The 143,807-nt window shown below is 46.2% G+C and overlaps 3 protein-coding genes and 2 long non-coding RNA genes across 6 annotated transcripts in view; 4 read left to right on the top strand and 1 right to left on the bottom strand.

The window, feature by feature from the left end:
• SH3RF3 (SH3 domain containing ring finger 3) overlaps nt 1–49,078 on the top strand; it is a 156,122-nt gene extending 107,044 nt beyond the window's left edge. Inside the window, exons 6-10 of the mRNA XM_040224187.1 lie at nt 12,943–13,113; nt 14,617–14,870; nt 23,586–23,896; nt 43,232–43,560; nt 47,786–49,078. Coding sequence (XP_040080121.1) covers nt 12,943–13,113; nt 14,617–14,870; nt 23,586–23,896; nt 43,232–43,560; nt 47,786–47,954 — 1,234 coding nt within the window. The 3' untranslated portion in view covers nt 47,955–49,078. The remainder of the gene's footprint in view (nt 1–12,942; nt 13,114–14,616; nt 14,871–23,585; nt 23,897–43,231; nt 43,561–47,785) is intronic.
• Nucleotides 49,079–53,319: 4,241 nt separating this feature from the next.
• Nucleotides 53,320–82,543, top strand: LOC120851430. The gene is made up of 2 exons (XR_005718325.1): nt 53,320–53,440; nt 82,393–82,543. It is a non-coding gene; the product is annotated as an uncharacterized LOC120851430 (long non-coding RNA).
• On the bottom strand, nt 63,519–113,286 carry SEPTIN10 (septin 10). 2 transcript variants are annotated; one of them, XM_040224185.1, is made up of 11 exons: nt 113,089–113,286; nt 95,874–95,942; nt 91,830–91,947; nt 91,224–91,419; nt 89,139–89,325; nt 85,754–85,915; nt 84,200–84,296; nt 82,636–82,804; nt 76,109–76,241; nt 66,883–67,070; nt 63,519–65,061 (listed from the first exon to the last, which is right to left on the bottom strand). In XM_040224185.1, exons 1-11 carry the CDS (start codon nt 113,113–113,115, stop codon nt 65,046–65,048), a joined length of 1,362 nt encoding a protein of 453 aa, XP_040080119.1. In that variant the 5' UTR covers nt 113,116–113,286; the 3' UTR covers nt 63,519–65,045. The 2 variants fall into 2 exon arrangements, with proteins under 2 accessions (XP_040080119.1, XP_040080118.1); XM_040224184.1 differs by having other exon boundaries at nt 63,519–63,748.
• LOC120851429 lies at nt 89,115–94,621 on the top strand. Its single transcript, XR_005718324.1, has 2 exons — nt 89,115–89,279; nt 93,581–94,621. It is a non-coding gene; the product is annotated as an uncharacterized LOC120851429 (long non-coding RNA).
• On the top strand, nt 113,114–118,569 carry SOWAHC (sosondowah ankyrin repeat domain family member C). Its single transcript, XM_040225682.1, has 2 exons — nt 113,114–113,263; nt 113,846–118,569. The coding sequence occupies exons 1-2, from the start codon at nt 113,114–113,116 to the stop codon at nt 115,343–115,345; spliced, it is 1,650 nt and encodes a 549-aa protein (XP_040081616.1). The 3' UTR covers nt 115,346–118,569.
• Nucleotides 118,570–143,807: the final 25,238 nt, after the last annotated feature.

Raw genomic sequence — 143,807 nt, 5'->3', positions numbered from 1 at the left:
ACGCTGCTGGGAAGTGAAATGTTTGTCTATTAAGAGAATCTGCTCTTGTTAAATGACAGCCTCTAAAAAATATGCCATTTAGCGTCGCTGTTCAGGAGCGTTCTGAAGAGCACCCTGCCGGCTGCTGTCGAGTAACTGCTGTTCAGCTACTTGAACGAACATTTAAGGTGGAGAATGTGAATGTGGCAAACAACGTGGCAGGGTGGAAAGCTCCCAGGGTCCAGAACGGCCAGAGTGTCAGCCTGTGTCGCTGCGGAACACTGAGGGTCTCGAGCACGCGAGGCTTTCACAGTGCAGCTTGCCTGTCTTAGGTAGGATTCCCAGGAGGCGACTGCGTCCGTCCGCTTTGCAGGCTCGGCTTCCCTTCAGAGTCCAGACCCGACGCGCGCCCTCTTCTGGCGGCAGATGGGAATCCCCGAGCGCCTCCGTTACCTGCTCGCCTGTGGGAACTGGGTTCTTGCCACAACTGACCCAACCAAGGGCCTGGGGACCCGCCCCTTTTACACAGCTTCCTGAGGGGACGCAGGTTAGTAGGTGCTGTCTAGAGTCTTCAGGAAGAAATTCAGGACAAGACTGGACAGGAGGCGCTCTCTTCCAGCCAGGTCTCCGCTTCAGCCTGGGGACGGGGCACCAGGGCAGGCCGGGCAGTCATCTCACTCTTGAAAACTGGGTGCCAGATCCTTTTCTGAAGAAGCACCGTGTTCTGTGGGAGACACTGGGGCTCCTATCGCTTCCTGAATGTGAGACGAGACAGGAGAGCTCTTCAAGGACAAGCCCAGGGGTTTCGTCTTGGCATCCCCAACAAGGTGCCTGGCATGCAGGCTCTCAGGAGCTATTCCCTTGTTCAGAGACAGCCAATCCTCCCCTGCTGGACGCTGAGGGTCCTGGTGGCAACCCACCCCCTGCTCTTGGGCCCCAGTCAGCCACCCAAGAAGGCGGCTCTGCCTCGGACCCCAGAAGGTTACCAGTTCCAGGAGTATCACCCCAGTGAGCCATCAGAACATTCTGGAGGCCTCAGCCACCTAAGGACCCTCCGTATCACAGGGAGCTTAAGTTTGGGGCAGAGCGTGTAGGGACTTATTTCTCCCCCAGACCCCCCACACCACCCTGGGGCTTGAGGGGTCAGTGTGGTCCCCAGCCCCCTGCCCACTCCCTCTGCCTCACCCCAGAGCATGGCTGTTTGGGTGGAGATCTTCGTTTAGCTGACAGAAGGGAGTCCGATCCATTTTTCAAAGGATAATGAGCATTTTGACAGTAATGTGTCTGCTGGTCATGGTGGTCATCACCTGGATAGTGGCCAGCATGAGTTTAACTGGCTACTGTATCTTAATGTGTGTATTCTGTAGCTCTATCTTTTGAAATATAGCTTAGTTCTTTTCTCAGGGTTTCTTTGGATATTTGATGTCTTTTGTGATTTCATACAAATTTTAGAATTATTTGTTTTAGTTCTATGAAAAATGCCATTGAAATTTTCATAGGGATTGTATTGAACCTATAGACTGTCTTGGGTGGTATGAACATTTTAACAATATTTACTGTTCTAATCCTTGAGCACAAAATATCTTTCCACTTATTGTGTCTTCTTCAGTTTCTTTCATCAATGTCTTACAGTTTTCATTGTTTTCACCTCCTTGGTTAAATTTATTCCTAGATATTATATTCTTTTTGATGCAGTTGCAAATAGTATTGTATTCTTCATTTTTCTTTTGGATAGCTTGTTGCTAGATTTCTATATATTAACATCATATGCTGCAACTTTATTAAATTCATTGAAGATTTCTAGTAGTTTCTTTGTGGCATCTTCTGTATTTTCTATGTATAGTATCATGTCATCTGCAAACAGTGACAATTTTACTTCTTTTCCCACATGGATTTCTCTTTTTCTTGTTGGATTGCTATGATTAGGACTTCCAGTATTATGTTGAAAAAAAGGGGCAAGAGTGGGCGTCCTTCTGTTGTTCCTGATATTAGAGGAAATGCTCGCTGTTGAGTATTATGTTTTGTTTTTGGTATTTTTCAGTCCTAAGTCATTTCTGACTCTTTGCAACTCCATGGACTGCCACACACCAGGCTCCCCTGTTCTCCACTATCTCCTGAAGTTTGCTCAAACTCATGTCCTTTGAATTGGTGATGGTATCTAACCATCTCATCCTCTGCTGGCCCCTTCTCCTTTTGCCTTCAGTCTTTCACAGCATCAGGGTCTTTTCTATTGAGTTGACTCTTCTCATCAGGTGGCCAAAATATTGGAGCTTCAGCATTGGTCCTTCCAATGAATATACAGGGTTGATTTCCTTTAGAATTGACTGGTTCGATTTCCTTGCAGTTCAAGGGACTGTCAAGAGTCTTCTCCAGTACTATAATTCAAAAGCATCAGTCCTTCAGCACTCACCTTCTTTATGGTCCAACTCTCACATCTGTACATGACTATGCTTTGACTATATGGACCTTTGTCAGCAAAGTGATGTTTCTGCTTTTTGCTGTCTAGGTTTGTCATAGCTTTCCTTCCAAGGAGCAAGCATCTTTCAGTTTTGTGGCTACAGTCATAATCTGCAGTGATTTTGGAGCCCAAGAAAAGAAAATCTGTCACTGCTTCCACTTTTTCCCCTTCTGTTTGCCATGAAGTGATGGGACCTGATGCCATGATCTTAGATTTTTTGAATGTTGAGTTTTAAGTCAGCTTTTTCACTTTCATCAAGAGGCTCTTTAGTTCCTCTTTGCTTTCTACCTTTAGAGTGGTATCATCTGCCTATCTGAGGTGGTTGATATTTTTCCTGGCAGTCTTGATTCCAGCTTGTGCTTCATCCAGCCCTACATTTCACATGATGTAGTCTGCATATAAGTTAAATAAGCAGGGTGACAATATACAGCCTTGAGCTACTCCTTTCCCAATTTTGAACCAGTCAGTTTTTCCATGTCTGGTTCTAGCTGTTGCTTCTTGACCTGCATACAGATTTCTCAGGAGGCAGGTACTCCCAGGTACTCCCATCTCTTTAGGAATTTCCCACAGTTTGTTGTGATCCACACAGTCAAAGGCTTTAGTGTAGTCAATGAAGCAGGTGCTTTTCTGGAATTCCCTTGCTTTCTCTACGATCCAAGGAAAGTTGGCAATTTGATCTCCGGTTCCTCTGCCTTTTCTAAAACCAGCTTGTACATCTGGAAGTTCTTGGTTCACATACTGCTAATGCCTAGCTTGAAGGATTTTGAGCATAAACTTACTAGCATGTGAAATGAGCACACTTGTACGATAGCTTGAACATTCTTTGGCATTGCCCTTCTTTGGGATTGGAAAGAAACTTACCTTTTCCAGTCCTGTGGCTACTGCTGAGTTTTCCAAATTTGCTGATGTATTGAGTGCAGGACTTTGACAGCATCATCTTTTAGGATTTTAAATAGCTCAGCTGAAATTCCATCACCTCCACTAGCTTTGTTTATAGTATGCTTTCTAAGGCCCACTTGACTTAACACTCCAGGATGTCTGGCTTTAAGTGAGTGACCACACCAACATGGGTCATTAAGATCTTTTTTTATAGTTCTTCTGTGTATTCTTGCCACCTCTTTTTAATCTCTTCTGCGTCCATTAGGTCCTTGCCATTTCTGTCCTTTGTTGTGCCCATCCTTGCATGAAATGTTCCCTTTATACTTTCAGTTTTTTTGAAGAGATCTCTAATCTTTCCCATTTGATTGTTTTTCTTCTATTTCTTTGCACTGTTCATATAAGAAGACCTTCTTATCTCTCCCTGCTGTTCTCTGGAACTCTGTATTCAGTTGGGTCAGTCAGTCAGTCAGTTCAGTCGCTCAGTTGTGTCTGACTCTTTGCGACCCCATGGACTGCAACACGCCAGGCCTCCCTGTCTATTACCAACTCCCAGAGTTTACTCAAACTCATGTCCATTGAGTCAGTGATGCCATCCAACCATCTCATCCTCTGTCATCCCCTTGTTCTCTCATCTTCAATCTTTCCCAGTATCAAGGTCTTTTCTAATGAGTCAGCTCTTCGCATCAGGTGGCCAAAGTATTGGAGTTTCAGCTTCAGCATCAGTCCTTCCAATGAACATTCAGGACTGATTTCCTTTAGGATGGACTGGTTTGATCTCCTTGCAGTTCAAGTGGCTCTCAAGAGTCTTCTCCAACACCACAGTTCAAAATCATCAATTCTTCAGCACTCAGCTTTCTTTATAGTCCAACTCTCACATCCATACATGATTACTAGAAAAACCATAGATAGCCTTGACTAGATGGACCTTTGTTGGCAAAGTAATATCTCTGCTTTTTAATACGCTCTCTAGATTGGTCATAATTTTTCTTCCAAGGAGTAAGTGTCTTTTTATTTCATGGCTGCAGTCACCATCTGCAGTGATTTGGGAGCCCCCCAAAATAAAGTCTGCCACTGTTTCCACTGTTTCTCCATCTATTTGCCATGAAGTAATGGGACAAGAAGCCATGATTTTTGCTTTCTGAATGTTGAGCTTTAAGCCAACTTTTTCATTCTCCTCTTTCACTTTCATCAAGAGGCTCTTTAGTTCTTCACTTTCTGCCATAACAGTGGTGTCATCTGCATATCTGAGGTTATTGATATTTCTCCCAGCCATCTTGATTCTAGCTTGTGCTATATACAGCCAAAGGTTTCTCATGATGTACTCTGCGTATAAGTTAAATAAGCAAGGTGACAATACACAGCCTTGACATACTCCTTTTCCTATTTGGAACCAGTCTGTTGTTCCATGTCCAGTTCTAACTGTTGCTTCCTGACCTGCAACAGATTTCTTAAGAGGCAGGTCAGGTGGTCTGGTATTCCCATCTCTTTGAGAATTTTCCACACTTTGTTGTGATCCACACAGTCAAAGGCTTTGGTATAGTCAGTAAAGCAGAAATAAATGTTTTTCTGGAACTCTCTTGCTCTTTTGATGATCGAGCGGATGTTGGCAATTTGAGCTCTGGTTCCTCTGCCTTTTCTAAAACCAGCTTGAACATCTGGAAGTTCACGGTTCACATACTGTTGAAGCCTGGCTTGGAGAATTTTGAGTATTACTTTACTAGCATGTGAAATGAGTGCAATTGTGCAGTATTTTGAGCATTCTTTGGCATTGCCTTTCATTGGGATTGGAATGAAAACTAACCTTTTCCAGTCCTGTGGCCACTGCTGAGTTTTCCAAATTTGCTGGCATATTGAGTGCAACACTTTCATAGCATCATCTTTTAAGATCTGAAATAGTTCAACTGGAATTCCATCACCTCCACTAACTTTGTTCGTAGTGATGCTTCCTAAGGCCCACTTGACTTCACATTCCAGGATGTCTGGCTCTAGGTGAATGATCACACCACCATGATTATCTGGGTCATGATCTTTTTTGTACAGTTCTTCTGTGTATTCTTGCCACCTCTTCTTAATATCTTCTGCTTCTGTTAGGTCCATACCATTTCTGTACTTTATTGAGCCCATCTTTGCATGAAATGTTCCCTTGTTATCTCTAATTTTCTTGAAGAGATCTCTGGTCTTTCCCATTCTATTGTTTTCCTCTATTTCTTTGTACTGATCACTGAGGAAGGCTTTCTTATCTCTCCTTGCTATTCTTTGGAACTCTGCATTCAAATGGGTATATTTTTCCTTTTCTCCTTTGCTTTTCACTTCTCTTCTTTTCTCAGCTATTTGTAAGGCCTCCCCAGACAGCCATTTTGCTTTTTTGCATTTCTTTTTCTTGGGGATGGTCTTGCTCCCTGTCTCCTGTACAATGTCACGAACCTCCATCCGTAGTTCATCAGGGGCTCTGTCTATCAGATATTAGTCAGGTATATCTTTCCCTTTATCCTTTCTTTGCCTTTTACTTCTCTTCTTTCCTCAGTTATTTGTAAAGCCTCTGTAGATGATCACTTTGCCTTCTTGCATTTCTTTTTCTTTGGAATGGTTTAGATCACTGCCTCCTGTACAATGTACAATGTCATTGTACAGGACAAGCATGAACCTCCATCCATAGTTCTTCAAGCACACTGTCTACAGGATCTAATCCCTTGAATCTGTTCATCAGCACCACTGCATAGTCATAAGGGACTTGATTTAGGTCATGCCTGAATGGCCTAGTAGCTTTCCCCTACTTTCTTCAATTTAAGCCTGACTTTTGCAGTGAGGAGCTAATAATCTGAGCCAACTCTAGGTCTTGATTTTGGTTACTGTATAGAGTTTCTCCATCTTCAGCCCTGAAGAATATAATCAGTCTGATTGCGGTATTGACCACGTGGTGATGTCTGTGTGTAGAGCTGTCTCTTGTGTTATTGGAAGAGGGTGTTTGCTATGACCAGTGTGTTCTCTTGATGTTAGCTGTAGGCTTATCATATATAGCTCTTATTATGTTGAGATATGTTTGTTCAGTATCCAGTTTGTTGAGAGTTTTTATCATAAGTAGATATTGAATTTTGTCAAACATTTTTTCCAATATTTACTGAGATGATCATATGGTTTTTATTCTTCAGTTTGTTAATATGGAGTATCTATCACACTGATTTGCAGATGTTAAGCCATTCTTGCATCCCTGGAATAAGTCCACTTGGTCACAACGTATTAACCTTTTAGTATATTTTTGAATTTGATTTACTAACATTTTTAAAGATCTTTGCACCTATGTTTGTCACAAACAACCTGCAATTTGATATTAAATCTTTGAATATTTTGTGGAATTTGTCAGTGAAGCCCTAACTCAGGAAACACGAAAAATTTCAAAGAAATAATTGAATCTTACAGCTAAAGGACTAGAAAAAAGAAGGAAAAACAAAACTGAATGTTAATAGAAGGAAATAATAAATATCAGAGCAGAAATAAATAAAATAGAGAGTAAGAAAACAACAGAAATGATCAGTGAAACTAACATTATTTCTTTGTTTTTTCTTGGGAGAATTTTGATCACTAACTTTGTCTGCTAACTTGTAATCAGTCAGTTCAGATTTTCTCTTTCTTCAGTCTTGGAAGATCATATGTTTCTAGAAATCTTTTCATTTCTTCCAGATTGTTGGCATATGATTGTTCTCGGTGGTCTCTTATGATCCTTTATATTTCTGTGGTGTCAGTTATAACTTCTTTTTCTCCTTTCTGATGTTATTGTTTGGACCAGTTCTCTTTTTTTCTTGATAAGGCTAGCTAGAAGTTGGAGTATTTATCTTCTCAAAGAACCAGCTCTTAATTTCATTGATGATTTCTGTTGTTTTCTGTTGATCTGTTGATCATTTCTGTTTAGGTGTATGGTTTGATTATTTGAGATTTTTCATTTCCTGAAGTAGGCTCCTATCACTATAAACTTCCCTCTTAGAACTGCTTTTGCAGTGATCCATAGATTTTGGATCATTGTGGTTCCATTTTCATTTGTTTCTAGGTATTTCTAAAATTTCTTCTTTAAATTTCTTTTCAGTGGCCCATTCATGTTCTTTAATTTTGATGTTTTTTTGGTTTGCTCCAATTTTTCTTTTGATTGATTTCTGGTTTCCCACAACTGTGGTCAAGAAGATGCTCAATATGATTTCCATCCTTCTAAATTCACGGAGGACTGTCTGTAAACTGATGTGATTTATCCTGGAGAACCTTCTGTGTGTGCTTGAGAAGAATATGCATCCTGCTGCTTTTGGATGGACTGTTCTGTATGTGTCCATTAGGTCCACTGAGTCCATTCTTCTGGGTTTGGTGTGAGCATCGTGATGACCATTACTGTTAACTCTTTAATGGATAGATTGCTTATCTCTATTTTGTTTAGTTCTTTCTCTGAGGCTTTATCTTTTCTTTCAGTTGCAACATACACTTCTGTCTCCTCATTTTGCCTGATTCTCTATGTTTGTGTCTGTGTATCAGTAAATCATCTGTGTCTCCATGTCTTGAAGGAGTGGCCTTGTTTAGGAGATATCCTGTGGGGCCCAGAGGCACCAGCCTGCCTGGCCACCAGAGCCAGGCACTCGAGGGTCCCCTCTGTGGGCGGTGTGTTCCCCCCTGTTGTGGGGGGCTGTAGTTACTGCTTAGGCACACTGGTATGTGGGCCCAGCCACAGCAGCTGCTGGACAGTGGTGGGCAGAGCTCTCACTCAGCCAGGGTGAGACCTCACCTAGGTGCAGGGGTGGGTGGGCTTCATCAGGGTACACCCACTGATGCTGACGGGTTAGCGTCACTCAGTTGCATCCAACTCTTCGCAACCTAACAGAACTGCAACACACCAGGCTTCCCTGTCCTTCACTGTCTCCCAGAGTTTGCTGAAACTCATGTCCATTGAGTCGGTGATTCTGTCCAACTATCTCATCCTCTGTCATTCCCTTCTCCTCCTGCCTTCAGTCTTTCCCAACATCAGGGTCTTTTCTAATGAGTCAGCCCTTTGCTTTAGGTAGTCAAAGTATTGGAGCTTCAGCATCAGTCCTTGCAGTGAATATTCAGGGTTGATTTCCTTTAGGATTGACTGGTTTGATCTCCTTGCAGTCCAAGGAGATTCAAGTCTTACAGTCCAAGACTCTCAAGAGTCTTCTCCAGCACCACAGTTCAAAAGCATCAATTCTTCGGCACCCAGCTTTCTCTATAGTCCAACTCTCACATCCATACATGGCTACTGGAAAAACCATAGCTTTGACTAGACGGACCTTTGTTGGCAAAGTAATATCTCTGCTTTTTAATATGCTGTCTAGGTTTGTCATAGCTTTTCTTCCAAGAAGCAAGCGTCTTTTAATTTCATGGCTGAAGTCACCATCCACGATGATTTTGGAGCCCAAGAAAATAGTCTGTCACTGTTTCTATTGTTTCCCCATCTATTTGCCATAAAGTGATAGGACCGGATGCCATGATCTTCGTTTTTTGAATGTTGAGTTTTAAGCCAGCTTTTTCCACTCTCCTCTTTCACCTTCAAGAGACTTTTTAGTTCCTGTTCGCTTCCTGCCATAAGGGTGGTGTCATCTGCATATCTGAGGTTATTGATATTTTTGCCAGTATGAAAAGGCAAAAAGATATGACAAGTTAGATGGAACATCCCAAAATTGTACCCACTGGGTGACATAAGCAAGGTAGCCTGCAATTTCTGAAATGGTTCCGGCTAGTGAGTCAGTCCCCAGGGATCATCCCCCCAGCTCCTGACCCTTGGCAGATGCTGCCACATTACTCAGTGGCCTGTGCGCTATTCAGTCTGGTATTTTCATGCTGGTTTCTGGGTTGAATGAGTTTGTATACAGGCCCATTGAGAGCATGTTTTCCATTCCAGGTGCTTCTATAGTTTTCCTGGTATTTTCTGTTGGTTTTCAAAGCCAGGTGTTTGGGGGGCTGGTCTCTCCTGAGCAGGATCAAGGGGTTGGGTCCCTTCTGACTGGACTGTGGTGGCTGGGGAGGGGTTTCCTGGTGAGTCCGTCTCTCTGTTTCCTGTGCTTTCTGTTGTCCTCCTGGCCTTAGTGGTGGAGGCTCTGTCCATCCAGTGTTCAGGTCCCTCTCTGAGGAGGTGGTCCCATAATGTGGTTGTGGGTTTGCTGTGTTCCTGGGAAAAGACAAGTTCAGGAGTGTCCTCTGCCACTACCTGAAACCCTTTCCTCAGCCGATCCTGCTGATCGAAGGTCAGCAAGCAGGCACATGTTTTGCAGGCCTGAGTCCATGAGGCACTGACACCTAGAGGAGCAGGAGCAGGCTCTTTGCAGGAGGATGGGAGAGAGTCTCACTTATTTCAGAAGAAATGAGCAAGCTGTCATATGGAAGCAGAAGGGTGTGAAGTTAATGAAGGCGCTAAAATTCTTTAATCACTGCTTGATTAGAGTCTATAGACAATTAGCAGCAAGTGAAGATCTTCCATAGAAAAGAGCAGTTATGCGGTGAACGGCGGCTGTTCCCAGCAGGCTGCTCATGGGAACACAGCTGCAAGTAGAGGCTGGGCGGCCACAGCTGCCGCGTGTCCAGACTGCGTGCTGTCCAGCCAAGGGCGCCGGGGAAGGGGCTGACATGCCCCCAGACTCACTCCGCCAGGGCTGCATCAGCCTGGAGGAGGGGACGCCTCTTCCAATGGGCAGGAGAGCCCCCTGCCGGCCACCCGGCCGTGGGGAGATCGTTGTGAACCAGACCTCCCACTCTTGCCTGAACCAAGTACCTTCAGTACCAGCCTTGTGAATGAATCCACCAAGACAAATGAATCCCAGGCCAGTTCTGGAGCAGCCGGCGCTGTGTCCTCTATGGAGGCATGTGCAGAGCTGAAGTCCTTTGGAAGAAGTAGAGAGGGAGCAGGAGAGGAGTGGAGGGGAGGCAGAGGGGAGAGGCAGGTGGAGTACCGGGAATCCTGCAGGCGCTATCTGGCTCTCCCGGCCCTGGGCTCTGTGGGCATCAGCCTGCAGCTCCAAGGCCCAGCCGAGGGCACCCTCCAGGCTGGCGGGCACGGCCAAGGGGGTGGGGACAGAAGAGGTACAGACGATGCACCCTTCCCTGTGGCCACACTCAGACCAGGCCTGAGTGACCAGTGCACTACAGGGACCACAGAACTGCAGACATCAGGCTAGGAACCGCCAGCCTCTCCGGAGCATCCCAGACCTGCACACGAGCCGCAGGCAGACAAGCAGCCCCATGTGCAGGAAAAATGCTGGCAAGGCAATCTGGCTTCCCCTGAGGCATCGAAGGGAACAGGTTGGGGGCAAGGGTGTGCCAGGTGAAGTCAGATTGGTTGACACTCCACCCCCCAGCAGTGCACATGGAAAGACTGAACTTGAACTGTTGAGACCAGAGAACAGGTTGCTCCTCAGAGAATGAATTCACAATAAAGATGAAGATGGTATGCCTCAGGGCCCCCTGCTCTGGGCCTCACTCCAGCTTCCCACGGGGCCTACAAGGCCCTGGGGCCAAGAACAACTGCTTGCCTCCAACTCGCTCCATAAATAGAGACACTCCATCTTTTTGAACCTCAGTTTGCTCAGCTGTGAAATGAGTAACTAGCCCAGCCTCAGATCTCCTGTGGGGCTCCAGCGAGACCATAACAGACTCCAGCTTCCCACCCTGCCTGGACTCCAGACACCTGAGGGGGGTGGGCTCTGCACGCTGTCCCACAGGTGATGGTAGTGCCTCTGAGTTCTGACTGATGATGGAGGAGGGTGCCCCGTCCCTTGGAGTGAAGGGGTCCTTGGAAGCAAGCCTATCTCCCTGCATGGTTAGCGCCTGAGGGCGCCAAGATCACTGGGTGTCTAGTAAATGAATGAACAGCTGAAACCGGAAGGAAACATCACCTCCCACTGCTATGACTCTAGAGGAGGCAGGACACAGGATAAATTCAGATATGCCTGCAGACCCGCTCACGACTCGGCTCAGCAGAGCCCATGGTCCCAGAGGCGAGAGTGAGGCGGGGAGGTGCCCCCACCCAATGGGGGCCCGTAGTTGGTCCACGTCTGGGGAGTCGGGTGGTGGTTTCAGCCAAGTTCACTTCTGTTGCCTGTTTTCTGCCTGTATTACCTCATTAGGAACCACGGTGTGATTCTCTAAAGTACAAGTGGGATTTTGAAAGAAGACTGTTTCTATGTAAAGGCTTAATCGGGGTGCCTTAAGGCCCACAGTCTGAAAATAACTCATTCTCACTGTGATGGGAAGATCCTGAGAGGTGAAAACAAACCTTGTTCCCTGAATGGCTCAGGGATTCCAGGATTTTGAGTGGGATCATCAGCTCATCCCCAGAGATCACTCTGTCATCTGAAGGCCCCTCCCTGGATCACAGACAGACACATACATACACACAGCTCATCGGGCTTTGCTGCAGTTGCTAACACATGTCTTACTTTTAGAATCTGGGTTGACGTCACTGTGGAAGTAGGTGCCAGTGGGTGCTGTGCTGGGTGTGGGGGAGGCTTGCCGGGTGTGTGGGGGGACTATGCCATGTGGGGGGGGGCACCCTGGCTACTGGGACCTCTGAGCCTCTCGCTCGCTGCCCGAGGTCCTACTCTCTCCAGCAGGGACAGTACTTCTCCCTCGGATGGCCCTCTGTCCACAGCTTCATGCTCCACTGGGCAGGTGGACGGTGCAGGTAGCCCCTGAAGTCACCCAGTCCCGGAGGTTAGGAGGCAAAGAAGGAGGCTCCTGGGGCCCAGCAGGGGCAGTGTGCCCACCAGGCCCATCCTGAAGGGAGGCCCAGGAGATGATACTTCTTTAGAAATGCATCTTGGGACTTCCCTGGCGGTCCAGCAGTTAAGACTCCATGCTGCTGTTGCAGGGAGCACATGTTCGATCCCTGGTCAGGGAACTAAGGTCCTACATGCCACATGGTTACAGCCAAAAAAAATTGTTTTAATGCATCTCGTTTCTTTGTTGGAGTGAAGCCCCCACCACTTTTACGGCCCAGATCTTGCAAACAGGGTATTTGCCTGAAACCATTCTCTCTGTTAGGTCAAACCACCCCTTCCACAAACCCCCAAAGTAGCAAAGCACTTATCAGAGGTCCTGAGGGTGGCACCAGGGTCTCAGGACATTTCAAAGAGTCCTGGCAAGTGAGGAGCACAGTGTCTAAGCCTTCACCTAGGGCTCACACCACCAAACTGTTAGAAAATCTTGAAAGTAGAATTTCAGTTAGTCACTGATCTTAAAAGTAGAATTTCAGTTAGTCACCTATCTAAGGAGTCCCTAATTGGGCTGGTTTTTCTTTAAAAGAGCCTCCAAATCTCCAGTTTGCATGGCTAGGTGAGTGGGCAGGTGGGACTAAACGAGGAAACCCACCCAAAGCTGCGTAGTTCTCCCTAAAGCCTTCTCTTGCCCAGCGCATCAGGTATTAATCAGAGAAAAGAGAACAAAATGGGCCCAGACAGCTGGCCCCGCATCTGGTCCTGGCAGGGCCTCTCTGAGTTCAGCCTGCAGGTTGGCGAAGGATGTGGGCCCGTGGCTCCAGGGGTCTTTCCCTAGGGGCTCCTTCTGGTCCCTGACTGCCCCCCAAGTGTACGAGAGCACCCTTCTGTCCGCGGCACCACTCACCACCTGCATCTTGCCTGCAGGTACCTGGCGCTCTACGCCTACAAGCCCCAGAAGAGTGATGAGCTAGAGCTGCGCAAGGGCGACACGTACCGTGTCCTGGAGAAGTGCCGGGATGGCTGGTTCAAGGGCACGGCCCTGCGCACCGGACTCTCGGGCGTGTTCCCTGGCAACTACGTGACACCCGTCTCCAGGTGAGGCCCTCGCTACCTGCCTCCTGCGGCCGTAGTCGTGTGGAGACCAGGGACCATGCCCAGCCTGCCTTCCTGCTGCCCGCTACCCGGGGGGAAGGTGGCTGGGAGGAGCCGGAGAACCACACAGGGGCGCGTCACAGGGCCAGATCTCATGGGCACAGGTGCATGCATGTACATGTGCACACGTATGAGTACAGTGGGTGTGTGTGCAAAAAGCACATGCCATTCACACATGTGAAGGGAAGATTCCATGTTCCCAAAAGTTAACCATTATTACTGAGTGGAGCATTATGAGTAATTAATTTTTTTCTTTCCTTGTCATTTCCTGTGTTTTACGAATTTACTGTTACATTATTTTTATAAACTGGCAAAAACAAGTTTAATAGTTAGCTCAAGGTGACCCAGGGTTGTCAGATGTTTTCATGGAGAGGGGCGTCCCCTGCAGGTTTGATTTAGGGTTGGCCTCACTCTGGGGAGCCTGGGATGCCTCAGCCCTGTGTTCACAGCCCAGGACCTGCAGAGACCTGCTACAGACGGCCCCCCAACCCCACCCCCTCTTCTCCTCACCCCACCAGCTTCTGCTCTCTTGGCAATAAGACTCCAAGCAAAGTAAACACCCAGACCTGCACTGACGTGGCCTGACTTGTACCTTCACAGCAGCAGGCCCGGGAGCCACATCCCCCATGCCCTCCTGGAAAGGCCCACCTTGTAAGCCCCGTGGCCCTGTGGCCCTGTGCAGGAAGGCCCTTCTCCCCACAGCTGCTCAGCAGAGGCTCTGCCTGCTCCCACCATGGGTGGCTCCCTGAGCCTCACAGCTGAGATCCAGTGGAGACAGATGGAGAGTTTTCCCGGCTCTTGGACAAATGGAAGGCCTGTGATCCTGACAGTGGATCCCAGGAGCTCCCCACCTCAGCCCCACACGGTTGGTGCTGGTGCATGGTTCAGGCTGGCCCGTGCAGGGGAGGAGCCACTGGGGCCTGTCTCAGAGTCCTGTACTCCACGGTGCGTCCTGGACTCTCTACATCACTTTCTCTGGAAAGTCTGGGGTAAAACCGCAAACATGAGGCTTGTCTGTGCCCTTTCCTGGACTCCCAGGAGTCCGTCATCCAGAAGGAGCCGGGCCCCTGCCTCCTGCTGCCTGCCAGATGTGCCAAGCCCGTTCCTTCTGCCTCTGTTTGGGGACACACAGCTGTTTGTTAGACTAAATCAAGGCAGTGACTCAGGAACAAAATATTTGATTAGCATCACTTCCCTGTTTCCTATGGCTCTTTCACTGGTTGTCACATATGCACGTGCAGAGACCGTGTGGTTGTCAGGGGCTCTGCTGTTCAGCTGGGCCTCTGGGCACCACATGCCCAGGTCATCTTGGTGCTGCTATAGGACTTGTCCTGGATGGCGTGGCCTCCAGCTCTCAGAGCCAAGGGGTTGAGTGGTTCTTTATCAGTCTGTGTGGCGTGGGTGTATCTGTGCCCTCCCCTGACTTCATTCTGTTCATTTCCTCAGGATTCCTGTAGGAGGGGCTGGGCCACCCCGGAATAATGCAGTCGGAGGGTCTCCCCTGGCCAAAGGGATGGCCACAACCATGCACCCAGGCGGTGGGAGTCTGAGCAGCCCGGCCACGGCCCTGAGGCCAGCCCTCCCCCTCACCACAGCCCAGGTCCCGGCCCAGCACCAGGCCGCCTCTCCCCCACTGGGCAGTTGTCTAAGGCACACCGTCCAGCCAGCGGCCAGCCAGGCCCGGAGCGCTGGCCCCACTGGTATGTAGCAGCCTCCTGGGGACCTCACTCTGGTGGAAAATTTGTGGAAGGTGATCTCAGGGACACAAGTTATGAGCGCCCTTTGGCCCAGGTCTTGAGCAGTCCGTGAAGGGGTGCCCTGTAATCATGAATTTATGCTAGTCCTGGGGAACATGTTGACATATCTTCATAGCCTGTCCTGTAGCTGGAATGGATTAGAAAATTCACAGGTGTTTATATACTTCATGCAGCAAGAGGACTGGCTGGACCAGTGAGGTTACCTTGGCACCTTTGGGTGGCTCTGTGAGCCACTGTGGGTCACCGGCATCTACATGCCAGGCACCAAGGGGTCTCCTGATGAGGCAGCCCCCCCGCCCACCGCCCAGGACAGAGCTGGCAATGAGACCAATCCACAGAGGCGCTTCCTGAGATGCTTTGAGGCTGAAGAGTCATGGCCATTGCTCCTCATGCAGCTTCATCAGTAGAAGACCGACTGGAAGTCAGGACAGTCTAGGTGGCTCCCTGTGTAGCATGAGATGAGAGGAAATGTGGCCAGGTTCCTGAAGGTGTGAACAGGGTAAACGCATCTTGCTTGGAAGCTTGGCAGTCAGCTAAGATGAACTGCTAAGCTTGACTCACGTGGTCCTCCTGGGAGCCAGGCCAGTAACTTTCTGACACATAAGCCAGTAACATTGTCACTGCGTGATGAAAGGGACCCAGGATGGGAGGATGTGCCTCTGAGTTTCATTTAAATGATTCAGAATTCCTTTCTACTCCCACCCCATTCTCAAAAATAATCTCTTTCTCAGAATGTCTTTTTTTTTTCCAAATTATTTATTTATTTTATTTTGGGCTTCCCTGGTGGCTCAGTGGTAAAGAATCCACCTGCCAGTGCACGAGAGAGGGTTTATTCCCTCAGTCAGGAAGACTCCCTGGAGAAGGTAATGGCAACCCACTCCAGTATTCTTGCCTGGGAAATCCCGCGGACAGAGGAGCCTGGCAGGCTATAGTCCATGGGGTTGCAAAAGAGTCGGACACGACTTAGCAACTAAAGAGCAACAACAACAATTTATTTATTTTATTTTTGACTGTGCTGGGTGTTCATTACTGTGCACAGGCTTTCTCTAGTTGCAGAGAGTGGAGGCTATTCTTTTATTGTGGTGCTCGGGCTTCTCATTGTGGTAGCTTCTCTTGCTATGGAGCTCTAGAGTGCCCGAGCTTCAGTAGTTTGTGGCACATAGGCTCAGTAGTTGCAGCTCACAGGCTCTAGAGCACAGGCTCAATCGTTGTGGTACATGGGCTTAGTTACATGTAGAATCTTCCTGGAGCAGAGATCAAACCTGTGTCCCCTGCATTGGAAGGTGGATTCTTATCCACTGAGCCACCAGGAAAGTCCCCGACAGCAGCCCCTTCCTGGTGTTCAGCCTCGTGCTGGGTGTTCTCATTCAGCCACAGTGGGCTCTGTACCAAGGAAGCCCTGTGGGTGGGCTTGGCCCTGCCTTGGTGTAGGTTTGCTAAGACTCACTTTGTAAATGTGGGAGATGATGAAGGACAGGGAAGCCTGGTGTGCCGCAGTCCATGGGGTCATGAAGAGTTGGACACGACTTAGCAACTGAACAAGAGTCCTTCATGTATGTTTCTTTTTTTCCCTTAAATTAGTGAAAAGTGAGGTCTGTTTTTCACCTGGCCAGTAGGGCCCTGGAGAAGAGCTAGTTGTCTCTGCCCTGGAAGAATCTGCAGCGATATCACTTGTGGCCGACCTCTCGGCCCAGCCATTACCTTCCAGCCGGCCATGGCTCAGGGCAGCTGATGGTGCTCATTGTAGCCTCCAGCTGTGGATGCAGCCCCTGAGGCCTAGAGATCACATGCCCAGGGAGTGCCCATCTGCTGCTGCACGGCTGGGGAGACGTTCACTGAGGTGCTGGTCTCCTGGGCCTGGAGCTCCCAGGAAGGGCCTCCTGCTTGTGACCCCCTCATCCATTCCCCAGCCTGCTCTGTGCTCCATGGTGCTGAGAGCCACGGCAGGCCTGCCTCTCATGGACTGTACATCCATCCCAGCCACCCAGCTCTGCACCAAGTGCCCTACAAGGGCCTGTCCACACTCTACCATGTCAGGAACCCACCAGTTCAGGGAGGAATATGACCTGCCCATCTCATTTATGGAATGGAATAACAGCAGAATCAAAGAAATCGGCAAGCCAGAGCAGAACAACACTCTTTCTGTCCTCAGTCACCATGGTAACCAGCATGGGTAACAGGCATGCTCTTCCATCTGTTTAATTCACGTGTGGGAGAGTGAGGCACAGGATGGTTTAATGGCATGCTGGGTGCGTTCCAGCCCAGGGCTCGTCCCCAACTCATGTGCCGCAGCCAGGATACAGGATGCCCCCATCATTGCAGTAATTAGGTATCTGGAGTCCCCACAGCATTTTCCACTTCCTTCTGTGTCTGGAGAGCAAGAACACACTGCTGACAGTGTGCATAGGCAGAGGATCACTCACTGCAGTGACTGCCCCATCTCAGCAAACCCCAGCTCCAGCACCTGGGAGATCCTTGTTAGTGTCCTCAGACCAAACCACAGTCATGGACAAAGGCCTGGTTGCCTTGGCCATGGTGCCCAGAGGGCAAGGGCCCCACATAGCCATTCATTTATCAGCAAAATGCACTAGGAGAGAGCTGGGTGCACGAGGGCCCTGCTGGGGTCTGGACCCATTTCTATCCCCCACCTTAGAGAGGAAGATGAGGAGACCCAGGTTACAGTGGAGTTTGGAAAGCACTGGGTGGAGGCTTGGGGGCTGTGAAGGTATAAGAAGCAGGAGGGGTGCCTCCCTCAGACCAAGGAGGAAAGAGGGGGCGACTGTGGAGGCGCCTGTGGACCATCTTCAGGAGAATGTGATGCTGCCTGGGTTCCTAGAGGACAGACAGGAAGTACCTGAGTGGACCAAACAGATGGGGAATTCTGGCCACAAAGGCATGGAGATGAGCAGGACCACAGTTTGTGCTTGGAATGATTCTGACTGTTTTAGTGTAACTGAGACAGAGGTGGGAAGGAGGAGCAGTGTTGGTGACAGTTTCTCTGCAGAGGCAAGGTGGACGTTAGGTCTAAAGCTCAGAGCAGAGCGTGCAATGTGGAGCACGAGGGAGGCTCTGAGCCCCAGAGGGCAGGCGTGTTGGTGGCTGTGAGCCCTGTGACAAAGCTGAGGGGAGCAAATCAGGCTGTTTCTCTTCCACTGGGTCAAGGAACCTCAATTTTTATCCTGTGGGCAGCAGGGCTCCTAAGAGGATTTAAAATAATAGATATAACCAGATTTTTATATGTAAAGGATAAAGCTAGATTTCTGCTTATGGCCAAGATAAAGCAATGAGGTCAGGATTTACCCTCCCACCAGAAACAACTGAAAAAAACAAGGAATATATAAAACAGTGGTTGTGAGACACTGGATACTAGAAGACCAAGGATGGTGATCCATGAGAGATGAGAACACAGAGGAAGGTCCCAGCTCACCTCCTGGGGAGAAGGCCAGGTGTCAGCACAGGGAGAGCACGGGGCCAGTCCAGAAGGCTCCCTGGGTCGGGGTATGGAGATGAGGGTCTGGATGACCGAGCCCCAGAGAGTGCAATGTCCCTGGCTCAGACACTGAGAACTGATGAGCAGGCATGTGAGGGACCACGTGAGCCAAGAGCACAAGCACTCTGCTGGGAAGTACCTGTTCCCACCAGCCGGCTCCCAGGACACCAGCCACCGTGCAGAGGAGCTGGGGCAGCCGTACCTCACCCACCTGTGTCTGATGGCAATAATAAAGCACCAGGCATGCAGAAGAGCAAGAAAACATGCCCCACAGAGATGAGATCAACCAACCAGTCATCAAAGCTGACCCAGAACAAAGATGCTAAAAAAGATGTTATAATTGCATTTCATATGCTCAAAAAGGTAAGTAGAAACATGGAAGATATTTTAAAGACTGAAATCAAGCTTCTAAAAATAACTACACGGTGTGAGATCAAGAATACACACGGATGGCATTAATGGCAGATTAGACATTGCTTAGAAAATAGTAGTGAACTTGAAGATCTAGCAGTAGAAACTATGAAACAAAGAGGTAGAAGAGAATTTTTTAAAATGAACAGAGCATCAGTGAGCAGTAGGACAATTTCAAGTGGCCAAATATATTTTTAATTGAAGTCCCCAAAGTAAAGGAGACAAAGGTGGGACAGAAAAATGAGTTGAATAAATAATAACCAAAATTGTTCTAAATTTGATAAAAACTGTAAACTCATGGATCAGTGACACTCAGTGACTCCCAAGCACAAGGAACATGAAGAAAACTACAACAAGGCAAAGTATGATCAAATTGTTCAAAATCTGTGATGAAGACAGCCTTGAGAGTCGCAATAAAGAAAAGATACATAGCGTGGGAAAAAACAAGGGTGACAGTAGATTTCTTGTCAGGAACACTACAAGTGAGAAGACAGTGGAAAACCTAACAAGTCCTGAAAGAAATGCATCTGTCAAGTTAGGATTCTACACCCAACAAATGTTTCTCATAAATGAAAGCAAAATAAAGAATTATTCAGACACAGTGAAGTTAAAAAGATGTCATCGCACACCATGAAAAATGTCAAACAGTTGTCTTTAGAAAGAAGGAAAAACATACCAGGTGGGAACAGGCATCTACACAAAGGTTACAGAATACAAGGTCAACATACAAAAGTCGATTTTGTTTCTCTCTATACCAGGAATAGAAGAAGGCAGTGGCACCCACTCCAGTACTCTTGCCTGGAAAATCCCATGGACAGAGGAACCTGGTAGGCTGCAGTCCACGGGATTGCACAGAGTCGGACACAACTGAAGCGACTTAGCATACCAGGAATGATTTTTGGAAATTGGCATTTAAAAAATGATACCAATTTTGATAGCATTAAAAACATAAATTACTTAGGATTAAATCTGATGAAAGATGAATAAGACTTGAACACTCCAAAATATTGCAAATTAAAGAAAGAAATTAAGGAAGTCTTAAGTATTTACAGAGATATACTTTATTTAGGAGTAAGAAAACTTAATGTTGTTAAGGTGTTTATTCTCCAAAAACTGACCTATGGAGTCAGTGGAGTACCAATCAAGATCTAACCCATTTTTTTGGTAGAACCTGACAATCTGCTACCTAGATTCATATAGGCATGCAGAGGACCTTGGCCAAAAAAACCTGGAAAAGAAAAACAAAGTTAAAAGCTAACACTGATTTTAAGACACATTGTAAAGCCGCATTTCTCCACGCCATGCTTCAACAGTACATGAACTATGAATTTCCAGATGTTCAAGCTGGATTTAGAAAAGCCAGAGGAACCAAAGATCAAATTGCTAACATCTGCTGGATCATCAAAAAAGCAAAAGAGTTCCAGAAATACATCTACCTCTGCTTTATTGACTACACCAAAGCCTTTGACTATGTGGATCACAACAAATTGTGGAAAATTCTTCAAGAGATGGGAATACCAGACCACCTGACCTGCCTCTTGAGAAATCTGTATGCAGGTCAGGAAGCAACAGTTAGAACTGGACATGGAACAACAGACTGGTTCCAAATAGGAAAAGGAGTACGTCAAGGCTGTATATTGTCACCCTGCTTATTTAACTTATATGCAGAGTACATCATGAGAAACACTGGGCTGGATGAATCACAAGCTGGAATCAGGATTGCCGGGAGAAATATCAATAACCTCAGAAATGCAGATGACACCATACTTATGGCAGAAAGCAAAGAACTAAAGAACCTCTTGATGAAAGTGAAAGAGGAGAGTGAAAAAGTTTGCTTAAAACTCAACATTCAGAAAAGATCATGGCATACAGTCCCATCACTTCATGGCAAATAGATGGGAGAACAATGGAAACAGCAACAGACTTTATTTTGAGGGGCTCCAAAATCACTGCAGATGGTGACCACAGCCATGAAATTAAAAGATGCTTGCTCCTTGGAAGAAAAGCTATGACCAACATAGACAGCATATTAAAAAGTAAAGACATTGCTTTGCCAACAAAAGTCCATCTAGTCAAAGTTATGGTTTTTCCAGTGGTCATGTATGGATGTGAGAGTTGGACTATAAAGAAAGGTGATGGCTGAAGAATTGATGCTTTTAATTGTGGTGTTGGAGAAGACTCTTGAGAGTCTCTTGGACTGCAAGGAGATCCAACCAGTCCATTCCTAAAGGAAATTAGTCCTGAATATTCATTGGAAGGACTGATGCTGAAGCTGAAACTCCAATACTTTGGCCACCTGATATGAAGAGCCGACTCATGGGAAAAGACTCTGATGCTGGGAAAGACTGAAGGCAGGAGGAGAAGCAGATGACAGAGAATGAGACGGTTAGATGGCAACACTGACTCGATGGACATGAGTTTGAGTAAGCTCCGGGGGTTGGTGATAAACAGGGAAACCTTGTGTTTTGCAGTCCATGGGGTTGCAAAGAGTCAGACACGACTGAGAGACTGAACTGAACTGGACTGATAAAGCCGCAGTCATCAGTGTGGTATTGGTGTGAAGACAAATGACTGGATCAATAAGTACTTTTTCTGAAAACATTAAAGTGTCCATTAATTTGATGAGAGAGGAGTCGCAGTTGCTTTTGTCCAGATAACATGATGGAAGAATGGGGTGAGAAGCGGTGTTTCTGGTATGGAAGTGAGTTGAGACTCCTGGAAGAGGGAATCATGTGGGACTCCTGCCCCTTGTTCTGGACACAGAGAGGATGGTTAATTTTGATACTTCAAGAAGCAATTGTGTGGATGTAAACAAATGGGACACAAGAGAGTTGACGTGCTGGCCTCCTGGGCTCCGGGATGAAGCTGATGGTGTTGGCTGACTCTCACCTCCTGCAGAAGACCGACAGGCAGCCCCTTGAGGACATCTAAGGGCGGAGGCCATGCTGGGGGTGGTCAGTATTGAACCCCTTGCTGGGGGTGGTCAGTACTGAGCCCTCTCCTAGGGGTGGTCAGTATTGAGCCCTTCTTGGGCGTGCTGTGTACTGAGACCCCTCCTGGAGTAGGGGAGGGAATGGAGCCCCACCTGGACTAGGAGGTGAATCTAGCTCTGGCCTGAGGGTGGGGTTAGCTACAGGAGGGGGTGGAGTGACGGACAGGAGAAACTGAGTGCACGCCCCGGGCCTGGAGGCTGAGGGGTTGTGTCCAGACAGAGATGGCCCTGAAGTTGTGGACTTTCCAGCATCCGCTCCTCCCTGCGACAGGACATGATGGCCTGATAGTGAGGGAAGGACAGAGGTGACAATAAGCAGATCATTTTTCATTCACTTGCTTTCTGTAAAGTGCCCACTGAACCCAGTCCTGGGAGGCGGAGTGGACCTGTGAGAGCTGGCAGGATTCAGGGGCCCAGAGTTACTGAGATGACGGGTTAGAGAAGTGGGGGGCAGACTGAGAGCAATGGCATGTCCACAGTCTTTCCTCCAGCAGCCCACATCTACTCTGGTGTCACAGACCAGCAGGCTTAGCTGGTAACAGACACACATTTGGGTCCTGCCAGGTGGGCGACTGAGGGCCCATGGATTCTAACCCTCGTACCAACTGTGGAGTGAGCCCCACCTCTCTTGGGAAGTGTTCTTTTCTTCTTCAGTGGTTTAGTTCTGTGAAATCTGTACAGGTGTTTTAGCTGAGTTCTCTTTTCTCAGACACAAATATTCTGAAACAATTTTATTCAGCGCTTACTATGTGCCAGGCACCGTTCCAGCTGTTTGGAACATGTTAGTGAATGAAACGTGAAGGTCCCACCTCGCAAAGCTTACGCTGGGGTAGGGAGGTGGACGGTGAGCCTTCATCGGTGATCGTGGCTAATGCTTGGCCAGCTTGACCACTGGGTATGGGAGCCAGGGGCTGGGCCGTAACTTGCAGTTCCAGGTGGAGACCGCCCAGCCACACTGTCCAGAGATCCCCTCACATTCAGTGGTGCCTGGTAACCCAGGACCTCCCCAGGCTTCTTCCAGGCTCCTCCACAGTGTCCACTAAAAAAATATGCACAACCTAAAAGCTGAGAGTTAGGTTTTATTCAGTAGGAATGTTAGGACTCGAGCCCAGGAGACAGCATCTCTGGTGAACCCGAGAGTGCTTTGAGGAGGTGGGGGAGGAGCCAGGCTACATACAAGTTTGCAGGGAGAGGCAGGTAATCTAAATATTAAAAGATTACTGTTAATTAAGAGAAAACTATATCTCTTACATGAAGAGATTTAGTGATCTTCTATGTATGGGAAGATACAAGTGTCCAGGATTGCTGAAATCATTTATTTCATATGCACATAGCTATCCTGCTTTTTTATTGTTCACAGACTAATTCCTTGTTCACCGTCAAAGAAGGTGAATGTAACGGTGTGGCCACCTCTCACATTCCCCCAGCTCCTCAGCGCTTACAGGAGAGGAAGCAGCTGATGGCTTCCAAATAGCTGGCTTTGTTTCACCTGGGCTCAGAAATGTGCATTTGAAAAAGGCTTGTATACTGGTAGAGGGTAAAGCAGGAAACATTTCATTTCACTAGGGGCTTTAGGTCTAGAAGGGTTGAACAGGATGTTTGTAAAACTGGAGTGTACTGGCAGACAACTGCAGTTCATACGGTAGGAACGTGGGAAGGGCCAAGGCGAGGGCCTCGGCAGAGGTATGGGCGGGATGGCGAGGCCGCAGCCCCAGGATTGCCTGCAGACTGACCTTCCCCCGCCCTCTCCACCCCTCTCTCCCAGCTGCCCACCCGGCCCAGGTCCAGGGCCGGCCGACCGCCACGGTGTCGCCCCTGCGCACTCAGAACTCCCCGTCTCGCCTGCCCGCCAGCCTCAGGCCTCCCGCCTTGGGGTCCCCGCAGCACAGCCCCCAGCCAGTGACGCAGTGCCCCCGGCCGGCCATCCCGCTCGCTTCAGCAGCCTCGGCCGTCACCCCTCCCAACGTCAGTGCCGCCAACCTCAACGGGGAGGCCGGAGGGGGCCCTGCCAGTGGCCTAACCGCATCCAGCCCCACCAGCGCGGGAGGCAGACCAGACGAGAGGAAAAACGAGAAGGTAAGTGCCAAGTGGGTGGTCCTACTTTTTTGGCATCAGACGCCTTTTAGGGAGGGCGATCCAAGCCCAGCGTGCTCACGCACATCAAAAAAAAAAAACAACCCATCCCCTCCTCAAGACACTGCAGTTCCATCTGCGGAAAAGTCGTGGTGAACTACTGGCTTTGCTGGGATTAGACACCTACTGCCAGGTGTCAGGACGTCTAATAACACGTCTACAGACCTCACGCGCATGTGAGCAGTTGCCATCCTCCTCTACATGCTCCGTCCACGCAGCGCACACAAGGGCAGCGCCGGACACAGGCCAGGGGAGGGCGCCGGCCTCCTCGTAGGTGTGGCTGGCCCTCAACTCTTCCCCAGCAGTGAGGGAAGTGAGCTTATTTCAGGAAGAAACTGAGTCTAGGAAGCTGGCCTCAGTCACCATCAGCTAGCGGTCAGCTGAGCCAAGACAGGAGTCCAGATTTCTATGTCAGCGCCGCAGATGGAATCATAGTTCAGACCACACATGTAACTTGCACTCCTCCTGTAGCCACATTGTGGAAAGTTAAAAATAAGATAAAAAGTGAAATTCATTTTAATGGTGTAATCTACTAGACCCCATATCCAAAAATGTTGTCGTTTCAGCATGGGATCTGTATAAAAAAATCGTTGATGAGCTGTTTTACCTTTCTTCACTTTTGGTCTTTCAGGGCAAGTGAGACGTGTCCAGTGGTCAGGCCACTGTGCTGCCCAGGCTGTGCTGGACCGCAGGCCCGATCCCCAGCAGGGGTCACTCCCTTTATTGGCCTCGCTGTCCAGGTGGCTTTTTCTCATGCTCTTGGCTTTGCTACAGCCTGGGGTATTTTCTCTCTCTCTTTCTCTAGTGTATGCTTTTTAAAGTTCCTTATTCACATATTTGCGCTGCCCTTGTGGCTCAGATAGTAAAGAATTCTCCTGCAATGGAGGAGACCTGAGTTCAGTCCCTGGGTTGGAAAGATCCCCTGGAGAAGGGAAAGGCTACCCACTCCAGTATTCTGGCCTGGAGAATTCCTTGGACAGAGGAGCCTGGCAGGCTGCAGTCCTTGGGGTCACAAAGAGTGGGATACAACTGAATGAGCTTTCATTTTAGGGGCTTCCCTTATGGCTCAGCTCGAAAAGAATCCGCCTGCAATGTGGGAGACCTGGGTTTGATCCCTGGGTTGGGAAGATCCCCTGGAGAAGGGAAAGGCTACCCACTCCAGTATTCTGGCCTGGAGAATTCCATGGACTATACAGTCCATGGGGTTGAAAAGAGTTGGAAACGACTGAGCGATTTTCACTTTCACTTCATTCACATATTTATGGCTTTGATGGATCTTAGTTGTGGCACTCAGGATCTTCGATCTCCACTGTGGCATGTGGGAGGGATCTAGTTCCCTGACCGGGGATGGATCCTGGGCCCCCTGCATTGGGAGAGTGGAGTCTTATCCGCTGGACCACCAGGGAGGTCCCTGTGGATGTTTTCAGACCTTTCAGTATGAAACCAGCTTTGATTGGAACATGCCCCTCAAGTAGACAGCATCCTCTCTGGTCCCTTGACGGCAACACCTGATCCAGATGGTGAGGCTGTCTGCCTGGACCCCAGAGGGTGGTGAGAACGGGGAGCAGAGCGCCTGTCAGTAAGAGGAGGCCTCCTGGCAGCCTCAACTGAGCAAAGGCCAAAGAAGGTAGCCAGTGGAGGCAGCCCAAGAGCCGCCAGGAGGCCCCAGCGGGGAGGAGGATGGGGGTCAGACCTGACCAGGGATGCTCATGTGCCTTCCTCCCCTGCATCCACTCCAAGGCTCACTGCTGGCTCTGGCCAGCACTGTCCGTGGCCCCAGCATGCTGAGGGTCCTTCTTGTGACCCATGTTTGAAACGAGCCTCAGGAGTCGCAAGACCAGCTTAGTGGATTTGGATCAGTGTGTGTTTAGATGGAACAGGACATGCAGCGGGTCGGCAGGCCCAGCACACAGGAAGGTCAGCATGTGTGGAGGTTGGTTGCTATTTTGTGCTAAGTCCTGATTTAAAACTTACTTCAGAAACCTCAGAGCCCTGACTGACCCTGAAGGTGCCTCATGCATAGCGGGCATCTGGTGATGTTTGTTGATTGAAGAGAGTTGGAAAAACTGCCAGTAAAGTTCCCCCCCGCATGACTTGTAGAAAATTATTTACTTTATAGGCCGGAAGAAAGTTAACTTTCCCCTGGTCGATGAAGGGTATTTCCTTGGTATTTCCCCTGGTATTTCCTTTTCACAGAGTAATAGAGTCTGGGAACTGGAAAGAACTTCTCAAGATCTTCGCATTAAACTGTTCATTCTTGACGACCCTCCTAGGTTCAGAGATGCTGAGGCACTTGCCTAGGATCACAAAGCACTGGCTGTGGGGCCAGGCTGAGGACTCTGGTCTCCAGGCTGTCCGGCCCCAGCGCACTGACTTGTGGTAGCCTCCCCTCCCCATGAGACCGTGACTGCTGATGTTTTTGGCTCGTGCAGGACTTGGAGGGCAAGAAGTCCAGGCTAACTGCTGGCAGGAGGCCCTGAGGTCGGCCCAGAAGAGGGGACTCTGGGCCTGGGGCATCTGCCTTCTGGTTGTACATGACTCAAGTGCAGCCAGAAGGGGTCCCATGAGAGTGGACCATTTGACCAAACCCACGCAGAAGGTGTGGCCTCCGTGGGCTAAGCCTCTGGGGGTGGGTTTGGGCCGATGGAGGCCAGTGGCTTCCCTGGTGGCTCAGACGGTAAAGCGTCTGCCTGCAATGTGGGAGACCAGGGTTCCATCCCTGGGTCGGAAGATCCTCTGGAGAAGGAAATGGCAACCCATTCCGATACTCTTGCCTATATAATCCCATGGACAGAGGAGCCTGGTAGGTTGTAGTCCATAGGATCGCAAAGAGTCGGACACAATTGAACGACTTCACATGGTTGCGTGGTTGGGCCAATGACCAGGGCAGAGCAAGCAGGCCTGCTTACTGTAGGGACCTCATGGTGACCAGTTTGCAGGCGAACTGTCCTTTATTAACCACAGCCCCAGATTAAAATAGTGTGTATAAATGATGTGAGGGAGGCTTCCCTGGTGACTCAGCTGGTAAAGAATCCTCCTGCAATGTAGGGACCCAGGTTTGATTCCTGGGTCAGGAAGATCCGCTGGAGAAGGGATAGGCTACCCACTCCAATATTCTTCGGCTTCCCTTGTGGCTCAGATGGTAAAGAATCCGCCTGCAAAGCGGGAGACCTGGGTTCGATCCCTGGGTTGGGAAGATCCTCTGGAGGAGGGCATGGCAACCCACCCTAGTATTCTTGCCTAGAGAATTCCCATGGACAGAGGAGCCTGGCGGGCTACAGTCCATGAGGTCTCAAAGAGTTGAACAAAACTGAGCAACCAAGTACACCACACATGATGGGAGGGATACAATGACATGTTTAATGAAAACTCAGGAATGTACAGTTTGAAGAAATCTTGAAGATGAGGCTTTTTTTGGGGGGGTGGGGAATTGTCCCTGGACTTTTTTTCTAAAAAGGTTTTTTATTTTTGGCTGTGCTGGGTCTTGGTTGCTGCATGGGCTTTTCTCTAGTTGCAGTGAATGGGGGCTACTTTCTGGTTGTGGTGTGCAGGCTTCTCATTGCATGGCTTCTCTTGAGGCAGAGCACAGGCTCTAGGGTATTCAGGCTTCAGCACTTGTGGCACGTGTGCTCAGTAGTTGCGGTTCCCTGGCTCCAGAGCACAAGCTCCATAGTTGTGCACACAGGCTTAGTTGCTCTTGACGTGTGGAGTCTTCCCAGATCAGAGATGGAACATGAGTATCCTGTGTTGGCAGGCAGATTCTTTATCACTGAGCCACCAGGGAAGCCCCAAAGTTGAAGCTCTTAAACAACCAGGCACCTTTTCCTAAAGTGAAGAACCACTGGTTTGTGAATTTATTTCCCCCATTGGGCATCCACACGCCAAGCAAGCTGCTGCCTGTGCTGTTTCTAAGATGTGGACTAGGAGGAGGGCTTTGCTGGCTCTGTAACCAGCGTATCAGTTGTTGCCAAAGTGTTTCCAGTTTCAAGACAGGCCCTGGCTTTCTGTGCCAGTGCCCCCGGCCCTGCCAGCACCACCAGCAGGACAGGGGGAGGCATCCTGCAAACATCCTACCCAGTGGAGGAGTGGACTGGGTCTGACCTCACCAGCACTGGCATCCCCTGCAGGCCCCAACATCACACTGACCTTTGCGGGGAGGACAGGCCCACACACAGGGCACCCTGCCCTCAATCAGCACTGCATCCCCAGTGGGGCTCAATTACACAGGAAACTCAAGGAAGCACACAGCCCAGGAGGCACATTCTCAAGGGCTTCAGGAACCCTGTTCACTCTGTGAATGAGTCGCAGAGGAGTCCGGCGGTCATCTGGCCCCCTATGGGCCATGGAGACCTGCATCCTCCCGGGCACATGTGTGCTGGGCAGAGCTGCCTGCTGCAGCGCTGGAGTTGGTGCCCTGGTGAGTGGAGGGCCCTTTGCTGACTGCCCCAGGCCTCTGGAGGCCTCATGACCTCAGCCCTTCACCTCGGCTCCCTACAACTGGACTGCTGGTGGGAGAAGGCGGGCAGATGAGTGGTCCTCGGGCAGACAGCTAGCCCATCCTGAAAGCACACATCCCCACTGTCAGAACAGTGAGGCTTTACAGGCAACTTACTTTTGGAGAGAATGTGCCATCAGAGCGTCCCTCCCCCGGTGACACGGGTAGGTCGCAGACCCTGAGTAGGACAGGACAGGCCCCTCTGGTCTGTGGAGAGCTCAGAGCCAGCCTGGGACCTTCTCTGCACTCTCCCAGGAGGGCTGGACAACCTCCAGGTCTCCCTCTGAGGCCCCTGGTCCTTGTCCTGGGCTGAGCCTCAATCCACCAACTTCTGGGCCTCAGCTCAGCGTGGTGCTGGTGAGCTTTCAGGGCGTGATGCACACCTGGGGGCCGAGGCCAGGCATCTGGTAACCCCCAGGAGTGAGGCCAGGCCTTGGTGCTCAGCCAGTGCCCATGCCCTCTCCTCAGGCCTGTTGGTCAGCTTCTCCTGCTGGGTGCCCAGGGCATCAGGGTATGGGGTGGGGGGCGGGTGCGGGCAGGAACCAAAACTACTACACAGTGAGTGGAGCTTGAATTTGGAGAAGGAGGGCCCAAATGAATGGATGTATGTGAAAGGTGTAGAGGCTCACGTCGCTGCCCCTGTAGGGGCTCCAGGGGCTTCCCCTGCTTGATTCCTGCATCAGTGAGGTAGCAGCATCACACCTGCCACCATGGGGTTTGGAAAGAGGAAGTGCTCATTCGTTCCTTGTTGTTCCGTCACTCAGTCGTGTCTGGCTCTTTGCAACCCCATGGGACTACAGCACACCAGGCCTCCCTGTCCTTTGCTATCTCCCAGAGTTTGCTCAGATTCATGTCCATTGAGCCAGTGATGCCATCCAACCATCTCATCCTCTGTCGTCCCCTTCTCTTGCCTTCAATCTTTCCCAACATCAGGGTCTTTTCCCATGAGTCGGCTCTTCACATCAGGTGGCCTAAGTATTAGAGCTTCAATTTCAGCATCGGTCCTTCCAATGAATATTCAGGGTTGTTTTCCTTTAGAACTGACTGGCTTGATCTCCTTACATACCTGCTTAGCATAGGTATTTGGACGAAAGTATTAGGAGCCACTCTTGCCTGGAAAATCCCATGGACGGAGGAGCTTGGTGGGCTGCAGTCCATGAGGTCGCTAAGAGTCGGAAACGACGGAGCAACTTCACTTTCACTTTTCACTTTCATGCATTGGAGAAGGAAATGGCAACCCATTCCAGTGTTCTTGCCTGGAGAATCCCAGGGACGGGGGAACCTGGTGGGCTGCCGTCTGTGGGGTCGCACAGAGTCGGACACGACTGAAGCGCCTTAGCAGCAGCAGCAGCAGCAGCAGCAGGTATCTGACAGTTCGCTGAAGGCCAGATGCCAAAGAATTGCAGGTTAGATACAGAAGCACAGCTTCTGTTCCTGAAGCTCCGGAGGAAAGATTAAAAGGGGATTTGGTTTTGCAGTTTCAGAAAAAGGACACTTAATGTTGCCAAACCAAGAGATGCTGCCTACTTGAAATGAACCGGGGCCAGTTGGCATTCTGTTTGTGTAACGGTACTTGTTCATCTCCACACTGGAGGCTCCATTTCCTGTGTCCACCAAGAAACACGGGTGAAAAGGGGTTTTTAAGGTCTTAGTTTCACACCTGACATTTAGCTTGAAGGATGGATGACACCCAAGAAAACTATTCCGGTCAGAAGCTGGGTTTTTGCTGCAAAACATTAAACCAAAATTCGTTTTTTTAGAGTGTTGAATTTTTTTTTTTTGGCTGTGCTGGGTCTTTGTTGCTTCAGGCTTTCTCTAGTGCAGTGAGTGGGGGCTACTCTTTGTTGTGGTTCTCCGGCTTCTCGTTGTGGTGACTTCTCTTATTGCAGAGCACGGGGTTCTAGGTGTTCAGGCTTCAGTAGTTGTGGCAAATGGGCTTAATTGCCCCAGGGCATGTGGGATCCTCCCAAACCAGGGATCGAACCTGTGTCCCTTGCATTGGCAGGCAGATTCTCAACCACTGGACCACAAGAGAAGTCCCCCAAATTCATTTTTAAAATAGCAATAAACTCTACAAATGGAAAAGATTTGTGACTCACCTGTAATAGCCATTCTGTAAGTCTCCCAGGAGGGCAAGTGTTACTGTAACTAATCAGGATGGGGGAGATTTGACACCCAGAGCAGCCAGGAGAGCTGGCGGTACAAAAGGTGGACATCCAAATACATTCGAGTGGCCGTGGGCCATGGGCCCAAGAGATCCAACCTCAGCTAGAATGATCTGGTACAGAATTCCAGCCCAGCACTAGTGCTGTCTTCTGAGACCACTGTGTCCTCATAGAAGTGGGAGACTTTTTTTCCAATCCTTCATGCCCAGGGAATCTCAGCTGATGGAACCAGTTCAAGAGAAAAACTTGGGCACAGCCCATAAACTGAAGGTAGTGCCCGCAGGAGGCCAGGCCAGCAGGTGGCCTTCAGGAACTGCAGTGCCTTCCCATCTTGTCACACACGCCATCGTGCGGGCAGCTGTGTAGAGGCAGGGGCAGCATCCCCACCTTGGGGCAGGACAGGAGCTGCAGACCTGCACTTCCCTCCAGGGTGAGGTCACTCGGGGGGCAGGCTTGACTGTTACAAGCTCCGTATTTCCTTCCGGGCCACATCTTAATAAATTACAAGACGTTCGCCCGTGGCACGGGAATGAAGCACATTCATCTTTTTAGAGGATTCACTCTCTTTCCAACCATATCTCAAGTAGAACTGATGGGTCAATTTAAAGAAAATGTTATCACTTCATGGTCTCTTTGTAAGACTAGCAGTTGTGGCTGCATTTCAGGCTACATCCACTGTCTTCCAATGTCTTTGCTTTTTATCACCTTAGACAAGTCCCGGAAATTTCTGTTTAATGCTAAGATGGGAAAAAGTGAAAAAGCTGGCTTAAAACTCAACATTCAGAAAACTAAGATCATGCCATCCAGTCCCATCACTTCATGGCAAATAGATGGGGAAACAATAGAAACACTGACAGACTTACTTTCTTGGGCTCCAAAATCACTGCAGTTGGTGATTGCAGCCATGAAAATAAAAGACGCTTGCTCCTTGGAAGAAAAGCTATGACAAACCTAGACAGCATATTAAAAAGCAGAGACATTTATTTGCGGACAAAGGTCTGTCTAGTTAAAGCTATGGTTTTTCCAGTAGTCATGTATGGGGGTGAGAGTTGGACCATAAAGAAGGGTGAGCACTGAAGAATTGATGTTTTCGAACTATAGTGCTGGAGAAGACTCTTGAGAGTCCCTTGGACTGCAAGGAGATTAAACCAGTCAATCCTAAAGGAAATCAACCCTGAATATCCACTGGAAGGACTGATGCTGAAGCTCAAGCTCCAATATTTTGGCCACATGAGGTGAAGAGCTGACTAATTGGAAAAGATCCTAATTCTGGGAAAGATAGAAGCCAGGAGGAGAAGGGGGCAACAGAGGATGAGATAATTGGATAGCATCACTGACTCAATGGACATGAGTTTGAGCAAGCTCCAGAAGATGGTGAAGAAAGCCTGGTGTGCTGCAGTCCATGGGGTCACAAAGAGTCAGACACGACTGAGCAACCGAACAAAGATGGGAATAATGTCTCCTGCTGATTACAAAAGCCTTTCTTCATTATTGGTTTGTTCAATCAGAGTTCCACAGAGAAGCAGAGTGAATAGAGAGAGGGGCATTTACGCACCTCAGGGCCTGAGTTAATGCTCATCTGAGGGCTTGGGTCCTGTGATGATCATGGAGGCTGGAAGCCAAAGACCCCGCACCAACAGGCTGAGAGAGGTCGGGGATCAAGGTGCTATCTGGAGGCAGAAGGTCTTTCCCAGGAAACCTTGCTTGTTCCCTAGGCACTTGACCACTGGCACCGTTCACCCGGCCATCAAGGCCCATGCTGCAAGGAGCCTGCTTTCCTGAAGCCCCAGCTTGTGGAGTTGACCACATCTGAACACACCTTCCCCACAGCATCCAGATGAGGGGCTGACCACTGGCCCCACAGCCTGGCCAACCTGTTGCACCCATCACAGTGTACCCTGTTAGCCGGACCCCGAGCCCAACGCTGACCCAGCCTCGTCTCTGAGTAAAGACAGTGAAGGGGCTTGCTTCTGCTGATGTGAGATCACTGTGCTGGGAGCCACTGGGACGAGCTGACCCCCACAGGGGCATGCCGAGTCCTCTATGATGTTTGTGCTTCTCCATAGTGTCTTGTAACTGCAAGCCCGAGGTATAAAGTCAGCACTGCTGATGTTCCATGATGAGGAATGGGAGAGTGAAGAAACTAAGGTATTTTATAGGTACACACACACGGCTGCATTCCTAACAGAACAAGGAAATCTCTGTGCCGACCACAGCCCTTGTGTCTGTAACTGCCTCTCCTACCACTCGCTCCGTTGCCTCTTGCCTCCAGCGAGCAGCTCGGCTGCCGTGGTTCTGATCTGGGGACTCAGGGCTCCATGCTGAAGGGTCTGGGCCATCAGCTGTCCTGCCTGGGGTGGGCTGTTGTCCTTTCCCAATGACCCTGAGCACGGGGCATGGTGACACTGAGATGCCCCAAGGGGTCTTCTGGATCCAGACTTACTGGATCTTCAAGAGATCACTGTACCACTCTGTCAGGCTTCCTACTTGTGGACAGTGAGGGGCAGGGTGAGACCAGTGAATTCCACGAGCAGGGGCCCATCGTCAAGTTTGATTTTTTCCAGAAGCATTGCTATGTAAAATATCGTGATGCTGGGTAAGGTATTCCCTGAGTCCACAGACAGGAGTTTTGTCAGAAGCATTGCATGTAGGGGAGGAGCCATGAGTCCAGAATAAGTGACTATTTCAGTAAGAACTAAAAGCTGCCCCGTCCGCGGTGGAAGTGGTCCCGTGTAATCAGCCTGCCGCTAGGGGGCACTGACCGCCCAGTGGGCGGGGCGTGTTGGGGGCTCAGTGCTGGTCTCTGGCAGACTGGGCAGGTGGCAGTGGCCGCAGCCAGGAGGCGCTGGTGGGAGGACACCTGTGATATTGAGCCCACACGTCGCCTCTGTCCCTACCACCGTGGTCACTTTGATAGGACTGGCTGGGGAGAGAGCTGACTGGTGGCCACAGGATGGGTCAGGAGCCCCTCCTCGCTGAGGTCACCCCGGGAGCATACACACGGGACATGAGTTATGTTTGTGTTTTCTGCCCATTCAGAGAAGGCTGTCACGTGACACGAGAAAGCCACTTGTGTGGAAAACAAGGCTAGGGCTTGTCTACACCTGTGCCTGTTTTTATGTAGAAACCTTATTCCTTATTGTGTGTGTGTGTGGGAGGGGGATGGGGTGCCCATATTCGATGGAGATGGGAGGCAGAGCTAGTATTTAAAGGGTTAGGCTGAGCAGAGAGCTCCCGGTCGCTGCTGGTGGGAATATTAGTAGAAGACGGTACACACGGTCTGGAAGAGAGCCCAGTGGTCCCTAGAGACATGAACCCAGCCACTCACTCCTGGAGGTCTTCCTAGGAGAGAGGGAATCTCCTGCCCCATGGGCTCCAGAATGAGTGTGCAGAGCAGCTTCGTCTGTGATGACTCCGAGTGTGACACAGCGCAGAGGTCAGGTGGCTGTCGGGGGGATGGGCATGTCTGGTGCATGGCACCAGGGACAGCAGAGCAGTAAAGGGAGGAGGTGCCAGGCCACACTGCAGCAGAGCGTCATTAGAGCCAGGGTGGGAAAAGGACACAGCCTGGGAGACACCGCTTCTGTTGGTGACTGTCACACCAGCCTGTCCGGGCAGTGGGCAAGCCCAGAACTGCTTCTGGTCAGTGGAGCAGAGCCCCCCTGGAGTGGAAGGACCCATCTCGGCAGGCTGACAGCACCCCCACCGGAGGGTCCAGGGACCTCGTCACAGAATGAAAATGAGCTTCCCTGCTCATCAGTGAAGGAGGAGTCTGACAGGGGGTCTGCAGGACCCAGAACCCTCGGCAGTGTGCCTCACACACTCACACCCCTACAGGGCCCCCTCCCCAGAGACCGACTCCCCCGTGACCAGAAATCCTGGCAGCACGTCATCAATCCTTGCTTTCCAGAACTCACCCTTTTCCTCACTGCACACCTGGGCTGCCCTCAGCCACCCGGGTGCTCTTTGACCCACTGACAGCAGAATCTTGGTGGGTGCTTGCTTGGTGGTGAGCCCTGGCTTGTGCCCCGGCTCAGAGCTGAACAAGTGGGTGCTCCGTAGGTCGCCCTGGAACCCGGAGGCAGGGCCCACTGAAGGGCAGCAGGGAGACACGCAGGGGAGCTGCAGGCGGCTCCTCAGCCCCCTGTGCAGAGAAGCCTGCCTTCCAGCCGGAGAGACTCGTAGTTTGTGAAGGACACTGGCACCTCCCTCCTCTGTGCCGATGGCAAGAAAACACTGCCACTGAGGCAAGACTGCAGAACAACAAAGTCCATCCCAGGGAGAGATGTGGCTTTGTGGCCCCTCTCTGTGCTGGCCTGAGTCCCTGCCCCAGGGCACACGCTGAGAGAGGGTCCAGGGCCTCCGCTTTCGGCACCCCTAGTAGAAACGGCCCCAGGAGTCGGGAAGATAAAAAACTCACCCACAACCCATAGGCAGCCCTCCCTGCCCTTTGGTGTGAGCAGCTCTAGTTAAGCCTTTCCCACATCCTCCTGCCAGGATTGCTTGCGAGGTGGACTCTGAGGCCCTCCCTCCGTCTGCAAGGTGGCCACTTCCTGTTAGATCAGCAGCTCAGAGAGGAGCCATGAGGGGCTCCTGGTGACCTGAGTTCACTGGGGTCCTGACACCTTGAGTTCTTCCAAATTTCTGTCCTTTCCTAATCATCCAAATGTGATGATGACAAGCAGGCATGTGCACGTGGTGGCAGCTCTTTAGCGTGTAGGAGCAGAAGAGCCCAGTCAGGCCCTTCTCAGGGAGGAGCAGCCAGGCCAGGGTCTGGGATTTGCAGGGCTGAGGCCGGCCACTCCGAGCTGGTGCCCAGGTGGTGTCACCTGGCATTGCCTGGAAACAGCTGTACTAAGAAGGACATGAGTCCAGGAAGACAACTCCGGTGTCCCTGAGAGCTGGCAGGGCTGGTTGTCAGTGCTAGTGGAAATAACAGCTTAGATCCCTACCTGAGCCTCCGAGATCCTGCATCCCGCTGGCAGAGCCCTTCCAGTGTGGACGGCCGCTCCCCTGTGGCGACCGTCCTGCCGCCGTTTTTCTGGTTGGATGGGGTAGTTTCTACCCGTCTGTTTGTAAAAAATTTTCAGAAGTACCTGCACTTGGCACACCTGAGTAGATAAGGATGTGTTTGATCTTCCTTGTTCCATTCCAGAACCCTGTCTGGAGGATACCAGGTTTTGCAGAGATTTCATCTGAATGCATTTCATTTAATCTAATATTTTGTGGTGGCCCCACATTTGTTCTACAGAAAACAAGCAGAGGCCCATTGGAAACGTACATTCAAGGCAACATTGTCCTGGTGGAGGAAGCTGAGAGCAGCCCAGACACACCCTAGAGCCAGAGGGCTGTTCTGGCTTCACGCCTCTGCCATCTGCCCTCTGGCCTGACCTCCTCAGAAGCAATCTTAAAGACATTAGTGTTGAGCTATAAATTCGGCCAAGTTAACAGGCCTTCCTGCATCAGGGTGAGAAGAGAAAGGAGAAGGTCAGAACGCTGAGTCCAGAGAAAGCTGTGATGCAGTGAAAGCTCAGCGTTTTAACCCTCCCTCATCTCACTGTCTTCTGCCCAGTGGCTTCTTGCCTGGGGACAAGGGTACCACCCAGAAGTCTGGTCTGGCCCTGCTCCAGGGCGGGGCTCCTGTGGGAACTTCCCCGGTGCAGGCACCACTGTCCATGGGGCTGGGTTATAGCACAAATTCAATTAGTGGTCCATGTAGGGGAGGGGCTAGAAAATAACATACAGAGGCTGAAGACCTGAAGGCGTGCAAGTGGACAGAGCAGATGAGAGAGAAACAAGCTCTCCCAGAAAGGAATGCTCACCAAGGGCCAGGGATGGGCTGCCCAGCCCACCACCCCCACCCCAACAGCCCCGCTGCCCAGAGAGAACCTGAGGGACCCACTCTGGGAGGCCTTGGGACCCCACTTCCCACTGGGGCTCGCCCACCATCTCACCTGCAACCGCTCTCTCCTGGGGTGTCTCCTGTTGGGGGAAGACATTTCTCTCCCCTTCTGGGTCCTTCTGGCAGATATAAGAACTAAATGAGGTGTATCAGTAGGAGGATATCGAAGTTTAATAACATGTGCACGTTGGAGAGACCCAGGAAAAGTGAATCACCAGAATGGGGGAGGCCTCGCCTTGAACACCATCTCTGCTCAGGCCAGGAGGAGGGTGGTGGTGGTGGAGGGGGTGGGGGTGGGACTCGTAGAAGAGGAAGGAGTTTCACATGGAGATGGGAAAGTGGGTGCTTGCTAAATGCGGGGCCAGGCAGGACCCTGGACACAGAGCAGCATCTGAACAGACCGACCACAGGCTCTGCCCTGTACACACACCTGGCCTCACTGCCATCGCCCGGGGAAGCCCCTTCTGGGAGCTGCCCTCTACCCACCTGCTTCTTGGCATTAGTGGAGGCTCCTCCTGAGTCTTCTGATTCTTAAAAAGAATCATAAACAGATTATGGTATTATATATATATATAATCATAAAAGGGCTTCCCTGGTAGCTCAGATGGTAAAGAATCTGCCTGCATTGTGGGAGATCTGAGTTCAGTCCCTGGGTTGGGAAGATCCCCTAGGGAAGGGAACGGCTACTCACTCCAGTATTCTGGCCTGAAGAATTCCACAGACTGTATAGTCCACGGGGTCGCAAAGAGTCAAACATGACTGAACAACTGTCACTTTCACTTTCACTTCACATGCCAGTGAGACGGGACTTGGGGCAGCACACACAGTCCCCTCACTCCTTACCACTGTCTGTGCGGCCCAATCCCACCAGCACAGCTGCCCTCCTGCAGGCACTGCGTCCCCACCCCCTGGAGCAGCCCGCTTGCTCGGGTCAGTCCACAGAGATGCGGTCCTGGGGGGGCTCCCCTGGATTTCTAGAGGAACCTTCCTTGCCTCTGTTTGGACTCATCACCCTAGATTTGGGGTGTGGCTCCCACTTGGGATGAATAAAGTGAGGCTGGCAGGATGGCAGTTTTCAGAGCCTGCGGGTGTTCAGAGACACAGATCCAGGGGGGCTTGGCCTAGAATATATACTAGTCGACCCACGGGTGCCAGACTCCCAGCCGCACCTTGGGGTAGTGGGTATGGGGCCCCTGGCCATTCAGAGTGGGGATCCAGCCTGGAAATTGCAGGACTTCCCAGAGCCCAGGAAGTACCTTAGTTCCGACCCATGAGGCCCTGCCCTCACTCGTGACTGAAGAACCCTGTGACCTTCCCAGGGCCCACCCAGCTGGCCCATTTTGGCACCATGGAGGGCAGCACCCCTCCCCGAGTCCCTCTCCATAGCTTTCCAAGGGCTCCTGGGTCATTCTGTCTCCATCTCCTCGTCCCCTGGGGAGACACATACAATGGAGTCATCATCCCCCAGCTTCCCAGAGCTGCTCCAAGCTGGTCATGTCAGCCCCCAGGTTGCAGAACCAAGGGTGGGGGTGATTGGGATGCAAGAGTAGCCCTGGGTGCAGAAGGCCATCGCCAGCATCTGCCTCGGGCTGCTGGAGGGGAGGGACGGGCAGACGCTGGGAGCCTGACACCCGAGCAGTCCTGCGCTGTCAGTCGGGGAGCCTCACTTCACAGGACGTGGGGCAGCCGGTCAGAGCTTCACAGCCACCGCCCTTCACCTTGTCGTTTCTCAGCTGAATTAAACCATAGCCTTTTATCCCTGGTGAAGGGTGTGACTTGCTTTGAGAAGCTACCTGCACCCAGCCTGTCAAGTCCAGGGGCTTCAGAGAACCCAGGAAGCACCTCTGTTCAGAGCCGTGAGGCCCTTCATGGCCCAGCAGGTTACACTCCTGTTGGGGAAAGACATTCAGGCCTTCTTCCTGTTCTGGCTCTGCTCACAGCCCCTGCAGCTCAGCACAGGGAAGAGGCCCCCTCCACCACACATGTCACCACAGCCTGTGGGAAGCACAGCATCAACACTCGCATCCTGTGAGGACTGCTGTCGAAGAGACGAGGTCCTGGCACTGTTCCTCTGGCTGAACATGGCACTTCCGTGCCCAGACAGTGAGATGCAGCCGTGGAGAGACACCCGTGTGTCACTGGGCAGACTGGTGGCCTCAGACAGAAGTCTCCAGCCAGCTCTGGTAACCATGGTGACGAGAGGGTGCTGGGGACAGCAGGCAAATGTCTGGCATGTCTTATTTCATTCGGTCCCCAGGCAGCTCTCCGGAGCAGAGACTGTCGTCACCCCCACTCCACAGGTGAGGAAACGAGGCCCAGGGGCACCTGCTGGGAGGAGTGCCAGGTGGCGTGGCCCTTGCGCCCACCCTCTCATGTTGGGCCCCAGCCTGGCTTTGCACCCTGGGGCCCTTGGGGCAGGCGCATGTGCACAGGTCTCCTGCCTTCACAGAACCCTGGCCACAGTGCCTCCTTCCCTGTGCTGGCCTTTGTGACACTACTTGGTGCAATGACAGCGTCATGGGCTACAGAGCAGAGGTGGGACCCCCAGGGTCCAATCCTGAGTTCAGGGCCCTCACAGGGTGCTGACACCCCAGGGGTTCGGGCCACCCAGTCCTGACCCTGGGAGGCTGTGACAGTGAGGAGTCGGGGATGTCAGCACTTGCTCGTCTGATGGACCAGGGGGTACAGAGAGGTAACCCAGCCCCCCGCCCAGACCTGCTGAGCTAGAGCTCAACATAGCACCCAGGTTTCCTGCTGTGGAGGCTGCTAGCCAGTCCATATCACACCATGGCCCTCACTGAACATGGGGTATCTCTGGGACAGCGGGGTACATAGGACACTGTTGCAGTGTGTGGTTACCCGGAGTGCTGGGGGCCATGTGTCGGGGAAGCCTGAGGCTGGCAGGAGAAGGTGGGGCTCGGTCCCAGGAGCTCCAGGACCTGAGGCAGGTTTGGGCCGGTCAGCCCTGGCCTTGTGATTGTGCTCGGGACACTGGCTGGAGGCCCGGTGGGTCAACAAACACTGAGTAAGGCCCTGACGTGCAAGGCAGTAACAGCTGGAGGGTGAAGGGAGAGCAAACTCCCCCACCCTCGCTCATCTTGCTCCAGCAGTTATGGAACAGGCAGTGTTGGGGTCAGAGAGTGACTGGGATCCTGCATCCAGACTGCCAGCTCCCCTCCGATCCCACTGCCCCTGCCTCCAGCACCACCCCGTGTCCACCAAGCGACTCCAGCCTCTCAACCAGGCCCCCAAGGAGCCGTCCACCGTGTTGCTCTTCTCACAGGCCCCACACACCCGCCTCCCCACCTCCTGGCTTCTCACCTGGACCTGCCCAGCTGGCTGGCAACCAGCCCAGCTTTCAGGCCACCCCAACCCCACTCCTCCAAAACCACCTCCCTTCCCATCCATGGAACAACAGAAGTTCTCTCTGGTACATCATGTCTAGTACCTTGCGAGCAGAGCAACTTTTACAAGTTTTGCTTTCATTATGTTTCCTCTCAAATTAAGAAGAAACAACATTTGACATAATAAGTCAGAAAATACCAAAATATGTAATAAGATGAAGTACCGCTGAGCCCCTCCTGCACCTGCTCTCCTGAGCCAACATCAGCCATCTGGGGGACTAGATCTGCGCTTCCCTGATGGCAGCGATGCCCCCAGGCCACTGAGGGTGGATGCAGTCGGAACATGGTCCATGACCCTTGACTCATGACCCTGAACTCCTGTCTCAGCTCGTGGAAATGTCCTTTTGGGCACCTGGCGGAGTGCATGTGTGTGGCTCTGTCTGTGCTCAGAGGTGGTGGGAAGAGCCTGCCCTTCCCACAAGTGCGTTTGGTCCTGCAGGTTAAGGTTTTCCTAGGGGGTCAGGGCTAAGCCTTGCAAACCAAACCAAGTCCATGTCAGTGCCGCCCACCACACCTGCCCAGCATCCAGCGTGTGCCCCACAGCAGCTTAAATGTCCTGTGAACAGAAGCCAGGACACAGGGTACATCTGTGTGAGAGAAGTGGGGCCATCTAACCCTGTGGATTAATGAGGAAGACGTGGCACTCAGGTTTACTTCATTTAATTAAATAAATTGACTCCCTAAAAAAATTAATGTCACATTTTATAAATCAAATTCTGTTCTCTTTGATTTCTTTTAATTTCAGAGATAATTTTCCATAATTTTAACTGACTTTTAATTGGCAGCAGTTCTTCATTTAAGCTTTAAATTTCTTTTTCCTTTGGCCAAGTTTTTGCATTAACGTTCTAAGGAACAAACCCTCTAGGGACAGAAGCTATCATTTTATTATTTTTAATATGTTTTACGGTTCTCCTGTAATGAATGCATATCTCTTTTATAGTACTGGTTTCCAGGTGATTCTTTGCGAGTAGGCTACGACTTTATCTCAGGGTGTGTGTGTGTGTGTGTGTGTGTGTGTGTGTGTGTGTGTGTGTGTGAGTGCATACGTGTTTGTCTTCCTAATGTCCCCCTGGGCTCTTCTCTGATGTGCTGACCTCGGTGTGGACCTTGACAGCCTGGCTTCGCCTCTTCCTTTGCCTGCTGTGCCTGGCATGGCTGCCGTGCCCGTTGAGCCCCTACTCCTACGGTGGTCTTTGACACCCAGTTGGCAGGTGCAGGTGGTGGGAGCCCAACACAGGGCTGGCAGCCCTGGTGGTAGGCCTGGCGACCTGCTCTCCTGGGAAGGCTGTGGCTTTGCCAAGAAACCTCCAAGAGGCCTTGCCTACTTGCCCTGGGCCTGTCCTGACTGTGTCTCCTTCACCTTGATTTTATATGGAGCAGCAGCCAGAGCTCTGAGCTGGGTGAGACCTAGCAATGGGCACGGTCAGACCTCACTGGGGCTTGAGAGCCCCTCCCCCTGGTCGCTGGCAGGTCTCATGCAGGCCCCTCCCCACTGGGCATGCACGTCCTGGCTAACTCACCCAGCAGGACTCTCTGGCTATGATGCCACCAACAACCCAGCTCATGCCTGGAGCCCCTGTCCCTGCCCTGGTGCCCACGTGGTCCAGCGGCCCCACCAGGGTTTGTTGGTGAGGGTCCAGAATTCAGTCCCTGTGCTGAGAACCTGGCTGGCCCAGCAGAGCAGCAGAAAAGGCAGTCAGCCCTCAGCCCCTTGGGGTACAGGCTGAGCCAGTGATGCCCTTCCTTCTGTCGTGGATGGCACCACGGGGCCACTGGCAGGCCTGGGGACCCATCACGTGGATCTTAATTTTATTCACCTGCGTGTGCTTGCAGACACATGCACACAGACGCACATGCATACACATGTGCACATATACACACGTGTGCCCATATACCTGCATACACATGCTGATACAGGCACACATAAGCACACACATTCACACGTAGGCACAGACATTCACGCAGAGGCTCGCACATTCACACAGGCACACACATATACTGTTAGATTACTTTTAGAGTTTTCATCTCCAGATCCCACTTGACCACTGGATACCCGGTGGGTTTTTGCCAGAGCCCCCACAGTGTTTGGGGGTCTGTTGCCAGCCTGGCTCCCTTTCCAGAGCCCCCAAGTGAGCGCCAAGGACCCTCTGTGCACCTGAGCTGGTGCCCTCCCCCTGCTGGTCTCAGTTAGGAGGCTGTCATCCTGGCAGTCCCTTCCTCTGCTGGTGGCCTCAGGAACCCGGCTACTTGGAGGGTGGCAACGCCTCCGAGCCAGCTGCATGGCTCCCCCTGGTGGCTAACTGACCAAAGCTCTCCTGAATGTGTCCCACGCTCATCTCTTGGTGGATGCTAATCAAGGCTGCCCTGTGCCACGTTGCCCCCATGCCTGCTCCCCTCCCGCCATGCCAGCCGTGGTGTGCATTCAGGACATCAGCTCCAATCCTTTCTATCAGTACCAGTGCTGGGAGTAGAGAAAAACTTCAGGTTTGTTCCTACTAAAGTGTTACTGACTTACCTGGAGGCACACATCCCTGCTAAGTGTGTTTTACGGCGATTTCAGCACTGCTGACTCCCCAACAGCTGGGATGAGAAAAAGAGTCCCCATCGGGCCACTGTGGGGTCCAACCAGCCCCATGACCCAATCAGACGCTGTGGTGGCCATCACTGACCTGGGGCTCCGTGTCAGACTGAGTGCCACCTGTTTCACACCACACCCCTTGCCAGCTAGCTAGTCCTCATCCAACGTCAGAACAGTCAGTTCCAGGAGAGCTGCCAAACTGGACACCAAGGCCAGCACATTTCCATGGAGGCACCTCTGCGTGTACACGTCTTCCTCCTCCACACACCCTCACTCATACATGCACACACATGTGACACACGTGGAACTCGGCTCCCCACGTGGTACAACCACAAACAGTGTTGTCAGGGCCTCCAGCTGAAGGTGTGCGGGATACTCAGTACTAATGTGGAATAACCACCTCCTCCCACTGTAGGAGACCCATGGTGCCCGCCGCTGGTGATGTTTCCAGGCTGGGATGTGGTCCTGAGATGGGGGGTCCTGAGGTCAGGGTTCCTGAGAGGGGGTCCTGAGAGCGGGAGTCTGGAGGGGGTGGTCCTGAGGAGGGGGGTGTCGGGTTGGCACTTCCAGGTCTAGGTCTGTGCTGGCGTGTCTTCCACATCTCAGGAAACGAAGGAAGCGAGATGGGGAAGCTTTCCATCTTCACTGTCCTCCTCTAGGCAGCTTTACTTGACCAGGACCAGAGTCACCGCTCGCTAGAAGCACTTACCCAACTTCGTTTTGTGTGTCTCTAGAAAGACAGGAAGAGTGGGCTGCTGAAGCTGCTGGCCGGTGCGTCCACCAGGAGGAAGTCGCGCTCCCCACCATCCACCTCTCCCACCCATGACCCCCAGGCAGTGGACGCCTCGCTCCAGGGCGCGGTGGGGCCCGAAGTGTCCTTGCTGTCCATCCACAGCAGGGCTGGGTCCTGTCCCATCGAAGGCGAGATGCAGGGCGCCTTGGGGATGGAGCCACTGCACAGGAAGGCAGGCTCCTTGGATCTGAGCTTCCCGTCACCCACCCGACCGGCCGCGTTCTCCACAATTGCTGTTCGCCCTGAGCCCAAGCCACTCCCCAGAGAGAGGTAACGGGGGAAGCTGTGTGCTTCTGGGCCTGGGTGCAGTGGTCTCTGAGGTCTGCAGCCACTCTGGGGAAAGGGACGATGGGATTCCTGGGGAGTGAACCTGCCTGGTGTCCCTCACTGTCCCAGAGACTCGGATAAAACAGGAGCAGGTCTCACATTCTGAGTCCATGTGCAACCCGAGTTTGGATTTACAAGGAGAATCTGATGGAACTGAGGTGTTCAGAACCCAAAGAGATGAGCTGCGCACCCAGCCCCACGGGAACCTGGAGTGATCCCACCCTGGGCAACTCTCCTGGAAGCCTGGCACCCTCACCCCAGATTGGCTCAGGGTTAAACCATATGACATGGCCAGTATTCGTCTGTTTTTCACCAAAGCCAGTGATTTCACAGTGTTCAGCCCAGAGTTTCTGGATTAGGAAACTGAGTTCACCAAGGCATCAGGTAGAAGAGCCACAGGTCAGCGTCCTCTTGGTGAGCAGGCCCATTTGACTCATCGGTCCTTAGAGAACTTCAGACAGGCCGGGAGCCTGCAGGGAGGAAGTACTTTCCTTTCTGAGCGCCTCCTCCTCCGAGAGCTGCGTGAATGGTAAAAGGAGGGGCATCTCCTGAGAACATAGTCCTGGTCAGAATCCTTTCCCCACTCGGCCACACTGACCAATGCCAGCTCTTCCGTGTGGCCTGAGACACACCTCACACACCATGTACACCATAGACACCATGTACATCAGACAAATACAGACACCACACACACACCATGTACATCAGACACAATACAGACACCACAGACACACCATATACATCAGACACTATACAGACACCACATACAGCATGTACACCAAACACAATACAGATACCACACACCCCATGTACATCAGACAATACAGACACCACACACAGCATGTACATCAGACACAATACAGATACCACAGACACACCATATACATCAGACGCAATACAGACACCACACACACACACACATGCCACACGCAACCTCACACACCACACACCTGCCTTTCTTCCTCCACTTCCCTCCACCTTGGGGCCGCTCTCCCACATCAGAGCCTTCCTTCTTACACTAGACCAGCCCAGCTGCTATGGTCTCTGCAGGGGTTTGGCCCTTCTCCAAGGCCCACAGCTGGGCTCCTGGAGCATCTCCAGTCAGGGTGACAGCCCCTGGAGGTCCTGGAGCTGCCCTCACATCTCCTCCCAGTTCTTCTCAGCTCTTTCAACCTCCAGACTCCATGCGGGGCTTAAAAGACCCTGCTGTGAAAAATCTCAGGAGTCTCTGAGTAACTAGAAAATTCAGGGAATTCCTCCCATTCGCTGACAGTCCCGGCTAATCTGGGTGTCATCCCTGGGGCCCCGGATGCCCTCCTGCCCAGCATCCTGTACAGCTCGTTAGTGACCAGCACTGCCTAACATGGCCCTTGCCCTGCACAGCCCTGCGCAGCCCTCAGGACACCAGGTCCTGGCCCCCGACAGGCTGGAGCCAAGGACGTGATGACAGCAACGTCACCTTCAGGCTGGGGCAGCTCACCCGGCCTCAGGCCACACTCCCAGTGTGTGGATGAGGGTGCTGCCGCTGGCCTGCCTGGTGCCACCTGTGTGCAAGCCATTTCTCCTGACAGTGACCTCAGAGGAAGGGCCTTTAGGTTGAGGGTGCTATTGAGGGAGACTGCCCAGGTGTGTGTGGAGGAACCATGGGGAGCACCCCCCAGGCTCTCAGGAGGAGGTCTTGGGAGCCAGGGTACTGCCCTTCCAGGAACCTAGCCTTGGGTGGTCTGCAGCACCCCAGCCTCTGGGCAATGCACAGGGAGTTGCATTTCTGGACATTGCTTGGGGATCAGGAAAGCTCTTGTCCGGCTGTCCTGCTGGGGTTGGCTGAGCTCCAGCCTGCGCTCCCTCTCCGTCCTCTCCCTGTGCACCACTGTCCGCCGCTTAACAGCCATGTCACCCAAATGAGTGCCTTTGCTGTTTGAGTCCCAGTCCCCACACACAACATGAGGATGACGGTGCCTGGGGGTTATTATATTTGCAAAGCAGCAGAATTAGTACCCAGGAAAGGACCCACAAATTTGTTGTTCAGTTGCTAAGTCATGTCTGACTCTTTGCAACCCCATGGACTGCAGCACGCCAGGCTCCTCTGTCCTCTGTCTCCAGTGTTTGCTCAAACTCATGTCCATTGAGTCAGTGATGTCATCCAACTGTCTCATCCTCTGTTGCCCTCTTCTCCTCCCAGTGAACACCAAGGGCAAGGACAACCATAGCAACACAAAAGATGACGTGTGTGACAGTGTTGTGTGACATCACGTACATGACAGTGAGTGAGATCATGGTGGGGGCGGTGGTCTCCCCCTTTGATTGACAGTCCTTCATGTTCACATGCATAGCTGGTATGTCCTCACCTCCCGCTGGCCTGTCAGCTGTCAAGCTCTGTTGGGATTTAGAAGTTTCTTGCTTTGATTTCTTGTGGGTCATGATAGTGGAATAATGGCTCCCAAAGACATCTCTGCCCTAATCCCCACACCAAGGATAGGATGGCAGATGGACCAAGCAGCTGACCCTAAAGTGGAGAGGTCATCCAGACCCAGGCGTGCCTGTGTGACCACAGGAGTCCTCACAGGCAGACAAGGAGTTCAGCTTGCCGTGCTGGCTTTGAGTCGGAGGAAGGACGAATGCTCCTCGGGAATGCTGGCAACTTCTAGGGGCAGGAAAAGGGGAGGGACCCCACGGGGGAGAGGTCTCCCCGAGACCCTCAACTGTGTCCCCGTGAGGTTGTGACGATTGTCAGGCTTTTAGAACTGCCAGATGTGTACATTGTTACATGCTGTCTGTGGGAATCTGTCAGATGCCACAGGAACCCCAGGCCCATGTAGACCTTCAGGTGTGGTGTCTGGCGTATATTTTTATCATTTCCAAGGTCTGGTAGGTACTGCTGTGATGACCTCAGTCCCTACCTGGGACCCCTCATCCTCACTGGGGCCCCTCATGTAACACAGAGGATGCCCCCTACCCCGCACGCCAGGCAATGGTGCCTGCAGCAGTTGAGTGGTTGCTGACCTTCTGCAGACTCGCTGTGTGTGTCTGACGCACGACACCAGGACTGTGCGGCGAGCTGCTGCCCCTCTTTCTCTTGGTGGGCAGCCCTCCTCAGAGAGAGGGGAGGGGGGGCCCAGAGCTCCGAGAACATGGGGGTAGGGGGTGACTGGAGAGAAAGCGTGTCACAATCTGCACCTCTGGCCCAGGGAGGACACCTGCGGGTTTGTGGGACTCGCAGGAGAACAGAGGGTGGCCTGGCTGAGAATGGCTCTCCCCAGCCCAGCCTCGACCACTCCTTCTCTGCCACTGCCCACAGCAGGGGTGTGGGCCAGACTGAGCCCAGGAGCAGGAGGTCCCTGTCTGGGTCACCTGTGGGCCAGACCAGTGGGCGGAGCTGAGCTGGGAGGTGGAGCTGTGGGGCTGAGGTAGGTCTGGAGGGAGTGGGGACAGATGGAAGCACAGGTCCTCTTCCCAGAGTGCTTCTCGTCTGAGCCATGTGGTTCTAGCCCAGGAGGGTGGTGTGGATGGTGGGCTGGGGGTGGGGGTGGGGTGGGGAGAGATGAGGAGCATGGTGAGGCCCAGCGCTTGGCGGGTCCATTGCGGAGACTTCGCTGACCCCACATTCCCAGCCTGGTGTCTGCGGTTTGCAGCCGGTGAGAACAGGTGCTCTTCTGGCCACCGGATCACCCAGAGTGGGGTGTGCACAGAGTCCTCAGCCCCCTGCCCGGTCATTACCCCCGGAAGGGCAGTGGGCACAGGACCAGTGGGAAACCAGTGGGAAACCAGTGGGATGCCTGTGTGGCCCCCAGCTGGAGGGGTGCAGACCAGCAGCTCTGCTGGCCTGGATGGCAGGGAGGCCAGGTCACAGCCATCTGCCCTCATCCTGGGGGTGCTTTAGAAGGCTGGTCCTCAGAGCCGCCTCCTTGAGGCTTTCTGAGCAGGTGTGGAGTGCAGACCCACCCTGTGCCCTTGGCCAGGCATGGCTATCTCAGATCCGGGGAGCCCTCGGCGGGAGGGGGCCACCTGCTGAGGCCTGTGTGTCTGTTCCTGATCAGAGCCCAGGCATTCAGCAGGCAGAAGCTCCCACAGCGGATTTTATGGCACGTTGGTCCGAAAACAGGGGTGGGAGGCCCTGGAACCCTGGAGACGGTGGGCTGCTCGCTCACCCTGGTGTCTGTTTCTGCAGGTACCGCGTGGTGGTCTCATACCCACCCCAGAGCGAGGCAGAGATCGAGCTGAAGGAGGGGGATGTGGTCTTCGTGCACAAGAAGCGTGAGGATGGCTGGTACAAGGGGACCCTGCAGAGGAACGGCCGCACGGGCCTCTTCCCTGGCAGCTTCGTGGAGAGCTTCTGAGGCCGTGCCTGCCCCCCAGGGACAGAGGTGCAGGGACCCCGGGGGAGCAGCCACCAGAGGCCCCAGTCCTTCCAGGCAGGTGGCAGGACCCACACACTGTGGGGTGGTTTGCTCCCAGGACCCTTCTTGCCCTCTACTCATGGGGCTGACAGGGAGCACAGGCCCAGCACATTTGGAGAGCGTTCTCGAGGCAGCTCCGGGCTTCACTTGGGTCTGGATTGCTCCTCACCCCATCTATACCTCAGGCACCACCACCAGGACCCTTAGCATGGTGCCCTGGCCCAGGTCATTGTCGGCCAGGTCCCTGAGGAAGCGCTCAGCTCCCGCGGGCGAGGTGTACACAGTGCTTCTCGCCTTGCTACCACGGTCCTGCTCTCGTGCTTCTTTCTTACACCTTTTTACTGCAAAGCTGTTAGACTTTATAAATCTCTAACAGGTCGTACACTGCCTACTTTTCATACATCTGGTGCTGCCTTTTTGTAAAACTAGTAGGACTTGGTTGAAAAGATCTCTGGGGAGACAGCAAATGGGCAGAACTTCTGCAGGCACCCTGTGAGCCTGGGGAGCCTGGTGTTCACAGCCTTGGTCCTCCTGGGGCTAGAGGGGCCTCAGTGTTGGCGGGAGTTAGGAAAAGCCTGTCTCTTTAGCCCTTCCAGTGGCCCCGCTGCATCTGGAGATGTTCTGACAGGGATGGCAGTGAAGGAACAGGAGGGGGGACCCCAGGCCAAGAGGCCCTCCTGTCACTGTAGAGAGGAGACCACACCCAAGGCTTCCACTGTCAAAACGTGCAGTGGTCACAGCAGTTCAGATGTGCCACCTTGTGGAGGTTTCACCAAGTTTCCTTTAAATAGATAACTACTCTGTTCTCAGTGCAAACCTTGGTCTCAAGACCAGAGACACGGGGCTAACCAGGGCCACCAAAGGCCCACAGGAGCAGAGTCAGGGGTGGCAGCCATGCGTTGAATGCGGGCTCTGGCTGGGAAATGCTTGGCACTTTGCACAGTCACACACACGCACCCGTTGTTTCTGTTAGACACAGATGTGTGTGATTTTGGAGGAACAAACTGATGACAAACCACGATGCCTGTGATTCCGAGTCTTTAAATAAAACTGAACGTGGAGAAGTCTGGTTTCTGGTTGGGGGAGTAGTCAGGTGGGGCCGGGCTGGGTGGGAGCTAAGCTGGTAGAAGACCCCCACATCCCCTCCACTGCCTGTAGGCGCACAGCCCTGCCACCGTCAAGAGCCTTGGAGTGGGAAACCTGTCTGTGTGGTAGGGTGGTAGGGCACTGAGGGTATGGGGGTACCAGACAGCCACACCTGGCACAGGGAAGAGTCCACTGCTGGGCCGGCAGAGCTGAGCCTGGGTGGGTGTGGGTGTCTCTAGGTGCCCTGCAGGGTCTTGCCTGCCTGGAAGGGCAGAATGGCTTTCTATAGGTGATGCCCCTCCCTTGCTTGTGGGAAGCCATCATGCCAGGAGTCATGCAGGTCCTGTGGGCTCGGGGGACCTGGAATCAGCCTCTAGACGAACACACTCATGGCCCTGCCTCAGGCGTCTGGGCTAAGGAAACCTGTCCTGGAACACCGGGTGTGGGGTGCCTGACAGCCACCAGCAGGAGGGGTGTCAGGAGGCTGCCGATTTCCAAAGGGGGGCTTGTCACCAGCAGCAGGTGGAGGACTGCCCATGGCCCCAGAGCTGCTCTCCTGGCCTGGACTACTGCCCAGAATCTCGGACTTTCACATCACTGGAGCTGGAGGGGAGCTTAGCCCCAAGAGCTATATCTCTCTTCTATAGGAATGGAGTGAACTTGGGGGTGGGGAGGGGAGGGGAGGGGAGGGCTGCACTGCCATGATGAAGCCTCCACTCACCTCTCTAGGAACCCGGACCAAAGACACTTGGCCAGATGGGCAATGGAGTTCAGTTCAGTTCAGTCACTCAGTTGTGTCCAACTCTTTGCGACCCCACAGACTGCAGCACACCAGGCTTCCCTGTCCTTCACCAGCTCCTGGAGCTTGCTCAAACTCATGTCCATCAAGTTGGTGATGCCATCCAACCATCTCATCCTCTGTCGTCCCCTTCTCCTGCCTTCAATCTTTCCCAGCATCAGGGTCTTTTCCAGTGTGTCAGTTCTTCCAATAAGGTGGCCAAAGTGTTGGAGTTTCAGCTTCAGCATCAGTCCTTCCAATGAATATTCAGGACTGATTTCCTTTAGGATGGAGTGGTTGGATCTCCTTGCAGTCCAAGGGACTCTCAAGACTCAAGAGTCTTCAACACCACAGTTGAAAAGTTATCAATGCTTCGGCCCTTAGCTTCTTTATAGACCAACTCTCATATCCACACATGACTACTGGAAAAACCATAGCTAGACGGACCTTTGTTGACAAAGTAATGTCTCTGCTTTTTAATATGCCGTCTAGTTTGGTCATAGCTTTTCTTCCAAGGAGCAAGCATCTTTTAATTTCATGGGTGCAGTCACCATCTGCAGTGATTTTGGAGCCCCCCAAAATAAAGTCAGCCTCTGTTTCCATTGTTTCCCCATCTATTTGCCATGAAGTGATGGAACCAGATGCCATGATCTTAGTTTTCTGAATGTTGAGTTTTAAGCAAACTTTTTCACTCTCCTCTTTCACTTTCATCAAGAGGCTCTTTACTTTCTGCCATAAAGGTGGTATCATCTGTGTACCTGAGGTTCAGTTCATTGATATTTCTCCTGGCAACCTTGATTCCAGTTTGTGCTTCATCGAGCCCTGCATTTTGCATGATGTACTCTGCATATAAGTTAAATAAGAAGAGTGACAACATACAGCCTTGACGTACTCCTTTCCCAATTCGGAACCAGTTTGTTGTTTCATGTGCAGTTCTAACTTTTGCTTCTTGATCTGCATACAGATTTCTCAGGAGGCAGGTAAGGTGATCTGGTATTCCCATCTCTTGAAGAATTTCCACAGTTTGTTGTGATCTACACCATCAAAGGCTTTGGCGTAGTCAATAAAGCAGAAGTAGATGTTTTTCTGGAAGTCTCTTGCTTTTTTGATGATCCAGCGGATGTTGGCAATTTGATCTCTGGTTACTCTGCCTTTTCTAAACCCAGCTTGAACATCTGTAAGTTCACGGTTCCTGTACTGTTGAAACCTGGCTTGTGACATTGTACAGGAGGCAGTAATCAAGACCATCCCCAAGAAAAAGAAATGCAAAAAGGCAAAATGGTTGTCTGAGGAGGACTTACAAATAGCTGAGGGAAGAAGAGAAGCTAAAGGCAAAGGAGAAAAAGAAAGATATACCCATCTGAATGCAGAGTTCCAAAGAATAGCAAGGAGAGAAAAGAAAGCCTTCCTCAGTGATCAATGCAAAGAAATAGAGAAAAACAATAGAAAGGGAAAGACTAGAGCTCTCTTCAAGAAAACTAGAGATGCCAAGGGAATATTTCATGCAAAGATGGGCACAATAAAGGACAGAAATGGTATGGACCTAACAGAAGCAGAAGATATTAAGAGGTGGCAAGAATACACATAAGAGCTATACAAAAAAGATCTTCATGACCCATGATGGTGTGATCACTCACCCAGAGCCAGACATCCTGGAATGCGAAGTCAAGTGGGGCTTAGAAAGCATCACTACAAACAAAGCTAGTGGAGGTGATGGAATTCCAGTTGAGCTCTTTCAGATCCTGAAAGATGATGCTGTTAAAGTGCTACACTGAATATACCAGCAAATTTGGAAAAGTCAGCAGGACTGGAAAAGGTGTTTTCATTCCAATCCCAAAGAAAGGGCAATAGAGCTCAGAAGATACATGAAGCGCCCAGATCTCATGGCTCAGTGGACCTCCAAGACCAACTTGCAAGGCTGGGCGATGAGCAGGGACCTCCATGGAAAGAGTGTGTTGGGCATGAGGGCAAAGGGAGGGCAGTGCCTTTGGGATATGCAGGCCACCTAGTGGGGTCCTGACAGCAGAGAGGAACACATCAACCACCGACCACGGCCCCTCTCCCCCAACTCCAAGAGCCACATCCAAGTCCTGGCAGGTTTCCCTTTGCTGGTTTCACCCCGGTGGGGAAGGGCGAGGTAACAGAAGTAAAGGAAAGCAGAAAGAAAACGCAGAGGTACTGGGCTCTGCCTCCTGCCCCGGTGCTTGCCTGGGGCTCAACCTGGGGGTGGGGACGAGGTTCCTTCCCAGGAACCCCAACCCCTGAGTGAAACAGAAGGGACCATCCCCCTCTAAAGCAGGAGAGGTACTAGGAGGGCAGCAGCCAGGGGCTGTGAGTCAAGCGTGCTGCGGATGGAGAGCCACGGCCCCCAGTGTCCCAGTCCCTCTCAGGTTACAAATGACAGAGACGGGCTGAGGTTGCTAGCCAGCGGACAGGAGTTGGGAGCCACTCTTGGCAACCTGGTGGGCAAAGAGAGATCATACGGTCCTTGTCAGGACTTCAGGGAGGCTGGAGAGGCGCTGCGTGGGAAGGACTCGGTGCCCAGGGCTGGCTCTGAAGCTGGACAAGCCACAGTCTGTTCTGGGCCAGGTCGGGTCCTGAGTGACCCGGGGAAGCCGCCAGGCCTCGGCCTCAGTTTCAGGAGGGCTGGAGTGGGCCTATTTGGACCGGGACGGGAGGAGGGCCAGTCGGGCAAAAGGAGAGGGGTCTCCTATAAGGAAGTGTCCGTAAGGGTCCCGGTAAGAGCTGAAGGAACTGCTGAGGAAGAGGCTCCAGGTAACGGGAGGCCCCCAAGGAGGTGAGCACCGGGCCGTGCCGCGGAGGGACCACCAAGGGGGCGGTTCAGCTGGGACTGGGCTGGACGCCAGCCCCGCGAGGAGAGGGGTGCACCCGGCAGTGGTGGGGACGGAACACGGATCAAGGAAAGAGCGCAGATCCCTAGGAAGGCGACGAGCGGGGACTTGGGGGGGGGGGAGGGGCGGAACGACGGGCTCTGCCTCTTGCCCCAGGGCTCAACCTGGGGGTGGGGACGAGGATCCTTCCTAGGGACCCCACGCCCTGGGTGAAGCCGCAGCCCAGCTGGGAGACAGCCCTGCCCGCTCTGTAGTTCGCAGAATGACTCTCTCCCGTGCCAGGCATCTCAGGCTCTCGGCTTTTTGGCACCTAACTGCCCTTTTCTCTAAATAAGAAAATTAAGCAGCTCTTGCCGTGACGGTTCCCAAAAAGAAACACCAACGGCCCCTTTAAGAGAAGACGTGCAGCCGCCCTCGGAATCAGAAAAACGGGGTCCACGCGATACGGGGATCGCAGGCGGACGCTGCTTGGTCGCAGGGACGCAGGTGTGGCCCGGGAAGGGGACTCGGCGCAACCGTGTCCCAGGAGCACTGGACACAGGTCCACAGTACGTTCACGCACGAGACCCACGCACGGGGGCCCACGCACGGTACGTCGACGCTCGGGACACACGTCCACAGTACGTTCACGCACGGGACCCACGCACGGCACGTCGACGCTCGGGCTTACGCACGGGTTTCGCACTCGGGCAGCTGTGCCCACTCGGGAGGTAAGTTTACAGCGGTTCTCGTCAGCTGGTTGAAGAGACAGACGAGGAGTGGACGGCGCGCGTTCTTCTAAGAAACGGGAGGCGTGGGGAGTGAGTCTGTGTGTGTGACAGTGACGGGCACACGGCTGTGCTTCGTTCGTGCCGGGTTTCACACGAGAAGGTTAAGGACGCAGGGAGCGCGACCGGGCGGTGGGCGGGCCGTGTCTGGAGGTCTCTCAGGGCGTGCTGTTTTCTGTAACCACTTAAGTAACCGGCTTTTTTAAAACTTAATTTTCAGTGTAAAAGTCCAGTGACCCGTTTTGAATGAAAGTCAGAAGCTGAGCCGCTGCTGCCTCTCGGGGCTACTGAGAGGGATTCTCAAGAGTCCGCGCTCACCCGGCGGAGACGCCTGGGCTGAGGCGCTGCGCGGGAGGCAGCCTCCCAGCAGGCGGAGCGGGAGGGGAGGAGGCGGCGCGGCGCGGGGCAGGCCCTGGAGGAGGGAGGGGGAACCTGCGCCTCCGGCTGCCCGCGGCCCCTCCGCCACGCCTCCCCCTGTTCCTCACCCCGACTCGGCCGGACCTTCTCCTCTCCTGGCCGGGCGTGTGGACCCTGGACAGCAGAGCTGGGCCGCCCTGCGGGCTCGGCCTGGGTGTGGGTGCGCTCTGTGTACGGTCGTAGACGCCGTCCTGACGCTGGTTTCAGACGCTGAGGCCTTCAACCCTCCATGCTGGATCGTGTTTGGCGGCCGCCCTCGGGCCGTCGTAGGGCGGCTCTGTGGCTGGAACGCTGACTGATCACGGGAAGAAGGGGCAGGCCCTGCAACACCTCCAAGTTACCCACACTGTGGCACGTCCAGTACGTCCCTCTGAACTCAGCCCTTTAATACGCATCTTAAATGTGCGTCAGAGCCCTCAGTTCAGTTCAGTCGCTCAGTCGTGTCCGACTCTTTGCGACTCCATGAATCGCAGCACGCCAGGTCTCCCTGTCCATCACCAACCTCCGGAGTTCACTCAGACTCACGTCCATCGAGTCCTTGATGCCATCCAGCCATCTCATCCTCTGTCGTCCCCTTCTCCTCCTGCCCCCAATCCCTCCCAACATCAAAGTCTTTTCCAATGAGTCAACTCTTCGCATGAGGTGGCCAAAGTACTGGAGTTTCAGCTTTAGCATCATTCCTTCCAATAAACAAATCATACTGGGAATGACCTTGCAGCTGCTCGCCTGCCCCATCGCAGATTTATGTTTTTTCAGCGAACTCATCAAAGGACCTACTCTTTATTTATTTCTTAAGTAATTTATGTATTTTTGGTTGTGATAGGACCTCGTTGCTTGCATGGATTTTCTCTAGTCGCCCGGAGCGGGGACTCACTGCTCTCTAGTTGCGGTGTGTTGGCTTCTCTTGTTCCTGAGCATGGTCTCTGCGCACGCGGGCTTAGTTGTTCTCGGCTTGTGGGATCTTCACGGAGCAGGGATGGAGCCCGCGTCTCCTGCATTGGCAGGCGGATTCTTTACCACTGAGCCCCCAGAGAAGCCCAGGACCTACAGTTCTAATCAAATGCTTCACAGTCTTCTGTGGGGCCCAGTCAAATCACGTCAATCCGCAGGGAGGTCTCTAGTGGCATACCACAGGGCTCTGCCCAGTTGAGTATTCTATAATTCAGATGAAGGCGTCAAGGCATTAATAACCACATCTATCAATTGCTTAAAGCTTGGCCACACATGTAGATATAACAAGACGGCAGAATCACCCACACGCATTCCTCAAAAGGAAGAGATTCATGCACAATTCAGGTGATTGTAGAACTGTATTTCCAGAAATGTGCAGTTGTGTTTGACCAACCAGCATGACTGGGTTCTCCATAAGCAGGACATGACACAAGTAAGTCCCAAACTGCCAAGGTGAGTTCAGGGAGAGGGCCTCCCACCCCCAAAAATCTAGCTGAAGGCAGGTACAGCGGTGGGGCCTGGGGAAGGGATCGTGGCCACACAGCTGCCTTCAGGAATCAGAAGTCGGAGAGGACTTCACACAGCTGCCTTCAGGAATCAGGAGTGGGAGAGGACTCCTAGGTTGGCTAGGCAGGACTGGAAAGGCAGGCAGGCTTCCCTCAGTTTCAGACCAGGTGATTTCCAGGTTTTGGAATTAATCGTTTGTTAATAGAAAAGGTCAGGTTGCATCAACCAAGTAAAACTGTAAAAATTGTTTTAAACTTTATATCCTCAAATCCCCAGAACTCTTTGTTCAAATGAAATCTTATCTGGAAACCTAGCATACAAACCAGATGAAAGCAGGGCTTTTCTTGAAACAGTAGTGGAGGCCCCCACAATCCACTGCCCTCAGTGGGTCTCCCAGACAAACAGGAGCTTTTATACTTTGTTTCTATAACAGCTAACAAGCCATTGGTGGGCTAGGGCCTGCTATTCTTAAATTCCTTGAGGATCTTTTCAGAATGTTTAGATCCAGAAATGTATCCAGAATTGAAATCACAAAGCTTGGTCAAACCCTTCAGTGACCACACAGTCCTGTCCATCATACTCAGCTGAGGCTATGCTCCCAGAAAGCCTCAACATTTTGTTTTGGGCCCAGTGTCTGCGATCTGCTCATTTCTCCTTTTAGTTAGTCTAAGGACTGCTGTCATGGGATGTCCCTAAGTGGCCACTTCACGGCCTTGGGGCTCCTGCCTCCTAAGCCACACAGCTGCCGTGAAAGTGAAAGTCGTTCAGTCGTGTCCAACTCTGTGACTCCATAGACTATGCAGTCCCTGGAATTCTCTAGGCTGGAATACTGGAGTGGGTAGCCTTTCCCTTCTCCAGGGGAATCTTCCCAATCCAGGGATCAAACCCAGGTCTCCCACATTGTGGGCGGATTCTTGACCAGCTGAGCTATAAGGGAAGCCCAGCTACAGGTGCCATGATCTGCAGGAAAACCGGGTTCCATGGAGGTTAATTCACTCCTGCGTCTCAGTGAAAGGCCTTCTTCTCCTCTCTCTCTTGATAGAAAAGCCTCACCTGATAGATAGTGGCTTTACCTTGTTCTGAATTGACTTTGTCTTGGTTATGCTCCCAGCTGGTAGCTCAGAGGATAAAGAATCTGGCTGCAGTGCAGGAGACCTGGGTTCAATCTCCGGGATGGGAAGCTCCCTGGAGGAGAAAACGGTAACCTACAGTAGTATTCTTGCCTGGAGAATTCCTTGGACAGAGGAGCCTGGCGAGCTACAGTCCAGGGGTTACAAAGAGCTGGACACTACTGAGCGACTAACCCCTTTGGTTATGCTGCCATTTTAGTTTTTGTCTCATTCGTGTTTTCGAGAGATATATTTTTCCATCCTTTTACTCTGTCTTCATATTTAAAGTAGTGTTTTAGTAGACAGTGTATAACTGTATTTTACTTCTAAAATCCAACCTGACAGTCTCTGCCTGTTAACATTGGAGTGTTCTGACTGGTCACAACAATGTAATCAGATTTAAATCTACAATCTTGCTATTTTTCATCCGTTCGTTATTTCTTTTTTCTCCCTCTTTTCCTGACTGCTTTGGATTTGTTATTTTTCGGTTTTCCTAAAATAAAAGGAATTTTATTTCCTTTTTGACTCCAGGCATACTTCTGTTTTAAAACTTTGTGATTGCTTTCAGTTTACAATATGTATATTTAGTTATCATGGATAATTTAAGTCATTCTGGTGTTAAAGATACATATTATGCCTCTTCACTTGTTGTGTGAGCATTTTTATTATTCAAATATGCCAATTCTGCCCTCAGTCTCCGGGCTGCTGTTTTCATGTGTTTTTCTTGTGTGTGTGTCACAAAAGCCCATAGTCTGTTTTGGTTTTGCTTTAAACAATTGATTATCTTAAAGCAGTTTAAAAGATTTTTATATTGAAGTATATAGTTGGTTTACAGTATTGTGTGTTTTAGGTGTACAGCAAAGTGATTCAGAGATAGTTATATCTTGTTTTTTTTTCAGATTCTTTTTCTTTATATTACAAAATATTGAGTATAGTTCCTTGTGCTTTGTGGTAGGTCCATGTTGGTTATTTATTTTATACATAGTAGTATGATATCAAAGCACTTTTTAAACTAGAAAAAAAAGATTTTAAGTTACGTATTTACCATTTCCAGTTACTTTGTGTAAATTTGAATTTCCTTTAGGTGTCATTTTCCCTCTGCCTGAATCACCCCCTTTAACATTTCGTGTCATCCAGGTGTGTTAGTGGTGAAATTTTTCAGCTGTTGCTTGTCTTAATGTCTCTCTTTTGCCCATATTTTTGAAAGATATTTCTACTGGCATGGAATTCTAGGTTCTTTTTCTCATTTAGCATTTGAAAAGGTATTGTCTATTGGTTGGCATTGTTCTCGATGAGATCTTTGTTTATTCTTAACCTAGTTTCTCTAGTAATAGGGAAAAACCTCTTAATAGAATTAACTTGTGTTCTATGTTAGTCACTAAAGGGATGTTCACTATAAGCGTAAATTCTACATAATGGCCCATCTCTGGGAACCCCACCTCCCAGGTAATGAGCAGTAAGCTAAAATACCTTCCAGGAACCCTCCTGACCAGGCCTACCTCTGAGTGACTGTAGGAGGATGAAATTCACATGTTCCCTCTGGAGGCTGATGGGAATCTGGAAGTATCTGACTTTACTCCCTCCCCTTTGGTATAAAAGGGGCCTGCATTCTAACTCAGGCAAGATGGTTCTTTGGGGCACAAGCCCACCGTCTTCTCAGTGTGCTGGCTTTCCAGATAAAGTCACTACTCCATGTACCAACAACTCGTCTCTTGATTTATTGACCCGTTGTATTGACAGCAGGATGAGCATGAACTCGGTAACACCACCATTCAGACTCCGTGCAGTGTTGAAGATGTTTCCTTCTTCAAGCATCTTTTTTTTTTTTATTAGTTAATTTATTTTAATTGGAGGCTTTTTATTTTACAATATTGTGGTGGGTTTTGCCATACATTGACTTGTGTCCCCCCATCCTGAACCCCCCTCCCACCCCATTCCATCCCTCTGGGTTGTCCCAGAGCACCAGCTTTGGGTGCCCTGCTTCATGCATTGAACTTGCACTGGTCACCTATTTTACATACAGTAATATACATGTTTCAGTGCCATTCTCTCAAATCATCCTACCCTTGCCTTCTCTGACATAGTCTAAAAGTCTGTTCTTTACATCTGTTTCTGTTTTGCTGCCTTGCATATAGTGTTGTCATTACCATCTTTCTAAATTCCATATGTATGTGTTAATATATTGTATTAATGTTTCTATTTCTGACTTACTTTCGCTGTATGTAATAGGCTCCAGTTTCATCCACCTCATTAGAACTGACTCAAATGCCTTCTTTTATTATAGCTGAGTAATATTTTGTTGTGTATATATATCACAGCTTCCTTATCCATTTGTCTGCTGATGGACGTTTAGGTTGCTTTCATGTCCTGCTGCTAAGTCACTTCAGTTGTGTCCGACCCCATAGACGGCAGCCCACCAGGCTCCCCCCGTCCCTGGGATTCTCCAGGCAAGAACACCAGAGTGGGTTGCCATTTCTTTCTCCAGTGCATGAAAGTGAAAAGTGAAAGTGAAGTCGCTCAGTCGTGTCGGACTCTGCGACCCCATGGACTGCAGCCCACCAGGCTCCTCCGTCCATGGGATTTTCCAGGCAAGAGTATTGGAGTGGGGTGCCATGCTCTCTGTTTCATGTCCTAGATGTAAATAGTGCTGCGATGAACATTGGGGTACACGTGTCTCTTTCAGTTCTGGTTTCCTTGATGTGTATGTCCAGCAGTGCGATTGCTGGCTCATATGGCAGTTCCATTTCCAGTTTTTTAAGGAATCTCCACACTGTTATTCATAGTGGCTGTACCAGTTTGCATTCTCACCAACAGTGTAAGAAGGTGTCCTTTTCTCCACACCCTCTCCCACATTTATTGTTTATAGACTTTTTGATGGTGGCTATTCTGACCAGCATGAGATGATACCTCGTGGTAGTTTTGATTTGCATTTCTGTAATAATGCGTGATGTTGGGCATCTTTTCATGTTTATTAGCCATCTGTATTTCTTCTTTGCAAGCATCTTTTTTCTTTTTCTTTTATTTTTTTAAAATTTAAATTTATTTTAATTGGAGGGTAATTACAATATTGTATTGGTTTGCCATACATCAACATGAATCTGGCACAGGTGTACACGTCTCTTTTTAAAGCTAGTATTTTTCCCGTGTGAAGTAAAATCTTAAACACTGTAGTCAACAATTCTGCTGGGAAATAGGGAAAGGGGAGTAAAAATGGAATCTGGGGCAGTCCCTGGCTTTGATTCAGAGGCTGCCTGCCTTCCGCTCCTGTTCTCTGACATGAGGGGCTTGATAAGCTATTTCCTGATACCCAGGAATGTGACCCTCAGCTCACTGCTTCCTGGAGGCATTCTTTCTGTGCAGCAGCCTGTGTTGATGCATAAGACATTCAGAGACAGGTATTGTGGACAGAAAGCTTCACTGTTCACTTGGAAAGACTCAGAAGTGCCAGGTTTCCTTTGCCCAGCATGGCCACCATCACAGGGGGAGACAGGTCAGACCAGACTCTGACTCCTGTTCCACCTCCATGAGCGCAGGTCTCTCTTCCCTGGACCTCACTTCACCCTCTTTGCTGATCTGTCTGGTGGGGCAGCAGCACAGCCTGCCTGCTTCCCAAAGTTCAAAGAGGAGCCCAAGAGTCTTGAGAGCTACTGGGAGTGGGAGGCCTCAGAAGGAGCAGCTGTAGTAAGCCATGAGGGGCCGTGCAGTGGGCTGTGCCCTGGGGTGGTTTACTTGTTTGGTCGGCTCTTCCCTGGGAGCCTGGGCAGGAGAACTGAAGGTCTGGGACCACACGGCTCTGTGGTGGGCGACCCCAGCCTGTGGTGACTCTGCCCACACAAGTGACAGTTTCCACAGAGGCAGGAATTGAAGCAAAGACTGCTTGGGACTCCCTCACAGAGGCACAGGCCATGTACATGCACCCAAGAGCAAGTTGGCCTTGTGGAGGACCTTGACATCGAACCACAGTTGGACAGGCCTGGGGCAGCAGAACCTGGGCACAAGCCAGTTAATGAAGGGCAGTTGTCGAGGCCATACAGAGTAGGCGGAACAGAGCTGAGGACCCAGCTTCAAGAGCTGAGACTCTCTGCTTAGTGAGAACATAATGTCAGGCACCGAGCCTGCCCAGTGGCCAGCCACAGTCAGTCATCAGGTGGGCATCTGTGTCCGCGACCCCGTGGACTCCTGACCCAAGTGCTCTGACCACTGCTTCTGGTGGACTCGCTGCAGACAGAGCCGTGTCACCTGTGAGAACTGAAGTCATCTTAATTTTTTGCCTCCAGAGGTGACTGCTGGCTCCGGTGATGTGTCTAACAGAAGGGATGGTCTTGCCACTCTTCCTTGCCTCCAGCCTTAAAGTGTGATGCCTGCTCTGGGTTGCTGTTTGTGGGCCCCCTTTATCAAATTGAAGACGTTTCCTTCTATTCAGTGTTCTAAGAATCTTATCTTTTTTAAAAATATTGAAGATGCTACATTTTATCAATATTTTCTGATTCTACAGGGATGACCATATGATTTTTAATGTTCATGCTTTGAGTTACACTGGTTAATTTTCTACTGTTAAAACATCATTGCATTCCTGGATATGAGGAACTGTCTTTTTAAATACATTTTTCTGGATTTAGTTTGTTAGTAACCTGTTTAGGATTTTTGTATCTTTGCTCATATACGAGATTAGATTATTTTGTCCTTTCTCAGAATGTTTTTATTAGGCTTCATTATTAAGGTTGTTAAGGTGTTTAGTTGCATGAGTTTTACAGACTTCTGTAGCCACATCATCCCCACACACTGCAAACCTGAGGCGCCTGCACCAGCTGTTGGTTTCTTCCTGCCCCTGAGGCCAGGTTGCCCCCCAGCAAGGCTGTCTTCATCCTACAGAAGTGATGCCTTCTGTAGAGAATATAGCTGAACAGCAAGGAGGGCCTGGCAACCCACTCCAGTATTCTTGCCTGCAGGATCCCTGTGGCCAGAGGAGCCCAGCAGGCTACAGTCCATGGGGTCACAGTCAGACACAACTGAGTAACTAAGAACAGCACAGCATAGCCGCACAGCAGCTTTTGGTTGAATGCACATGATGTACCTTTACCTGTCAGGACGGAAAACTTTAATCCTTTCTTGTAAAGTGACATAGCGGATTTTAAAAAACTTTTGCCTAAAAAAAGATTTATTGTGATTACTGGTTTGGGCCTAATCTACCACATTACTAAATGCTTTTTGACTGTCATATCTGTTTTATTTCCTTGTTTCCTTCTGGGTTATCATTTATCAGGCTAGTTTTCCTTTTGCTGGCTGGAAAGGCACTTTGTCCCCACACTTACGTGCTCTTCCTGCCTCTCAGTTACGGTGTACGGGGATCTCTACCTGCTCCCAGTTAACACAAGGCCCTCCTACTCCATTCATCCCACTCCCAACTTGCATGCCATTGAAGTCTTGAACTTTAGTTCCCTCTGTATTTCTAGCTCCAGAGGACATTTTCAGGGTTTTACACAGCCATTATTCATTTAGGTTGATCCATGCCACTTTTTTTTTTGTTTGTTTACTATATATTCCTTTCTGCCTCAGTGTTATTTAAACACTACCTGGTTATTCTCCTGTCCATGCTGTGGTAGGAACTACTGGCGTGGGCTTCAGTCTGAGTTTTCCTGCCCATGGCCTGGCTCATCCCTTATCACACCTTTCCCTCTACTCTGGAATGAGTATCTGACTGCATGAGTCAGACCTCTCTGCGACTCCTCCTGCTCAATGGGTTAGGTTTATGAACCCCTTGTTTGTTCCCTGCCTCCTTCTAAATCCCCACCCTCACTCACATCCTGCCCCCCAGGTTTCCCCGATCCTCTGTTCACACCAAGCTGCTTTCCCAGGTGCCAAGGCTTCCCTGTACCCAGGTCACCTTTTTCCCCTCCTACATCTGAAGCTGCTTCAGTCCTTCAAGGCCAGTCACCTCGGTGCTTTCCTGTGCTTCCTGGGCAGGAGACTTTCTGAGAGAGGCTGCTCCACAGGGGCCTCATTGGTTTGTGCCCCCATTTCCTGTCTAAATAGGAAAACAGGACTTAAAACAGTTCATCTTCCAGATGGGGGTAGTAACCTTCCACATAATGCTTGGAACCTGGAATCAGAATCTGTGTGAAAGAACTTAAAAATTCAGTCCTTGGTAGGAAGGTTAGTGGTTGGCAGTCAAAGACAATTATGTTTCAAGTGCTTTATAAAAAAAAAAATAAAACAGGTCTAGCTTTATTTTATTCCCTGAAATTTATTGCTTCAAGCATCAGTGGATAATACCTCACTCTGTAACCTTGGAGAACTAATACGCTTTGTGAGAAGCTGAGCTTCTTCCAGGCAGACCTCACTGTATTGTGCAGGTGTATATTCTTTACACACTGAAGGCATGTGGCAGCCCTTAGTCAAGCAGGTGTGTCAGTGCCATTTTCCCACAGCATTTGCTCACTTTGTGTGTCTGTCACATTTTGGTAATTCTCATAGTGTTTCAGACTTTTTCATTATTATATTTGTTATGGTGATCTGTGATCAGAGATCTTAATGTTACTACCACAGCTTGCTGAGGGCTCGGGATGGTTAGCATTTTTTAGCAACTGAGTATTAACTAAGGTATGTGTATTGGTTTTCTTAGATATAAGCTATTGCACACTTCACAAGAATACTGCACAGTGTAAACATAGCTTTTGTATGCACTCCAAAAACAGTTCATGGGACTGACTTTATTTCAGTACTCACTATATTGGATGGGTGGTCTGGATCTGAGCCTGCACTGTCTCTGAGGTCTGCCTGTACTGTAGTTGTTTAAACAATATTTTTTCTTTGCCATGCAGCTCTTCTAAAGTAGAATCTTACATGGAGTCACAGATACATGAAGCAGATACAGGACTCGCACTGTGGGCATGCACACGTGGTGAGCCTCCTTCACAGCAGAGTCACCGGCAGTACAGGTGCCAGCCCTTCTGTTCAGCTCAGGGTCTGAGGTAGATGTCCATGATCTTTTCAACTAGGAACTTGAATAGCTTTTTGTAACATGCCAACAACCACTCTGGCATTTAAAAGTAACTTTATTATGGTTCAGGATAGCTGTTTATACACAGTTTGATATCATAGGCTACGAACAACACCCACTCGCATCAGGTCACTGAGCTTGCTGCGTCGCTCCTGGGCTAAGGCTCAGCGCTGCAGCACTGGCCGGGCTCGGGAGGCCAGGCTACCTGCCTGCGAGGACTCACCGGCTCTCCTGCTCCCACCTTCCAGAGGCTGGGCATTACTGATCCTGAGAAGAAAGTGCAGAGCTTTTTCTGTGATACTTATAACTTATGTTACTAAGGTTCTAAAGGGCTAAGAGACATTTGTGAACTTTAGGTTAAAAAATGGAACTTAAAGTGTTGATCCAGATAAGCTGTGCTACAAAAGGAAAGGTTTCTTTTGCAACTTAAACAGAAATTCGTGAAAAATACACTGCTCAGAATCTGACATGTGCCATGTAAAATACTGTGTTGTCTGAGAAGTACTGATCATCCACCTTTGTTTTAAAATAACTCAAACATATAATTAACTAGTTCTGATAAAGTGTTTAAGATCAATATGCAAAAAGAAAAGTTAAAGTGATTTAAACACAGTTTAGTAAATATGTAGATACATTTTATTTGTCAAGAGTAAATATCAGTTTCATTTAGAATATTCAGGTACAAAAAGTGAAAACTTAATGAATGTTAAGAAAAAGTTAGAAACCATTAAATTGTTCTTCAAATGCTAAGGCACTGAATTCAAATATCCTTTACAATATGAATTACCTATATTTTTATCTTTAATATTAGATGTTCATAGCTATTTTCTTAAGAAATATTTTTAGTAAGATGATTTAACTTTATTTACCCTGGAAGACAGTTTTAAACAATTATGTAATACAGACTGATGCACACAGTGTGAGGACACCCAGTTCTAAAGTTACTTATCACTAGAAAAGGGCTTATTTACCTGAGTGTTTCTGCTCTTAAACATATCACAACATATGGACCACAATGCTGAAGCACATATTATGTAATCTGATACAGAAGCTTAGGATCATGTTTCCAACTGGATAATTGTATCAAAACTTTAAAAGTTTTGAGCTGCTGGAGTTTCAGGTACATAATACATTTTAAAATATATTCCCCAAAGTTTACCTTCACATACCTTTGGTATGTACACAAAAGATTCATCTTGGAATATATATGCAATCAGAGCCTAATATATATGAGTTCTGTATTTTCAAAGCCACCAACAGACACTCTTGTCACAGTATAGTGACAGACAGTGGGCATCAGGGGAAATTATCTCAATTCATCACAAACTTATCTTAAACTACTAACAGTGAATAAGTAATACCATCCAGTCTGGCTTATATATTGACCTCATACTTAAAAGTATTTTCCCATAAATGGCAGTAACTGTGGCCATTTGCCAGATAAAGAATAAGTAGTACAGCATAAATGATACATCAAATAAAAACAGCAAGAAAATCAAAGCACACTTCTAACATTTTAATAGCTTTTGCTTGTGATGACCTTCTGTGATCTGGAACCTTTGTTTTACATAAAATTGGAGCTGGAAAGAGAAAAAAAACCTTTTGTTTGGTACAACAGAAAACTATATAGGAAATAAAAATCACTTCTTTTACAAAGTTTTTACAGATACACATCTAGTATGATAGGATATCTAGCTGTGGAACTCTGGAAAAGAAAAAACAAACACCAACATTTCTTGAGGGTAAATTTTTCTGAGCTCTTAAACGGTGGGCTTGGCCCTGATTTTGTGAACAGCAGCCCATACCTTATTTTCACAAGGGGACTATAAAGGTTTTTCAAGTATGGAATGAAGTGGGGGAGTCCAAGTCTAGTAAAACTGGACTAAGTCGAGATGATGAAAAGGTGAAAGGCCCCTTAGCTTTATAATTCAAGACACACTGAAAAGAAGTCATAAATTATATGTAAACAGTTGGCCCTCTGGATCTGAAGGTTCCACACCTGACTGAGGATCGAAAGTATTTGGGAAAAAAATTCCAGAAAGTTCCAAAAAACCAAACTTGAATGTGTCTGCCTAGCACTTATATTCTGTTCACATTGAATTAGGTGTTAGAAAAAACCTGGAAATGATTTAACATGTACAGGAGAATGTGCATAGGTTCTGTGCAAAAACTATGCATTTGATATGAGGGACTTGAGCAGCAGTGGATTTTGGTGTCTTCCTGGAACCAGCCCCCCACAGATAATGGGGTGGTTTATTTTTTTAAATTCAGTGTATTCATTTTTTCTACAAATAACGGCATGCCTTTTTGGTATCAGGCACTGTTCTAGGAACTGGGGGTGAATACATCAGCCAACAAAGCAGATCCACTGCCTGGAAGAGCTTATGTTAAAAGATTATACATGAGAATTCCTTCTTCCCACAAACCTAATGTCCACAGGCCAATTAAATCCACTCCAAACCCTGTGGATTTAACTCTCCATAGTTCAAAAATGGAAGGCTATCACAGGCAATGTTATATTTTCCTAACTTTTTGAAGGTGACTTATAAACAATTCTGACAATACCGGTTTGAAATACAATATGGTGATAAAAGAAACCCAAGGACTGCCTTGTGAGGCCCAGGAGAATCTGAGCTGCCACAAGGCGGGCTGGATGCTCAGCAGAGTGTGCAAACAGGCAAAGTGAGGAGGACATTCAAGGGGGAGAAATACATTAAAAAAATACAAAGGAGGGAAAACCACCTTATTTTCTAAGACTTTGGTTACACTGATTTTAACACATACCCCAGACCTACAAGCCTTGGCGCCATCCTCCACCTGTTATCAAGGCCGCCCTGGCGCACGGGGTCCCTCTCTACCTTCCTCTGCATCTTTACGTCCACCAATCGTTTCACAAGCTCTGACATCAAAGCACAGGAGTTCCAATCGATAGCCTGGTTCCCTTATTAAAATAAAAATTCTCACAAAATCATTAGCAGAATTTGTTTAAAAGAAGTAAACCTAAGAGTTAATTTTTTATCAAGTATTATGTCTCTAATTTCCCCAGCAAAGTATATAGCTTCTGTCAGGCATGAAAGTCGACAGAACTGACAAGAGGTCAGTAGTTACTAGACATGTCCTGGAGTGGACAGTGCCCTCAGGTCACAGACCCTCACACGTAGCAAGTTAGTGTTGTGTTCACTCACACATTCATGCAAACACTCACTCAGATGTGCACAGAGCACTAGATACGTGGCAGGTGCCCTTCTAGCTGCTGGGGAATCCGCACACCGGGAAGGACCAGGGCTCTGCTCTCGAGCTTTTTGTTTCAGTGCAGGAGACAGGGGAATAAGGAGACAGGGCAAAGAGCCGTGAAGAGGGGGCACTGAGGCTGGAGGGGTCAGACCAGGGGAAGGGCTTACTTCTTGCGGTCCTTGTCCTTCCTCAGGTTACTGCCTGGGGTCATAAAGGTCTGGTTCTGGTATATCTCAGAGGTAGCTTTCTTCTTGGAGAAAGCCATGATTTCTTCTTCCAGAAGTCTTCTCTTCTCTTCCAGCCTCAGCTTCTCCTCTTGGTGGACTCTTTTAAGGTGCTCAAACTTGGCCTGGAGCTGTGAAGCCAAGTGAGATTCCTGCTGAGGATGCTGTGTGGCAGCACACACCTGTGCCTCTTGGCGCTGCAGCCCTGCTCAGGCTGCCTGCACAGCAACCAGGCAGATGGTCACATGTGGAACTGCTTTAACAGTAACTGAAATGAGCTCCCATGCAAAAACGCATGAGCAAAACAAAAACAGCCTCACAAACAAACCTCAGTTTTTTAAACATTTGACCTCTTCTTAGAGTTTCTCTTTAGTTGCTCTACACATTTTCACCAAAAAGCCTCTTCAAATAAAGTTTCTAAAACTGTTCTTAATAAAAGTGAGAGACATAAATTATAGAATCGAGTTATCAGAATTAGGGGAAAAAGTCCATCTTTTCCAAATAAATTTACCATGTACTAGTGAAATAGCTGTTGGTTACACTGGTGAACCTGTGTGGAAAGCATCAAGAACCTTAAAAATCTGTTGTGTTTTTCCACAGTCATTCACCTTCTTGAAATCTGAACTAAATCAAACACTGTTGAAGATGTGTGTCACAGTCAGCTCTGTACCTGTGATTCAGCTGAGTGTGGACAGCGTAGTCTTGTGGACTTAGTAAGTGAAAACACCCACCTATAAATGGACTTATGCAGCTCACTCCCCAGTGGTTTAAGGGTTAGCTGCCCTCACCATAGTAGGATCTACACCATAATTGAGGAAAAAAAACTTTGTCTCTAAGAGAAATAACACTTTAAAATTCATTTATGCTAAATACACTCGATGCATTCATTAAAGTGAGTTTTGCCAAAGTTTAGAGATTTCAGATTTCCCTGGTTTAATTGTTTATCTGAAAAAAAAAAAAAATCTAGGGACTTTAGCAGGTTCCTTATGAATCAGCTGTGTGCCAAGAACACAAGAACAGCATCTAGAATCTGCATCAAAAAGTCACTTTTTTAGGTGGGGGGGATTCCTGGGTCTGGTTTCATTTTCTATTTTCAGCTCTGGGCAGCAACCTAATGTGTATACAAAAAGCAGGACTTGGTTTATAGAAAAGTTGGCATATGATCATTGAGGAAATACTTTGCTAAAAACTAGAGGCTGAGGGCAGAGAGAGAAGAGAGCTATGCTGCTTCCTAATAAAATTCAATGCTCTGGATACAGAGCAGCTGTCTGCTGAGCCAGCAAACCTCACAGAAGAGTTTAGGCAGAGACAGAATAGTGTTAAACAGGTGAGGTGAGGCCCAAAGACTCTTGTATTCCTGAGACTGTCACTTCCAGAGAGATCAGTGCCTTAGCATCTGCATGTGCCTTTATATATATATATATACATATATATATATAAATATATATATAAATATACATATATATATATATATAACATATAGCTAGGACATTGAAGCAACCTAGGTGTCCATCAGCAGATGAATGGATAATGAAGTTGTGGTACATAAACACAATGGAATATTACTCAGCTTTAAAAAAGAATGCATTTGAGTCAGTTCTAATGAGGTGGATGAAACTGGAGCCTATTATACAGAGTGAAGTAAGTTAGAAAGAGAACACAGATACTGTATATTAACATATGTGGAATTTAGAAAGATGGTAACGATGATCCTATATGCAAGGCAGCAAAAGAGTCAAAGATGTAAAGAACAGACTTTTGGACTATGTGGGAGAAAGCAAGAGTGGGATGATTTGAGAGAATAGCATTGAAACATGTAAAATATGTAAAATAGATGACCAGTGCAAATTCAGTGCATGAAGCAGGGCATTCAAAGCTGAGGCTCTGGGACAAGCCAGAGGGATAGGGTAGGGAAGGAGGGGGGTTCAGGATGGGGGGACACATGTGCACCCATGGCTGATTCATGTCAATGTATGGCAAAAACCACCACAATATTGTAAAGTAATTATCCTTCAATTAAAATAAATTAATTTAAAAAGTTATAAAGAGTTGGTAAAGTGGCAGCTCTCTGAGCATGTGTGCACCCCCATGAATTGGGAAGAAGAGCAGAAAGGAGGGTAATGCTTGGAAAGGGAGGCTACAGGGCAGGTTTATTATACATTATGTGAGTAGAATCCAATCTCGGATTCCTTAAATGCAGGGTTACATACTTTATATCCTTAAATATTCTGAAAAGCTGTAGAGTACTTCACATGTCATTCATGAGGTTGACTAGAAATTCCAGGAAAACTGTAAAGACAAAAATGGCCTAGAAAAGGGGGTAGGCGGAATCTGACTATTATTTACATTACATGGAAGTTCACAGCTTTTGGCAGCAATAGTCTACTCCACATACATGAAGCACTCACTCGTGTTTCCACTTTTCACTACAAGGCCTTTAATTCAGACACATTTTCAAATACTTGAAAAGTTAAAAGCAGGAGACCTTCTGTGCTGTTGAAACTACTCACTGATGTTCTGAAGCATCTGTGGCCACATGGTACACTGCTGTCTCTTGTATAAAGGAGCTTCTGAGGACATCATACATTTTGCTGTGCAGTGACCTTTTTAAAGTATCTATGTTTAAAAGTGAATACCAGAAACAACATTCCTTTTTTGCCAGACTAGCCAGTGTCTTTTACCTGAGTTTTGTACTTTGCTGGGGTCCCAGAAGTGTCTCTGAGAAGCACCCAGTACCATGGCTCAGCCACACCTAGTATATATACTGCATATACTCACTCTGGACTCTCCAGGTCTGGGTTTTAGTGCAGCTGTACTTGTTTACTTCAAAGTATCTACAGTAATTGTGGAAACAGGAGAGGCATAAATATTAAGTGAACAATTAAGAAATAGACATGTGTGTTAGTTGCTATGTCATGTTCAATTCCTTGCAATCTGTGGACTGTAGCCCACCAGGCTCTTCTGTCCATGGGATTCTCTAGGCAAGAATACTGAAGTGGGTTGTCATTTCCTCTTCCAGGGGATCTTCCTGACCCAGGGATCGAACCTGGGTCTTGAACATTGCAGGTGGATTCTTTACTGTTTGAGCCACCAGGGAAGCCCCAATAGATAACTGGGTGTTTACAGTTAGAAGACAGTTTCCAGTGAAGCTCTGTGTGGTGGGGGCATGATGGCTGAGCCAACTGCCCAACCAGGAAAGATTATTCTGTGTGTGTGTCTGTCTGTGTGTGTGTGTGTGTGTGTGTGTGTCTGTGTGTGTGTGTGTGTGTGTGTGTTAGTCACTCAGTTGTGTCCAGCTCTTTGCAACCCCATGGACTATAGCCTGCCAGGCTCCTCTGTCCATGGCTGGAGTGGGTTGCCATTCTGTTCTCCAGGGGATCTTCCCAACCCAGGAATCAAACCCAGGTCTCCTGTATTGCAGGTGAATTCTTTGCTGTCTGAGCCACCAGGGAAGCCTACTTAATGTATAAAATTGGGAAGTACTAGCATTTGAATGGGAGAAGGCAATGGCACTCCACTCCAGTACTCTTGCCTGGAAAACCCTATGGATGGAGGAGCCTGGTAGGCTGCAGTCCATGGGGTCGTGAAGAGTCAGACATGACTCAGTGACTTCACTTTCACTTTTCACTTTCATGCACTGGAGAAGGAAATGGCAACCCACTCCAGTGTTCTTGTCTGGAGAATCCCAGGGACGGGGCAGCCTGCTGGGCTGCTGTCTATGGGGTCGCACAGAGTTAGACACAACTGAAGCAACTTAGCAGCAGCAGCATTTGAATGATGGTTATATACTTCACTTGGAGGATAAATATATACTGTACTTTTTCTTGTGGTGTAAGAAGGGCTATACATCTAGAATGATGTGGACAGAGTTGTAGAAAAGGTAACATTTAAACAGTGTCTTGACATGACATCTGTCCTGTGTGTCCCCTGCTCTACCTAGCCAATGTTCACCGCATCTTCAGCTAAATCTGTACTCCACATAAGAATCATCCTAATGTATACATAAGGTGAATTAGGAGGTATTTGTTTATAACCATATTGGCAGGGGTATTTTAATAACAGGGTCAGCTAATTCAGACTTAGATAATCCTGTGGGTTACCTGCCAGTGTCTTAATGATGAGCTAGCTTTGAATGTCCCAGTTTACCCAGTAGATAAACCTGGTTTACATCTGTTGTTCAATGTCATTACTAAAAAGCCTCCTCTCTGCAAAACTGCATGAACACTGAGGATAAATTATATGGTCCTTCTTCATCTGAACTTCAATTGATGGTTCTTTTTTAAAAATTTTACTTATTTTTGGCTGTGCTGGGTCTTCGTTGCTGCATGAGCTTTTCTCTAGTTGTGAGTGGGGTCTGCTTTCTAGTTGCACTGTGAGGACTTCTCACTACAGTGACTTCTCTGGCTCTAGAGCAGAGGCTCAGTAGTTGTGGCACAAGGGCTTAGTTGCTCCTTGGCATGTGGAAGCTTCCTGGATCAGGATTGGAACCCATGTATCCTGCATTGGCAGATGGATTCTTTGTCCCTGAGCCACAAGGGAAGCTCACTGATGGTTCTTGAGTGAATCATCACTCACATGACTACTGATGACCCCAGACGCCCTTCTTCACCAGACCTGACTCTATAAAGTATGGATGATAACCTATCAGCTTTGCAGGATGAAACTGGTCATGAGGGAACTTCTTAATATTATTGTAATATGAATAAAACAGGCCCCTAATCTACTATTTGTAAGCTTGCTGCTGCTGCTGCTAAGTCACGTCAGTCGTGTCCGACTCTGTGTGACCCCATAGATGGCAGCCCACCAGGCTCCCCCATCCCTGGGATTCTCCAGGCAAGAACACTGGAGTGGGTTGCCATTTCCTTCTCCAGTACATCAAAGTGGAAAGTGAAAGTGAAGTTGCTCAGTCGCGACCCCATGGACTGCAGCCTACCAGGCTCCTCTGTCCATGGGAGTTTCTAGGCAGTAGTACTGGAGTGGGGTGCCATCGCTACATAATTATAAGTTGTCACTCTTGTGACAACTTTAAACTCATAACTTCATCATTAATACAATACAGTGTTTGAATCATTTTTAAAAAAATGTACAAAGCACCTAGTGACAAATAATACTTCTTTTTCTTTCAACCATTTGGTCACCCTGAATTTTCAATTTGCTTTTAAGTAATACACATTTGAGCAAAATTGTGCTTAGTTGCTCAGTCATGTCCAAATCTTTGTGACCCCATGAACTGTAGCCCACCAGGCTCCTCTGTCCATCGGGATTCCATGTAAGAATACTGGAGTGGGTTGCCATGCCCTCCTCCAGGGGATCTTTCCTACCCAGGGATCAAATCAGTGTCTCCTGCATTGGCAGGCAGATTCTTTACCATCTGACCCACCAGGGAATCCCTTTATTATGTGTAACTCATGGATAATTATGAATAATTAACAGATGTTTTGAAGAAGTTAGTGAAGTGAAAGTCTCTCAGTTGTGTCTGACTCTGTGACCCCAAGGACTGTAGTCTGCCAGGGTACTCTGTCCATGGGGATTCTCCAGGCAAGAATACTGGAGTGGGTTGCCGTGCCCTCCTCTAGGGGATCTTCCCAACTCATGGACTGAACCCAAGTCTCCTGTATTGTAGGCAGATTCTTTACTATCTGAGCCACCAGGGAAGCCCAAATATTCTTACAGGGGCTTTTAAAAATTAAAATTCTGAGAACCATGATATATGAGAAACTCTTACAAGAGAAATGTATGCTAATCAGAAGAAAAGCCAGCACAGTTTCCTACTCATCACAGTCTTCCTCAATGTTTGTATTTCAAAATAACCTCAAGCTAGAGACCGTTCTCGAATAAGAGACGACACAAAACAGAACACCTAAATGCAATATTAGACCTGAGATTGAATTCTGGTTCAAAAACAAAAAATCACCAAATAGAAAGGAATAACAAAAGATAATCTTGGGATGACTGGAGAAATTTGATTATGAACTGATGATCAGGTTAGGCTGTGGCATTGCTATTACTGTTCTTAGGTGTAATACTGGTACCATGGTTATGGAGGAGAGGGCACCTGAGCTTCAGAAATGCATGAAGTGCCCTTGATGTTTACACCAGCCTTCAGGCAGCCAGGAAAACACACACTCTAAAGATGGTGATATGTTCATTCTAAATCTAGGTATGGGGATAGACATGGGTACCCTATACTTTCACTTTCCCATTGTCTGAACTTTTTGAAAATAAAGATCAAATTATAGACAAGATATATTTGTACATTATTAAACTTACAAAACCATTTACTATTGGGTTTATTTAAATAGCAAGTACTATCAGAGTATTTTAAAAAATAGGTTTGTATAGTTAAATTAAGCTTCCGAGGTGGCATTAGCAATAACCTGCCTGCCAGTGCAGGAAAGGCAAGAAATGGTTGGGAAGATCCCCTGGAGAAGGGCATGGCAGCTGACTCCAGTATTGCCTGGAGAATCCTATGGATAGAGGAGCCTGGTGGGGAATAGTCCATGGACTCGCAAAGAGTTGGACATGACTGACACGACTTAGCATGCATGCATGTTCTCATGGATAATTTGATTACAAATAACTGCATTCAGATGGGTTTATCTTTCTTTTTCTCCTTTGCCTTTTGCTTTTCTTCTTTTCTCAGCTATTTGTAAGACCTCCTTAGACAATCATTTTGCCCATCTGAATGCACAGTTCCAAAGAACAGCAAGGAGAGATAAGAAAGCCTTCCTAAGTGAACAGTGCAAAGAAACAGAAGAAAACAATAGAATGGGAAAAACTAGAGCTCTCTTCAAGAAAATTAGAGATACCAAAGGAACATTTCATGCAAAGATGCACACAATAAAGGACAGAAACAGTATGAACCTAATAGAAGCAGAAGATACTAAGAGGTGGCAAGAATACAAAAAAGATCTTAATGACCCAGATAACCACGATGGATGGAGTGATCACTTGCCTAGAGCCTGACATCCTGGAATGTGAAGTCAAGTGGGCCTTAGGAAGCATCACTAGGAACAAAGATAGTGGAAGTGATGGAATTCCAGTTGAGCTATTTCAAATCCTAAAAGATAATGCTATTAAGTGCTCCATTCAATATCTCAGCAAATTTGGAAAACTCAGCAGTGACCATAGGACTGGAAAAGGTCAGTTTTCATTCCAATCCCAAAGAAAAGCAATGCCAAAGAATGTTCAAACTGCCACGCAATTGCAGTCATCTCACACACTAGCAAAGGTAATGCTCAAAATTCTCCAAGTCAGGCTTCAACAGTATGTGAACCTTGAACTTTCAGATGTTCAAGCTGGATTTAGAAAAGGCAGAGGAACTAGAGATCAAATTGCCAACATCTGGTGGATTATAGAAAAAGCAAGAGAATTTCAGAAAAACATCTGCTTCATTGACTACACTAAAGCCTTTGACTGTGTGGATCACAACAAACTGGAAAATTCTTAAAGAGATGAGAATACCAGACCATCTTACTTGACTCCTGAGAAACCTGTATGCAGGTCAAGAAGCAACAGTTGGAACAGGACATGGAACAATAGACTGGTTTCAGATTGGGAAAGGAGTACGTCAGGGCTGTATATTGTCACCCTGCTTATTTAACTTCTATGCAGAGTACATCATGTGAAATGCCGGGCTGGATGAAGCAAGACTGGAATCAAGATTGCTGGGAGAAATATCAATAACCTCAGATATGCAGATGACACCACCGTTATGGCAGGAAGTGAAGAAGAACTAAAGAGCCTCTTGATGAAAGAGGAGAGTGAAAAAGTTGGCTTAAAACTTTTTAAAGTTTTCTTAAAACTTCAGAAAACTAAGATCATGGCATATAGTCCCATCACTTCGTGGCATATAGATGGGGAAACAATGGAAACAGTGACAGACCTCATTTTCTTTTGGCTCCAAAATCACTGCAGATGATGATTGCAGCTGTGAAATTAAAAGATGCTTGTTTCTTGGAAGAAAAGCTATCACCAACCTTGATAGCATATTAAAAAGCAGAGACATTACTTTGCCGACAAAAGTCTGTATGGTCAAAGCTATGGTTTTTCCAGTAGTCATGTATGGATATGAGAGTTGGACCATAAAGAAGGCTGAGGGCCGAAGGATTGATGCTTTTGAACTGTGGTGTTGGAGAAGACTCTGAGAGTCCCTTGTACTGCAAGGAGATAAAACCAGTCAATACTAAAGGAAATCAATCCTGAATATTCATTGGAAGGACTGATACTGAAGCTCCAATACTTTGGCCACCTGATGCGAAGAGTGACTCACTGGAAAAGACCCTGATGCTGGGAAAGATAGAAGACAGGAGGAGAAGGGCACAACAGAGTATGAGATTGTTGGATGGCATCACTGACTCAATGAACAGAAGTTTGAGCAAGCTCTGGAAGATGGTGAAGGACAGGGAAGCCTGCTGTGCTATAGTCCATGGCTCTCAAAGAGTTGGACATGACTGAGTGACTGAACAAGAACAACAAATAACTCTTCAGGAACTCTCATATTAGCAAGTTCATTTGTATTAACATTTCTGTCTTCTCTCAGAAGTTTTTTTTGCGGCTCTGCCTTTTTGATCCTCACCTTAACTTAGAATCCATTTACTTAGATGCAGCCATCACAGTTAAGTCTACAGAAGATACCTTAACTCAAGTAAAAGTAAAATTTATCCTTGAAGAACCACAAGCAGACAACTAAAGAGAACCAAACAAAATTCATTGCAGATAACTCTGTGCCAAGGCCACCCAAAGGCCACCTGGACCACCCACCTCCCCCAGAAAGCCTAACTTCACACTCAACAGCTCTGAGCTACCCACTTCCAGCAAACAACAGTGTGAGTGACTCTCAAAACTCAAAAGGGCTTATCAAACCATAGCTAAAGCATCTCTGCCTCCTCGTTAAAATAGTTGAAACCCTTCTTGGTAATGTAGTCCTCTACCAGCACTCGATAAACCACTTCTAATCAAAGACACTTTGTTCACAAAGGCAAAACTTTTTGTTTTCAGCCTGTGATTTTTTTTTTTCCCTTGGTAAAATTCTGCATCCAAAGACTACGTGTTAGAATAGCTACTCTTAAAGAACAGCTCGTCATCAAAACCATCTGTTAATTCTTGTGATAGATTCCCAGGTTAATAGGACACCCCAAATAGAAATCACAGCAAACAGCACACTTGCCTCTCTCTCAGCTTCTTTCAGGATGGCTTCTTTCTCCTTCACACGCTGCACAAATAGCTGCTTCATCTCTTCTTCCTTCCTCTGGCGTTCACCATAGAACTCGTGTCTCTTGGCTTCGTAGGTCTCCTGAAGACTGAAAAGTTATTTGTGTTACTCTCATGTTAGCAAGATGATGTAGAAATCTGCAAACATTCAAACTTCCAGGTTAAGCCTCATGACTGTCACCGTGTGTGTGCCTCCAGAGGGCTGCAGGCAGGGAGAGCCCACCTCCTTCAGGGAGCGCGGGTCTGTCTGTGGGTCCCTGCTGTGCCAGCACTCCCAGAAGTGCTTGTTTCACCCCACATGGGTTCCTCCATCCACCTCACTGGAGTCCTCCCCTCTATTCGTCCTGATCACCAGGATCTGGGAGTTCAGCCTGGGACCCCAACATCATCTCAGTCCAGGCTTGTTTTGATTTCTACAGACACATTGTTCAGCCCAACTTGATCTTTGAGCTTTTCTGCCTTCACTGTTGTAATAATCTGTTGTAATGATAATAATCTTTGAGCTCGAGGATTTGGGTTCATCTTTCTTTCATTTTGTTCTTCCTGCCACTCCTCAGATTTTTCCACCAAAAACAGAGATCTCTTTTATCTTTTCCTTCTGCATTAGTTATATTATCTGCAAAATGAGAGCACTTTAGAAACTGCAGAATCCTGCAAACAGACCTCTCCTCCTCAGGTTTCAGGCATGCATCTCTTGCTCCATCCACTGCCTGCTGCCCTGCCCTCACTCTGCCCCACAAGTCCTATCCCTCCAGGAATCCGCCTCCAGTCTCCCTAGGTGGAATCCCCTGTTCCCTCCAACACTCCATGGCTCTTTGTTTATACCTCTTCCTGGGCATTCCCACCCCAACTGCATCTCTCTTCCACCAGCTCAGCATCTTTGTAATCCAGCTGTCCAGCAGAGCTCTCTGACACTGTGGTTTCTTCATAAATGTTTATTTAATGACAGAGACTGCAGGGAAGTAGGGCCAGTGTAGCCCACAAAGCAGGGACTTCCTGGAACTCCATGGCAAGGGCCTCTCTTACCTGTGAAATTTCAGAGGAACCACAGACCTCCTCACATGCAGAAGCACTGAGCCCTTCCATCACAGCTCACTGAGAGAACGTCCCAACATTTAACAGGGAATACAATAAACTGGCTTTCCAGGTGTGTCATGATTAGAAATTTCTACTGCTTATGAAAATATTTTATAGCTAAATAGATTTAAAATGTGATAAAATTTAGGAATTTTACTAATCTTGTCTAACCAGAGAAATAAATCTTTTATGGCTAGAACTGTATACATTTAAGGAAAATCATTCAGTTTTCATTCCAATTCCAAAGAAAGGCAAAGCCAAAGAATGTTCAAACTACTACACAATTGCACTCATCTCACACGCTAGCAAAGTAATCCTCAAAGTTCTCCAAGCCAGGCTTCAACAGTATTCTTCAACAGGCTTCAACTGTGAACTTCCAGATGTTCAGGCTGGATTTAGAAAAGGCAGAGGAATCAGAGATCAATTTGCCAACATCCGCTGGATCATCAAAAAAGCAAGAGAGTTCCAGGAAAACATACTTCTGCTTTATTGATAATGCCGAAGCCTGTGACTGTGTGAATCACAACAAACTGTGGAAAATTCTTCAAGAGATAGGAATACCAGACCACCTTATCTGCCTCCTGAGAAATCTGTATGCAGGTCAAGAAGCAACAGTTAGAATTGGACATGGAACAATGAACTGTTTCCAGATTGGGAAAAGAGTATGTCAAGGCTGTATTGTCACCCTACTTATTTAACTTATATGTAGAGTACATCATGCAAAATGTGGGGCTAAATGAAGCACAAGCTGAAATCAAGATTTCTGGGAGAAATATCAATAACCTCAGATATGCAGATGACATCACCTTTATGGCAGAAAGCGAAGAAGAACTAAAGAGCCTCTTGATGAAAGTGAAAGAGGAGAGTGAAAAAGTTGGTTTAAAACTCAAAATTCAGAAAACTAAGATCATAGCATACAGTCCCATCACTTCATGGCAAACAGATGGGGAAACAATGAAACAGTGAGAACTTTATTTTTGGGGGCTCCAGAACCACTGCAGGTGGTGACTGCACCCATGAAATTAAGAGACGCTTGCTCCTTGGAAGAAAAGCTATGGCCAACATAGACAGCATATTAAAAAGTAGAGACATTACTTTGCCGCCAAAGGTCCGTCTAGTCAAAGCTATGGTTTTTCCAGTAGTCATGTATGGATGTGAGAGTTGGACTATAAAGAAAGCTGAGCACCAAAGAATTGATGCTTTTGAACTGTGGTGTTGGAAAAGACTCTTGAGAGTCCCTTGGACTGCAAGGAGATCCAACCAGTCCATCCTAAAGGAGATAAGTCGTGGGTGTTCATTGGAAGGACTGATGCTGAAATGGAAACTCCAATACTCTGGCCACCTGATGAGAAGAACTGACTCATTTGAAAAGACTCTGATGCTGGGAAAGACTGAAGGCAGGATGAGAAGGGGATGACAGAGGATGAGATGGTTGGACGGCATCACTGACTTAATGGACATGAGTTTGAGCAAGGTCTGGGAGTTGGTGATGGACAGGGAAGCCTGGCGTGCTGCAGTCCATGGGGTCACAAAGAGGTGGACACAACTGAGCAACTGAACTGAACTGAAGGAAAATCAGAGTAAGAAATGTTACATATTAGCTCTCACAGCTGAGCATGAGTGTGTGGTACTTACAGCATGTGTTCCAAGGAGGAACAATCCTATACATTGTCTTTAGAAGCAAAGCTTATAAATATACACAGTGTTCTCGATGATCACATCAATGCCTCTGATCTCAAGGAGGCATCTTATTTCTTATGAGGTTTTTTTTTTTGTTGTTTTTTCTGTGTTTGTTTTGGTCTTATTTTAAAGAAGCCTCTAAATCAGTCACGCCACCTTCACTCAGATTTCAGTGGTCCTACACTGGACTGATAGCTTTTAAAGACATAATTTGGTTTAAATAATGTATCTAAATCATGTCAAATCTAACTTTTAAAATCTCAGAAATTTATTTATACAAGCCCTTGAGTTGTTCAGGAGGAAAGTCAAGCCACTTGACAAAGAGAAAAGACCAGACACTTAAGAGAATAGCTGCTGCCAGCAGGGACTGGTCTGGACTCTCACTAATCCCTGTGGCACCTTGAAGAACAGACACCAACACTGTCCTGCAGGGTTAGTGTGCTGACGCTTAGAGTAAGGTCATTTGCCCAGAGGGACAGAGTTAGCAAGGACAGAGCTGGAGCTGGAACCTGGTCAGACTTGCTCCAAAGCCCACATTCCTAACCCCGATAAATCCTGCCTAAAATGATGCCTCAGCAGAAGGTAAAGGGAAGCACTGTTCTGATGTGCTCTCCATCTGTTACACGCGCCCACCATGACATGGAAGCTTACAGAGCCACCTGTAAGGAAGGAACCACACTGTCTTTCAAAAGGTGGTAACGAAACCCTGAGAGGATCTGCAAGGATGGTCTATACAGTTAGTGTGGTGAAACTTATGCAACCACTGTTGACTGCCATGGATTGGGAATGAAAAATAGCTCTCTTGCTGCTGTATTTAATGTGGCATATATGCTAGTTGCAAACATTACTGATTTAAGGCAAAGCTGAAAACCAAAGAAAAAGCACCCTAGGTGCTTGTGTCTGTCAGGAAAACCACTATATCCCTCTCTTGGGACCTCATCTGTGAGCTCAGGGTCCAGCTCTCCCAGGACTACTGAGCACCCCCACTTCTGCTGTAGGCCAAACACAGAAAGGGAACTACTTCTTGAGAGTTCCAAAGAAACAAAGTGTATGACACAGAAATTTTGCCAGACACTTAAGGAACTCTAAAATACCACACAAATCGACCTTCCAAACTCTAGAGCAGTGATAATCAACAAGACTGTTACGTTCATCTAAAGTAGCTTAGGGATTTGAGGTTTATAAAAGCATGCTTCATGTAGTTTAAATAATTAAAGATCAGTTAATTAAGACCTCAAGGGTACACACAATACCATTACCTGAACCTCATGACAAGCACGAGATTGGCGTGGGTAGACTGGGACATGAATCACAACTCCACACAACCTGTCAGTGAAAGGAAATGAAGATGCTGCAGGGAGGAAGCGGGGCCTTAAAAAGAAGAGGTCATCCAGACAGGCTCATTTTTCTAGTTGATACAATATCGAGGGACAGATTTTACATGCCAACCAAATTATAGTGACTGCTGCTGCACACACACGAAATAAATGGGAAGAGTCCCCAAAAGAAGGAATATACGTTCTTGAAACCACACTCCTGAATCCTTCCTAAGACCCCAGACTAGAAAGAATGACAGAAATTTTATCCAACAGTGTATCCACAAATGAGAAAGCATGAAGAGGAGAGATACTGTGCATGCCTGGCCCAGAGAATCTCATCTTGTCAGGACTGCAGGCCAGGGCAGGGTAGAGGCCCACTGGCTCCTGGGCAGCAGGCAGGCCCCCCACTCCCTGAATGGAGTCCTTATCCTTCCTGCTTCTGCCATCCATCCTCTTCGAGCAGCCTATAGCCACTGCTCCTGCCCTCTTACCTACCATCCACTGAAGAGCCTCCTTTCCCATTCTCCACCTGTCCAGTGTACAGATGCTCCCCAAACTGAAGAAATACTAAAAGAATGGCTGTTCACCTTGCCTGCCCACCACCTGTCTCCTGTTGTATTGCTACTTCTCCCCACAGGAGGCGTCTTGGTGGGACAGCCAGTCAGGCTCATGCCCACCCTGCCAAGACACGGGCACAGGTCTGGGCCCATTAGACAACTCACTTTCCTGGAAGAAAGACTGGAAATGGTCTGTTCATGCTTCCACTCCAGCAGTAGAATGAAACTGCTGGTTTTCTCCCTTTGAACCTGCAAGCCCTGGCCAGCACCGTAATCATGACTGACATGGCCTGCTCTTCTGAGAATGGCAAAAGAAATGACTGGACTATATCACACTGCTGTACAGCTACAACACAACCCGGTCCCCCTCAATACGGCCCAGCTCTCCCTTCCTGAGTCCCATTAAGTCCACCTTCCAGTTTCCCTGGAAGGGTAAACATGCATCTGACCACTCCACCCCCCCCACCACTACCAAGCCCCTGTGTTTATGCCTGGATGCCCATAGAAGCCTCCCGCCTGGGTATCCTCATGCCCAGCTTCTGCTCATCATAACAGGGCAGGAGTGTCCTCCTCCCGCCCCACCCTGGGGCCCTCCACAGGCAGGGTCTCTCTATCCCATGGGGCACATCTACCCACTGACCAGCAGGACATACCTGACAAAGGGCTGGATGCAGATTTTAACTTAAGTGTGATTCTTAGGCTCCATATCCAGAAATTCCGAGCCTGTATTTCTACATCACCTACAGGTGACTGATGACTGATCTATCTCTTTTCTCCTTTGTGCACACAGAGACCTCTGTGTAACCTCAGACTTGGAAGAATGAGAAATGAAGCCACCTCTGGGAAACACTAGGGATGCCAGTGCTGGACAATTTCTCTTCAGCAGAGAAAATCACTTTACTAGAACCAGTCTGTTATAGCACGCCCAAAATTGGTGAGGAGGGTGAGATATGTAGAATTCTTATTTTATTATGCTGTCAGAGCTAAAACAGTCATTAATCTGTAGAATGGAAAAGTGTTAAGTTTAGCCTCACCTGATACTAAACCTTCCCGAAGGTCACGTGCAGTGGCAGCTGGCTCCAGGGCTCCCCCCTCCCATGGTGTCTGCTCTGGTGCAGACAGGACACCAGGGAGGGGCTGCAAAGTCAGTAATGAGATGCCGAGGAACCCTTGGTCCCATAGCAGATTTAAAACAGTGCTGGTCCTGAGCAGAATTGTTCAGGAATGTGACATAAAAATAAACCTGATTTAGCACGTTTGCACAGTTTAATTTTAAAAAAAGACCTCAGGAGTGTAGCAGCATATAAAATAACAAAAGAAGTTCCAACAACACTTCATGCTCTAACCACTGAGCCAGTTAACAGTTCCTGTAACTTATGGTAATATCTTTAGTCTAATCTCTGACTCCCCACAAAAATGTTCATGCTTCCTTTATAAGAAATTTTCCTACATTTAGTCATTCCAGAACTTCCATCAGGATGAAAGACAACAGCTTCATAGTTTTATTTAATGATTCATATTGCAACTTTTTAAAATAATAATATACTTTCATTTTTTTCAAATACAAAAAATCAAATGAGAGTTTTTTCCTTTGGTTTCCATTTCAGGAGGTACTGAAATCCTGAAATTCTACCCTGTGTTCTTCCTTCTACTTAACGCCCTGAGTCAGATGAGGACTTGGAGACCTCCAAGAGCAAGAAGGCTTCCAGTGATTCAAGCAGCATAGAAAGCGTGATAATAAATCATTATTAAGTGGTCTTTCATGATGTGGGAGATTCTCCCGTCATCCTGGACAGAAAAAGAGGTACCATCCTCCCCGCCACCCACTCCTTCCTTGGCTGGCTGCTCACCTGAGTGGCTGGTTCTCTGGGCCCACGTCCATAAAGCCCATCTCCTCCAGCTTGTGGCGCCGGTACAGCTCATAATGCCTTGTGTGGGTCTGGTCTCGAAGATCCTCCATGTTTGTACAAATGAGCATCTCCCGGAGCTTGACAAAGTCGCAGTGGTTTTCATTCTCCACTAGCCAGAGAGATAGAAAATACCAATAGTGACTTTCAATCCTGACACACAATTGGTATTTGCTGAATGGATAAGTAAATGAAAACATATTGAAATAAGCAACAGCAAAATGATCAGTCTGACGAAGAGCTATGGCTGTTTTGCCCAAGTAGCCAAGGAAGCACTTCTTGTATCACACACACCAAATTATAGGCAGTGCTCATTAACAGACTAGAGCGCTGGCTTAAATTTGGTAGTCAAGGGAAACAGGAAAGAAATACATTCTGTCTGTTACTGTATGCTCCAGTAATTTCAGTAATATTTTGTTACCAGTTTATAAACCATCCTCAGGACATTTCACATACCACCTGAGAAGAGTATGTAACATTTTTTCAGTAAAACTTCAAGATGGTAAATTCTGCACATTCAGCAACACCATCTGTGCATGCTGTGATTATCAAATCCTTGTCCAACACGATGCCACATTTGTGGTCCTGAGTCAGGTACCTGACTGTGACCAATAATTGTAAATACAATTATCTTTATATTTTCTAAACATTAAAAATGTTAAGTTTTGTAAATATTTTCCACTAATTAAAAAATTTGTCAATTAAAAAAACAGCACTGAGAAACCATTATCAGCAGGGGTAGTCTATTCCCCATTAGTAAGTACCATAAGTGAATGAACCAGAGAGTTAATTTCATACTCATTGCAATGTTAGATACATGCTAAAAATCTTCATTTGGCTGGCTGACTGGGAAATAGTTGGCAATACTTTGATAAGTAAAAATATATAAATTTATAAGGTTTATTGTGTTCCAGAATTATCTAGTAATTAATTTATATACAATGTTTAAACAATACTATTTACACTCAAATTCTGTTCAAAGTACCCAGCTAGTGGTTCCCACCTTCTGAGTGTCTTAGCACACCTTGACAGGTAACTAACTGGTCTAACACAAGAAGTGGGGAGGCTCTATTTGGCTCTGCTGCTGCTGTTGCTGCTAAGTCGCTTCAGTCGTGTCCGACTCTGTGCGACCCTATAGACGGCAGCCCACCAGGCTCCCCCGTCCCTGGGATTCTCCAGGCAAGAACTGGAGTGGGTTGCCATTTCCTTCTCCAATGCATGAAAGTGAAAAGTGAAAGTGAAGTCACTGAGTCGTGTCCAACTCTCAGTGACCCCATGGACTGCAGCCCGCCAGGCTCCTCCATCCATGGGGTTTTCCAGGCAAGAGTACTGGAGTGGGGTGCCATTGCCTTCTCCGATTTGGCTCTGCAGACGTGGCTAAAACAGAACACAGCCAGCCCTTCTGACAGCTAGTCAGAACCCAAAATAAGCATCACCTCAGAGGATGCACTAAATGCAGCTTTTAGACTGTCAGACAAGTACACATGTCCTCGTGGATCTCCTTTACCTTGTACGACGCCCCAGGGATACTGGCGAGCTTTGACCATCTTATTTCCAACTTTGACTTCATCCATACTTCCCACCACAGCAAATGGCAGGTGTCCCTGGAAAGGAGCCAGCATATCAATCACATCTCATACCAATGACAACAGAGAAAAGGACATTTACGAAATGACAAGTGTGTTAAAGTCAAATGGTCTGCTATGCTTTAGCTTTTAAAACCTGCCCTGTGAAAAAAATAAAATAAAATAAAACCTGCCCTGTGAATACATGCCAGCTGTTCTATAGTCATCCTCAGGCCCTACCGAGAAAAGTAGTTACTGAGAATGTCCCACATGCATTCCAACTTTGCTATAAGAATACAAAGAAAAGAATTCTAGCACAGATATCATTTACCTCATGATCTTGGGTATAAAAGACAATGTTGAAGAAATCACATACATACCATATAACTAAAGTATATAACTATATTTAGGGTATACATACATACATAACACCAATATCAAGTAGTATTTAAGTCCCAAACTATGCTAACTACAAATGTTACAGAAATTTAGAGGAGGGAGAGATCTCTGTGGCAGGAAGACACAACCAAGCTGGAGACAGAGCAAGCAGAATAGGAAGAAACAGCATAACAAAAGGAAGACTGTGAAAAAAGACACAGTGGCTATATTTAATGGCAGTGAGGAGACTGTCCTGTCAGACACTGAGAATTAATTTAGGGAAAAATCTAATGTAAACAGTATTATGTTTAATATTTAATGATTGACAGTGTGTAATCTTTTAATTGTTACCCTCTGAAAACGTATTCCAGGTGCACACACACAAAAAATCAGATATAAAGAGTTTAACACACAGGAATTAATATCACTTCCTTTATACAAGTTAGCTTTTTATATATTTAGTTTAAGTATCTTAATATGGACAAAGTGAAAAAATCAGAAAAGGAATAGAGGAGAAATGGAATGAACAGGTACTGAATGTCACTGCCAAGCAGTGAACAAAGCTGTCTCCTTACAACAGTGATCCCTGTTTTATAGGTAAGTTAACAGTCTCAGGAAAATGGGGAGCCCCATTTTATAGGTAAGTTAATAGTCTCAGGGCAGTTAGGAAGTTCCACAAGAACTCCAAAACCTTTGATCCATCAAAATCCAACCAAGTATTTAAGAAATTTGGTAGCCTGAAGTAACACAAAGGACTTAGTTATCTTTAATCATACTGTTATGTGTAATTAAAATATATACTAAATATATTCTATATTAAAACAAAAGTTATGTGAATATTTCACATGTATTTGTGACACTGTAAGGGAGGAGCTTAAATACCAGATTAGAAAGCTCCCTGTAAAGTCTCTCAAGAGGGAGGCTGTGCCATCTTCTCCTGTCCTTAGGACAGAAAGGACTCTTACTAAGGAGATAAAAAATGGTTCCACAGAAGGAGAATCCCAGTCTCACAAATGTATCACTTCATTTAGGTCAAAATAGGGAAGAAAAATGCTCACAAATGTAGTAGCAATGTTACTTTTTTTGTATATAAAACAATTATTCAGTTAAGAGCTTACATTCATTGAAGCATTGATCTTAGCAATAGTTTCATCATCTGTTGGGAAATGGTATATCTGAACACCATTGCTGACCAGTTCACTCATGAGCTTGATCTTAAACTTCTGTAATTCAGTTTTAGAAATTGCATCTGCTTTGGCAATCACTGGTATAATGTTCACCTATTAAGAATAAAGAAAAACAAAATCTAATGATCGAGGATTTATTTTTTTAATAACAAAGTTTCTGAATTCAAAACCACTCAAGCTCTGACAGATTTCCTTAGGACAGGCAAACTGTGGTCCACTCATCGCCTGTTTACATAGGTAAAGAGTACCTGGAACACGGCCAGGCCCACTCATTACACATCATGTATTTCCTGTGATCACTTTCATTCTTCTAACAGCAGAAGTGAGCAGTTGCACCAGAGGCCCATGACCTGTGAAGCCTGAAGTATGTACTACCTGGCCCTTCAAAGGAAAAGCTTGAAGGCTCCTGATGTAGAAATCACCACTTCATTCTTACCAGACAGCCCTACACAGCCATTCCTGCAAATGCTGGCCTGGTAATAACTGCTTTTCAGAAGCAGAGCTCTTACAAAATTCATCCTGTATCTGAAGTCAGGTTCGGAAATCTCACATTTTCCCCTCTGTCTCTTACAATTCTATCATACACAAAATAAATAGAATGTAAGAGATGAGCTGAAATCACCTGCATAATTCACTAAGAATTTTTATCTGTTAATAATCTCAGCACTAAGTAATCTGGTGACTGATCTCAGCAGACCTATGGGTCAGGCCACAGGCCTCCTCTGCCTCTCACTGAAGCAAGCCCCTTTTCCCAGTGAATGCATCTGATCTGACCCTACTGTCAGAATCTTACCCACATGTCGACAGAGGGAAGTTCTATGGATACCAACTAAAAACATTCACGACTTGAATTAATTTTTCAGCATTATTTAAAAGTCCTATCACTGGCCAGAGTGGAAGAGACGCAGGGACATGAAGACTAACCTGCAAGGCTAGTTCTGTGAAATTTTTAAAAAATATTTATATTTATATTTATTTATTTGGCTGTGCCGGGTCCGAGTTGTGGCATGTGGGATCTTCAGTCTTCATTGCAGCATGCAGGATCTAGTTCCCTGACCAGGGAATGAACCTGGGCCCCCTGCATTGGGAGCACAGAGTCTTAGTCACTGGACCATCAGGGAAGTCCCAGTTATGTAAGATTAATGTATCCACAAGGAGTGATATCACCACAGATTAAAGGGTTTGTAGGTTTTTCGTTATTTATTAGCTTGTTTTTAGTGAAAAACTTTAGGCTGAGTAGTCACGTGTGTCAAAAGAGTGAACTGTCAGTATAATTTTCAGAGTAGAAATAAAAACAATTCTTTTTCTATTCTTAAACATCCTTTTCTTCTCCAGCTTCACATTGATTTACTGTGTGTACATTTGGATTTATTAGTCTTAAAATATGTTCCAAAGGGGATATTTTTCCAACTAACCATGAAATAAACTTTCCAGCAATTTTGGGTAAACACCTTTCAAGATAAGTTGGTCAAAGTATATAAAAATTTGATGGCAAGTTCTTGATTTCAGTATCATATATACTTAGATATTCAGTAAACTATGCTAAGTTATACTTCTAATTGATACCAGGATCAATAGCAGAAGCACCCCAGTGTATGTAGCTGACATTAAGCTTTCCCATTGTAGTGCGAAAACCTGACTGACATTTGACTGCTGAGGCATCTGTTTCAGATATCCATTAGAATAAACAGCCAGCACCTGAGGACACAGCTACTGGCTGCCATCAGGTAAGGAACAGGCCACCCTCCTGGAGGACTCCTTTCAAAAAGTCTAGGTGACTCACCTCTCCCTTCAGGCCCCAGGTCCCACGGGGGTGCTTTAAAGTCACCCACAAAGAGGGAACTGGAGAAGCCCGAGATGCCCCGCCCTCAGATCTTGATAGAGGCTGATCCCTCTCTCCCTTTTCCCTCCCTTCCTCTTCCCCCTGCACCTGCTGCACTGTGTACCCTCAGATCCTGTAGGAACAACCCTTGATCCTCAGAGTCCCCCAGTGCTTGTTGCTGAGGTGCCGCCTGGGATTCTAAGAACCACGGGGGCCGGCCCAGTGTCCCTGGAGGTGGGAGAGTGTGAGTAAATGCAGGTGTGGAGCACTTCGAATTCCCAGCCAAGCTCATCACCATCAGTGAGCTGAAGGACACAACACAGGCTGAAAGCAGATGTCCCGCAGATGGGGACATACTACCACCTGCACAGGTAATTCCCCATGTAGAGCAGTGGAGTCATCTTTTAAGAACAAGGCGTACTATCAATTTAATCACCCTCAGACCTCTTTCAGAGGTAGCTGCTTTCCTAGTTTTGATTTTAAAAGTGAAGAAACTGAAGCTCAGAGTGGTGGAAACTTGCCAGGAACACAGGGAGATCAAGTAGAGCCGCCCTGAAAGTCACCCCCACAACTCCACACAGACCTCAGCCTGGAGCTCTGTCTGCCTGAGATGGAGCTGCCCACTCCTGCATTCATGTCCCTTTAGTAAGGGTGGATTTCCACACATCAGACTCAGTTGTGAAGATAACTGGCTGAATGGTTACAATATCCCATCAGGTGAACAGCTCCTCCAGGTTTGTCTCAGCCAGGGGACCACAGTGCTGGTCTGCACTGAAATGCCTACCGCCTGCCTCCCACACTGACTCCTATACAGAAGGCAGCCCTGGTAGACCCCATGCTCTCCCAGTGCCAGCTCACAGGCTGCTTAGCCAGGTCAGAGGTCACAGGGGAACCTTGGAGACATTTTTAGTGTGAGAGTGTAGTCTTTATCCTTTAAACAAAAAAACCTGAAGTGAGTTAGTTTCTGGATACTATTATTTACAGCTCCCTGAATTTATATATAGCTCATTGGCTCAGAAATTAAAAATAGGTTTTCTGGATACAGTTCAAATTAAAATTAATTTACTGTATGAGACTTTAGACCTTAATCTTCATCAGTGAGCTTCTTCTCATTTAATAGTATCATAAAGTAAAATTAATGTCAAATAAATTCTATAGTTAAATGAAAATGAATACACATATTCTGACATGCAATCTAATCACTAAAAAAGGACTGAAATTTTATGTTAACATTTTTTCTTTGTATCTCATCTTCCAAACTGAATTTCTCTGGAAAATATCCTAAAATTGAAACTTGCTAAATGTTTTATAGAATGAGATAGTTATGACATATGCACGTATCATAAATATATTTATATATTTAATAGTCCACTCTGCTAAATGTTTTATAGAATGAGATAGTTATGACATATGCACGTATCATAAATATATTTATATATTTAATAGTCCACTCTAAATCCTGAAATGCAACCATTGGTTCTTCTCCAGACCCACCTTGCTGTCCAGGCTCTTCATGGTCAAGAGATCCAGTGTCTTCAGGGAGTGGCCTGTCGGGGAGATGAAGTAGAGGCACACATGGACGCGGGAGTCGTGGTAGTTAAAGAGAGAGCGCTTGATCTTCAGCTCTTCTTGGAGGTAAGCTTCAAACTGAGCATCTATGTAGTCAACTATTGGTTGGTAGCTGAAAAAATATTTAAATATTTAATATGATATGGTATCTTGATAAAGCATTTGCATAAATTTAAAGTTGAAATCTGTTTTTTCACCAGTGAACAAACAGTTGACTTCTATGCTAAATAGATAACTTCAGTAATAAAACAAATGTGCAAATGTGCAGGTACAAAGGCAGTACTTTGAAACTATCAGAGCAACCTGTGCCTTAAATGATTTTACAGAAATGACACTGAATGTGCCTCTCACACTCATTCACACCTGGAGCTCTCTGGCGTGGCTCCCCAAACCTGCCAGGCTGCTGAAGGAGGATAAGCATCTATTTGCAACCATGCTGGACATGGCGTATAACCCTACACGAGTATCAGCAACTTAAAAGTTATTTAAGTCAAATTCCATGACTTCTTGTTTCTGAAATTAAATTTGTGTGGTGTGGAAAGCATTAACATAGTAAGGAAAGGGCACACCCACATAGAAGTATCATAACTGGTGACAGAGGCACAACTTTATTCTCATTTACTTACAAGCAGAGGAAAGCCCATCACAGCCGACAGGCTCAGTCCTTGCCTGGATCCATCCTCCTGCCTGAAATGCCTGACCCCAAGAGAAAGCACTGCCCTGGGGCTGCAGAGCAGCCCCTCGCCCTCTGGGAAGAACTGATGTGTGGGCATGTGAGGAGAGGACCCAAGACTACAGACATTTCCTATAACCATCTTGGTGGTAGATAGAAAACTACACATTTGTCAAAATTAAGTTGTATACTTAAACCAATGCATCTTATTTATTGCATATAAACTTTACATCAATAAAACTTATTTATAAACAAATTAGAAAGGAAGAATAATGCCATTATTTGCAGGCTATACTATTGCATACATAGAAAACCTAAACAAATTTATTAGAGATGCATTAACTAGAATTAACCAGAGAATACACAGAAGTTTCTGTGTACAAGATCAATTATATTTCCACACATTAAATGGGAAATGACATATTTGTAAAATATATCATTTATGAGCTCATCAAAAATGCCAAATACCTAAGGATAAATTTAAGTAAAGCTTTACATAATTCCTATCTAGAAAACTAAAAAAAAGCCATGTGTCATGGGCCTTTGCCTCCTCCACTATCTGCTTCTTCCAGAAAGCCCACAAAAATTGTTTCTTGAAATCTATAGTAGAATACACAAATGTGCTAAACAGGTTAAAACATAATGAGAGTCAGTTTTGCAACATATTTTCCCTCTAAAGCAAACTTTTAGGACCTAGAAAACTACGTCTAATAATGAAAATATATGAATTTCAAAAAGGAAAAAGAACGAACAGTCATTGTCCCAGTCTGTTTCCTCCTTTTATGGCTTAAATTTCATATTTAAGTCAAAATCATCTTTGTAATACCATAGGAGAAATAATGACAAAAAATAGTAACCTAATATTTTTTTAATATAAAATATAAATTAAAATTGAATCATCACACCTTTCCTGCAGTGCTTAATGTGGCTAATTTAGTTAGAACTTCACAAAAAAATTCATGTACCATGGATTTGATGATTATGTATTTCCCATGTATGCCTTTTTTTTTTTCTCAACAAAACGGGTCTTGCCTGAAAATTAGTAAAAATCACTTAATATACACCGAACTGTCATATCAGGAAAAAATTAAAACTATTTTGCTACCATGCACACTTTAAAAATGTGATTCAAATTATTCTAAAGAAAATATACAACTGGACAGAAAAATGTCAATTTGTTAGCAAAAACAAAATGTTGCTTTATTATTTAAAGAATTTAAGCCTGGGAAGAATGGCATGGGTTTCTACAGATTAAAGTCAAATCAGCACACAGAGCAAGAAGGCAGATGTCCTGTAATAAGAAAAAAACTGTTTTATTACTAGAGGAAAGCATGTACCTCTCTTCTTTGTTTATTTGGTCACCAAATCCCACTGTATTCACAATGGTTAGTTTCAGTCGAACGTTACTTTCCTGGAGTTCATATGTCTGTGCTTTAAGTCTAACATGTGGGTAAAAATGTGAGGATTCATGGTCTTCAAAATTAGTATTAAACAATGTGTCAATCAGAGTTGATTTTCCAATTCCAGTCTCCCCTGAAAGAAATGCAGATACATATTCATATTCACAGGTGCACAGGATGGATGAAGAACAGAATGGTAAACTCTTACAGTGATTTGGTTTCATGAATCCCAAATATTTCAAATATTGCAAAGGCTGGATTGTCCCTGAAAGAAGTACACGCTAAGGTGGTTCATTCTAAGCTGAGCATAAAAATGAGTCCTGTATGCCGAGCTACTCAGAACTCTGAAGAAGGCACTGTAATGTTTAAAGAGCAAAGAGAAAGCTTAAAGCAGCACGGCTAAGAAAAAACTGATAGAACTTAAATAACTGAGAAAAATCTGTACTCGTGCTCTCAGGTTGCTCAGATGGGCACCATACTGCCCATCACAAGAAGGTGAGCACAGGAACAGGATGAAAAAGTCTGGACAGCCTGGGCACTCACCCACACAGAGAATATTGAAGCAGAAGCCTTGCTGGATCGACCTGTTGACCAGCTGATCAGGCAGACTCTCAAAACCAACATGGCCAGACATGGTTAAAGAGCGAGGACTGTCTTTTTGCTGCAAGAAAACAAAAACAATGGCAACAGTTTTTAAAAGTTTTACTGAGAGAGAGTATAGGTACATTGGAAAGCACAGACATAATTCATCAAAAAAACTAAAGACTTTTTTGATCATTATACCTCGCCCAGGATACAACTGGTTTGTGAGAAACCTGTGTCCAGACCCTCAAAACATGTATTTCTTATTATCTTCCTACGATGACAGCCTGACACCATTTATAACATTAAAATATTTGATTTCCCCACACAGGAAAATACTCAGACTATGGCATAATCATTCACAAAATGGAGTGTGGTGTGTAAAAGTCATGAAAGATGTTTATGATGAATTTTAGATATAAATTGTCACATTACAATGTCAGGTGAAAGAGGTACAGCACAAAGTTACAGATGGAGTTCCAGCTCACAGTCGCGGCAGAGTAACTTATGTCACACTCAACCTCCTTGCTGGTAAGTTACAGTCAGTTCCCTCAAGTCCCTGCAACCAAAGGCAGAGAGACTGTGGAGTGAGGGACACACCCTTGTAGCTTCTCCCCTGAAGGCAGACCCAGCCACTGCTGTACAAGCAGACAGAGCTCAGGAGGGAACTAGTCTTACTGGGTTCAGAAGCCAGTGGAGACAAGGGCAGGCAGGTCAGCTGAAAGGGGAAATTCCAGAAAGGAGGGAGTCCACAGTTGGCACACACACACCCCTCAAGTCTTTGGCTGAGTGCTGACCTACACATGAACAGGGAAATGGGAACTGGAATGGGCAGCCTGGAGAGCTTAGACTTTAAGTCTATAAGTTAAAGGACTCAGTAAAACACATGAAAACCTACATGGGCCTCATTTTAGGAGTTAGGATCATGTCCCAGCACTCAGAAATCCTCCCTCGTGCTGAAGGCACAACTGAAGTAGACCTGCTGTAACAGAGAGGAGTGTGACCAGCCAGTGACTCAGCTAGTGTCTGCTGGACCAGAGGCCAACATTCCTCAGAAGAAGACAGAGTCCAGCACCTCTACAGTGTGTCATCCACAACACCTAACTGTACAACCAAAGTACTACACAGAAAGAAGCAAAAAAAACACAGTTCACAGTCAAGGAAGAAGAAAACGGTCAACAGAACAAGATCCACATATAAGCCACATGTTGAACTAGCTGTGATCCACATATAAGCCACATGTTGAACTAGCTGGTAAGAACTTTAACTCTGACAAATATGTTAAAAAGAAAAATGTTCTCTTTCTTTACAGAAGAGATACATATGACAGGTGACGTGACAGGAATTATAAGAGAAACAAGAAAGCTCTTGACAACAAAAGGTGACAAATGAAACTCCTGGAATGGAAAAATGCAACATCAAAAATAAAATAGTATTAACAGTAGATCAAACAATGGGAGGAAGTATTAACAGCAGATTAAACAATGGGAGAAAGACTTGTTCAGTATCATATCCATGCTAAATATCTTTGTCCAAGCTAAAAATCTCTCATAGAAAAGATAAAACTATAACATAACCTTAAAAAACTGGCACAATACCAAATGGTCTAACATACCTACAGTGGGAATGCTGGATGGAAAAGAGATGGGAGCAGGGAATGGAGGATGGAAATTTGTAAGTAATAGTGACTGATAATATTCTAACTGTTTCAGCATGAACTCAGAGATCCAAGAATTTCAGCAAACTGCAAACAAACAAAAGCAAAGGAATCCACACCCAGGCACATCAGAACAAACCATTTAAAAGTAAGAATGGAGAAAGATCTACAAGCAGCCAAGGGTGGCAAGACATATTACAGACAAGTAAAACATAAAATGATCACAGTATTGGCATAAGAAATGATGTAAACCAAAGACAACAGAATGTCATCAGTAAAATGCCAAAAGTAAAAAAATGATAACTCAGGATTCTTTATTTTTCCAAAACTTGTTTATTTCTTTATGGCTACACTAGGTCTTTGTTGCTGGGTTTTCTCTAGTTGTGGCGAGCAGGGCTACTCTCTAGTCATGGTGCGAGGGCCTCTCATTGCAGTGGTTTCTCATTGCAGTAGTGTGGCGTACAGGCTTAGTTCTCAGACCAAAGAATCAAAGCCCTGTCCCCTGCAGTGGCAGGCAAATTCTTAACCACTGGTCCACCAGGAAAGTCCCTGACAACCCAGAATTCTGTATCCAATGAAAATGTCCCTCACAGGTGAGGGCAAAATGAAAACATCTTCACACAAAATCTAAGAATTTTACTGCAAGCGGGCCTTACCTGATAAGAAATATTAAAAATTCTCAAGAGAAAGGAAAATGACAACAGATGGAAACTCAGATCTACAGAAAGGATGAAGATTGTCAGAAAGGTAAAAAATGGGTAAATAGAAGAGAATATTTTGCATGTTTTAATTTCTTGAAAATATAGATTGACTGTTTAAAGCACTAACGGCAGTGTGATGCAGGACTCATGACACATGGAGAAGCAGGATGCATGACTGTGACAGCACAGAAGATGGGAGGGAGGAGTCACCCTGCTGTAAGACTTCTGCGCTGTCCATGAGTTGCCATCACACTGCTCAAAGGCAGTGGGGGGTAAGTTAAAGCCCACATCAACTACTGTTTAAAAAAAAGAAGTTTAGCTAATAAGCCAAGAATGGAGATAAAATACAACAATAAAAATACTCCATTAATTAAAAAGGAGGCCGGAAAATGAAATAAATGAAAGAATAAATGGGACAAATAGGAGATAAGTGGCCAGGCAGCAGACTGAAACCAGCCGCGTCTCCAGTTACAGGGAAGCAGTCCCAGCCAGCTGTCCCGTAGGCCCTTCCGTGACAATGCCAAGCTGCCAAAGGAACCACTGGCCACAGGCAGGCACGGCACACCTGGTTGTGACACCTGCAGCTGAGGAGGGAACTTTCAGATTTTATTTAATTTTAACTAATTTAAATACCCAGGTGTGGCTAGTGGCCACCATACTGGACAGTGAAGGTCTAAGCTTTTCCAATAAGAGGAAATTGTCAGACTGGATGAAAGAGCAAGACCCAACTCTGTGCTGTCAATACAGTAACTGACAAGTTCATTGTAAAATTTACATGGGAAGCCAGAGGACTCAGCATCCCCAGAGTCACTGTGCAGAAGAACAAGCTGCAGGAGGCACACTAGCTGGTCTAAGGCTGCAGTCACCAAGTAGCGTGGTGTTATGCCTGTCTACTGTTTACCTACAATTTAACGAAGAGGATGGGCTGCGGAACATGAGGACTCAACAGAGAGCACTCAGTGCACCAGTCACTGAGCAGTTACAGTAGATTCAGCAAAGCAGCGTGTCAGAGAGCAGGTTAAGAGTAATTCAGAAAGTCTGTGAGGTGGTAAAATAAAGATGGAGAGCCTACTGTTACCGGTAAGAGAGCAAGAATGAACAAATCACCATTTATCAAAACGATGGGGACTTCAGCATGTGTGGAGGAAGAGGAGACTACAGAGCACAGAACTACAGGAAACCAATCATGATCACCTATGCTCACATTTGCAGTTTTCTTTAAAAAAAAAAAAAAAAACTCACCTTGTTCACCAGATTAAATTTACTCCTCTTTTCAAATAACTTTTTAATAAAAAACTACCAAAACCCATCCTCCTGCGCAAGTACATTCAGAACCCCTTTGGAACCATGAAAGTCTGCTGCTGTGCTCAGGAAGACTCCTACAGGGCCATCCCATGGCACCTCGCCTTGTCATCACCAAAGTCTGTGGCAGAGCTGGAACCTGAATCTGCTTGACATCAGGCAGCGTAGAGACACTGTGGCCACTCAACAGTGGTTCAGTTCATTACTGATTTTGAACTTGGATCAATGTTAACAGTTAATTCATATTCAAGGTGAGAACCAACAACAAGTCTGTCTAACCGCATCCTGAAACCACAGAGGCATCCACAGTACAAGGTGGGTCTGGTCTACTTAAGAGATACTCACTTTCTGTTCATGGTCAGATACTTGTGAGGACGTATGAGCTGTTTTTGCTGTAATGTGAGACTGAAAGAGCTGAAAAAGAAAACACAGATGTTACTTAAAAAACAAAACACCTATATCTAAGTAATATATTAATAGTTACATTAAAAAGGAATTCTAGTATTGTCATTATCACCAGGCTTTGACTTGTGATCTACACAAGGTTTTCTTGCTGGAAGTATATCTGCAGAGGTCAGTACCATGTGATAGTCAACACATGATATACATTATTGCACTTACACCTTCACTCACAAAAATGTAAAAGTTATCATCACAGCCATCCCCAGGCCAATGGGGCCCAAGCAGCTGTGGGGTTCTCAGAGTAACGCTGCCTCAAGAGCACTCCATCCTGGCATGCAGCACAGGACATGGAGAAAACATGTCCTTTTTAAAAAGTAACAGTAACATGGATATAGTAAGAAAAAGCGCCAACAGTGCCGGATGAGAACAGAGAGCAGACTAAGTTCCCTCCTCCCCTGACCTCTGCAAGCTGGCAGTTCTCTCCCCTGGGGGTAGAGGCGGCCTGGAGTGTGAACACACAGTGTCCATGGCTCATGACTGGCGATCTGCAGTGGTTGTCCGTCCCACCTAATCTGTGGTGGGGACCGCGTCAGCAGAGCATGAGCTACCTCCCTCCCTTCCTCCCTCCCTCCCAGGACAGTGCCGCTTCTGTAAACTGCACAACATGCAGATGCACCATCTTTAACTGCAACAGCTGCACTGCAGTGAACAGCAGCTTGCCTACACGTGGGACTAAGGGGAACCTGATGCTGCGGCAAGGGAGGGCTACATGTGGCACTTTGAACCCCAACACGTGGGGTGGCCAGGACTGCATTCTACAGAACACTAATGACCCATTCCCGTGGTACTTCTGGGTAACGGAGCTCTTGAAGGTGAGCCCTGGGATCTCACCAGGCACCTTGAGCAGCCAGCTGAGCGCACTATGCTGGGAGTGGCTCTGGCCAGTGGGAATGCGCTGTGTATTAAGAGACAGCCAGGTCTCGGGGTGAACACAGGAACTGGTGTATGTATAAGAGAAAAGCACCTTGATACAAAGCCCACCAGAACTGAACTAGTGTGTCTTTAACTGTACCCACACTGCCCTGACTTTCCCCACCCCTGCCACCATGTGTCACATGAGCTGTAGAGCACACCCCCAGTCTGAGCCAGCACAGAGGAGCCAGAGCACTGGAAGACAGCCTTGGTCACAGCCACACACAGAAGAGGGAAGATGACACTGCGCTGAACTGAGGTGGAATATCCTATCTGGATAAAGCGAACCACCAGTAGAAGAGTTTGCTGGAAACAAAGGGCTCATCATCTCTTGATGTCAAGTTATGAAGAGGCCAGAAGTGGAGCAGGGAGCTGCAGGATGAGGCCTGGAGTGTCCACCTGGGGTGGAACCTGCTGTCAGGACACCAGGCACCATGGAGGGAGACCGAGCACAGCAGAGCCTCTGTGTCTGCCAGCATCAGATGGGAGTGGGTGCTGCATGTCTAACTTAATCTTATCAACTATAGGACTCTAATGAAGATTAGTCTTTAAAAAACTACAGTAAGTAGTCTTGGGTTTTTAGTATAATGGATAGCATACTGCAATCTTTGTGAAATGCTGCTTAGGAAGCAGTATCATTGATATATAAAATTTGCTTAGAAAAAATAAGGTTTGTACTTCTTTATTATTAAACTTTAAACTTTGACTAATAAGACCAAGGTTACCTTTCTGTCATTTATATGAGTTCATATCAAGTATTCACTTTTGTTCATTCATTTCCTGTGTTTCTGAACACCTGCCAGAAAGCCTACTTAAAATCTCTGTGGATAAATGGTTTGATGAGGAAGTACAAATGAGTCACATAAAACTATTATAAATAGTTGTTCTTAATATTTCCACTGGTACTACCTGGCTAAGATTTCCAAAACAGATTTTAGAATGAAAACAGTTTTTAATAAATTAACAAAGACATTATTGAAGGTAAAATAACAAGGGGACAGGAATTGACCCAGTGCACCTCTAGTGGTAAATCCTAAATTAAAAACCTGGAAGTGGAATTCCAGTCTGCTCCACCACTGACTACCTTCTTACCATGTACAAGCCCTGTGCTGGGAACGGGGTATCAGGAGGAAGACACGGCCCTTGATCTTAAGAACTCATCTCACAGAAACACAGGCAAATGATTGACAGTCCACTCTCATTTCAAGGCAAAAGGGAGACCGACAGTCCCTATCTACACCTGATGACGGTAGCTTTTGTGTTAAGTACATGCATCATAGATACACGTTTAAATCTATACATCCACATCCTAGAAAGGAAGAATGTATACAGTACTTTTAACTCTTAGCAAAGTCTAACACATTTTTTAGAAGTTTTAGTATATAACGAATCACACACACACACAAATGCCAGAACATCTGGGGGAAGATCAGGTTCTTCACCTTCTTCAAAGTATCAGCTTGGGGAGTGTGGGCAACACAACAGATGTGGCATGCAATCTGTTCTGGGGTCTTCTGAACATAGGTGGTAGGGACCTTTTTCCTATTGGTCAGTTACAGGAAGGCATTTGGTGATTCTTTCACAACAGTACCCAGGCTCTTCTGACCCTCCAGCAAACAGTCCTGAGACTGCCTGATAGCCTCTCTCTAGGCATAACAATGAGCTTTGGGTGAACAGAATTATGACTTGGGTTATAATTGCTTCATTTTACCTTCATGTTCCCACTCTTTATCTTTGTAAAGCCAATCCAAGGAACAGAACCAAAATTTTCTAACTGTCCTCTGGTATTTCTTAGAGTTTAGTTAAAAAAAAAAAAAAAAGAGCAGAGAGGTCAAAATAGTTAAACTGGACCTATTTTATGGGTTTCAATAGGTCAGGGTTCTTTGGCTTAAGACAGTACTTTGAAAGGTTCTACAGATACATTATTTAAAATCATTTTATTAAATCTTAAGCTTAAATAAATGTTAATATGCTGATCTAAAATTTTCCTAAAAACAAATAGTAAAATTACCTTATTCAGATTATGTGGAAGATGATTCTTGAAGTAGATAGTAATTACAACCAGGGAAAAAAGAATCCAACTGAATCAGTAAGACCAGTAAGACCTGACACAGGAGAAGCAGTGTGTTGGCCTCCTGTCCCCCAGGGGACAGAGTTGGTTAAGGACAGCTTGGGGTAGGCCAGGTTCCATCAAAATATCACTTCAATTTTACCATCATCTCCAATACACATAAAAGAAGGTAACTACAAAGTCTGATATGCAGCCTCAAAATATCAAGACAGAAAAATTCTTGATAGTAATTCATAATGAGATTTTAAGCTAAAAAAAAAAAAAAAAAACACCCTTTACAGTAATGTGTATGTAAGGGTTAAAATATAAATGAAATTTTATTTTGAAATTACTTTCCTCCCTTAAGTAGAAAAGGAATATTTTGTGTGTTATAGAAAAAAATACCCTTTCTAATAATTGTGTTACTGTAGTAACAGTACAGTGAACATCGTTCTGTGGTGGCCAGAAGGTATGCCCCTCAGATTGTCCCTCCAGTAAGCACCTGCAGGACCGGAGCCCAGACCACTCCTTCCCAGGCAGTCCTAGCCCAGGACTGAGCAGAGTAGGGAGGCAGTGGGGCAGGACCTGGGCCCTTCTGCCCTGTGAAGGCTGCCCTGGCAGGTACTGGGCTGGCCCAGACTCGCCAAGTCTGCATGGCTTGTGAGCCTCTGTGGATTCTGCTTCCTCCTCTTTCTCCTCCAGGGCCTGACATCCCTTCCACACACAGCCCTCTGTCCCCCATAGAGGCTCCTCCTCCATGTCAGAAGGCGGCAAAGTGTGGTAAATGCCAGAGAGGGACATGACCCAGAGCAGTCAGGGCGGCAGTGGGGGCAGAGTTTCAGCAAGGTGCAGACCAGCTCAGCAGAAAGAGGACAGGCTTGTGCCAAGAGAACTGGACTCCTGCAGGCAAAAAAAAAAAAAAAAGCACGCCACATCCAATTACCTCAAAACAGATCATAGGCCTAAAAACTCTAGAAGAAAAAGTATAAAGTCTTTGTGGCCTTAGGCTTAGGCAAAGATTTCTTAGATACAAGAAGTGTGATCCACAAGATAAAAAATGATAAACTGAACCTAATAAACTAAAAAAACTTCTGCTCTTCAAAGTACAGTTAAGAGAATGAAAAAACAAGACACATACTTGGCTAAAAGATTTGCAAGTCATTTATCTCTTAAAGGACTTACATAAGAAATATCTATATATTTTCAAAAACTTGGACAAATAGAAACAGAATCCAGAGAAGGCAATGGCAACCCACTCCAGTACTCTTGCCTGGAAAATCCCATGGATGGAGGAGCCTGGTAGGCTGCAGTACATGGGGTCGCTAAGAGTCGGACACGACTGAGCGACTTCACTTTCACTTCTCACTTTCATGTATTGGAGAAGGAACTGGCAACCCACTCCAGTGTTCTTGCCTGGAGAATCCCAAGGATTGGGGAGCCTGGTGGGCTGCCGTCCATGGGGTCGCACAGAGTCAGACACGACTGAAGCGACTTAGTAGCAGCAGAAACAGAATAACTCAGTTTTTTAAAAATAGGGAAACATTGAAACAGACGCTTCACCAAGGATATAGGGATGGCAGATAAGCACACGGCAAGAGAATCAACATCATTAGTCATTAAACAAATGCAAATGAAAACACAAGGTGTCACTGCATGCCTACCAGAATGACCTAAAAAATTATCTGGCAAGGATGCAGAGCAGTTGTTAGCGGGAATACAAATTCTAGCACAAACATTTTGGGAAAACAGTTTGGCAGTTTCTGAAGTTAAAACACACAACATACTCAGCAATCCCACTCCTAGATCATCAGCCCAAGGAAAATGAAAACTAATACTCGAATAAAAAGCTGTATGTGAATGTACATATACATAACTTTATTAAAAACTGTTAAAAACTGGAAACAGTCCAAATGGTCTTCAAGTGGCAAATGGATGAACAGATTACACTGTGGCCCATGTGCACAATGGGACACCACTTGGCAGTAAAGGAACGTGAGCAATGTGGTGGATGGGTCTGCTCTGCACTGAAGAAACCAGCTCAGAGGCCACAGGAATCCACATCTATGGTGCAGGCAAAGCCGCAGGGGCAGAAGAGGATGAGGAGGCAGACAACAGAGAAGCACCAGGGGATGTGGGGTGGAGGATGAGGCAGAAATTCTGTAGTTTTCATTGTGTTTGTGGTTATACAATGGTATACATTCATCAGAACTCGTGAAACTTTATACTAAAAAAGTAAATGTTACTGTGCATAAATTATAGCTCAATATAAAGTTAATTCTTAAAGATATAACAAAATTTTCCAACAGTAATTAATACATGGGAAAGCAGCAGCTAACAAAAATTTAGATTATCTGAAGACAATGATTTAAGATGATACATGTATGATTATTTGTGAGAACCAATAAAGAAAATATATAGCAAAATATGCAAATACAAAATGAGATTAAAATATTTTCTCCAACTGTTCAAATTACAGTTCATTATTGGTTTCTTTTGGCTCTCAGAGTCATGTGGAAACTGTAAGTTATAATTCTTTTCCACACAACAGAATCTGTTACTATATGACAAGCAGCCTATTTTTTCGTAAAACAGAGAGCCCCTAGAAATTGTCTCAATGACCTGTGTCACAGGAGGAAACGGTTAACATGACGACAGTATAAATGGATGGTTTAAGAAGGCTGCTGGAGTTAACTGTGCATGGCAGCAAGAAACAGAGGTTTGGAGCACTGAGTAGCTGCTGGAGCCGTGCACCAAGGTCCGGGCAAAGATGTACCAGCACCGCAGAAGCAAAGCAAGACACAGCCTGTTCCACAAATTTTGAGACTGTTTACCCTTACCCCCCAGAATGGAGATTAGAGTCCTCAGCTCAAGGGGTCGGTAGGAGAAATATGGTAATGCAAGGCCAAAACCCACCCCAGTGGATGCAGTCAGCACCAGGAGACTTCCATTATCCCAGTGATGTCCCAACAAAAATATATCTCCAATACATAAAGTTTGCAAAGTCTTTAGATATTCCTAGATCACTAAGAACGTAAAGATATATCTAAAGAAGTTGAAAATAATGGTTAGTTTCCTTTAGTTTTCAAAAAATATACATTAAATTTTACAGCTATTTTTTCCATGATTGGCAAATACAATTGAAAGGCATCTTGTGATATTCTAAGATTGAGCATACAGGCTGAGTATGAGATGATGAATCTTTTTCATGCTTAAAATATTACCTCTGTGCTCATCCATGGCTATCTCTTCCTTTAATACTCACCTCAATGCTGTGCTTTGCCAAAAAGGCTTCACTCTTTATATTTAAAGCTAGTACAAATCACGATCTCATATATAAGTTCATTTTAATAAGCTGCTTGGATTCACAGAAACAACATTACATTTAAAGTCCTGGTAGGTTGACAAATACCTTATTTAACCCATAACATACTATTTATAATCTTAGACTAATTTTTTTCAAATCCAGCAGCAGACAAAGCACATTTATTGCCCTGTTCCTAAAAAGACTACTCCAGATCATGCATTCTCAGTGGGGGTATCCCCACCATAAAGGTGGTAGAAATTGGTTCTGGGGGGACCAAAAAATTCAGTGGTTTGTGGCCTTCCAAAGCTCAGTCAACCTTACCTGAAAACAATTTCTTTTCTAGTTTCTTCTTTAGTACCGACTCCCTCTCCTTTCTTCCCTGGTACCAACTCCCTCTCATTTCTCCTAGAGGAATTCTAGTACTAAATTCCTCTCATGAGGGAGAACTTGATTAACTGGATCAATTCATAAGACTAGGTAAATGTTATTTACTAAATTTGATTTAAATTTCATTTTTGTCCCAAAAGGTCAGTAATGAAAAATGGTAGAGAACTACTGCTCAGATAAACCCCGAAACAGGCCACGTCTGCATGTGGCATTTTCCATCTTCCTCCGCAGCCCTCTCCACACTGTCCTGCACTCCAGTTTCTTCACCCAAGTCAGTCCTAAATCAACTGCCTACCTGTCTTCACTCTTAACCAAATTTTGTGGTCCATGTGATCATTTTGGTTAGCTTTCTGTGGTTCTGGTTTTCATTCTGTCTGTCCTCTGATAGATGAGGATAAGAGGCTTGTGCAAGCTTCCTGATGGGAGGGACTGGCTGTAGGGGAAAACTGGGTCTTTCTCTGGTGGGCAGGGCCATGCTCAGTGAATCTTTAATCCAATTTTCTGCTGATGGATTTATTAAAATGCAGAGACTTTATCAACCAAGGCCCATATTGTCAAGGCTATGGTTTTTCCAGTAATCTTGAATGGATGTTAGAGTTGGACCATAAAGAAGGCTGAGCACCAAAGAATTGAGACTTTCAAATTTTGGTGCTGGAGAAGACTCTTGAGAGTCCTTTGGACTGCAAGGAGATCAAACCAGTCAATCCTAAAAGAAATCAGTCCTGAATATTCATTGGAAGGACTGATGCTGAAGCTGAAACTCCAATACTTTGGCCACCTGATGAGAAGAACTGACTCATCTGAAAAGACCCTGATGCTGGGAAAGATTGAAGGCAGGAGGAGAAGGGGACAACAGAGGATGAGATGGTTGGATGGCATCACTGACTCAATGAACATGAGTTTGAGCAAGCTCCGGGAGATGGTGAAGGACAGGGAAGCCTGGCATGCTGCAGTCCATGGATGGGGTCACAAAGAGTCAGACATAACTGAGTGACTGAATAACAACTAGGCAGTCCTGGTTTATTAATAACTCAGAGTAATATTCCAGTTAAAAAGTATACACTCGACTAAGTGAAAATATCACTATGTTCTACTTATTTTTGTCCATGAAAAAACTGGAGAACAGACCACTCACAGAACATTTATGGTATCTATCAACATGTTCTTGACCTAGCATTCCATTACTTATGAACTCTTTTTGCACACATCACACTGGCTAATGAGAACAAAAGTCCTCCTTACTGCCTCCAAAGAGAGGCAAGATGACCTTGGTCTGGCTTTTCAGAGCAGCATGAGAGGAGACCAGAGAAGTTGTTCCACAGCTCTCCCACCTCATCTCTGGTGAGCCCTGTAGTTGTGAGACAACAGAGCTGCCTAAAACTAGCTTGAGGGGCTGGGGAACCCATCCCACTTGGCAGGAAACCTGCAGGGCCAGCCCATCTTTCTGGCTCTCCACCTCACCCACATCTCAAACAGCAGTTGCCTCTTCTACTTTCCCCCAACCTTAACCCCTTATTCCTCATGAGGCATATTTTATTTTTTCAACATATGGCATAATTTTAATTCCCCCTTAAGTTGTATTACTCAGGTCTGACATCCCAGAAAAAAACCTATTCCTCTTATATGATTTCTACTTCTGGTTTGTGAACTAAATGATTACCATGCAACCTCTACTAAACTGCCATATGCTTACGTTTCCATCTGTCAGCTGTCTCAGGCCTCAGAGTATTGAGGATTGTTCAAACAGAAGAAGATTCAGGATGGCCCTAAAATGGAACATGGCCAAGAGGGTGTATCTTTTTCCCTATCCCCTAACAGAGGTTCCAGGGCCTCAACCCTCCATGTCCATGTGGCACAGCTGCCACTTTGTCCAGGCATCTTCCCTTGTGATACAAAACGGGGGTGAAATTCTGACACCTGGGTTCATCTTTCTTTGCTTCGTTTCTCCCAAAGGCTGCATTTCAAAAATCCCTCACATGCTCTGTTTGAGTCTGCCTTCCTTTTTTAGTCTCACTACCTGGTTCATCTTAAAAATTTTCCCCAACAATTTATTCCATAATTTAAATTTTTCTAGTGTCAGAAAAAGCAGACTGAAAGAAATCTGAACATTCTAGTATTCCTAATGTAGCCTCACTCATGGCTCTTGAGAGAATATGGTCACAATGTTTCTCAAAATAGATACTCCAAACACATGGTCTGAAAGTATTCTGTACCTGGGAAAATACCTGGCACTGATCCGCAGAACCCAGGACTTCTCAGAGCTTCTCTAAGCCAGTAAAACCCTATAGCCACACGTCTTCATTTGTCTCTGACAGGAAAGGTCTGCAGACGGCCAAGGCGGAGCCTGCTGCTGATGCTGCTAAGTTGCTTCAGTCGTGTCGTGTCCGCATCTGTGCGACCTCAGAGACAGCAGCCCGCCAGGCTCCCCGGTCCCTGGGATTCTCCAGGCAAGAACACCGGAGTGGGTTGCCATTTCCCTCTCCAATGAATGAAAGTGAAAAGTGAAAGTGAAGTCGCTCAGTCATGTCCGATTCCTAGTGACCCCACGGACTACAGCCTACCAGGCTCCTCCGTCCATGGGATTTGCCAGGCAAGAGTACTGGAGCCTAGGTTACACTATTTAAACTAACCAAAACAATAAACAAGGAAAAAGAAGCCACTTAAAGCAATTTTGGACAACTTTAACATGTAGGCACATGTTCACTTTTACAATGACAAGTTCTAGAAGGAATCACATAATGTAATAAACGTTGGGTTCTATTGTATCTAAACTGCTTCAGCTAAATCCTCAGTGAAGAAATCTCCAGCCTTGTTTAGAAAAAGTAGTTAATTTCAAATAAATGGAATTGCCAAATAAAAAATTTCAAAAACAGGAAAAATGCTCAAGCAAAATATGCATATTTACTAAAAGTAATAAAATACTGTAAGGATGCTAAATCATAATTGGTCTTAAAGGTATTTAAAATCATAGCTTTCAATCTCGTGGTTATGTTTGAGCCTATGAGCTTCTTATTTCTGTGATCTTCAAAACAAAAAGGGTGTTAAATAAAATTTTAAAGCATCATCTAAATCAGACTTCCTCCCAGATATGATCAAAAGAAAGCATAAAAATTAAAGTTCTCAGTGGAAAGCTTTGAGAATCAGGTATTTTATATTAAGAATACTTAAAATCTTCATCAGAGAAAATTAAATTTAGTATGGTTAAAAATAAAAGGCCAGTAAGTATTCTTGAGAAAAAGAAATCTATTCTGCAGTAAAATATGAAAATTTACAACACCTTCTTCTTCCTTTCCCACACACCAAAATAAATAGGTAAATAAAATAGTTATAGTTTGGAACAATGTCAGGAGCAAAGTCAGCCTGGGAAAAGCTCAAAGGCTTGGAAGAAGGAGGAGCCTCATTAGAACATAAATGCAGACTAACAGCTCTGCCCATAAGAATTTATAACTAATATGTATAAGAATCAACAAGAATAAAATGACTCAAAAATGATCATGGTTATGGAGGATACTATTACAAGCTGTGTTTCCTAAGTAAGTAAAGTAAAGTCGCTCAGTCGTGTCAGACTCTTTGTGACCCGGTGGACTATAGCCCACCAGGCTCCTCTGTCCCTGGGATTCTCCAGGCAAGAACACTGGAGTGGGTTGCCATTTCCTTCTCCAGGGGATCTTCCCAACCCAGGAATCGAACCCAGGTCTCCTGCATTGCAAGCAGACGCTTTCCTCTGAGCCACCAGGGAAAGATCATTTAACTGACGGGGTAAGGGGCAATACAAGGTTCACTAAAATTTAATGGAAAAAGTAACAATACAGAACATAAGTTAGGTATTGCAAGGAAGCACATGACTAGTGGCAAACAAGTGGAATGACAGAATGCCATGGGTTAAAAGCTTCAGAGGAGATGGGATGGATACTCGGTCTCATTATCTTATGACTGTAGGACCTGGACCAGTGAAGGGACGTCACTCCAGATCAGAAACACAAGGTACTGAGGTAGTAATTAACTCCAGGACATAAAAGAGAATTAAAAGTCACAACTTCAAGAGAGAAAGTAAAACACATGCGGGAAACTTCTGAGATATAAAAAATGTCGTCACTGAACGATAACTGAAAAAAACAAGAATTCAGAAGTACTGCATCTTAAACAGGAAACGAAACAGGCAAGAAATAGAAAGATCTGGATACCATTTAAAAGGGCAGTCTGAAGATGCAGAAAATTATGAGTGTGTTTTTCTGGAAACAGGAAAAGGTAGTGTCATTACAAGATCCACTATCACAGTCAGCAATACATAACTATACAGTCAAGATCTCCTGAATCATAAAATGTACGCAATTACTAATACTTACTGCAAAATTCAGACTTCAATTGAAGAAAGTAGGGAAAACCACTAGACCATTCAGGTATGACCTAAATCATGACCCTTAGGATTATACAGTGGAAGTGACAAATAGATTCAAGGGATTAGATCGGATAGAATGCCTGGAGAACTATGGATGGAGCTTCATGACATTGTTCAGGAGACAGGGATCAAGACCATCCCCAAGAAAAAGAAATGCAAAAAGGCAAAATGGTTGTCTGAGAAGGCCTTATGAATAGCTGAGAAAAGAAGAGACACTAAAGGCAAAGGAGAAAAGGAAAGATATAAGCATCTGAATGCAGAGTTCCAAAGAATAGCAAGGAGAGATAAGAAAGCCTTCTTCAGTGATCAATGCAAAGAAATAGAGAAAAACAACAGAATGGGAGACATTAGAGATCTCTTCAAGAAAATCAGAGATAGCAAGGAAACATTTCATGCAAAGATGGGCACAATAAAGGACAGAAATGGTATGGACATAACAGAGGCAGAAGATATTAAGAAGAGGTGGCAAGAATACACAGAAGAATGATACAAAAAATATCTTCATGACCCAGATAACCACAATGGTGTGATCACCCACCTAAGGCCAGACATCCTGCAATGAGAAGTCTGGGAAGTCAAGTGGGCCTTAGGAAGCATCACTGCAAACATAGCTAGTGGAGGTGATGGAATTCCAGTTGAGCTATTTCAAATCCCAAAAGATGATGTTGTGAAAGTGCTGCACTCAATATGCCAGCAAATTTGGAAAACTCAGCAGTGGCCACAGGACTGGAAAAGGTCAGTTTTCATTCCAGTCTCTAAGAAAGGCAATGCCAAAGAATGTTCAAACTACCACACAGTTGCACTCATCTTACATACTAGCAAAGTAATGCTCAAAATTCTCCAAGCCAGGCTTCAACAGTATGTGAACCATGAACTTCCAGATGTTCAAGCTGGATTTAGAAAAGGCAGAGGAACCAGATATCAAGTTCCCAACATCCATTAGATCATTGAAAAAGCAAGAGAGTTCCAGAGAAACATCTACTTCTGCTTTATTGACTATGATGCCAAAGCCTTTAACTGTGTAGATCACAACAAACTGTGGAAAATTCAAGAGATGGGAATACCAGACCACCTGACCTGCCTCCTGAGAAATCTGTATGCAGGTCAAGAAGCAACAGTTAGAACGGCACATGGAACAATGGACTGTTTCCAGATCGGGAAAGGAGTATGTCAAGGCTGTATATTGTCACCCTGCTTATTTAACTTATATGCAGAGTACATCATGAGAAATGCTGGGCTGGATGAAGCACAAGCTGGAATCAAGATTTCCGGGGGAAATGTCAATAACCTCAGATATGCAGATGGTACCACCTTTATGGCAGAAAGCAAAGAACTAAAGAGCCTCTTGATGAAAGTGAAAGAGAAGAGTGAAAAAGCTGGCTTAAAACTCAACATTCAAAAAACTCAGATCATGGCATCTGGTCCCATCACTTCATGGGAAATTGATGGGGAAACAGTGGAAACAGTGAGAGATTTTATTTTGGGGGGCTCCAAAATCACTGCAGATGGTGACTGCAGCCATGAAATTTAAAGACACTTGCTCCTTGGAAGAAAAGCTATGACCAACCTAGACAGCATATTAAAAAGCAGAGACATTACTTTGCCGACAAAGGTGCACCCAGTCAAAGCTATGGTTTTTCCAGTAGTCCTGTATGGATGTAAGCATTGAACTATAAAGAAAGCTGAGCACCGAAGCATTGATGCTTTTGAATTATGGTGTTGGAAAAGACTCTTGAGAGGGACTCTTGAGAGTCCCTTGGACTGCAAGGAGAACCAACCAGTCCATCCTAAAGGAAATTAATCCTGAATATTCATTGGAAGGACTGATGCTGAAGCTGAGACTCCAGTACTTTGGTTACCTGATGAGAACTGACTCATCTGAAAAGACCCTGATGCTGGGAAAGACTGAAGTTGGGAGGAAAAGGGGACAACAGAGGATGAGATGGTTGGATGGCATCACCGACTTGATGGACATGAGTTTGAGCAAGGTCTGGGAGTTGGTGATGGACAAGAAAGCCTGCCATGCTGCAGTCCATGGGGTCACAAAGAGTCAAACAGGACTGTGCGACTGAACTGACTAATAGAGGACATGCTGGAGATCATCCCAGACACAATCCGGCCAAAGTGTATCTCATCATCACTAGCTGTGACTCCTTGAGTATCCACTAAACCTCCCTGAATCTTAATGCAGTTTTAAAAGGTTACTTTCCATTTACAGTTATTACAAAATATTGGCTATACTCCCTTAACGTCCTCATCTATGAAAAAAAAAAAAAAAGGTCTGAAAACCTGAAGAGTTTCAAGTGAGTTTTAAAACAGAACTCTTAAAAATAAAGGTGGAATGAAAATGAAAATAAAACATACCAAAATCTGTGGGACACAGCTAAAGCCCAGCTGAAAGGGAAATTCATTAATACCTTATGTATATATTAGAAAGGAGGAAAAGTCTCAAGTCAATGATCTAAGGTCTCAAGAACTTAGAAAAAGAAGAGCAAACTAAACCAAAAGCAAGCAAAGGAAATAAAAAGATCAGTTTTTTGAAAATAGAAAAATAACGGAAAAAAACCCGGTGAAACAGAAATAGTTCTTTGAAAAGGTCAGTGAAGTTAACAGACTTCTAGCAAGACTAACAAAGATAGGCAGAAGATGAAAATTTTACCAGTATCAGGAATGAAACAGGGATTATCACTGTAGACCCTAAGGAAAGCAAAAGGAGATTAAGAGAATATTATGAACATGTCTATACACATAACATTTAACAATTTGGAAGGAAATGGATCGCAAAACCACATACCATCACAACTCACCCAGTGTGAAATAACATGAACACACAGGTAACTATGAAGGAATTTAAATCTGTAAGTTTAAAACTCCCCAGAAAGACATCTCCAGGCCCCGATGGTTTCGCAGAAGAATCCTACCAAACATTTAAAAAAGAATACCAATTTTACATAATCTCTTCCAGAAAACAGAAGAGATGGGGACACTTCCCAGTTTCTTTTCTGAAACTAATATTACTCTGACATAAAACCGAAGAGAGTACAAAAAAACCTGCAGACAAATATCCCTCTTGAACTTGATAAAGAGTATCTACAAAAGAACAGCAGCAGCCTGCTGCTCTGATGATGGACTGAATTCTTTCCCGCCAACATCACAGTAAGGCAAGAATGTCTGTTGTCACCACACTTATTCAAATATGGCAGAAAAGAAAAGGTATACAGATTGGAAAGAAAGAAAACTGTATCTGTGTTGAGATGACATAATTTTTATGCACACAAGAATTTACTCCAAGGAATTTACTCCTAGAATAAATTAATTTAGCAAGGTCAAAGGACTCAAGATAAACATACACATCTCAATTGTATTTCTGTGTTAAAACGATATGAGGACAATGAAAATAAAAATATGGTATCATTTGTAACTGATAAAAAATGAAATGTAAATCTAACAAAACAAATTCAGGACTTGTGTACTGAAAACTATATAATTCTGATGAAAGAAATCTGAGAAAATATAAAGAAATGGACAGAAACACCATGTTCATTATTTGGAAGATTCAACATAGGTAGAAATAACAATTTTCTTTAAATTAATTTTAGACTTAATGTAATATCTATCAAAACCCCAGAAAAATTATTTGTACATAGACAAGACTACTCTAAAATTTAGATATATAAACTAGAATAGCCAAAAAATTTTGAAATTTAAGAATAAAGTGAGAGTAATCAGTCTACTCTATTTCAAGATTTATTTATATAGTTATAGGACTCAAGACTGCATATTAACAGAGACCCCAGAAAAAGATCTGCACAACATGCTCAACTAGTTATTGACAAAAGTGCAAAAGCAATTCAACAGACTATAACAGCCTTTTCAACGTATGTTGGAGCATCCATTAGTCAAAAATGACCCTTGACCTAAGTCTTACACCTTATACAAAAACTAACAAAATGGGTCATGGGTTTAAATTTGATATAAGACTCTTAGGAAAAAAATAAGAGAAAACCTTTGGTATTCTGAGTTAGGCAAAGGATTCTTAGACTTGACAAGTACAATCCATAAGAGGAAAAGGTGATAAAATGGATTTTATCAAAACTAAATATGTTTGCTTTGCATGGTATCTAGAATACATATTTTAAAAACCTCTAAAATCAGCAGTAAGAAAAGAAAATCCAGTTAGAAAATGGGCATAAAAAATGAAATTCAATGAAGAAAATATACAGATGGCAAACAAGCACATGAAAAGATGTTTAACATCACTAGCCATTAGAAAAGTGCAAGTTAAGACCACAATATATAATTACATACCTATCAGAACGTCTTAAAAAATAACCAGGAACTCCCAAGTGCTGGTGAGGATGTGGAGAAACTAATCTCACATACACTGGTGGTGGGAATGGAAAATGCAGAAACTGGGAAACAGTTTAGCAGTTTCTTAATGAAACTAGTAACTGCCATGTGAATTCCAGAGAACTGAAGACATTTTCCTTATGTTACGTGTTAACATACAGAAATGTTTTATAGCAGCTTTATCTATAATAGCTCAACAATGGAAACAATGTAGGTGTCCTTCAAAGTGTGTTACATCCATACCATGTAATATTACTCAGCAATTAAAAAGGAGCAAACTAATACTTGGAACAACCTGAATGAATCTCCAGAGAATGCTACTGAAGGAAAAACATCCAATCCCAAAAGGTTATATTCTAGGTGATTCCACTATATAACAGACTTGAAAAATTACAGAAATAACAGATTATAGTAGTTAGGGGTTAAAGAGGAGGTGGAGTGGAAATGAAGTGGGTGTGGCTACAAAAGGACAAGGGAAGGGTCCTGTGGTTGGGGGCAAGTTCTGTCCAGGTGCTGGTAGTGGCCTTTCCTATGATTTTGTAACATTTTACTATTAAAGAAGAGTGCGGACTCATTGGAAAAGACCCTGATGCTGGGAAAGATTGAAGGCAAAAGAAGGGGGCAGCAGAGGATGAGATGGTAAGAGAGCATCAAGTTCAATGGACGTGAATTTGAGCAAACTCCAGAAGATGGTGAAGGACAGGGAAGCCTGGTGCGCTGCAGTCCATGGGGTCACAAAAAATTGGACACGACTTAGCGACTGAACAACAACTATTAATGAAAATTGTGCAAAGTTACTGGGGAATTCTGTTTTTTCTCACAATTGCACACGAATTTACAGTTAACTCAAAAAGTTTAATTAAAGGTAACATTACTGCAAAATAAGCACAGCAACGGACAAGAAATCCCATGTTTAATTCTGAAGATTAAACTTCACTCGGAAACAAAGACGTGCACACAAACACAACAAATGTAACAAGGCAGGTCAGAGAGGAAAGCCTAGATTTCTCTAAAAACAAGACAGAGAAGAAAGAGACCTGGCTGAATCAGGAGAAAGACCCTCTTCCAGGCTCCGTCAGAGAAACTGGCTGTGTGATTCTGGACCCATCACCTACCCTCCCGGGTTCCTACCAGCTTAACTTCTAGAGACTGCTCAGGCCAGCACGTCTCACTTTTTGGTCTCAGGTCTGGTACGAACAGTATCAGAAGTTAAATTTTTCAAAAGACAAGTGGTCCTTCCACACGGCGTAGCGTCGGGGAAAGTCCAGGGACACAAGAGAATGAGTGAAAAGGGCAAGGAACAGCTTGGTGTGGCCGAGAACACCTCTGTGGCCCTCCCATGGCTTACTCTGAAATGAGACCAGTAGAGGAGGGACAGAAAACGGAACACATCAGTCGCATCCGTTCTTTTAACGGACAAGGGCTCCAAGGCGGGGAAAAAAGGCTCCAATCCAAAAGATGTCCACGCTGGGTAAGGTGGGAGGCTTGTGGAGGCCTGGGAGGCCGAGTCCAGTGGGGCGCCCGCCACCAGTCCCGCTCCCGCGCGTTTGGGACCGTTACACAAACCGCCCGCTTCACACTCCACTCTGGGGAGACGGGAAGCCGGGAGGCGCCGCCCGAGGGAGCGGGCGGGAATCGCGGGCCCAGCCGGGAGGGCGGGGGTCCCTGGCCGAGGGCGTAGGGCTGGCGGACTCACCAGGTGCCGCGCCACCTCGGAGGCCATGGTCCGGGCGACTGGGCGGGCGAGGGGCCAGCAAGGTGGCGGCGGCCGGCCGAGCCGCGCGTCCAGCAGCGGAGGGCGGGATGGAGCGGGGCGGGGCGGGGGCACAGGAGGGAGGAGCGGAGGGGAGGGGTCCCCCGGCCTCAGTGACGTGAGGGGCTGAGCGGGATGGCGCGGGGGGCGGGGCGGGTCTGGTCGGGAGGGGAAGAGAGCTGAAGGGAGGGGTCCTGTGGCCTCAGTGATGTGGGGGGCTGAGCGGGATGGCACGGGGAGCAGGAGTCCAGGAGGGAGAGTGGAGGGGTCCAGCAGCCTCCATTGAGCTGGGGGCCCTTGGGCGGGCTGCGAGTCAGGGCTCCCAGACACGTCCTCGAATTGGGTCTGTCACAGGAGTGCCCAGATGTTTTAGAGCAGCGGTCTCGAACCTTTTTGGCACGAGGGACCCTTTCATGGAAGATATTTTCACAGATGGGCGAGGGGGAAGATGGTTTCCGAATGATTTATGCACACAAATATACACACATATTTATTGTACACGTTCTATTATTATTATATCAGTTCCACTTAAGATCATCAGGCACTAGATCCTAGAGGTTGGGGACCCCTATTTTAGAGGATGACCAGTCAGTGCCTGGGAGAGGATGGAGCACAATCGCTAAGTTAGAAAAAGAGGCGGGGAAGAGCGGCCATGGCTCCTCAGACCTTTGGGCGGGGCTGAAGCACTGATTGCGGCTAGTACGGGGCCGGAAGTAGGCGTGTCAGGGCGTGTCCTCTGGAGGGAGTGGCCATTGCGGCCAGCGCAGGGGCCGGAAGTGGGTGGGGCCAGACGTGTCCAAGGGAAGGCACTGAATGCGGCCGGTTCGAGGACCCAAAAGAGGTGGGGCGGAGTGGGGCGGGGACCTCGGGAGCGGTAAGGCCGCCTCCGAGGAGGCCGGAAGTGGGTGGGCCCCCCGACGGGGGCGTGTCCGCGGGCGAGGCAGGGGGGCGGTGGCTGTTAGTCCCGCGGCTGCGGCGCGCTAGGAACTTGTGGAGCTCCCGCCGCGTAGGTCCGGAGTCAACCAGGTACGCTATCGAGATGGAGGGACCCGCCGAGTGCAGGGCTCAGGATCGGCAGGCCGAGCTGGAGCAGCCGGTTGGGGGCGCCCTGGGCGGGTCGCCCGAACAGCGCGCCAGGGTCCGCGGCCGCCCCAAGGAGCCAGAGGACGCGGCGGGAGACCGCGCGGACCCCTTCGACCCTGTGGAAGGCACCCCGAGCGCGCCGCTCGGAAGGCGACCCCGCGGTGGCCCGGTGGGGGAAGGTGCGCGGCCCGAAGCGCTGGGCGATGCGCCCCCCACGCCGCGGCCGGGCCGCACCGCGCCCCGGGACCCAGCTGCAGGCGGCTCCCCTCAGCTGCGGCGCGGCCCCGGGGGCGCGGACGGCGCGGCGGCCGAGGAGGAGGGCGCGGGCTCGCTGACTCTGGATCCGCTGGAGCACGCGTGGATGCTGTCGGCCGCCGACGGCCGCTGGGACAGCCTGGAGGGGCTGCTGGCCTGTGAGCCTGGGCTGCTGGCCAAGCGCGACTTCATCACCGGCTTTACCTGCCTGCATTGGGCAGCCAAGCACGGCCGGCAGGAGCTGCTGGCCCTGCTGGTACGCTTCGCGGGCCAGCACCGGCTACCGGTGAACATCAATGCGCGCACGAGCGGCGGCTACACCGCGCTGCATCTGGCGGCCATGCACGGGCACGTGGAGGTGGTGAAGCTGCTGGTCGGGGCCTACGACGCGGATGTGGACGTTCGCGATTACAGCGGCAGGAAGGCCTCGCAGTACCTGAGCTCGAGCACCGCCGAGGAGATCCGGACGCTGGTGGGCGCCCTGGACGAGGACGAAGGCGAGAGCGCGGCGGGCAGCGGGGGTGGGCGCTGGAGGCTCTCGAGGGTGCTGCCCTCGCACCTCATCTCTGGCAGGCTCTCCCACGCTCTGGAGGACAGCGGGGACCATCACCACCACCTGGCCGAGGGGTTGACTGCGGGCAAAGCGAAGGAGCCCAATCGCAAAGCCTCAGGCAGCTCTAGTGGCCGGATGAAACCCAGACTCAACAAAATCCGCTTCCGAACCCAGATCATCCACACCACACCCTCTTTCAGAGACCCAGAGCAGCCTCTGGAGGAGGGGGAGGACGAGGAAGAGGACCGATCTCTTAAAGGCCACTCGTCCTCTTTCAAATTGAGACCCAAGTCCAATGTATTTGGGTAAAAATCATTTCTTTTAGAAAGTTCTGAGATTTGTTTGTCGTCAGGAATAGGATACTAGGTGCAGACCAGAAAATGAGACCAGAAAAGACCCTGAAGGCTGCGTTCTTAATCCGAGGGGTCTCCCCAGCAATGTGGCTGCAGTAGCTTTCCAAGCGATTCGTGCAACCTTGACCTCGGCCCCCTGCCCCCTGCAGACTCTCTGCCGTGGAGTCGCTGTTTTGGAGAACTAGTATTGTATCTAAATCCGGTGCAGAGTTGATGATTGCAGGTTCCTTTGATTTAAGCATTGCCGGATGCCATGCAAAGTAAGGAATATTGCACTTTACAGTATCTTTTTAAAAGTGGTTACTCTTCCAAGAGCTTCGCTTTGTGGCTCAGCTGGTAAAGAATCCAACTGCAGTGCAGACCAGGGTTCGATCCCTGGGTTGGGCAGATCCCCCTGGAGAAGGGAAAGGCTACCCACTCCAGTATTCTGGCCTGGAGAATTCCGTGGACTGTATAGTCCATGGGGTCCCGAAGAGTCGGACACGTATGAGCGACTCTCACTTTTCACTTTGCACTCTTCCAAGAGCAACAAGACATGCAAGTAGTAATGAACTGGTAGTATTTGTAAGTGTAAACAAAACTACACACTGCCGTCTGTTTTTTCTAATTACATTTGCTTTATACTACTGATGGCCAGGTCAGAGTTTACATGCACAAATACTAATTAGGGAATAATGTAAATACAATTGGGAATTCTGTTGGTACCCTACTTGTAAGTTGTGTTCAACTCTTCAAAAGCTGTTTCAGCTTTAACTACTGAACTGAAGATATGGGCAACGTTCACTTTTGAGTTAATCTGTTGGGTGGTTTCCTCTTAACTATCTCTAATACCCCTGCACTCAGTATTAAGGTACATTATTAATAACTACAGGGCTTCCCTGATAGCTCAGTTGGTAAAGAATCCACCTGCAATGAGGAAGCCCCAGTTCGGTTCCTGGGTGGGGAAGATTCCCTGGAGAAGGGATAGGTTACCCCCTCCAGTATTCTTGGGCTTCCCTTGTGGCTCAACTGTAGAAGAATCCACCTGCAATGCCAGAGACCTGGGTTTGATCCCTGGGTTGGAAAGATCCCCTGGAGAAGGGAAAGGCTACCCCACTCCAGTATTCTGGCCTGGAAAATTCTGTGGACTGTATAATCCATAGGGTCTCAAAGAATCAGACTCGACTGAGCGACTTTCACTTTAGTAACTACACAAGTTTTTATTTAAGAAAACACTTGTAACAACTTATGGTACTTCTAGGAAAATAATTGCCTCTGGTTCTTATTCTCACAAACTTGTTTTGCTCTTGTAAAAGTCTGAATTTTTAGGAGTTTTTGTTCCAGGGCTTATACAACCATTGGTTCTACTTGATGTGACCCTCTTTGTGCTTAGAGTTGAATTGCCTACAGAAGCTGTTTTCTGGTTTAGGTGATGAGCAAAAATTGATGTAAATATTAGCTGATGCTTCTATGAAGTAATTATTAAATCAACTTAATGATTCTCACATAAGGTACACTTTTTGTTTTCTAATGAAATACATTCATAATCTCAATACTTTGTAGCAGTGTTTTGCAAATGTTTAAAATACTAAATCCTTTTAGTTTTCATGTTTCTTTGAGTCTATTAGAGACATAGAGTGAAGGTATTGGGAAGCTGGCTAGTAAATCTACCCAGTTAAAAATAGCACTTTATAAAAAAGGGAAAGATAATAGATGGGGCATTTGCTATATTTAAATGCTGCTGGCTATTGAATCCTTTTATATATAAGTGAAAAATATCAGTCATTGCAATTAAAGACTTAAGTGTACTTAATTACATTTCATTCAAATATGCTAGGGTGAATGTCTTTACAATTATTGTTCAGTTTAATTCAGAAACATATTAAACTCACTCGTAACAGGATTCAAAGCAATTTGAGAGATATCTAATTCCAAAAACTCCTTCTCCCTTGGTCTTCTCCTTGTAAGAAGAAAAAGACAGTTCCTGAAACATGCATTTTGCAGCCTACGGAGATGACAGAGTGAGTTCACAGCTTGCAGAGTGAATGAAATGATACATGAATTGCACACAACTGCAGTGTTTAGAGAGTTCTTAAATCTTTAATTTCCCAAATTGTAGAAATTTGTAACAAATTGGTCATACCTCTCTAGATAGTAGTTGAATTTGTTTAAAGGCTAATGAAAAGTATTCATATAAAACAAAGTATTGTCCATTCATGTGCCTTTAGTTTTGTTTTAGGATTACGGAAGTGGGCTATGTACATTTGAGAAGCACTTTTATCCATACATCTAGGTGAAAAACAATCTAATTTTGTATAAATTAAAAATAGGTTCCTATCTAGTACAGGATAAGTTGTAATTTGTCACCAAGTCTTAGGCTTACAGACGTGTGAAGCTGAAGTGAGCCATAAAAACACTGCAGAACCACCTCTATGTTCTCCTGAACAGTGTTAATATCTAAATGTGTATGGTTGGTTTAGTCACTCAGGCATGTCTGACTGTTACAACCCCATGGACTGTTGCCTGCCAGGCTCCTCTGTCCATGGAATTTTCTAGGCAAGAGTTCTGGAGTGGGTTGTTGTTAGTACCTAATTGCATAAAATCTATAATTTGCTAGATTTTTAGAAACTGAATCAATGCCTAACTTGCTTTTCACTTTAAAGATTTTAACTTCTCTGCTAAAATGTACTTAAAGTTTCAAAAATCATTCCTGGGGGAACAATTTCTAGCATTGCTTGTCATGAGGTACTTGTGTGCAGTAAGTACAGCATTTTCAGCTACTTAACTCTGTTCCTCTTTTTTTTTTTTTTAATTTCCAAATTGAGATTATGAAAAGCAGGTGATTTATATAGTTTGGTATTTGTGGAGTTATGCCTACCATTAATGGAAATATGTATCAGTAACTCAGAGGTTGTTGAGATGAAACTGGTTAGAAAATCCAGGTATATCCATGTGTTTCTTCCAGGTGCAGTGGAGACTAATGAGTCTGTCACAGCTCCCTTTACTGTTATGGAATATAAAGTGCAGCTAGCTTATACAACCTGAACATATGGTGCTATTTTATTCATGTCTGAAATCTTGGCATCCAGAAGGCCTTGTCTCTTATTTTTCAAATAAGTGAAACTTTGGGAATTCAGAAAGTAAAATCTATGAAGTTTGTTTTGTCAGAATAAAAGATTCACACTAGATTTTCCCTCTGAATTGTCTAAATCACTGTAGTCTTTTATCTTTTATAATTTTATGGGGTTTTACATTTCATACAGGGCTTGTTTAAGCTTCCATCTGTCCTTTTTCTGTCCCTTAAGTCACTGCCCGTATATCCCTAATTACAGGTGAGGGGATGCAAGTTGGTGCTGTTCAGCACAAAGCAATGGCAAGAGGACCTCAAGACTCAGTGCTGTTCCACAGCATTATCTTTTCTGCACTTTGAATTGCTAAGTTTTGGCCAGAGTGCTCTGGTTGGGCATGAGTGGTGGAGGATTCAGCTAGAGGAGAGGGTCATACCTTTACCTTAAAAAATGCAAACAAAGGGACCAACAGAGATTAGTTTCTAAAACATAACATATGGCTCATGCAGCTCAATATATATATATATATATATATATATACATATATATACACACACATATATATATAAAACAATAAAAAATGGATGGAAGATCTAAAGAGGCATTTCTCCAAAGAAGACATACAGATGGCCAAAAAGCATATGAAAAGATGCTCACTGTCACTAATTATTAGAGAAATGTAAATCAAAACCACAATGAGGTGTCACCTCACACCAGTCAGAATGGCCATCATCAAAAACTCCACAAGCAAATACTGGAAAGCGTGTGGAGAAAAGGAAGCCCTCCTACACTGCTGGTGGCAGTGTAACTTACAGCCAGGATGGAGGTTCCATAAAAAACTTAAAAATAGAGCTACCATATGATCCTATAATCCCACCTCTGGGCACATATCCAGAGAAGAACATGGTTTGAAAGGATAATGCACTCCAGTGTTCATAGCAGCACTGTTTACAATAGCCAGGACATGGAAGTAACATAAATGTCCGTCGGCAGAGGAATGGATAAAGAAGATATGGTATATATATGCAATGGGATATTATTCAGCCATTGAAGGGGTGAAATAATGCCATTTGCAGCAACATGGTTGGACCTGGAGATTATCATACTGAATGAAGTAATTCAGAGAAAGAGAAATATATGCTGTCACTTGTATGTGGAATCTTAAAAGTGGTACAGATGTAGAAAACAAATTTATGGTTACCAAAGGAGAAAAGGGGAAGAATAAATTGGGAGATTGGGATTGACATAAACACACTACTATATATAAAACATAATAAGAACCTATTCTATAGCACAGGGAACTCTACTCAATGCTCTGCAGTGGCCCATATGGGGAAAGAATCTAAAATATGGGATACATGTGTATGTACAACTGAATCACTTTGGGGTACACTTGAAACTAACACAACATTGTAAATCAATTATACTCAAAAATTAATTAAAAAAAAAAAAACTATGACTCTTGCACAAACGAGCTACCATAAACCCTTCATACCCAGACGGAAGCTTAAGAAAGAAGGGAATGCCTTTTTCCATTCTTTTCAATATCCATCAAGCATTGAACATTAATTAATTAATTTCCTCATCAAGGTTGCCCTTGATCTTTGTTTTGAGGAAGTTCAGCAGATACAAAGTTTCGTGAATCCTTGCTGTCAACTTGCTCATAGCTCCCTGTGGGAAGACCCTGCTACCGTTTGCTGCTGGGACTTAGTGTTGTTGCTGATGTTTTGTGACAACGTATAAAACAAGGTTTCTGTTTCTAGAATAACTTCTTTCCTTAGAAGTGTGTATCTTAAAAGGGCTCATTGATGAGTTCCTCTGAACAGATCTGTAATTTTTCCTAGTGAAAGATATTTTTTATTTCGCTAAATACATGGTATTTAGTTTAATTAATATTTAGTTTCTTTTAAATTAATCCTGAAAGTACTCTGGGAATTTGCTGCAAACCATTGTTCCTTCAGTGATGAGTCACATAGTTACAATTTGAGGGCTAGAAAGTGACCCTTTGTGATCCTGTTTTTCAAGATATGGCAGCAGTTGTTTGCATCATTATCAGATTTTTTTCCTGTGAAGAATATTGTTTTCATGTAACCAAACTTTTTTCTCCTTAATCTTCTCTTTAAATGTCAGTTTTGTCCCAGGAAGGGGCTTCCCCATTCAGTTTCTAATAAAGTGTCCACTTTTCCATATTTATGCTTCCCACGGTGGCTCAGAGGATAAAAAATCTGCCTGCAGTGCAGGAGACCTGGGTTTGATCTCTGGGTCGGGAAGCTCTCCTGGAGGAGGAAATGGCAACTCATTCCAGTATACTTGCCTGGAAAATTCCATGGACAGAGGAACCTGGTGAACTATGTCCATGGGATCGCAAAGAGTCGGACACGACTGAGCAACTAACCCCTTTACCATATTTATTGGGGAATGTGTGACAAGTGCCCCCACTGGCGCGAGGCCTGACATGTTGAAGGTACACCGTATGTGTTTTGTTTTAATGGAAATGCTAAGGAAATTTTTCATAATGTTGCATTACATGGATAATTTCAGTAATTTGCTTTCATTCCAATTGAATAAAGGTAAGAATTTTTCCTACAACGTGACTCCACTGCCAGCCAACCACTCCATCTGTAGCCCGGCCCAAAGAACAACCTATTTCAATCCTAGAGGTGGAATCGGCTTTATTAGGATTTTACTTGGTAAGCAATTTAAGAGATTTTCAACAGTAAATTTGATTATAAGAAGTTTTACTTACAAGTTTATTCAAGTACATAATCCCTAGGAGAATCTGCTTTAAATGGCTTTAAATAGTCTTAAGTATTATCATGCATACAAATGACTACTTGTCCTGCGAAGCCACAAAAGCAAGAGAACAGGGAGATGAAGTTTAGTTCAACTTAGAGAGCTTTTTAATAATCATTTTAAGCAAAGAGTCAGACACGACTGAGCCACTGAGCTGAACTGAATCTGTCCCATGAAGTAGAACACTCAGCCTTTGAAAATAACTGGTCAGGGGCTACATGAGGACCAGAAAAGGTGAAACATCATTTTAAAGCACCCCTGTGATTGATGCTGTAAGAAACATTGCTCCAGACCACTCACTAACCAAAGCTTCAGCCCACATTTGGCTGGGTTAGAATGAAGTTAAATATATGTTTTGTGTTTTTTAAAACAAATGTTATATGCTGTTCTATCAAAGAAACTGGAAGTGCCTGTTAGAATATTCTGGGTCGCTAAGAAATGTTGAGCTAAATATTCTAGAAATATAACAGAATCCTTGAGATTTGTCCAGAAATTTCTAGTGTTTTTGTTTTTTTTTAACATTTACTTATTTTTGGCTGCATTGGGTCTTAGTTTGCAGTGCTCAGGGTCTCTAGTTGTGGTGTGTGGGCTTTGTTGCCCCAAGGCATGTGGAATCTTTGTTTTCTGACCAGGGATCAAACCTGTGTCCTCTACCTTGGAAAGTGAATTCCCAACCACTGGACCACCAGGGAAGTCCCTCCAACATTGATGAATGTGATCATGTTTGTCTTGGTCTGTTTGGGCTGATGAAAGAGCATCCCATAGATTAGGTGGCTTTTAAACAACAGAAGCTCGTTTCTCACGGTTATGGAGGCTGGCAGTGCAAAATCAAGACCTCGGCATCTTGGTGTCCAGTGAGGGCCTGCTTCCTGGTTACTGGCGGCCGTGTGCTCCCCCTGTCCCTCTGGTACAGGGTCTCTGGCAGGGGCACTAATCCCATCATGAGATGAAGCCCTCCAAAAGATCCTGCCTCCTCACAGTATCGCCTTGGGGTTTGGCTTTCAGCATGAATTCTAGGGGACACAAACATTCAGTCTGTGATGAGCTTACGTTCACAAGGCAGTTACTTGGTTACAGTTGGCAGCTCAACTTGCACAGAGGGGAATGACTCCTGGCTGAGGGTGTTCTTTGCGTAAAAGCCATTCCTTCTTCTAGGAGGTGGAGAAGGCAATGGCACCCCACTCTAGGACTCTTGCCTGGAAAATTCCATGGTTGGAGGAGCCTGGTAGGCTGCAGTCCATGGGGTCGCAAAGAGTGAGATACGACTGAGAGACTTCACTTTCACTTTTCACTTTCATGCATTGAAGAAGGAAATGGCAACCCACTCCAGTGTTCTTGCCTGGAGAATCCCAGGGATGGGGAGTCTGGTGGGCTACCGTCTATGAGGTCGCACAGAGTCGGACACGACTGAAGTGACTTAGCAGCAGCAGCAGCAGCTGCTAGGGGGATGACTGTGTAAACCAGGCAAGGTTTTAAGCACGTTATAAAAATAAGCTGTTTAATTCTCCCACCTCCCTCCCCGACTCAACTCTGGCATCTGGTTTGTTGATGAGCAATCAGTGACAGAAACTGGCTACTTGCCCAAGTTCACGAAGCGAGTTGGCAGCAGAACCTGGCCTTGAACTCCAGCAGCTGGGCCCCCAGGCTGCGCAGCAACCACTAGCTGTGCCACTTCTCTGGGAGCACAAAGGCAGGGCTACCACCCAGTGGTGCAGAGTATGTACAGTCCCTGTGGAGGAAGAAACCCAACAGATCACCAATAAGCACTAGTGGGTGAGACAGACTTGACTTGTACACCTAATACTGTTTCTGTGCAGGAATAAGAATAGAAATGGACTTTTAGGTGTTTGGTTTTCTTCATCTCACCTAGGATGGAATTCATCTGGGCTGGAAAAGGCATCTCCTTAGCTCAGATGGTGGGGTTGCTCCATTGGGTAGGGTGTGGTCATATTTCTCCTCTGGCCAAAACCTCAACCCAGTTTTCTGAGCACTTGAGCTTTACTGGAAGGTTACCGTCCTTCATAGTCCTGGGATTCCAGGTGGACCTAGAGGAAAACCAGCAGCTCAGCATTCACTTTCCTTACAGTAAAATTATAACTCACGACTGATGCTAAAGCTGAAACTCCAGTACTTTGGCCACCTCATGTGAAGAGTTGACTCATTGGAAAAGACCCTGATGCTGGGAGGGATTGGGGGCAGGAGGAGAAGGGGACGACAGAGGATGAGATGGCTGGATGGCATCACTGACTCGATGGACATGAGTTTGAGTGAACTCCGGGAGTTGGTGATGGACAGGAAGGCCTGGCGCGCTGTGATTCATGGGGTTGCAAAGAGTCGGACACGACTGAGCGACTGAACTGAACTGAATCCTGAATTTTGGAATCTCATTTCAGAATATGCAGAAGCTTACCTTTGCTCCACTACAAAGGGTGATGGGTGAGTTAAGAACAGAACCTCAAGGGATATTTGCTCCATTGCTCGCAATTTCTTTTAAAGAAATGAGTCACTTGCTACAATTTTGATACCCAATTAATTATGCATGAACTTCAAATGAACAAAAATGCCTAGTTTTATTTACTATTTGTCTATTAAAAAAAAATGTATGCTCATGGGTAGCTTGAAGCAGATAGGGTGAAAAGTAAAAACTACTAGTTTCTCCTCCATTTGCATCCCCATCAGAACTCCAGCTAACGCTTCCTTCTATACTTTTGGGTATTTGACTTTTCCTTAATTCAGGCTGGCCTCTCTCCTTGACTTAAAATGATTTATCCACGTTTTACTGGGTTGTACCTAATGCAGATACTGAAGAAGCAAGGGAAAGCTGGTGTTGGGCTTCCAGCCTGCGAGCCCCTGTGCATGCCGGCCTCCAGGGTTTCGGCAGCCTCCTGACCGTGGCCCGTTGCTCTCCATCCTCACCTTGGGCCACTAGTCGCCAGCGCTAGGCTCCTTCCAAGCCTGGCACTCTTCTCCGAGCTATGCTGGAGGTGGTGTCACTTTCCTGTCGCTGCCTCATCCCTGCCTCCGTCCCCAACCCTGACCAGTCTGACAGTTTGCTGCTGCTTGCCTGGGCCTTGTGCACCCCTAGCTCTTGGAGCCGTGGGTTTCTGGCCACCTATCTGTTCTCAGGCACACGCCTTCACCTCGCCCATTCATCCTGAACGTGAAGACTGAGAAACGAAGGGCTCTTCTGGACACCTGGTCCCCCACCATCTTTACTTTGCACACAACTTTTGGATCCCTAAGAAGAGGATACAACTTGAGCTCTTCTTTTCTCAGACCTGTGCTGAGCGGTGCTGCAGGAGAGCTGCTAGGTGAGGAGCCTCGTGTGTGCCTGCAGTGATTTGCTTCCAAAAAGCCACCACCCCCCCCCAATTATCTTCCCCAAGGTTTTACCCAATGTCTGTTCCTTGGAAGATTCCTTCCAGGAGAGGGGACATGTGAAACCATAATGACCACTAGAAAACGGTGCATTCCTCTATGAAAAACCTGGGAGTTCAGTTCAGTTCAGTCCATTAGTTATGTCTGACTTTGCAACCCCATGGACTGCAGCACGCCAGGCTTCCCTGTCCATCACTAACTCCCAGACCTTGCTCAAACTCATGTCCATTGAGTCAGTGATGCCATCCAACCATCTTGTCCTCTGTCATCCCCTTCTGCCTTCAATCTTTCCCAGCATCAGGGTCTTTTCCAATGTGTTAGTTTTTCTCATCAGGTGGCCAAAGTATTGGAGATTCAGCTTCAGCATCAGTCCTTCCAATGAATATTCAGGACTGATTTCCTTTAGAATGACTGGTTGGATCTCCTTGCAGTCCAAGGGACTCTCAAGAGTCTTCAACACCACAGTTCAAAAGCATTAATTCTTCAGTGCTCAGCTTTTTTACAGTCCAGCTCTTACATCCATACATGACTACTGGAAAAATCATAGCTTTGGCTATACAGACCTTTGTCAGCAATGTCTCTGCTTTTTAATATTCTGTCTTTTCTTCATAGCTTTTCTTCCAAGGAGCAAGCATCTTGTAATTTCAAGACTGCAGTCACCATCTGCAGTGAGTTTGGAGCCCCCCAAAATAGTCTTTCACTGTTCCCATTGATTCCCCATCTATTTGCCATGAAGTGATGGGACTGGATGCCAAGATCTTAGTTTTTTGAATGTTGAGTTTTTAGTTAGCTTTTTCATTCTCCTCTTTCACTTTCATCAACAGGCTCTTTAGTTCTTTGCTTTCTGCCATAAGGGTGGTGTCATCTGCATATCTGAGGTTATTGAAATTTCTCCTGGCAAGCTTGATTCCAGTTTGTGCTTCATCCAGCCCGGCATTTCTCATGATGTACTCTGCATTGAAGTTAAATAATCCGGGTGACAATATACAGCCTTGACGTATTCCTTTCCCAATTTGGAACCAATCTGTTGTTTCATGTTCGGTTCTAATTTGCTTCTTGACCTGCATACAGATTTCTCAGGAGGCAAGTCAGGTGGCCTGGTATTCCTATCTCTTTCAGAATTTTCCACAGTTCATTGTGATCTACACAGTCAAAGGCTTTGTTGTAGTCAATAAAGCAGAAATAGATGCTTTTCTGGAACTCTTGCTTTTTCGATGATCCAGCGGATGTTGGCAATTGGATCTCTGCTTCCTCTGCCTTTTCTAAAACCAGCTTGAACATCTGTAAGTTCACGGTTCACATATTGTTGAAGCGTAGCTTGGAGAATTTTGAGCATTACTTTACTAGCATGTGAGATGAGTGCAATTGTGCAGTAGTTTGAGCATTCTTTGGCATTGCCTTTCTTAGGAATTGGAATGAAAACTGACCTTTTCCTGTCCTGTAGCCGCTGCTGAGTTTTCAAAATTTGCTGACATATTGAGTGCAGCACTTTCACAGCATCATCTTTTAGGATTTGAAATAGCTCAACTGGAATTCCATCATCTCCACTAGCTTTGTTTGTAGTGATGCTTTCTAAGGCCCACTTGACTTCACATTCCAGGATGTCTGGCTCTAGGTGAGTGATCACACCATCGTGGTTATCTGGGTCATGAAGATCTTTTTTGTATCATTCTCCTGTTATTCTTGCCAACTCTTCTTAATATCTTCTGCTTCTGTTAGGTCCATACCATTTCTCTCCTTTATTGAGCCCATCTTTGCATGAAATGTTCCCTTGGTATCTCTGATTTTCTTGAAGAGATCTCTAGTCTTTCCCATTCTGTTGTTTTCCTCTATTTCTTTGCATTGATCATTGAGGAAGGCTTTCTTATCTCTCCTTGCTATTCTTTGGAACTCTGCATTCAGATGGGTATTTTTCCTTTTCTCCTTTGCCTTTAGCTTCTCTTCTTCCCTCAGCTATTTGTAAGGCCTCCTCAGACAACTATTTTGCCTTTTTGCATTTTTCTTGGGGATGGTCTTGATCACTGCTTCCTGTACAATGTCAAGAACCTCTGTCCATAGTTCTTCAGGCACTCTGTCTGTCAGATCTAATCCTTTGAATCGATTTCTCACTTCCACTGTATAATGGTAAGGGATTTGATTTAGATCATACCTGAATGGTCTAGTGGTTTTCCCTACTTTCTTCGATTTAAGTCTGAATTTTGCATAAAGGAGTTCACGATCTGAGCCACAGTCAGCTCCCGGTCTTGTTTTTGCTGATGGTATAGAGCTTCTCAATCAATCAATATAATCAATCATCTCATGTCAGTACTGATCATCTGGTGATGTCCATGTGTAGAGTCATCTCTTGTGTTGTTGGAAGAGGATGTTTGCTATGACCATTGTGTTCTTTTGGCAAAACTGTGTTAGCCTTTGCCCTGCTTCATTTTGTACCTCAAGACCAAACTTGCCTGTTACTCCAGGTTATCTCTTTACTTCCTACTTTTGCATTCCAGTCTCCTATGATGAAAAGTACATCTTTTTTGGTGTTAATTCTAGAAGGTCTTGTAGGTCCTCATAGAACCATTCAACTTCAGCTTCTTTAGCATTACTGGTTGGGGCATAGACTTGGATTACCGTGTTACTGAATGGTTTGCCTTGGAAATGAACAGAGATCATTCTGTCATCTTTTAGATTGCACCCAAGTACTGCATTTTGGATTCTTTTGTTGACTATGAGGGCTACTCCATTTCTTCTAAGGGATTCTTGCCCACAGTAGGAGATATAATGGTCATCTGAATTAAATTCACCCATTCCAGTCCATTTTAGTTCACTGATTCCTAAAATGTCGATGGTTACTCTTGCCATCTCCTGTTTGACCATTTCCAATTTGCCTTGATTCATGGACCTAACATTCCAGGTTCCTATGCAATATTCTTTACAGCATTGGACTTTACTTTCATCACCAGTCAGATCCACAACTGGGTGTTGTTTTTGCTTTGGCTCCATCTCTTCATTCTTTCTGGATTTATTTCTCCACTCTTCTGCAGTAGCATATTGGACACCTACCAGCCTGGGGAGTTCCTCTTTCAGTGTCCTATCTTTTTGCCTTTTCATACTGTTCATGGGGTTCTCAAGGCAAGAATACTGAAGTGGTTTGCCATTCCCTTCTCCAGTGGCCACATTTTGTCAAAACTCTCTACCATGACCCGTCCATCTTGGGTGGCCCTACGTGGCATGGCTCATAGTTTCATTGAGTTAGACAAGGCTGTGGTCCATGTAATCAGCTGAAGTGCTTTGCCATTCCCTTCTCCAGTGGACCACATTTTGTCAAAACTCTCCACCATGACCCGTCTGTCTTGGGTGGCCCTACACAGCATGGCTCATAGTTTCATTGAGTTAGACAAGGCTGTGGTCCATGTGATCAGTTTGGTTAGTTTTCTGTGATTATGGTTTTCATTCTGTCTACTCTCTGATGAATAAGCATAAAAGGCTTATGGAAGCTTCTCCACACCTCCGCTGGAGACTCCTTGACAGTCACAGGCAAGTCTAACTCAGTCTCTTGTGGGGACACTGCTCCTTTCTCCTGTCTCCTGGTGCACACAAGATTTTGTTTTTGCCCTCCAAGAGTCTGTTTCCCCAGTCCTGTGGAAGTTCTATAATCAAATCCCACTGGCCCCCAAAATCAAATTCCCTGGGGGTTCTCAGTCTCTTTGCTGGATCCCCAGCCTGAGAAATCCGTTGTGGTTCCTGGAAAAAACTGGAAAATGACCTTCGAAACAAAATCAGTCTCCTAAAAATTCCTTCTTTAGTAAGTTAGGGGTGGGGAGAGAAAAGGACAAGGGAGGGAGGACCCAGAGAACCTGTGGTGGGGTATGGACAGAATAGGGTGCTCACCAGGGCCCCAGGGAGGGACCAGACCATCATCTCCTGTGTTGTCATGGGGCTCATTTAATTCTACAGAAATATGATGGTTGCCCTCTGTGCACGGTAGGGCTTGGTGTCCCCTATTAGTCTTCCGGCTCTGGAAGGGAGGGTCAAAGTGTTCAAAGGAGACTGTGGGAGCATGGAAGGTGTCTGAGGCTAAGAGGAAAACACCACCATGGTTCAGCCTATCATACACAATTGTTTTGTGGGAAGCTTCCCTGGGGATGCTGCAGGGAGAGTTAGTGAGAGAGAGGCATGTGGCAGCAGGTTGGGACGTCTTGCTCTGAATGGGAGTCGAGGGGGTCACCCACAGATCCTGGAGAGTGTCTTGAGCAGGACGGTAACAGGATGCATTTATGTCTTCAGGAGATGTATCTCGCTGAATCAGTTGCTTTCGTTAGTCTAACAGCATTCTGGGCTATGATGTATGTGTTCAGCCCTCTTGTCCACTGCATACTGAAGCCACCACAAGCCATCAGGGGTGTTCCTGGAGGTGGGCTCCCCCTACCCACCCCCACCCGTGCAGGGAGGATAACTGACTCTGGACCACGTGACCCTCTGCACGCACTGGCTTCCCGCACCTCCTGCTGCCTCTTGCTTGTACCCAGGACTCTTCAGCCGTAGGCAGTGTTGAAATTAAGCCTTTGGCTAATAATGAAGCAGGTGAACAAAACAGAAGAGTATTTAAGGGACATGCTGCTGTGGGGTGAGGGGTGACCGTTAAACCAGCACCATGTGCCTTTCATTTGAGGCTAATTCTGCCCCTAGTGCGGGATGTTGAAGAGAGCATTCCTAACTCCTAAACCTTGAGGTCATTTTAATTAGAAACTTCTGTAACATGTATACTTCTTGTCATGCTCTGCAAACCTAGCTGCAGGTCACTGTCTGTGTTCACTAACTCCAGGACCTGTGTTGAAACAGACGTTTGTCAGCCTAATTTGAGTTTGCTAAATAGACATTAGTCGCACATGCAACATCTTAAAATTCAGAGTTTTCATCTATTCATGTAGATCTCACCTGAAATTAGTATTGCTTTTAGTATTTTAAAATACTTAGATATAATTGACTCATGCAAAACACATTCTTTTCTCCTTTAAAGTGACTACTATTTCTTTACAGCTAAAAGATTGCTCTACCATCTACTTGCCATTCAGACTTATGCAGCTATGTATTTTTGAGTTTCAGTAGTTCATCCATAAATTGGAGGTGATAAATCCCATATGTACAACCCATCACACTTAATGGTTTTATTTTATTATCTTTTTATTATGTATTGGAGTATAGCTGATTAATGATATTGTAATTGTTTCAGGTGGACATATAGCAGCATTTAGTGGTTTTGAGATTCAAATGATCAGTCACTAGGATGGTTTAAAATATTAAGTAAAGTACTAAATATATAGCAAGTAAAATTAGGCAGGAGTTCCTTTTCCCTCTTTTCTCACCAAACCAGGCTGTTGTCCTCTTCTAGAATTAGGAAAAAGCATCAGTTCAGTCGCTCAGTCATGCCAGACCTCCCTGTCCATCACCAACTCCTGGAGTTTACACAAACCCATGTCCATTGAGTCGGTGATGTCATCCAGCCATCTCATCCTCTGTCGTCCCCTTCTCCTCCTGCCCCCAATCCCTCCCAGCATCAAGGTCTTTTTTCCAATGAGTCAACTCTTTGCATGAGGTGGCCAAAGTATTGGAGTTCCAGCTTCAGCATCAGTCCTTCCAATGAACAACCAGGACTGATCTCCTTTAGGATGGACTGGTTGGCCTCCTTGCAGTCCAAGGGACTCTCAAGAGTCTTCTCCAACACCATAGTTCAAAAGCATCAATTCTTCAGCACTCAGCTTTCTTCACAGTCCAACTCTCACATCCATACATGACCACTGGAAAAACCATAGCCTTGACTAGACAGACCTTTGTTGGCAAAGTAATGTCTCAGCTTTTGAATATGCTATCTAGGTTGGTCATAACTTTCCTTCCAAGGAGTAAGTTTCTTTTAATTTCATGGCTGCAGTCACCATCTGCAGTGATTTTGGAGCCCCCAAAAATAAAGTCTGACACTGTTTCCAGTGTTTCCACATCTATTTCCCATGAAGTGATGGGACCAGGTGCCATGATCTTCGATTTCTGAATGTTGAGCTTTAAGCCAACTTTTTCACTCTCCTCTTTCACTTTCATCAAGAGGCTTTTTAGTTCCTCTTCACTTTCCGCCAAAAGGGTGGTGTCATCTGCATATCTGAGGTTATTGATATTTCTCCCAGCAATCTTGATTCCAGTTTGTGTTTCTCCCAGCCCAGCGTTTCTCATGATGTACTCTGCATATAAGTTAAATAAACAGGGTGACAATATACAGTCTTGACATACTCCTTTCCCTATTTGGAACCAGTCTGTTTTTCCATGTCCAGGTCCAACTGTTGCTTCCTGACCTGCATATAGGTTTCTCAAGAGGTAGGTCAGGTGGTGTGGTATTCCCATCTGTTTCAGAATTTTCCACAGTTTGTTGTGATCTGCACAGTCAAAGGCTTTAGAATAGTCAATAAAGCAGAAATCGATGTTTTTCTGGAACTCTCTTGCTTTTTCAATGATCCAGTGGATGTTGGGAATTGGATCTCTGCTTCCTCTGCCTTTTCTAAAACCAGCTTGAACATCAGGAAGTTCACGCTTCACATATTGTTGAAGCCTGGCTTGGAGAATTTTGAGCATTACTTTACTAGCATGTGAGATGAGTGCAATTGTGCAGTAGTTTGAGCATTCTTTGGCATTGCCTTTCTTAGGAATTGGAATGAAAACTGACCTTTTCCTGTCCTGTGGCCACTGCTGAGTTTTCCAAATTTGCTGGCATATTGAGTGCAGCACTTTGACAGCATCATCTTTTAGGATTTGAACTAGCTCAACTGGAATTCCATCATCTCCACTAGCTTTGTTTGTAGTGATGCTTTCTAAGGCCCACTTGACTTCACATTCCAGGATGTCTGGCTCTAGGTGAGTGATCACACCATCGTGGTTATCTGGGTTGTGAAGATTTTTTTTGTACAGTTCTTCTGTGTATTCTTGCCACCTCTTAATATCTTCTGCTTCTGTTAGGTCCATACCCTTTCTGTCCTTTATCGAGCCCATCTTTGCATGAAATGTTCCCTTGGTATCTCTGATTTTCTTGAAGAGATCTCTAGTCTTTCCCATTCTGTTGTTTTCCTCTATTTCTTTGCATTGATCATTAAGGAAGGCTTTCTTATCTCTCCTTGCTATTCTTTGGAACTCTGCATTCAGATGCTTATATCTTTCCTTTTCTCCTTTGCTTTTTGTTTCTCTTTTTTTCACAGGTAGTTGTAAGGCCTCCCCAGACAGCCATTTTGCGCTTTTGCATTCTTTTCCATGGGGATGGTCTTGATTCCTGTCTCCTGTACAATGTCACAAACCTCATTCCATAGTTCATCAGCCACTCTGTCTATAGATCTAGTCCCTAAAATCTATTTCTCACTTCCACTGTATAATCATAAGGGATTTGATTTAGATCATACCTGAATGGTCTAGTGGTTTTCCCTACTTTCTTCAATTTAAGCCTGAATTTGGCAATAAGGAGTTCATGATCTGAGCCACAGTCAGCTCCCAGTCTTGTTTTTGCTGACTGTATAGAGCTTCTCCATCTTTGGCTGCAAAGAATATAATCAATCTGATTTTGGTGTTGACCATCTGGTGATGTCCATGTGTAGAGTCTTGTCTTGTGTTGTTGGAAGAGGGTGTTTTCTATGACCAGTGTGTTCTCTTGGCAAAACTCTATTAGCCTTTGCCCTGCTTCATTTCGTATTCCAAGGCCAAATTTGCCTGTTACTCCAGGTGTTTCTTGACTTCCTACTTTTGCATTCCAGTCCCCTAAAATGAAAAGGACATCTTTTTTAGATGTTAGTTCTAAAAGGTCTTGTAGGTCTTCATTGAACCATTCAACTTCAGCTTCTTCAGCGTTACTGGTCGGGGCATAGGCTTGGATTACTGTGATATTGAGTGGTTTGCCTTGGAGACAAACAGAGATCGTTCTGTTGTTTTTGAGATTGCATCCAAGTACTGCATTTCGGACTCTTTTGTTGACCGTGATGGCTACTCCATTTCTTCTGAGGGATTCCTGCCCGCAGTAGTAGATATAATGGTCATCTGAGTTAAATTCCCCCATCCCAGTCCATTTTAGTTCGCTGATTCCTAGAATGTCGACACTCACTCTTGCCATCTCCTGTTTGACCACTTCCAATTTGCCTTTATTCATGGACCTAACATTCCTGGTTCCTATGCAATATTGTTCTTTACAGCATCGGACTTTGATTCTATCACCAGTCACATCCACAACTGTGTATTGCTTTGGCTCCATCCCTTCATTCTTTCTGGAATTATTTCTCCACTGATCTCCAGTAGCATATTGGGCACTTACCGACCTGGGGAATTCCTCTTTCAGTATCCTATCATTTTGCCTTTTCATACTGTTCATGGGGAAAAGCATAGGGTGATGTATATCAAACGTAATCTGATCATTCAGTTCATTTCAGTCACTCAGTCATGTCCGACCCTTTGCGACCCCATGAACCACAGCACGCCAGTCCTCCCTGTCCATCACCAACTCCTGGAGTCCACCCAAACCCATGCCCATTGAGTCGGTGATGCCATCCAGCCATCTCATCCTCTGTCGCCCCCTTCTCCTCCTGCCCTCAATCTTTCCCAGCATCAGGGGCTTTTCAAATGAGTCAGCTCTTCACAGCAGGTGGCCAAAGTGTTGGAGTTACAGCTTCAACACCAGTTCTTCCAATGAACACTCAGGACTGATCTCCTTTAGGATGGACTGGTTGGATCTCCTTGCATTACTGGTAGGGAAAAGGAAAATGAAGTGGGCAAACTTAACTGTGTCTGTGGAGTTTTGTTTCTTTAAAAAAATCTGAATCAAACACAGCAAGATGTTTTTTTCAAACTTTAAACTTTTTATTTTGTATTAAAGTATAGCCAGTTCACAATGTTGTGATAGTTTCAGGTGAACAGCCAAAGGACTCAGCCGTACATATAGATGTCTCCATTCTCCCCCAAACTCCTATCTCCCCATCCAGGCTGGCACATAACACTGAGCAGAATTCCCTGTGCTGTACAGTAGGTCCTTGTTGGTTATCTATTTTTAATATAGCTGAGTGTACCTGACCTTCCCACACTCCCTAACTATCCCTTCCCTCTGGCAACCTTAAGTTTATTTTCAAAGTCAAACACAGCAAGATTTAAAATATGATAAAGCTGAGTGATGACTGGACATTTACTATACTTCTCTGCATGTTTGGAATGTTGTCCAAGGGAGAAAAGAACAAGAAAGACAAGTGTTCTTCGGTCTTCTGTATCACGGCACTTCCCTTCTCACTCACTGAACTCATTCATGATAAGGATCTAAGTGATAAAACATGTCCTTGCACGGAAGAGGCCCCCCAGCAGGAGCACCAGCAGGCGATGGGGAGTGGGCTGGTCGGTGGCAGGTCCCACATCTCCATTCCCACCCTGTCAGAACCTCACTTCTCTGCTACTCACAGCCATGCCTCTCAGACCGGCCAATCTGGGACCTTGATGTAGGCTGGCTTCTACACTGCCGATGGCAGGTTGGGGAGATCAGAGTGAGGGGCAGGCTGCACCGCTCTGTCATCCACAGTCAGGCTGGCCCTGCAGTTTCCGGGGAACAGATCCCGGTGTGGTCCTCAGCCTCAGGATGTTAGATCCGAGTGCAGGCCTCCATCCTGGCATGGATGGGCTGTAGCAATGGGGTCCTGGGTCCACCACAAGGCAGGAACTCTAAAAACCCAAATTTCTGTGTGGAAGTATAGAAAATACATGCAGAAAGCACACGATTCTTTGTATATAATGAAGACTTTTAAACAAACTCATCCCAGCTATTTAAGGGGCACCCAGAGTGAGACACAGAGCAATACCCGCCCTAGAAAACTCTCCCACCACCTTCCACCCTGCCCTCCTCACAAGGGTGACTTGCTCCTGACTCATAAGGGCCTAGGTTCCTGTTGACAATGTTGTACATTTCTTAAGGGGAATTATACGCTAGGTACTCCTTGTGTCTGACTATTTGCTCTATAGCACTTGGAAGATTCATCCATGTTGTTGCTATGAGGTCTGCGTTTATTCTCCTTGCTGTGTGGTTGTGTGACTCTCAGAATTTCTCTTTCCTCCATTGACATTGACGAGCAGTTTTGTTTGGGACCTCATGGGTCCTGGGCCTGTGGGGGCTTGCCTGGCATCTCTGTGATGTGTGGCCTGCCTTCCCAGTGGATAGATTGGGTGGCTCCAGGATCCTTTGTTAGTGGTTTCTGGGACTTTCCTCAAAGCCTGGCCTGCAGCTGCCTCCTAATACTCATGAGGCCTGGGAACAGCCGAGGGTCCCCTTCTCCTGGTTTCTGTCACTGGCAACTGACCACTAACCATTAAAAATGGGTATTTCCTGTCTTCCCCATTGGGCCAATCAGTTTACACGTGTAAGCCTCCTTCACTTATGTATGCAATCGTATTCTCATACTTTCTGTTAAACTCGTCTTCTTTCCCCCAGAGCTGTCTGCTTTTATTTTGTATGTGCTAATTATTTTGTTATTTAATTACATGGAATGTATTTTCTTTTTTTCTCTTTTTTTAAAAAATTGAAGTATAGTTGATTTACAACTTTTAGATAGTTTTATTTATTATTTTTCTTATCGGAGTATAATTGCTTCACAATGTTGTTAGTTCCTGCTAAACAGCAAAGTGAATCAGCTATATGTGTGCATGTATCCCCTCCCTCGTGGACTGCGCTCCCCCCGCCCTCCCCAGGTCATCACAGAGCACCAGGCTGAGCCCCTGTGCTATACCTGTACAGCAGCTTCCCAGTGGCTGTGTTACACGTGGTATTGTATGAATGTCAGTGCTACTCTCCCAGTTCGCCCCACCCTACCCTTCCCCCACTGCGTCCACATGTCCTTCCTCTATGTCACTGTCTCTATCCCTGCCTTGCAAATAGGTTCCCTGTACCATTTTCTAGATTTCCACATATATGCATTAATATATGATATTTCTTTTTCTCTTTCTTACTTCACTCTGTATGACAGACTCTAGGTCCACCCACATGACTGCAAATGACCTGATTTCATTCCTTTTATAGCTGAGTAATATTCCATTGTATATATGTACCACATCTCTATCTATTTATCTGTTGATGGACGTTTAGGTTGCTCCATGTCCTAGCTATTGTAAAAAGTGCTGCAATAACCACTGGGGTACGTGTGTCTTTTTAGATTATGATTTTCTTAGGATATGTGCCAAGGAGTAGAATTGTAAGCTTATCGGTTCAGTTCAGTTGTTTAGTCGTGTCTGACTCTTTGTGACCCCGTGGACCGCAGCACACCAGGTTTCCCTGTCCATCACCAACTCCCAGAACTTGTTCAAACTCATGTCCACCAAGTCAGTGATGCCATCCAACCATCTCATCCATCCTCTGTTGTCCCCTTCTTCTGCCTTCAATCTTTCCCAGCATCAGGGTCTTTGCCAATAAGTCAGTTCTTCTCATCAGGTGGCCAAGGTATTGGAGTTTCAGCTTCAGCACCAGTCCTCCCAATGAATATTCAGGATTTATTTGCTTTAGGATTGACTGGTTTGATCTCCTTGCAGTCCAAGGTCATATGCAAGGTCATATGATAGTTCTGTTTTTAGCTTCTCAAGGAACGTCCACACTGCTCTCTGTAGTGGCTATATCAGTGTACATTCCCGCCAACAGTGTAGGAGGATTACCCTTTTCCACACCCTCTCTGGCATTTATTGTTTGTAGATTTTTTTGATGACGGCCATTCTGACTGTTGTGAGGTGATGCCTCACTGTGGTTTTAATTGGCACATCTCTAATAATGAGCTTTGTTGAGCCTCTTTTCACGTGTTTGTTGGCCATATGTATGTCTTCTTTGGAGGAATGTCTGTTTGGGTCTTCTGCCCACTTTTTGATTTTTTTTTTTTTTTTAATATTGAGCTGCTTGAGCAGCTTATATATTTTGGAACCTAATTCTTTGTCAGTTGCTTCATTTGCAAATATTTTCTCCCATTCTGAGGGTTGTCTTTTCGTTTCATTTATGGTCTCCTTTGCTGTGTAAAAGCTTTTAAATTTAAATTTAATTAGGTCCCATTTGTTTATTTTTGTTACTCTAGGAGTTGGGTCAAAAAGGATCGTGCTGCGATTTGTGTCAGAGAGTGTTCTGCCTGTGTTTTCTTCTAAGGGTTTTTCTGGCCTTACATTTAGATCTTTAATCCATTTTGAGTTTATTTTTGTATGTGGGATTAGGAAATGTTTTGGCTGCACTGAGAGGCATATGAGATCTTAATTCCCTGACCAGGGATCGAACCAATGCCCCCTGCATTGGAAGCCCAGAGTCCCAGCCACTGGACCACCAGGGACGTCCCCCTGATTTACAATATTGTGCCAATCTCTGCTGTACAGCAAACTTTGTCTGCTTGTTTTATACCTTTTTCTAGCTCAAGCATTTCATCAAAATTGAGGTCTGTGGGATCTTTAGTTGCAGCATATGGGATCTTGTTTTCTGACCAAGTATCGAACCCTGGTCCTTGCCTTGGTCTTTGCCTTGCCTTTAGTGTCTTAGCCACTAAACTACCAGGGAAGTCGCAATAATTTATTTTAAAACCTCAGTCCCATTTAGTGGGACTGCAGTCTTCAATGCAATCTCTGTGACATTCTTTGTTCAATGATTTGGTGGCAGGATTTTATTTCTCAAGAAGATGAGATCATTTCCAGCTGGAGGGCCAAGGAGGACAGGTGGGGTGACAGCTAAGGATAGAAAAGGACAGAAATTTTCTGAAATTAAACACCTGAAATACACATACTGAAAACACCCTGAGAGTGCTGGTTCTCTGAAAGTGGTGTGAACTGTTGGATCATAGTGGTCATAGGACTACAGGTACTGTCTCATCCAATTCTTGGAGTCACACGTGAAACAGCAGAGACAAAGGACAGTCGCACTGCAGCAGAGCTGAGATGTGGACCTAAGCCTGCAGAGTCTCGATGCCTCCACTTAGACTGTTTTCCATGGTTTGGATGAATTACACTTTCTTATAATGGAATACTTTAAAAAGAAGTCATGTGTAGTCCCAAATCTTCTTAGAAAGTGAGCTAAGTATATAGATACCAGTTCATAAGTTTAATGACAACATCTCTTAATTTTCCCAAATCCTTAATTTGGGAAACTTTAGATGTATGTTGATTTTTGTTTGAATATCAAGTGCTCAGGAGAGAACTACGAGTTTATTAAGGCATCTCTGATCACTTTTGCATAATAAAAACTATTTCTGGTCTTTGTCCTGAGTTCCTGGCATTAACTTCTAAAATCTTTTGAAATTTCCTGAGTGACAGAATGTCTTTGTTGTACTAATGGAGTGACCCTGGTGGGTCCCTGGAGAGGCTCAGGATGGGAGCTTGTCACCAGAAAGAACAACTCTGTGATTAGGGGGTTGTGACCTTGAAATCCCTGACAATTGGGGAGGGGGTTGGGGCTGGAGATTGGGTTTAGTCATGTGACCAGTGGTTTCCTCAACCATGCCCATGTAATGAGAGCCCAGTAAGAGTTCTGGCTGGACACCCAGGCTTCCCGTTTGGTGAGCAGGAAGGGGAGAAGGCACAAACCCTTCCCCCATCTCACCCACCTGTGCCCTTTAACATAAGCCCACTCTCTCAAGCCCCATGCTTTCCTGAGCTCTGTTAGCTGTTCTAGTGTATTGACAAACAAAGGGGGTCATGAGAACACCATCTGTGTGGAGTCTGGGGACTCTATGAGACTTGTCTGCAGTGGGCAGCCTGTGGAGGACCCCATCTTGACTAGGGGGCCACTTGAACCCTGATGACTGGTGCTGGAGCAGGCCAGCAGCCAGGTCGGGGGAAGCATGCCATGTTCTCTCTTTAATACTTGATGTCCCAGATGAAGTGCATGGTTACCATTTTGGAAATTTTCCTTTCAAATTCTTTTGGCTCCAAAATCTTAATAAGTTGCCATAAACTTACTGTTTTTCCCTTTTATTGTGCTCACGCTTGATAGAAGCTCATTTAGGGAATCATGTCAGGCAAGGTCCTGGCTGGAGACAGAAGGCATTTCAGCTAAATTTTTTGGAAAGACTTTTAAATGAAGGAACAATTTTTAAAAGAATAGACAGGAGTGAGGGAACCAGCACGGAAGGAAGAGGTGCCCAGGGAAGCTGTCCTCACCCTAGGGCCTGTGGAAAAAGCTGTCCCCCTAGAAGGATGCCATCACTGTGGAAGGAGCTGTCCCCCTAGGAGGATACATGACTGTGGAAGGAGCTGTCCCCCGGAAGGATAATCACTGCCCTCCAGCCTGCTCTCCCTCCTCCAGTGATTCTCAGGGTGGGGAGAGCCAGAGGCAAGGTTAAAAAGGAAACTTGACTGGAGAATGAATCTGGGGGCAAAGGGATGATCTCTGATAGCACAAAGAATGGGTGGGGTCACAGCCTGAGAGACAGCCCTCACAGGCTGGTCAGTTTCAGAGTCAGTGGACATGTGCTCCTCCTGAGAGTTGGTTCTATTTAATTGTCTTTAAAACCCAGTTTGGGCAGCAGCCGCTACCGTGTGAATACCATTGTATAAGACAGATGCGGATTAACTGCTGGTTTTGGTTGTAGTTTGTCATCCCTTCTGGGAAGCTTTTGAAGAATTGGCTACATTATCTGTTGCATGTTTCCTGTTGCATTTCCCCGGTGATATTGTGATTTCGTTTTTCTACCTGCCCTTTTCCCTACTACATGGTGAGCTTTTTCAGGGTATGGATTTTCTCACATTCCTTTCTGAATAGTCAGCACAAAAATGTGAGCAGGTAACAAGAGACTATAAGTTCAACAAGCTTATTTGAAAAATACTGGAATAAAATTTATAAAATAAATTTATAAAATAAATAAAATGTATAATAATTGAAATTTAAAACAACAAAAATATAAACTTAAGGGACAGCCTACACCAGATTAGACATCTCAGAAAAGGGGAAAAAAGTCAACCGGAAGACAAAGTAACTTTTCTAGAATATAGCTCATGGAGATTTTATATTAGTGTAAAAAAAAAGTTAAGACTCATAAAGGACAGGATGACGTCAAAGACACATGCATTTAGGATTTTAGAAGCAGAAAATACGGTGAAAAGAAGCAGCAGCAGTATTTAAAGAGATAATGGCTGGGAATTTTCCCCAACTGATGAAGAACACCAATCGTTGGCCAGGAAGTCCAGCAAACCACAAAAACCCAGGCCTAGAGACATGATAAAACAGACAAACATGAAACAAAGAGAAGACATGAACACAAACCAGAGAGAAAAGACAGGTTATCTGCAGAAAATGCAGGCTGAGAGCTAATCTCTTGATAGCAGCAGTGAGAACCAAAAGGTTGGGAGTGGGGGAGGGCACAGTTATTTGCAAATAACATAAGGTCATGGGCTTCCCTGGTGGCTCAGATGGTAAAGAATCTGCCTGCAATGCTGGAGACTTGGGTTTGATCCCTGTGTTGGGAAGATCCCCTGGAGAAGATCCCCTGGAGAAAGTCAACCCACTTCAGTATTCTCGCCTGGAGAATTCCCATGGACCGAGGAACCTGGCATGCTGCAGTTCATTGGATCACAAAGAGTCAGACACGACTGAGTGACTAAGCACAGTATAAAGTCACAACCATAAATGAGTATCCATGAAGAGATAAAAAATTATGTTGATGTAAATAAAATTAATCAGTCAATCTAGGAAAGAAATGGAAAATTTTATCTGAGCCAAATTTGAGTATTATAACCCAGGAAGGATATCTCAGAAAGCTGTGAGAACTTAGAAGTCAAGTGTCTGAGACAGGACGGTACATCAAATGACATTGTTTATTATTGTATTTTGTTTTACTTTATTTTATATTTTATTTTGCCACCCAGGGATTGAACCTGGGCCCCTACAATAAAAGCACAGAGTCCTAACCATTGGATAGCCAGGGAATGCCCTTCAAATGATGTATTATTGACAGTTTACATAATTCATATTATTTACATAATCCAGATCTAAGAGCAGTCATGGTGGGTTGTGTGACTGCTTACAAACTCAAGGAGGAATGTTATCTTTCAAGGAATTGTCTTGTTTATTCGGGGAGAACATTGCTGTTTATGATTGAGCAGGTATTTGCCCATGGGGAAGTTTGGCGATGTATAAATGCAGTGAAAAAGCTGGCTTAAAGCTCAGTATTAAAAAATCTAAGATTGTGGTGTCTGTTCTCATCATTTCATGCCAAATAGATGGAGGAAAAGTTCAAACACAGTGACAGATTTTATTTTCTTGGGCTTCAAAATCACTGCAGATGGGGATTGCAGCCATGAATTTAAAAGATGCTTGCTCCTTGGAAGGAAAGCTATGACAAAGCTAGACAGCATATTAAAAAGCAGAGACATCACTTTGCTGACAAGGTCCAAGTAGTGAAAGCTATAGTTTTTCCAGTAGTCATGTATGGATACAATAGTTAGATGCCAAAGAATTGATGCCTTTGAGTTGTGGTGCTGGAGAAGACTTTTGAGGGTCCTTTGAACTGCAAGGAGATCAAACCACTTAACTCTAAAGAAAATCAACCCTGAAAATTATTGGAAGGACTGATGCTGAAGCTAAAGCTCCAATACTTGGGCTACCTGAGGTGAAGCACCAACTCACTGAAAAAGACCCTGATGCTGGGAAAAATTGAGGGCAGGAGGAGAAGAGGATGGCAAAGGATGAGATGGTTGGATGGCATCACTGACTCCATGGACATGAGTTTGAGCAAGCTCTGGAAGATAGTGAAGGACAAGGAGTCTGAAGTCCATGAGGTCCATGCTGCAGTCCGTGCTGCAGTCCACGAGGTCACAAAGAGTTGAACACAACTGAGCAACTGAAAAATAACAAAATATGTTTGCTTTCTCTGTCATCTACCAGCGACCACTCATAGACACGGGCTATGTGTGTGCCTGTGTGCTTAGTCACTCAGTCGTGTCCAGCTCTTTGCGACCCTGTGGACTGTAACCCACGAGGCTCCTCTTTCCATGGGATTCTCCAGGCAAGAATACTGGAGTGGGTTGCCATTTCCTTCTCCAGGGGATCTTCCTGACCCAGGGATCGAAACTGAATCTCCTTATTTAGCTGGCAGAGTCTCTACCACTGAGCCACCTGGGAAGCCCTACATAGGCTATGGCAGAAGCCTAAATGTTATCACCATTTTATGGAGAATCCTGAAACGGGTGGGTCTTTAACCTCACATCTTCTATAAATTTCAAAAAGAACAGTTTTTGCATATTTGAACTCTAGATTTTTATGCAACTTCATTGTTCATCAGAAGTGAGATAACTACTGGACATACCATATTTTAATCGTTTATTTTTCAGCAGTCTAACCTTGTCAAGAGATGGGTGAGGCCATTTCACCCACTGCGGACCAGTGGAGCCACACAGCACGTTGAGATGGAGCCACGTCTGGATTGAACTGTCTGACCCTGTCTAAGCTGAGCAAGAAACAGAGATGGGAGTGGTGGAGGGTGGGGAACAGAGCACAAATGAAAAAGACAGGTGGTTCTGGGTGCTAACTAGAGGTCATGCCCTTTACTGGTGCTAAGTTGTAAACGTGCACTCTCTACTTTTCCTGTGACTAGAAAGTGATAGGTAAATCACAGAATCATAGCTACAGTTATTATGAATCTAATGATAGTTTAGAATTCTTATGGTGTTTTATTTCACAGAGAAAGGCATACCAAGATACAACTTTTCTGTTAGCAATTGTTGTTTGTCAACATAGTATAGCTCCTGATTTGATGCACTAGAAAAACACGTTTCCTCTATGAAATCTCTGCTGAAAGTGTATGACCTGGTTGAAGTAATTAGGAAGAATCTGACAAACCCAAGCGAGGGGACTTTCTGCGATATACTGATGTATAGTCTTCAGAACTGTCAAGATCATCAAAGACAAAGACTGAGAGCCGTTCCAGATTAAAGGAGGCTTCAGAAATACGACAGCTGGCAAATGCAGCACGTGAGCCAGGCTTCTCTTTTACTACAAAGGACAATATTGAGCTAAATGGCCAAACCTGAATAAGGTCTGTAGGTTATGATGGTGTTGTGTGATGCTGATTTCCTGGGTTTGATCTTCGTTCCGTGATTATGGAATGGACTGACCTTGCTTCTGGGAAGTACTATTCAGACTCAAGAGCGACACGTTTGCAACTTACTCTCAAATGATTCAGGGAAGGGCAAGAGACACAGGAAGTCAGGGTAGATGTGGCAAAATGTTAACATTTGAAGAAGGAGGACAGAAGATAAATGGAAATTCTTTGTGTTCTTATTGTAACTTAAAGTTTTAAACAAAGGTAGCAGAATAAAACTGTTATTAAGGATTAAAATGAAGCACTTCAAATGTTGGTAGCACTCAGTTCAGTTCAGTCATTCAGTCGTGTCCGACTCTTTGCGACCCCATGAATCACAGCATGCCAGGCCTCCCTGTCTATCACCAACTCCCGGAATTCACTCAGACTCACGTCCATCAAGTCAGTGATGCTATCCAGCCATCTCATCCTCGGTCATCCTCTTCTCCTCCTGCCCCCAATCCCTCCCAACATCAGAGTCTTTTCCAATGAGTCAACTTTTCACATGAGGTGGCCAAAGTACTGGAGTTTCAGCTTTAGCATCATTCCTTCCAAAGAAATCCCAGAGCTGATCTCCTTCAGAATGGACTGGTTGGATCTCCTTGCAGTCCAAGGGACTCTCAAGAGTCTTCTCCAACACCACAGTTCAAAAGCATCAATTCTTCGGCGCTCAGCCTTCTTCACAGTCCAACTCTCACATCCATACATGACCACAGGAAAAACCATAGCCTTGACTAGACGGACGTTAGTCGGCAAAGTAATGTCTCTGCTTTTGAATATACTATCTAGGTTGGTCATAACTTTTCTTCCAAGGAGTAAGTGTCTTTTAATTTCATGGCTGCAGTCACCATCTGCAGTGATTTTGGAGCCCTAAAAAATTAAGTCCGACACTGTTTCCAGTGTTTCTGAATCTATTTCCCATGAAGTGATGGGACCAGATGCCATGATCTTCGTTTTCTGAATGTTGTAGCACTCACTGGAAGGAGGTTAAGTCTGTTTGAAGGGGAAGACGCTGGGCTGCTCTCTGAAAACATGAGATTTAATTTTTCCTGAAACATTCTTTTTTTATGCCCCATAAAAGCAAACTCAGGGGATTTCCCTGGTGGTCCAATGGTTGAGAATCCACCTTCCAATGCAGGAA

This window comes from Oryx dammah, unplaced genomic scaffold (assembly GCF_014754425.2).
Source record: "Oryx dammah isolate SB20612 unplaced genomic scaffold, SCBI_Odam_1.1 HiC_scaffold_25, whole genome shotgun sequence".
Taxonomy (NCBI): domain Eukaryota; kingdom Metazoa; phylum Chordata; class Mammalia; order Artiodactyla; family Bovidae; genus Oryx; species Oryx dammah.
This window is presented reverse-complemented; position numbering and strand designations above follow the sequence as displayed.

Coding starts and splice junctions, on each gene's coding strand:
- SEPTIN10 (XM_040224184.1), bottom strand. CDS start 113,115: ATGGCCTCCGAGGTGGCGCGGCACCTG. Junction 91,948..95,873: donor TATCTGACCATGAACAGAAA/GTGAGTATCTCT, acceptor GTTTTCTTGCAG/CAAAAAGACAGTCCTCGCTC. Junction 67,071..76,108: donor TGAAAGAAGCTGAGAGAGAG/GCAAGTGTGCTG, acceptor TTGGCTTCACAG/CTCCAGGCCAAGTTTGAGCA.
- SOWAHC (XM_040225682.1), top strand. CDS start 113,114: ATGGTCCGGGCGACTGGGCGGGCGAGGGGCCAGCAAGGTGGCGGCGGC. Junction 113,264..113,845: donor GGTCCCCCGGCCTCAGTGAC/GTGAGGGGCTGA, acceptor GATTGCGGCTAG/TACGGGGCCGGAAGTAGGCG.